Below are 144,179 nucleotides of genomic sequence, written 5' to 3'. Positions count from 1 at the left end.
AGAATTACAATATGCTAAATCTAATTGGTTAATTTTGTTAAAAGAGTTTGGAGGAGGTTGATAATTTCAAAACAAACAGAAAATAAATTCCTTTAAAATCATTGGAAAAATTACACCTCCAAGGTCACTAGGGGATCTAGGTCAAGTCTTGTTTATTCAATACATATTAGTTGAGTGTCTACAATATGACACCCTCCTAGGTACTGGGTAGAAGCAATAAACAAAGTCTATGCTGAAGGATGGGCTATTTTTCTCTCTAGAGATGGTCTTTCCCAATTAAAGAGGCTGACATCCATTTGTTACCTCCTTAAATGGCTGCAGGAGCTGTTGATTGCTGGCTTCTTCGCTCAGGAAACCACCATATTTGCAAACACAAACGCATATTTGCACTCTGATGAATAATGAAGGTTATTTATTGCATGTGCTTGAAATAATGGTTGATTTTGGAGTATCGTTCATAAAACCTGCATCAAAAAGTATGTTATGGCCTAACGTTTTCATTGCAGTTCAAGTAAAATAGTCCTTGGAAATTGTCTTGCTACCAAATTGCAATCATAAAGGCAGGGGTTTAGACTGGGAGAATCACTTTATATTGTGAACTTCTGGATAATATATAACATAAAGAGTTTAATTGAATCATTCAGTTGGGTTTTTGCCCAGAAAAGTGAGAATTTAAATGCTGATACAGCGTCAGCTTCCAATGACACCAGTCAGCACTCCTTAGATTGGATGTAAATAATCCTATTTGTGGATATGCAATAAGAGAGGGCTATGCTTGTCTGTAAACTTGCTAGCAAAGGTAATTAAATAATTCCATCATGTCTTAATATATATGAAAAAAAAAAGCACTGACCTAAAAGTAAAATTTGATATGTGTTTTCCTTCTAGCTACTAGAAAAAACTACTGAATTTTTAGCAACCTTTATCTTACTTTGAAACTGCAGAAATAAGATAGAAAACACACACACACACAAACACACACACACACAAACTAAAAGCTCAGAAGTTACCATAGCAACAATAATTTCTGACCCTCCTTTGGAAAAGTCTGCTGCAAAACAAAACAAAAGTTCAACCCAATTGGGCCATGTGATTCTTCTTTCCTGGGATTAGAGATGGGAATTTGGTTCAAGTTCTCTATTTTAAAGTTCATCTTGATTTAAATCCTGAACTTCTCAAGTCCTGTTTCCTGAGCTCCAGCCTTATCACAGCAGTTTGAAGAAAATAAATGGGGTCACTTAGAACATTGTAATCGAGTCAACACACAACAGGAATGAAATGCATCTCAAAACAAACAGGCTGTTCCAGCAAAGCTGTTTGGGTGGGGGAAGGGGTTGATTTGTTTAGAAAGAACTGTTCTCAGTGACTGTTCTCAATGTATTCAAAACGGGCTCTGCTCACTTGGCTAAACATTAAGTCAACGTATAAACGACAACAACAAATCTTATAGAAAGACAATAAGAAGCTGCAGACTAGAGTATTCCTTTGGAAATCCATCTCCCTGGCATCATACAGGATGGCACACAGTATTAAGCAATGCATCTCAGTATTATCTTAGACCCTTTCTCTGGATTTTCTACCTTTTTAAAAGCATTTATTTTATTTTAGTTTTTGGCTGCACCATGAAGCACATTGGCTTCCTTGGGAGCTCAGACAGTAAAGCGTCTGCCTGCAACGTAGGAGACCCAGGTTCAATCCTTGGGTTGGGAAGATCCCTGGAGAAGGAAACAGCAACCCACTCCAGTACTCTTGCCTGGAAAATCCCATGGACAGAGGAGCTTTGTAGGCTACAGTCCATGGGGTCGCAGAGTCGGACACGACTGAGCGACTTCACTTTCACTATGAGGCACATTGGATCTTAGTTCCCCAGCCAGTGATCAAACCTACAACCCCTATATTGAAAGTGTGGAGTCTTAACCACTGGACCACCAGGGAGGTCCCTCTACCTTTTTAATAACTATTATTTCTCAGTCTCTGTTTTCACTTCCTCATTGAGTCAATGTTGGAACACTGTCATTCCTAGGGGAGCCATCCCTCACCCTTTTCCCTCCTCATGCGTTTCCCTGCTCATGTACATGAATGTTTAGTCATGTCTGACTCTTTGTGATCCCATGAACTGTAGGCCACGAGGCTCCTCTGTCCATGGGATTTCCCAGACAAGAATACTGGAGGGGGTTGCCATTTCCTTCTCCAGGGGGTCTTCCTGACATAGGGATTGAACCACCATCTCCTGTATCTCCTGCTTTTCAGCTGGATTCTTTTACTGCTTGAGCCATCAGGGAAGCCCTTTCACTCCTCACTGGGTATTATTTTTCCAAGTAAGATTCAGTTCAGTTCAGTCACTCAGTTGTGTCCAACTCTTTGCAACCCCATGGACTGCAGCACGCCAGGCTTCACCAACTCCTGGAGTTTACTCAAACTCGTGTCCATTGAGTTGGTGATGCCATCCAAACATCTCATCCTCTGTCATCCCCTTCTCCTCCTGCCTTCAATCTTGCCCAGCATCAGGGTCTTTTCCAATGAGTCAGTTCTTCACATCAGGTGGCCAAAGTATTGGAGTTTCAGCTTCAGCATCAGTCCTTCCAATGAATATTCAGACTGATTTCCTTTAGGATGGACTGTTTGGATCTCCTTGCAGTCCAAAGACTCTCAAGAGTCATCTCCAACACCACAGTTCAAAAGCATCAGTTCTTCAGTGCTCAGCTTTCTTTAGAGTCCAACTTTCACATCCATACATGACTACTGGAAAAACCATAGCTTTGAATAGATGGACCTTTGTTGACAAAGTAATGTCTCTGCTTTTTAATATGCTATCTAGGTTGGTCATAGCTTTTCTTCCAAAGAGCAAGAGTCTTTTAATTGCATGGCTTCAGTCACAATCCGCAGTGATTTTGGAGCCCAGAAAAATAAAGTCTGTCACTATTTCCACTATTTCTCCATCTATTTGCCGTGAAGTGATGGGACTGGATGCCATGATCTTAGCTTTTTGAATGTTAAGTTCTAAGCTAACTTTTTCACTCTCCTCTTTCATTTTCATCAAGAGGCTCTTTAGTTCTTCTTAGCTTTCTGCCATAAGTGTGGTGTCATCTGCATACCTGAGGTTATTGATATTTCTTCTGGCAATCTTGAGTCCAGCTTGTGCTTCATCCAGCCTTGCATTTCTCATGATGTACTCTGCACATAAGTTAATAAGCAGGGTGACAATATACAGCCTTGATGTTCACTGAAATTCCTACAATTCACCATCAAGTGTATATCTTCAGCCAATACTGCTTTCCAAAGTTGCACTCTGATTCTGAGCTGATCATCTTCACCTAACATCTTACCTATACAGAAAACTCACTATTGTCTTCCTCAAATTCTTCTCCATCTCTGTTATTTGCTTCTCATTCAATTTTGTATGTAAACTTGTACATTTAAAATTATATAACACGTTCTCTTAACCCCTGGTTTTCCTTTCAGGTAGTATCAACTTCTGTTGACCTACTTCACTAACATGTCCAGAATTCTTACCTTCTCCATGTGCCCTGGGACGCAGCCTTTAGTCTGTCCTTCATCATCTCTTTCTTTCTGGGGCTATTTCCAAAGACTCTTGAGCTGTATTCCCTGCTCTCTATTCCATACCATTCTTTTTACTGCCCCAACCAAATAATCTTTTGAATAAAAGTGGAACCATGCTTGGGAAATCCCATGGAGAGGTGAGCCTGGAGGGCTATGGTCCATGGGGTCGCAAAGTGTCACACACGACTAAGGGACTAAAGAGCAACAACAGCACTTAGAACCCTTCCAGGACTCTCCCTTTGCAGGTACCAGGAGGGCTGTTGTCTTGACCTGATACCATTTCATCCTTTCACTTAACTTTCTACTCTTGCACATGTGCCCCCTCCTGTCTTTCATTTTCCCCATGTCTGAGGTTAGGAATCTTGACCTAGAATGTCTCAGGTATAAGCTGATAGGGAATCATAGGGATTGTGGTGCTGGAGAAGATTCTTGAGAGTCCCTGGGACTGCAAGGAGATCAAACCGGTCATTCTTAAAGGAAATCAACACTGAATATTCATTGAAAGGACTGATGCTGAAGCTGAAGCTCCAATACTTTGGCCACCTGATGCAAAGAGCCGGCTCATTGGAAAAGACCCTGATGCTGATAAAGATTGAGGATGGGAGGAGAAGGGTATGACAGAGGATGAGATGGTTGGATGGCATCACCGGCCCAAGGGACAGGAGTTTGAGTAAAGTCTGGGAGATAACGAAGAACAGGGAAGACTGGCATGCTGCAATCCATGGGGTCACAAAGAATCTGACAAAACTTAGCAAGTGAACAAGGGGATTGTGATAGACTAGAAAGAGTGTCTGCAATCTTGACGCATTTACACATTTTAAAAAACGATTTGAGAGAATGGCATTGAAACATGTATAATATCATATATGAAACGAGTCGCCAGTCCAGGTTCGATGCACGATACTGGATGCTTGGGGCTGGTGCACTGGGACGACCCAGAGGGATGGTACGGGGAGGGAGGAGGGAGGAGGGTTCAGGATGGAGAACACGTGTATACCTGTGGTGGATTCATGCTGATATATGGCAAAACCAATACAATATTGTAAAGTTAAAAAATAAAATAAATAAATAAATAAAATAAAAATAAAAAATACTGTGCTAGGTAATCAAAACTCCACTGTGGGCTAGATGAGCCCTGTGGAAGGCACTGTAAACTCTGCTTCTCCTCTGGCCACACTCAAAGACACACTCTGAATGAACCCATGTCTCTTAAAACTCTGAACCTTTTCATATTCTGTTTCCTTTAGATTCTTTGCCAGCTATCTATAAAGGTACAACCTTCCTCCAGAAAAGGGCTATTTCTCTCTTCATTTTATCTGGATAATTTCATAGGAAAAGGGGACCACCCAAAATCTTTCCAATCCAAAGCTTCTCATTCAATATGTGTCTCTGCCTCTCTGAGACCTTGACTATACCAGAATAGATTGGACAGGGTGGTTAAGGGGGGTATTATTTCTTTATGAACTTGCAAATGACAACAATAAAGCTTAAGATTTGTGTGGAGCTTGGCAGCTTCTTAAGCACTTTTGTATTTGATAGTCTCGAAAGAAAGAAGACTTTAAGAGGCATAAAGAAATTAGGAAGGGAAGAAACTTATTTGCTGGCAGTGGGTAGACGACTGTGTTGCTGGTTTAGTGATTTAAAAAACAACAAATTAAACCATCAGTCTCTGTTATAGAGGTCTCTAGAATCACTTCCAACTTTCAAACATGTGAATGATCACCTGAACTCCACATTATAGATAGACTACAGGTACAAAGTGCCCTAAATTTTTTTTTTTTTTTTTTAATTGAAGGATAATTGCTTTACAGAATTTTGTTGTTTTCTCTCAAACCTCAACATAAATCAGCCATAGGTATACATATATCCCCTCCCTTTTGAACTCTAAATTTGTTTTTTGAAAGCACATACCAAGGTGTTTTTTTTTTTAATTATAGCCATATCATGCTTCTATGAAGTTTTCATATTTGAATTTATGGAATTGTTATATTGAAATGGAATTGTGTTACACCTTTAAACCTCAAGTGGCTACTAATATTTTATTAAATACAGCTGCCACTAGGCAATAAAAATTTCTAAGGGGCAAAAAAAGAGTGCGGTGTTTTTCATATCTGCTTTCTTCTTGCAGAAGCCATATGCTAGTAATACGTATATGTCGTCTGGTGTTCAATATATACTCCAGCTCTGTGTATAGTTAGCCTACAGCATTACACACCACCTGCATAATTTCAAAACATTGAACACTAGATGTCACAAAACAAAACCCCATGCTCTGCTCTCAAGCACAAAAGCATTTACAGTTGGTTAATGAGATATACAGAAAGCTGTTGCAAAACGAAGAAAGTTAATTTCATTATACAAGTTTAGGAAATGATGGTGGACTTTGCAGGACAGATATTCCACAGCCATAATTAGCTTTAAGATAAATCCATTTGGTATGCATTTGGCTTTTCATTAGGACATACATTTTCACTCCTATGTGCAGAGTCTGAAAGGTTTATATTACGTAAAATTAGGGCTGTATAAACTGTGCTTCATCTCTTTCTCTAATGCAATTGTGCCTCCCCCTCTCAACACAGTCACCTAAATGAGAGCCCCCATTGTATGCAACACACGTCAATAAATAGGGAACATGAATGTGAATTAATATTGTGTTAGTATTGGGATTAAGCAAGCTATTTTCTCCTCCTTCTTTTTTTCCTTCTGGGGAGATGAATATGAGTAAATAAAATGAGTGTTTGTCTGAAAGTGTGTTGGGGGATTAGGTTTTGTGTTTTCCTTTTGAGGACAGCGTGCCAACTGGCAGGACTTGGCTGACTACCTGGGCCAAGCATAGAAAACCCGACGCTCACCCTTGTAGCTGTGAGCCTGCTGCTTTGAAGGACGCGAGGAAGCAGGCCTCCTCTCGCCCAGAAAAACCAGGTGCAGCTCCTACAGCCAGGAAAGGTTATGCTTCATATGACTTCGTTTTCTCTCTGCAAATTAAAGGACAATTTATGAGTGTCTAGACAGGAATTAATCGGAATAATATTGGCTGCTTTTGACCCGAGAGTGCTATTACAATAAAGTATATACAACACAAATATAGGATAAAATCATTTATATAGCCTATTATCATGCCAGCATCCAGAGACACCTTACAAGAATAAAATGATTTACAAAAGAAAACATGAATGAAAACATATCTCTGATGATGGATGGTTTTGAAAAGCCAACTTAATCTGTTCCTGAAGTTATAGTTAGAGAGAGCCTCTGTAAGTGCTAACAAGATAAGGACATTTTAAATGATGGTAAAATAATAAAACAGATTGGTGGGGGTGTGGGGGGCACAGATCCAGGACAGAACTAGTTTCTACAATTTGTAAGAAGTTAGTATGTGAGAATCTTCCAAAATCCCTGTAAGTACTAAAGCAGGAGAATATATACACGTTCAAGTCTAAATATACTTGATACCTATGAAGGAGTAACAAATTTTGTACACACACAGAGAGAAGAAAAAGGCAAGTTTTTTCTATAGAAAAAAAATTATGAAGTTCAGAAACAGATAAAAAGTATTTTCACATGCAAATGAAATATATTATTACTCAAAAAAAAATAAAAAATAATGTTCTTAAATTTGCCAGGTAAAGGTAGAAAATATTTGAAGGGTTAAACAATTCATAAAGAATTTCTATATGTGATGTGTTTGGCTCCCCATACACATATTATATGCATATCCTTCCCCCCAAACAACTATTTAAACAGCCTCTATTATGATGCACTACCTGATTCAGTTGGCTATTATCTAAATTTAGGTAGTTTACTGAGTGAAAATGAACTCCAATTTTCTTTAATCTTTTGATTCAGTACAACTGCTTTTTCTCAATACAAAGAAAATATGATGTTGAACAGTTTATTCCCCTAAAATAACTTTCTTAATTACTTGATTATCTAAGTAGCACAAGCTTATTATATAAAACTTGGAAAATGCAGAAGAATTTCAAGAAGAAAACAAGTTTTCTACATGATCTCCAATACCAGAAATAACCACAGTTAATATCATGGTATATTTTTTTATAAATGGAAAATTCTTCAAGTTAATTCTAAATTAATTCCAGCCTCATTCTAAACCGGAAAAATGAACTGTTTCTATAAAAACTCCTGGTGTGTCAAGAAGAGGTGAGAATTATGGTAACTATTGGGTCAGTTTATTTCCCCTCAATATTTTTTTTAACCTATCCTGATAATTATTATGAAACTCTTTAAATTGAGCTATCATAGTTTCCATTCTGCAATTTAATTTAGGAAAGAGAAATAAAGCTATGTTTTTTGAAACTAAATGTTAACATTTTTATATTTGCATGTTATATTATAAACTTCAAGTTGCAAAACATTTAGCTATTTTCTTTCTTTTCTTGCATGAATAATGTTAATTATAAATGTAATCTCTTATGTACACACACACACACACACACATGTTACAGGTATGTTTACATAATTTGTCTCCTCTCTATTTCCTTAGCTGTGACAATAGTAATGTTTCTACTGTTTTATATCTTCTTGCTTGCTCAAAATAGAAAAAAAAATGAGGGCAGAAGACAGGAGGTTATATTTCTGTTTTTGTTCCTGCAGCCCAGCTCTGAATGGGTTTAATCACTGAGTGCTGGCTCTGGGTGACCAGGGAGTGACATCCCGGGTCTTACTTCAGTGTGGAGTACTTCAAATGGTTTCATTGTAAATCCCTGTTCTAGTGGGAGAAAGATCAAGGCCAAAATCTTGACAAAGAAAATATAATGCAAATGTGAATACTGTCAGACAAAGGCTCTTAATTTGGACTTTTATAAATCATTCGTCACTTAAATTTGTGAATCCACACCTAAAGATGGGAGAACACCTCTGGACACCAACACAATTCATCTTCTTCCTTGTCTCAGTCATTACGTGATTGCCAAGATCCATGCCAGAGACCCTCTAAATTGTTTTTTTAATCCCATAAAGACATAGACCCAGTTTGCAGGGCAATTTTACTTTATTGCAATAATTTGTTTGCATGTTTCTTGACTTATTTTGTTATTCCATTTCTTTTGATGGTGGTGATTACCCACTCTGTCCACTAAATTTTTTTTAGCTTTTTATTGAAATATAGTTGATTTACAATGCTGTGTTAATTTCAAGTATACGGCAAAGTGACTATATATATTTTTTTCAGATTATTTTCCCTTATATGTTGTTACAAAATATCTAGTATAGTTCTTTGTTCTATACGATAAGTCCTTGTTATTTATCTAGTTTATGTATGTATGCTGCTGCTGCTGAGTCGCTTCAGTCGTGTCCAACTCTGTGCAACCCCATAGACGGCAGCCCACCAGGCTCCCCCGTCCCTGGGATTCTCCAGGCAAGAACACTGGAGTGGGTTGCCATTGCCTTCTCCAATGCATGAAAGTGAAAAATGAAAGTGAAGTCGCTCAGTCGTGTCTGACTCCTAGCGACCCCATGGACTGCAGCCCACCAGGCCCCTCCGTCCATGGGATTTTCCAGGCAAGAGTACTGGAGTGGGGTGCCATTGCCTTCTCCGAGTTTATGTACAGTAGGGTGTGTATGTTAATCACACACTCCTGATTTATGCCTCCTTGCCTTTCCCCTGTGGTAACCCTAAGTTCGTTTTCTATATCTGTGGTCTATTTCAGTCCACTACTGCCTCTTAAGAAAATTAAATAGAAAATTTGAATTAGTATTAGAGATCATAGGGATAAACAAATCTGTTAACTCTCACCATCATCTAAACCTTGATCTGGCCTTTTGATAACTTTGGGGCTACAAATACAGACATAACAACCCATCATTGTGGTTTGTTGCTATCGTTGAGTTGTATCAATTGAACTGACTTAAGGCAATGGCACTCCACTCCAGTACTCTTGCCTGGAAAATCCCGTAGAAGGAGGAGCCTGGTAGGCTGCAGTCCATAGGGTCGCTAAGAGTCAGACATGACTAAAGTGACTTAGCAGCAAGCTACCTCCCAGTGAAAGGGAAATTACTTGCCTCTTCTTCCAGCAGTTTAGCTAAGCCATCTTTTTTTAAGTTTCTGAATCACGTTGCATCCTTTGTTACAATAGCTTAATCTTATTCTAATAAACCTAGATCACGCCCCCAAACAGTAATCTGAGGATACAGTTATATTTAGAAACTCTTGAAACTCAACTCAAAGGGGAATCTTCAATATCTCAAAATGAAAAGAATTTGTCATTCTGCTCTCTCAAAATGGTTGGTTATCTATGATGATTTTTTTTTAAATATGAGTAATTATATTTCTCACTGTAATAGCTCTATGTAATAACTAATTTGGAAAAATTCTCTGGTGGCTTGTTTGTTTGTTCTAATTAACTACTACATTATTAGGGTTTCCTTTGTTTCCTCTCATCCAGAGCTTTTGTCCTCTGTACCCAATCCTAACATGAATTCTCATTGTCTGCTACGCATTCTGTCCTGACAAGGGTAAGCGGTCCTGCTCACAGCAGGTGCTGTGCACCTACAGTAAACTCGCCTGGGGTACGCTCTAAAGGAGTTCCTAGGAACACTGATGATCAAAGAGAACATTCCAGAGCTCATAGCAACGACTGGGAACTCTTGGAGGCAGATTTGCAAAGTGGTTAATGGGATGGGCTCTAGAGTCAGATAGCTTCAAGGTAAACCTTCAGCATTCAATGTGCCAGCTAGGTGGGCTTGTGCATGGTGTTTAATCATCTGTGCCTTGGTCTATAAAGGATGATAGATAGTAGCATATATTAGTAAGACATTTATCTGTATTCAAAGAGCTTAGAATGGTGCTTGACCCATAAGTTGGTATTTAAGATATTCTAGCTCATATTCGAAGAAGGCGATGGCAACCTACTCCAGTACTTTTGCCTGGAAAATCCTGTGGACGGAGGAGCCTGGTAGGCTGCAGTCCATGGAGTCGCTAAGGGTCGGACACGACTGAATGACTTCACTTTCACTTTTCACTTTCATGCATTGGAGAAGGAAATGGCAACCCACTCCAGTACTCTTGCCTGGAGAATCCCAGGCACAGGGGAGCCTGGTGGGCTGCCGTCTACAGGGTCGCACAGAGTCAGACACGACTGAAGCAACTTAGCAGCAGCAGCAGCAGCAGCAGCAGCAGCTCATATTAATAGTTTCTGTGCCTCAAGCTCATACAGGTTTAATTCTCTTTGAGCCACATTTACACATTTTTATACAGCCTCTTCCATCTTTAAGATAATAATATCCTGAAATTATTGTTAGACTTACTTGAATTGGGATCTCAGTTCTGCCTCTTACCCAATCAATATGTGACCTTGAACCCACGAATTTAAATTTCTGAGCTGTTAACTTATTTCTGGTGAAGCATAATGCCTCCCTTTCCAGGATACTGTGAGAATTAAATTAGATGATAAGTGAAAAGTTCCTACCACTTCAAAAAATGTTGACTTGAATTACAATCTGCTTCATACTTCTCCACATTCTTCCCCACATGTGTAAAGTTGGAAGCTATCCTAACTATTTGCATATGCACTTTTTTTTTATGGATTGTTCTTCTTGTGTTAGCCTATAAAATCAACCAAGCATTGCCTTCTCAAATCATCTCCAAACCAACAGAGAGATACTGTTAGTTGCATATTCAATAGCCACAATCACTTCCTGTCTGACTCTTTTTTTTTTTTTCCTGATGCAGTAATCTACCCAACTCCAGCCACTAACAACAGCCTAACTATATCACAAAGATGTTGGTGACTTATCCAAGTGTCACTTGCAGCTAGAAGTGGACAGTGACACAAAGGAAAAACTTGTTAGGAGGCTCCAGGGAAAGATTTTGAAATGATGAAATGAAAGACTCCTTTTGTTTTGTGGCTTTCACTTTTGTCTTGAATGTATTTGGAGAAGGTTGAGCTGCCAAGACTGTGGCAGCCATTTTGGAAACAGAGGCAATGCTGAGAAAGCTGGAACAGAGTATTGAAAAGACCTTAATGACATCCTGAAGCTGCTACCCTGACCAGAGAACTGCCTATCTTTGGTCTTTCTGGATGGGGAGACAAATAAATACCTTTATTACACTAGCCATCATTAACATTATTAATTGGATATGCTGTTAGTTACAGCTGATATAACTATCTCTAAAATTTTTATTTGCTCAATCTTGTTCTCTGATTTCTTATTTCTGTTTGCTAAGTCATATGTCATGGATATATATATATATATATATATATATATATATATATATATATATATATATATATATATATATATATATATATATATATGAAAGTGAAGGTGTTAGTCACTCAGTCATGTCTGACTGTGACCCCACGGGGCTACAGCCTGCCAGGCTCCTCTTTCCATGGAATTCTCTAGGCAAGAATACTGGAGTGGGTTGCCATTCCCTTCTCCAGGGGATCTTCCCAACCCAGGGATCAAACCCAGGTCTCCTGCATTGCAGGCACATGCTTTACCATCAGAATCACTACGGAATTTTGGATATATGTATGTATGTATATATATATATATATATATATATGTATAGCATTAAAACATATCAAGATGTTTCCAGTGTCAGATGAGAGATTATATTTGCATAAATATATCTTCCACTTCCTAGGTGAGTAGAATTAATGTTAATGAAATATAACAATTCAATTCAGTTCAGTTCAGTCGCTCAGTCGTGTCCAACTTTTTGCGACCCCATGAATCGCAGCACGGCAGGCCTCCCTGTCCATCACCAACTCCCGGAGTTCACACAGACTCACATCCATCGAGTCAGTGATGCCATCCAGCCATCTCATCCTCTGTCGTCCCCTTCTCCTCCTGCCCCCAATCCCTCCCAGCATCAGAGTCTTTTCCAGTGAGTCAACTCTTCGCATGAGATGGCCAAAGTACTGGAGTTTCAGCTTTAGCATCATTCCTTCCAAAGAAATCCCAGGGCTGATCTCCTTCAGAATGGACTGGTTGGATCTCCTTGCAGTCCAAGGGACTCTCAAGAGTCTTCTCCAACACCACAGTTCAAAAGCATCAATTCTTTGATGCTCAGCTTTCTTCACAGTCCAACTCTCACAACCATACATGACCACAGGAAAAACCATAGCCTTGACTAGACGGGCCTTTGTTGGCAAAGTAATGTCTCTGCTTTTCAATATGCTGTCTAGGTTGGTCATAACTTTCCTTCCAAGGAGTAAGCATCTTTTAATTTCATGGCTGCAAGTCACCACCTGCAGTAATTTTGGAGCCCCCAAAAATAAAGTCTGACACTGTTTCCACTGTTTCCCCATCTATTTCCCATGAAGTGATGGGACCAGATGCCATGATCTTCGTTTTCTGAATGTTGAGCTTTAAGCCAACTTTTTCACTCTCGTCTTTCACTTTCATCAAGAGGCTTTTTAGTTCCTCTTCACTTTCTGCCATAAGGGTGGTGTCATCTGCATATCTGAGGTTATTGATATTTCTCCTGTCAATCTTGATTCCAGCTTGTGCTTCTTCCAGCCCAGTGTTTCTCATGATGTACTCTGCATATAAGTTAAATAAGCAGGGTGACAATATACAGCCTTGACGAACTCCTTTTCCTATTTGGAACCAGTCTGTTGTTCCCTGTCCAGTTCTAACTGTTGCTTCCTGACCTGCATACAAATTTCTCAAGAGGCAGATCAGGTGGTCTGGTATTCCCATCTCTTGAAGTATTTTCCACAGTTTATTGTGATCCACACAGTCAAAGGCTTTGGCATAGTCAATAAAGCAGAAATAGATGTTTTTCTGGAACTCTCTTGCTTTTTCGATGATCCAGCAGATGTTGGCAATTTGATCTCTGGTTCCTTTGTCTTTTCTAAAACCAGCTTGAACATCTGGAAGTTCACGGTTCACATATTGCTAAAGCCTGGCTTGGAGAATTTTGAGCATTACTTTACTAGCGTGTGAGATGAGTGCAATTGTGCAGTAGTTTGAGCATTCTTTGGCATTGCCTTTCTTTGGGATTGGAATGAAAACTGTCCTTTTCCAGTCCTGTGGCCACCGCTGAGTTTTCCACATTTGCTGGCATATTGAGTGCAGCACTTTCATAGCATCATCTTTCAGGATTTGAAATAGCTCAACTGGAATTCCATCACCTCCACTAGCTTTGTTCATAGTGATGCTTTCTAAGGCCCACTTGACTTCACATTCCAGGATATCTGGCTCTAGGTCAGTGATCACACCATCATGATTATCTTGGTCATGAAGATCTTTTTTGTACAGTTCTTTTGTGTATTCTTGCCATCTCTTCTTAATATCTTCTGCTTCTGTTAGGTCCATACCATTTCTGTCCTTTATCGAGCCCATCTTTGCATGAAATGTTCCCTTGGTATCTCTAATTTTCTTAAAGAGATCTCTAGTCTTTCCTGTTCTGTTGTTTTCCTCTATTTCTTTGCATTGATCGCTGAAGAAGGCTTTCTTATCTCTTCTTGCTATTCTTTGGAACTCTGCATTCAGATGCTTATATCTTTCCTTTTCTCCTTTGCTTTTCACTTCTCTTCTTTTCACAGCTATTTGTTAGGCCTCCCCAGACAGCCATTTTGCTTTTTTGCATTTCTTTTCCATGGGGATGGTCTTGATCCCTGTCTCCTGTACAGTGTCACGATCCTCAGTCCATAGTTCATCAGGCACTCTATCTATCAGATCTAGGCCCTTAAATCTATTTCTCACTTCCACTGTATAATCATAAGGGATTTGATTTAGGTCATACCTGAATGGTCTAGTGGTTTTCCCTACTTTCTTCAATTTAAGTCTGAATTTGGCAATAAAGAGTTCATGAGCTGAGCCACAGTCAGCTGAAAGCTACCAATTTTTGCCCTTTATCTCTTTCCAGGCTTGTTATTAAATCTTTATCTGAATTATTTAACTCAAGCCTAACAAGAGTCTTTAGAAGGAGGCATGTTTATCCCCATTTAATAGATGAGAAACCTGAGATTTAAAAAAAAAATCTGTTTCCCAGCTTACCCTCTTGAGTTTGCATATGCTATTTCACCCCTTACCCTTTTTCTTGTTAGCCCCACTAATTCTTACCCATCCTGCAGACTGAACTGAAGCATCACTTCTTTGGAAAGGCCTTTCACGACCCCAGGCTAGATTAGATTACTTGTGACACACACATTATTAGCAGCTGGACATCTTCACAGCCTTTCACACATTTGCAATCATTTAATGGCTTGTAATTATTTTCTTTTCTCCCCCTCTGTGGCTTGGGGGAAGTCGTTTTGTCTATCCTGTTCATTATTGGAGCCATAGGGTTTGGCCCCCTGCCTCACTTTTGACACTAGTCATTGACAATGTTTTTGTGTCCTCAGCACTGTTTGGAATTCTAGAACTTCTCACAACAAATGGAAAGGAAATGAGAAGACTCAGACAACCTTGAGAGAGCCTAAAGACATCTATGAAGCATCTACCATTATCCCTCTGGTTACTTGTTTTTTCCTCCACAACATCTATTTGGCTGATCCAGTAGGTCACTTTGGCTCTGTAAGCAGCTCCTTTGCCTCTCTTCTGTTTGATCATCCCTGTTTTTTTTTTAGACTTTAATCATAAATATGAGGTCATTGCTGCTGCTGCTACTGCTGCTAAGTCGCTTCAGTCGTGTCCGACTCTGAGATGGCAGCCCACCAGGCTCCCCCGTCCCTGGGATTCTCCAGGCAAGAACACTGGAGTGGGTTGCCGTTTCCTTCTCCAAGGCATGAAAGTGAAAAGTGAAAGGGAAGTCGCTCAGTCGTGTCCAACTCTTCGCGACCCCATGGACTGCAGCCTACCAGGCTCCTCCACCCATGGGATTTTCCAGGCAAGAATGTTGGAGTGGGTTGCCATTGCCTTCTCCGATGAGATCATTAGGTTACATTTGATTTTGCTCCTGATTCCTGCTTTACTAAATATATACACATTACCTTCCCTGCTGATTCCTTTATTAGATTAGAAGGAGTAAGATTGAAGAATTAAGTAAAGAATGACTGACCCTCTACCTGTAGTTTCCCCTTAGTAAATTTCCAGGTGGACCACACAGGCAAAAGAACATCCAATTGCAGATGGACCATGTAAGCAAGACAACATTCCAAGGAAGAAGGGGAGAAGTCATCAGATCTGCATGCAGTGGAAAGATGACAAAGAATCTGAAAAGTGAAAGTGAAGTCACTCAGTCAGGTCTGACTTTGGGACCCCATGGACTGTAGCCTACCAGGCTCCTCAGTTGATGGAATTTTCTGAATGCCTGCCTTGATGATTGACTGAGATTGTTTCTCCTTTTCACCTTTAGAAATTGTCAAGACTGAGCAGAATCTCTAGAATTTGTCTCTGTACATAAGTCCACCATCTCCCCAGATTGCCAGGTTTTTCTGAATAAAGTACTTTTCTTCCCCTCTATCTATTGGCTGTTGAGTGGTAAGTGACTAAACTTGTGTTCAGTTACAGCCTGACATATTCAGGGATTCTGCCAACCAAGTTCTAATAGTAGCCTGAGGCATCACCTATAACTCAAGGCAGTTGTGCCCACTGCATCTCACATCACATGAGCTGTTCAGCTTAGTAGTTCACCCAAGAGGCATCTCCATACAGTATTGTGAAGAAGGCTGCTAACTGTTACCCAGTCACTCTTTTGACGTTCTTTCTTCACTGATATGATCCACCCTGCATTGGGTTTTGGGCAGCAAATGACCACCTATGTAAAAGCAACATTTCTCAGACTTACTCGGACCTTGTGTAGACATGTGCATTTCTTGCCAAAGGGATGAAAGCAAACTATCATAAGGAAAATACCTTCTTTCCTTCCCTGGCCTCTACTGCTTCACATTCCTCCTTCCCTCCTTCCTATGGATTGGATTAATAACGAGGTCATGGAACTTGTGAGCCAGGTTTGACCACACAGTTAAGGGCATTGAATTAAGCAACAGCTGAGCAGCTAGATTTATTACCCTGGAGGAAGCTGGAATTCTTCAACCTCATGTAGCAGAATCACCCAGCACACACCCAGACTTCCTGCCTTTCTCTGAAATACTCTGTGAAAGATACTAATTTTTATCTTTGAGTAGTTTTGCTTCTCTTTATCATCAAAGTTTAGCCTTTATACCAACTAATGCAGATAAATATATAGTTATAATAAAGAAAACCTTGACAAATCAATAAAAATTTGATGGAGCCTCTGGAGAGCTTACCTAGCATCAGTGCCATGCATTATGACCCATGGGTCTAGACCCAATACTCTAAATTACTTAAAGTGACCGCATACATTAACATCAGCAGCAGTTCCCTAGAACAATACCTCTCAGGTGACATGCCAGTGACCTCTCCTAAAACTAGACCAGATGGAGAAGCTGCATACTTGAGAAAAGAAAGAGAAGAGACACTCCAGCTGGAATCAGGATGCTCAAATGTAGGTGCGGATGGGTAGATCTGATTGTCAATTCTTCACTGATGCCCATATTTTCTTCTGCCCTGTCTTTCTAACAGATTCTGCCAAGTTCTGGGGGAAAGTGGTAGCGTCAACTGAAAAAATAGTCAAATAAATCTGCTGTAAAGAAACCAAGGCGAGGTTCCTAATGTTTTTGCCTAGCAGTATGGTTGTAATTTTGGTTAGCACTTTTCCTTACCATAACGGTGGTGGCGACGTGGGTGACCAAGGACATGAAAAAAGAAAACAAATCGTGATGAAGAGAATGTTACCATGAAGCTATGACAAACCCTAGATTCAACCATATTCAGGACAAACCAGGAACCAATAGGGCAGAACGTTGGAGAGTGAAAAATGGAGACTCTTGAGGAAAAAGAGGCCACTAGAAATGGCAGAAGAAAGAGTAGAACTAACTTGTAAAATAAAAAAGGACTTAGGTCACAGTGGTTAAGGATGTTGACGTTGGCTAGGCCTCTGCCGGAAGCAGGCAAGTGCTTACATTCGGGATCAGAAACGCAGTCCTGCTGCTTGTGGGAGGCTTTTGTGGTTGTCCTTATTGTTACCCTCACCCATTTGGTTATATCCCCTCCAGGACGGTGTGAGCTGGGAAACCTGGGCTCCATTTATAAAATATAAATATCTACATGTAAAGCAAATCTTCATTATTTATCATAGAGGTCTGCCTGGGAATCATAATAAACAATTAGATAGTGAACAGCGGGGGCAGGCACAGAAGTGGACCAAGCATGTCCTCCTCCAGCAAGGAAGGAAAACATTCAGGGGTCAGGCCAGACCCCTCTGGGGATCTGTCTTCACAGTAACAAACTAGACAGACATACCTTTGTCTCAAAGCGTATTTCAGAATTCCATGATGGTCCAAGTCAATTTTTAGGGATCTTAAGTTGATATAAACATGCTGATATCAACAAGTTGATATAAACACCTAACATATGCAGAGCATCAAGAATTGGACGTTCATCAAATAATTCAGACTTATGGACAAAAATATCAGGAAATCATTTCCAGAATATGTACAGCAATTAACAAAATCTAAATGTGAGGCAAATAAAAATCAATTAGGCTAAGGAACATGGGGAAATAAGAAGAGCCAATTGAAATGTCTATGTAAGAGACAAATTGAATAAAGAATGTACATAAATGATTGATTTGAAAATAATAGAGAAAGCAATGTTGTGTCCATTTATTTTGCATGTTTACTTATGGTTATATGTATATGCTTTCTCTCCATATCTGTCTTATAAACTCTTCAGAGATTTATGCTTTATTTACAGTTCAGGGTTGTCATTTCAGAATGAGGAGTACATGACTTAGAGGATTGTGTGCAGCAGCAAAGGCTTGTCACTTCAGAACTCTAAATATTATGCGCATTCCTTATTTCTTAAATATCCACCATTTGAGGTCTTGGTTGATAATTAGGTGGGTAGATTTTTCATAAAAACATGAAACATATAATTATAAAGATAAGACTAAGTGTATGTATGTGCCATGTGTGCACAGTCACTTAGTTTTGTCTGACTCTTTGGAACTCTGTGGACTTAAGAACCCTGTGGACTTAAGCCCACCAGCCTCCTTTGTCCATGGGATTTCTCAGGCAAGAACACCGGAGTGGGTTGCCATTCCTTTCTCCAGGGCATTTTGCCAGCTCAGAGATTGAACTCATGTCTTCTGTGTCTCTTGCATTGGCTGACAGATTCTTTATCACTGAACCTAAAAAGCCCAAGTGTAGGAATAGTTGTTATATTTTAGGGACTCAGTAAATAGACAAAGGTTGTCTCAAAAAAAGACAACCAATAGTCTTGGAATATATAGGGTCCATCAACTGAAACAGAACACCTTATACATTTTCACAAGTTCTCTTTTACTCCTCACAATTATGTTAGGAGATAAAAGATATATTACCTCCTTATTGTAGGTAAGGAAACTTCCATATAGCACTGTCTCCATGTAAACTTTACCATTTTCCTGAAAGTTTCAGTACAGTTCAGTTGCTCAGTCATGTCCAACTCTTTGCAACCCTATGGACTGCAGCACGCCAGGCCTCTGAGTCCATCACTAACTCCCAGAGCTTGCTCAAACTCATGTCCATCGAGTTGGTGATGCCGTCCAACCATCTCATCCTCCGTCATCCCCTTCTCCTCCTGTCTTCAATCTTTCCCAGCATCAGGGTCTTTTCTAATGAGTCAGTTTTTCGCATCAAGTGGCCAAAGTCTTGGAGTTTCAGCTTCAACATCAGTCCTTCCAATGACTATTCAGGACTGATTTCCTTTAGGATGGACTGGTTGGATCTCCTTGCAGTCCAAGGGACTCTCAAGAGTCTTCTCCAACACCACAGTTCAAAATCATCAATTCTTTGGCACTCAGTTTTCTTTATAGTCCAACTATCACATCCATACATGACCACTGGAAAAGCCATATCTTTGACTAGACGGACCTTTGTTGGCAAACTAATATCTCTGTTTTTTAATACATTATCTAGATTGGTCATAGCTTTCCTTCCAAGGAGCAAGTGTCTTTTAATTTCATGGCTGCAGTCACCATCTGCAGTGATTTTGAACCCCAAGAAAATAAAGTCTGTCACTGTTTTCATTGTTGAAAGTTTAGCAATCTTCAAATATAAATGATGAATTAATAATTTAAATATGTGAAAAGACCCACATTCAAGTAACACAATAACATTACAAATAATGTTGATTTATCTAGAGTTCTTTGTTTTTTCTATTTTCATATCTGAAAACAGAAACTCATGTCATCTTTTTAAACTTACCATGAAATGAAAATACATTTGGATTTCATGTAATAGAAGACATTGAATTTCTTTTTTTGAATTAATTAATTTATTTTAATTGGAAGATAATTACTTTACCATATTGTTATGGTTTTGCCGTACATCAACATAAATTGGCCACAGGTATACATATGCTCTCGCCTACCAATCCTGAAACCTCCTCCCACCTCTCTCATCACCCTATCCCTCTGGGTTGAATTTCTGAAAGAAATCCTGAGGCTTGGGATAACTTCCATGGTTTATAACTGTTCTAGGAAGGCTGAACTGGGCTTTAGACTTCCAGTTGATCTTAACTACTTGAAGGTGTAAAGAAAACACATCATTCAAACTCACAGTGCATGAATTAATGGCTTTCTGTCACCAACCTCCTTTTTCCCCTACTCACTGGGTCAAGGGCCGCATGGCCTCTTCTTTCCTCTCTGGGGAACTTTTTTGAAAACATAACTCCTGAGCTTCTAGTACCTGTATTTTGTCTCAATCAAGATGGCTCTGCTTGTTCAGAAAATATTTCTTTAAGTAGCTGAGAATGATCTGGGTGCTCATCAGTTGAGAATATAAACTGGTTCACCTTAATCTTGGTCATGGAAAAGTAACCCCTTAATTTATTGTCCAAACCTAGATACATTTGAGGTTGAAAGGAGGTGCTAAGAAGAATTAGTCTGGGACAACAAGCATATACTTGTCACAAGCAAAGGGGATTATGAGTCTTGGAAGCTGAGTGAGGGATTATATTCCTTATTCTCAGAGCAATAAGAAGACCCTGGATTTTTCAAATAAAGTAGAATAATCAAATGTATGTTTTGAAAGACTAAATCTCACAGATCAGTACACAGTGGAGAAGCCTAAAGTGACGGTGGGTAAAACAGAGTAGTCCAACAAATATGGTGGTAGTTGAGATTATGGCTTTTCCTGTGGTCGTGTATTGATGTGAGAGTTGGACTGTGAAGAAGGCTGAGCCCTGAAGAATTGATGCTTCTGAACTGTGGTGTTGGAGAAGACTCTTGAGAGTCCCTTGGACTGCAAGGAGATCCAACCAGTCCATTCTGAAGGAGATCAGCCCTGGAATTTCTTTGGAAGGAATGATGCTAAAGCTGAAACTCCAGTACTTTGGCCACCTCATGCAAAGAGTTGACTCATTGGAAAAGACTCTGATGCTGGGAGGGATTGGGGGCAGGAGGAGAAAGGGATGACAGAGGATGAGATGGCTGGATGGCATCACTGACTCGATGGACATGAGTCTGAGTGAACTCTGGGAGCTGGTGATGGACAGGGAGGCCTGGTGTGCTGGCGATTCATGGAGTTGCAAAGAGTCGGACACAGCTGAGCGACTGAACTGAACTAAACTGATCTGAGATTATAGTGAGGCAATGGAAATTTATGTAAGTGTCCATATTTAAGAGATCTATTGAGGTTATCAAACAACTGAATATACAGATGGTTTAGATGGGCTTAGCAGATGAGGGAGAGGGAAAAACCAAGGATAACTCCTTTAAGATTTATGTAACCAGATTGAAGGTGAATCCATTTATTAGTTACTGGCAGAGGGCTGAAATGATGGATGGAGTAGTGAGGAGTGAAGAATATAAGTTTAATATTATACATATACATGTTGCTGCTGCTGCTGCTGCTAAGTCACTTCAGTCGTGTCCAACTCTGTGTGACCCCATAGACGGCAGCCCACCAGGCTTCATGTTAAAGGCTTGCAAATACTCAGGATGAAATTTGTATTAAAGTTCTCCAGAGAAACAGAATATATGCATATATAGGTTATTATAAGGAACTGATCATGCAATTATGAAGCTCAAAGCTCAACACTCAAAGCTCTTCATGGTGAGTGGATAAACTGGGGACCCAGGAGAACCAATAGTATAGTTTTAGACCTAAGGCCAGTAGACTTGAGGACCAGGAAGACCTAATGCTGTAGTTTAAGTCAAAGGAAGGAAAAAACCCTGATATGTCAGTTCAAAGGTAGAAAGACAGGAGGAGTTCCCTCTTGCCCAAGGGAGAGTCAATTGTTTTATTCAGATCTTCAACTGATTAAGTGAGGCCCACTCACACTAAGGAGGGCAATCTGCTTTATTCAGTCTATAAACACAGTTTTAAATGTTTATCTCATCCAAATCACCCTCACAGAAATACTCAGAGTAACGTTTGACCAAATACCTGGGCAACCACTGAAATATGTCAAGTTGATAAAAATTAATCACTGAGACATCTCAATAGAATACACAGATGTGAACCCAGAGAAAAGACAGCCTGTGGATTTAATTGAAAAGTTATTCATGTAAAGATGATATCTAAAGTATTGGATCTTGATAAAATTGCTCAAAGAAGAGAAGAGAGTTTAGTGTTCTAGTCCTGGATCTGCCTCAATTTCCTGACCTCTCCAATCAACATCATCATCTCTTATGAAAATACAAAGCATATTTCTTCCCAAATTATAAATCTTTTCCTAGATTAGTACAAGAGCCTACTCACTACTCTGGCCCATCTTCAGTCTCTTCTCAAGAAAGCAACACAAAGCCCTCTGGAAAAACAAAAATATAACAAAAAACAAACATTGTTAAGCTCTTCTGCTCAGAATACTTCAGAGGCTTCTCATCTCACTCCAGGTGAGACCCAGAGACCTCCCAATGACTCACAAAACGTTAATCCGTCTGCTCTCATCTTTCTTTCCTTTTCTCTTTGCTGATTCATGTTCAGGCACATTGTCCTTCATGGTGTTCCTCCCAGATGTCAGTGATGCTCCTGTTTTTTGTTCCCTCTACATGAAAGGAATCTCCTAGGAATCTGGAGGATTTGTTCCTCATCTTCCCCAAGTCTTTATTCAGTTGGCACCATTTTAGGGCATCTTCCCCTGACACCCTTTGAAACTATTTCTACCTCCCCAGTCTCTCCCATCCCTATTCTCCCACATTCTTTATCCCTGTCTCTGTTTTAGTTTTTTCTTCCAATATTTTTACCATATAGGACATTTTACACACACACATATGCTTTACACACTTACATACCTTGTGTGTGCATACATAGATATCAACTGATTTATTTATCTTGCTTATTCTCCATAATCCCCACTGGAATATCACTTCTACAAGAAAGGGTTTAGTCATTCCACATGTCTGTATCTGGATGCTTAGAAATGTGCCTCTGCATATAGTAGGAGCCTAATAAATATTTATCAGTTTTTTTTTAAAAGTGGAATGAGTCAATAATCAACTAAAATAGCCCTTGTGTTACCATGTAAGATATTCCAGGTATTTGTGTAGCATGCCTTTATGTTAAAAATGAGCCTGTTATTATTTCCAGATTGAGGCTCAGGCAGAGGAAGATGATATAAATCAAACTTTCAGGCCAACTCCACAATGTGGCTAAGAACAGATGTCGAATTTTCTAAAACAGTCCTTTTACTTCCACTGTGGGTTCTCAAATACTTCAGAGAGGTCCTTAGTCACTCGGTTCAAGTAGACCTTACTGCCTACCCTGCCCACGTCTGGACACAGTTGGTTCAAGCTGCTATAACCAAAATGCTACAGTCAGGGTGGCTTATTGTTGTCATTTAGTTGCTAAAGTTGTATCTGACTCTTTGGCGATCCCATAGACTGTATACTGCCAAACTCCTCTGTCCATGGGATTTGCCAGGCAAAAATACTGGAGTGGGTTACCATTTCCTTCTCCAGGAGATCTTCCCAATCCAGGGATAGAACCTGCATCTCCCGAATTGACAGGCAGGTTCTTTACCTCTGAGCCACCAGAGAAGCCCTGGGTTGGCTTAAACAACAAGTATTAATTTCTCACAATTTTGGAGGCTGAGAAATTTGGGATCAAGGGGCCAGCAGATTTGGTATCTGGTAAGGACCTGGCTTCCTGGTTTGGGGATGGTCATATTCTCATTGTATCCTCACATGGCAGAAGGAGCAAGGAAGCTCAATGAGATCTCTTTTATAAAGGCACTAATCTCATTCATGAGGGTTCTACCCTCACCATCTAGATCTAATCACCTCCCAGAGATGCCACATCCAAATGCCATGACAATGGGGATTAACTTTCAACATATGAATTTTGGAGGTGGATAGTCTGTGGCATCTTTTATCCCAATCCTTCTCCTGAGCTCCATCTTTCTACTGAATTTGGACCTGTAACATGCAGTAGATGTCCTTTAAAGATACACTCTAACCCAACAAGGCACTTCCCTGGTGGCTCAGATGGTGAAGAATCCACCTGCAATGCAGGAGACCTGGGTTTGATCCCTGGATTGGGAAAATCCTCAGGACAAGAGAATGCAACCGACTGCAGTATTCCTCTCTGGAGAGTTCCATGGACAGAGGAGCCTGGTGGGCTACAGTCCATGGGGTCACAAAGAGCCAAACACAACTGAGAGATTAATGCTTTCATCCAACAAGAACAGAATTAGAGAATAAAGAGAGAGGACACAAGAGTGTTCAAGACTGAAAGAGAGAAGAAAGAAAATGAAACCCGGAGGGCCAAAAGCAGCCTCTGTCTTTCTCCTGATTTTTCTTCCAGTGTGGTCTCCATGAGTCTCCAGGAGACCCAGTATGGTAATTTCCTCCCACATAATTCTCTCCTGAGGCATTTTCACTTACTCTACTTCTGTGACAGAGTTTTGTTGTTGTTGTTGTTGTTGTAAATTAATTTATTTATTTTAACTGGAAGCTAATTACTTTACAATACTGTAGTGGTTTTTGCCATACATTGACAAGAATCAGCCATAAATGTACACGTGTCCCCCATCCTGAACCCCCTCCCTCCTCCCTCCCCATCCCATCCCTCAGGGTCATCTCAGTGTACTGGCCCTGAGCGCCCTGTGTGACAGAGATACTTAAGGAACTGGAGCAACAGAGTCCAATCTAATCATTCATTCACTTATAAAATAAATAGTCAGTTTAGCTCAGTCATTCAGTCATGTCCGACTCTTTGCAACCCCATAGACTGCAGCACGCCAGGCTTCCCTGTCCATCACCGACTCCCGGAGCCTACTCAAACTCAGTCCATCCCGTCTGTGATGCCATCCAACCATCTCATCCTCTGTCGTCCCCTTCTCCTCCTGCCTTCAATCTTTCCTAGCATCAAGGTCTTTTCCAATGAGTCAGTTCTTCTCATCAGGTGGACAAAGTATTGGAGTTTCAGCTTCAGCATCAGTCCTTCCAATGAATATTTAGGACTGATTTCCTTTAGGATGGACTGGTTGGATCTCCTTGCAGTCCAAGCGACTCTCACGAGTCTTCTCCAACACTGCAGTTCAAAAGCATCAATTCTTTAGTGCTCAGCTTTCTTTATAGTTCAACTCTCACATCCATACATGACTACTGGAAAAACCATAGCTTTGACTAGATGGACCTTTTATTCAAAAATATTTAAGAAGCCTATACTATGTGCTGCTATATGCCAGGAATGGGAAATTCATAAAAAAAAAAAAAAAAAAGAAACAGAAAAGTTGAACATAATGATGCTGCTCCCTTAGAATTAGAATTCATGGAAGCTTACACATGACCACTGAGAAAGATGCTATCCTTTTTTACAAGACCCAAATACACCCAAATACTGTTCCTAAACAGTCCTGTCTCTTCAGTTTAAAGCAAGGAAGAAAGTTTCCCTCAACCCTTATTGCTTTTTCCTGAGTACCGTTTCCTATGTATCTAGACAAAGCATCTGCCCATGAAGAATACCCATCTTCCAAGCCACCCTTCTACCCTCCCCAACTCCATGAATTACTCAAGACAGCAGCCAAGCCAGAATACCATTTTGAACCTACTGTAAAGGGCACAAACCCTTTTAAACTGCTTAGGATATTATCTCTTTCCCTTAAGTGGTAACCAGGTGACCTGAAAAGGAACACTGAGCTTCCAAAAGGTGCTTAACCAAGAATGAAGGGGGTACTTTGGCCCTAAGAAACTCTGGATCATTAAATAATACTTGCCTTAAATGCACTCGTAAAACATTTCGCATTAAAGTTTGGCAAGCAGAGGGCTAAGCCCAAAGATGGCTTCTTCAATTTCTTTTAGGGGAATTGTAATTTTATTTTGCTCCTCTTCCTATCACAGAGGATGATCTCCCTGAAGATTTTATTGGCAGCCTCATCCTGCCAAAAGCATCCACTGTCCACATGGCTCTTGCCTGTCCTCCCAGAGAACCACAGTCCCGTGAGAAAGCACGTTCACAGTGCTGCTCTGTGGGAAACACCAGGAGGAGGACTCTTCCCAAATCTGTGCGAATTGAGTAACTGGAAGCAACACTCACCAGCTTCCTTGTTTATGTTACTCTCTGTAAAAATATTGGAAACCCAAAACAAGCCAGAAGCATGTTGGCACTGAATTATATCAGGACAAACATTCCATTCAAAAGAATTGCTGGATGTATTTTAATAGTTGAGAAACCTGGAGACATGTGCAGTCTATTCTGGCTGTCAATTCACGATCTTTAAAAACATTTTTTACATTGACTGGTCCTTAGATTCATCCCACCTCATCTTGTTTCAGACAAGTTTTACAGATGCCATCTTAAAAATCAATTCAAAGAACAGCCATAAAACTGAAAGCTTCCTCCTTGAAGTGTGGATGGCAGAATGCAATTTTGTTTAATTTTAATTGACAGAGATGTCAGCTGAAGAGAATATTTTAGAATATTAGTAGGAACAGTAAACTTGCGCCTTGACATTTTTATGGTATAATAGTATAATTCCCTGGAAAAAAAAATCTCCACTGTCAGGATTTACACTAAAGCCATACATGTGTTACTTTTTTTCCCACTCTCTAAAGGAGTGACAAATGTATTATTAAGTACACAATTGCTTTATTATGTGGAGCTGTAACTAAAATCTTTTCTGGATTTTCCAGCAAAATTGAGCTTCTTCCGAAACGATTAATTCTAGTGAATGGACTTGAGTAGAAAAAATTGATTCCAGCTGAAAGAAAATTAGCTCCCTGCCCACTTCAATTGGAGAAACTACTAAAGACAAACCCCCAGGACTGGGCTATATTATTGAGTTTTATCAGTGTAGAAGTTTTCCAAGGAGCGATGTGAGAAGCCAAAAACATCATTCTCCTAATTTTATTATAGGTATAAACATAACCAAGAAGTCAAAGGGTGGTAGAAACCAGGATTTTTGTTTTTGTTTGTCGTTTAGTTGCTCAGTCGTATCCAACCCTCTTGCGACTCCATGGACTGTAGCCCACCAGACTTCTCTGTCCATGGGATTTCTGGGGCAAGAATACTGGAGTGGGTTGTCATTTCCTTCTCCAGAGAATCTTCTGGACCCAGGGATTGAACCCATATGTCCTGTATTGGCAGGTGATTCTTTATCACTTGGGAAGCCCAGAAACAGGGATTACTTTGGGTTTTTAAACCTTCATCTTTGGGCAAATGCCTCTTTTTGAACTTAGGTAGCATCTGGTACATACTTCAGCTTTAGAATTTATTCGATTTTGTTCAAATAATGTCTTTATCTATAGGTCTTCACCGTTAGACTCCACTGAGATGTCTCAATTAACTTTGTACCCATGAGGTCTCACATAAGTCTTGATGCATTATAGATGCTCAACACAAGTGAGCTGAAGTAGAGGGGTGATTTTAACTCAGTTCATATAAACCAAGAGATGGCCTCTCTGCAGCCTCGGAATCAAACAGAGAATGACGCTTTTCCAAAAATGGTTCCTGCAATAGGAATAAATCTTTGGTCTGAAGAGGAATATCCTTCATCAATTTCTCCTGGTTTCTCAGGGCTAAAAGAGTGTCTAGAACAACAGTAGCAAAAAACTTCAGTGAGCACAGCAAAGGGTTTATGCAGGATATCTTCAGGACATTGGCCAAGGCAAAAGAAACTTGGAAAGACTGCAGACCATCAACTCAGATATTTAGTCACAAATTTGAAATCAATTTTAGTACAGTCCATCTATTGCAGCAAACTTCATTAAATCCCCTTCTTTATTAAAGAGTGCTTAGAGAGGGGTCGAGGTGGTGTGATGCAGGAGAGACAGATAGGTACTCCCCATTGCATAGATTACATATTAATGAGATCCTCTATAGAAATTTAGCACTGTGATAAGCTTAGAAAAATGCTTGAGGAATGGGAATTAAAATAATACTGAGAGCTAAGCATAAAAAGAGGAAATATATGTCCAATACCAGTAGCAGTACAAACTGCTGAGAACCAGAGAAAAAGATTAGCTATAAGAAGATAAAAGGAATCATCCTAGCATTTTGCATGGTCCTTGGAGGAAGAAGAGGATTTGAAAAAGTGGCCATAAGGGTGAAGGGGGTTTTAGAAGAAACCTCTTAGTAAGTCAAGGCAGGGCAACAGAGAAGCCCATGGTGAAATTTGGAGAATGGAGAATATTTTGACATTATTAAAATTTTGACTGATCTATGTGTAATAGGTGGTTTGGTTGAAATGATATAGTGGTGTTTCATCATGACAGGCTATGAATACTATAATAACTCATAAGAGTTATGCCAAAAAGTTAATGCATACACCATCTTTATTTGCCTCTTAAAACTGCCCATCACTAAGCTGTTATCTATAGACAGCCTTTCCTTACCAAGAAAGACAATGATATAAAATAGTAAATAAGAGATTTTGCCTAAAAAAATTGGTGAAGATGTTTGAATTTCATCTATTTAAAGCAGTGTTTAGGAGTCCCATTCAATCTGTATTTCTATTGAATTCCAAGAGGCTGAATTTATATCTGTGTTTAATAAATGGTGTTCTGAGATGCATGGTTTGGTTAAGGCATTAACTGGTGTTTCCCCACGAAGAGTTAATGGTCATGTACATTATAAAGATGCTGTGAGGGCAATCTTTCTCAAGGAGATTCATAGTGAACATCTGCAGATAAAAAGCTCTGAACATACTGCAATCAAAAAACTATCTTAAGTATATTTCATCTCAAATTCTTCCAAACTGTTTTTCACCATGAAAACTTTGTGTGTGTGTGTGTGTGTGTGTGTGCGTGCATGCGTGCGCACGTGCGCATTAACATGTGTGTCTAGAATAACCATTAACATCTCACTGACTTAGTATTTTAAGGAGCATATTTTGGGAAATTTCCATAGCTATTATTGAGCTGTTGCAGTTGTAACCCTGGATAGAACTAATCGACTTTGAACTCCCTGCAAAACCTTATGGGACAACAGATACTTCTGGGGCTTTGCTGATCATTTTATCCTTGAAGTGTACAGAAACAGATTTCTCTCACTCAAATTATATTTAAAATAATTTTAGAATGTTTGCTACTGAATCCATCTAACTTTATCATTTAAAACATTTTCATGTGTTATATACTTTCACAGCTGAAATATTTTCGCATCCTAAATGGAAGAAAAAAACCTTGCCATGTCCTCTTTTCAGAATTTTGCAGATAAAATGAATAAATCTTCCAGCTTCTTCCTAACATGTTCAGCTCAGGACAGCCTGGCCTGAATACAGTGTGGATAATGTGATGCAAATTAATTTTTACATGGGAGTTTAACTTTTATAGTGGAACTCCTCAAAGGTAAGAGTGATGAAGGTGAAGGAGGCCTTAATCACTTGAAAGAGAAAGTTATACAGAAAGGAAGCAAGGTACAAGCAAAGTTCACTGTCTTGCCTAAGTCCTGTAGCTAACTGTGATAAGGCACTGCAGTGGAGGCCAGATGGCCTGTTTCCTCTCACTGTTCTTTTCCCAAACACACAAGATCTCACAATCCCAGCAAGAGGAAATGACTTAGGGACGAAGGCTTCAGAGGAGGAAAAAAAAATAGAGGCTTCCAATAAAAATCATCTCTAGAAGGAATGAAGCTGTTATTGGCAAGTCAACCAGTGAGAGAGACGACTTTGGAAAGAAAGAAGTTCTATCTTCTGTCCACATGTCTGTTAGAGAATGTTTGCAGGTAAGTTCTTTGGGGAAATAAGCCAAACAGCCAGGTAGAGATGAAATGCACACCCAGGGACCCAAAGTCAAGGTAAACAATCGGATGCGTTTTAAGATTTGTGTCTGACTGCAGAAGACACTGGTGATCTTTGTCTCTGCATTCACTCTCTGGCCTCCTGGTTCACCAGCAGTTCATCTCCATTTTTTTTTTTATTATCCAGCAGGAGAAATACAGTGGTGGGAGGGGGAAGCTGAGGGCCAAGAAGGGGAAACCAAGGGCAGTGCAGCCGATGCTCTGTGATCTGGGAGCGTGTGAATTTTAGGTCAGCTAAATCAGGACACAAAGCTCCAGCTGCTAAAACCACAAAGGCCCACATATAGTTTCCCTGGCTCAATTGATTCCCAGCTTCAAATCTGCGGAAGAAGAGAGCCTTCCATGGGGGGGACCTTCTTCTTCCCCAATTAGTGCCTTTTCACAGCGGCAGGATGGAAAAGGTTTTACTCGGCAACATTACTGAGCATCAGTAATATGCAAAAGATCTGTGAAATCAATTCCCATTATTTCGAAGGACGCTGCCTAGTAAAAATAATGCATAGTAAAAACACTGTAACGAAACTGCTGCTTAATCTGCCGTGATTATCTAAGACGAACCAGAAACTGTTTCATCCTTATTTTGCAGCATCTGCTCAGTGGTACATAAACTGCAAATGCCATAGTCAGGCTTCATGCTTTGGTGGTGGAAACTGAATTTGGGGGTGTCTTTGGGATAGAACTTCTAAGGGATCGAACACTGGGCTGAAGATCATTAAAACATTTCCATTCTTATCTCTCTTATTTGTTAAATGCATTGCTAGTTCTTGAGTTATATTTTTATTAATGTAAAAATTTTAAAAGCTCAAAGAATGAACGGTAGTGGCGTGTTCTTAAAAAAAAATACTAGATTGATCATTATGCAAATGGAACACTGCCCACATTCCTCCTCCCCTGTTTGCCCCTCTGCCCCTTGCTAATAACAGTCAGCCTTGTTTAGCCGCAACTTGGCAAAACTCTCCTACATTTTTGCCGCTCTATATTTCAGCCATGACTTTTGTCATATTATGAAGAGAAACTTGCACCTGGCCAACCAACTCACATGCCAAGCTCCAGCCCATTGAGGTTTAAAATGGATTTGAATCGATTGGCCTATGAAATTCCAAATGGATAAAAAAGGCAGCAATAAAAAGTCACAGTAGAGTCAGCTCGCAGAGGTGAAAATAAAATAAAGATACCCTGAGAGGTAGCAATCACTTCCAGTATCTTTAAAAACACAGAGAGTATTTTTGCCCTCTGCAAAGTTAAAGAAAGAAAAAGCAGCTAATAATAGGTATCATGAGAACAGAAGGCATTATTCTTTGAGCATCTCTGATGCAAAGAAAGAGTTTTTGTTTTTATTATTGTTATTACAACTTACAATTAACCTGATGCACAGGTATTTCCTGGGGGCTTCCCTGGTGGCTCAGATGGTAAAGAGTCTGCCTGCAGTACAGGAGACCAGGGTTCGATCCCTGGATTTGGAAGATCTGATGGAGAAGGGAATGGCTACCAACTCCAGTATTCTTGCCTAGAGAATTCCACAGACAGAGGATCCTGGAGAGCCACAGTACACGGGATTGCAAAGAGCTGGACAAGACTGACTAACACTATTACCCTCCTACAGGTATTTGCTATTGGACGATGTGTTATTAGCTGCTTTTGTGCTTGCTTATTTGATCAGTTATGTTGACTCTTTGTGACCCCATGGACTGTAACCTACAAGGCTCCTCTGTCCATGGGATTTCCCAGACAAGAATACTGAAATGGGCTGCCATTTCCTCCTCCAGGGGATCTTCCCAACCCAGGGATTGAACCCACATCTCCTGCACTGGCAGGAGGATTCTTTACCACTAAGCCAACTGGGAAGCCTGTGTTATTAATTACCTTCAGAGTAAACATGTTATGAGAAATGGAGCCCTTCTCTTCTCTAGGGATTTGTGATTCCCCAAGAACTCTTCTCGGCATATCCTCAACTCTGATGCTTTCTTCTCTACCGGGGAAGACGAGCAGAGAAAGTCCATGCATTTGTCAGTCTTGGCCCCTGGTGATAACTGTGCCATGGAGGCAGCAGGCATTTGGAACTGCCATGTCATCAAGGTGAGGCTGACCCTTGATTCAGCCAAGTGAGGCCCCCAAATGCCAAATAGCATCTACTTCAGTCCAACTAGAATGTGTTTATGAATCACTTCAGATCTTGTTACAAATGCCAGTCTTGAGTGAGGGGTTCTAGATTCTCTATTTCTAACAAGCCTGGGTGCCTGTGGCCAGCCAAGGGACAGATGCTGCTCATCCATAGACAGTACCCTGAGTACCATGGTTTAATACGTTGGGCCCCTTCCTTTCAATCAAATGTCACTCATTTTAAAACAAACTTCTGAATGTCATAGAAATCTAGGCCCAAGCCTAGGAGAATGGAAAATCATGGCTCCAGAACCACAGATACAATCTGATCAAAAGGATATTTTGAGGTCAGATGAAACGTACTGCAAACATGAGTCAGTGAAAGCAAGAAAGAGCTGAGACTCATAAAGAAAACCAACGGCCAGGAGGTGGAGATCCAGTCTCTTCTTAACTGTTCAAAGTCACCAGCTGATAATGACATCAGTTTCAGTATGTTCAATTTTATTTGTTGATGTTTTTGATCTAATTATGTTTAATGCGTACATATCTTTTATTGCAAGCAAGTTCAAATCTGCTTTTTTTACAAAAGAAATCCATAGGTTGAAAAACGAAACCATCACAAAATAAAAATTTATTCTTCTTCCTTGCAAAACAAAAGTGTTGTTAATATTTGTGACATTCCACATACTCACATTGTCACTGGGTGGTTGATCATTGACAAAGTTATTGGAAAATTCACCCTTAGCTCTAAAGACATCTTGGCTCCTTATACGGATGCATTCTGATAAATGGAGCTCATGGCAAGCTGAACTGTGACTTTTTAAAGATTTGTTTGAATTGCAAACCAGTAATGTTAATATTCTAATCGGTATTAATAGAAAATACATTCCAGATGGTACACTTACTTTAGCCTACAAAAGAACAAAAAAGATTATTTTGTATTTAAACAATTGCAGAAGGACTATTCCTGTGGGTTCATCTCTTAGCACCTGTTCCATTCTGCAAGTAAAGTCATGCCTTGGTGTAACCTAATGTGGCAGCCACCCTGCAATAATGGGCTCACTTTATTATCTTGGTTTCTGGGTCAATGTTGCCTAAACCAAAGCATCTCATCAATTACAAGCCTGTTTTTTTTTTTTTTTTTTTCTGGACAAAGGATAAAAAAAAATGAGAAAGAAAAGAAAAAAAAAATGTTTGAGTGTAATATTACTACTGAATATTCCTATTTCCCTTAATTTTGTGATGTTATTTTTATAGAGGGAATCCAATTTTTAAACAAACATTCATATGCATATTTGCAGGAAGGTAGAGATTTTATCTCTGCTACACAGGGGAGGTACCTGTGAGGCAAAAAGCACAGATATAATCTTCAAATGTATAGGCTGTGAGTAATGTCCAGGTCAAGTTATATATATAACCTGTATTTTTATCCCTGCATAGAATTTAGAAACTAGGGTTTACCTGGCAGTCCAGTGTTAAACACTCAGCACTTCCAATGCAGGAAGGTTAGATGTAGGTTAGATCCCTGGTCATGGAACTAAGATCCTACATGCCGCACAGCACCACAAAGAAAAAAAATAAAAGATTAGAATTGAGAAACTAAAATGGATTTTTTTCCCTAGTTTATCCGTGGTTTATCTATTGGGATAATGCTTCTGTACATATGAGTTGGCAGAAGGGATGGCAAGTAGCTTATGGAGATAACTTAAGGAACCTGACCCAAAATATATTTTTTTAAGTACTAGCTTATTCCTTTTATTTAAGAATGTAAATCCAAATTGAATATCATCCACTCAAGTCACAATCTACTTATTTTGTCAAATGAACTATCTCAAAGTACCTTGTTGAAAATCAGGTTTTACCCCTTAAAAGAGATATAAGCAAAAAATACATAAGAGCAGTAGAGAAAATATTCCTTCCTTCCACATTTTAGAGAATTCTTTTCTGGAAAGAGTAAAGTCCTTAGCTGACTTTCAGAGTGATTCACTTTTTATTCCACAGGTAAACTGCTTCCGCTCTCATTTTACCAAGTGTTCCCCTTTCTGTACAATTTCAAATATATCTGCATTTTAGAAGGGATTTTTCAAATGCTGTGTTTTACACACACAGCTGCCAAAGACTCTAAATCTGAAGAATGCTCCTTTTACAGACAGGGATAAACAGCTCGATTTGGAAGTGTCAATAGAAGCCTGCATTGTAGGTTGTGAATCGTTCCAGTGTTATTTTTACAAGTGATATGTTTATTTTTGTGATCAGTGAGAGGTTTGGTCTATGAGTCCCAGCTGAGAATCCCAAGCACTTCCTCAGTTCTCGAGAAATGGAGGACACCTGGGAGGGGACTCAGCGAAAACTACAAACTCTCAGCCCCAACACATGCAGACAAGATGCCCGAGAGCTGCGGCTCGGTTGCCAGTTCAGAAACAAACAAAATTACAAATCAAATCGAGTATTTCTGTCTGATCGTCCTTCACCTCATGTCTTTGATTTAAAACAAGCAGATCAAGAAACAAACATTCCCCCAAAACACTCCCCCCCACCCTCCCCAGGCCATTAGGATCTCCAAAGTAAATAAGAAGTGGTACTGCCGGGCGTGAATTGCTGCCTCAATTCCGGGGAGAATCCTGATTTTAGCACCACTGTACCAAATTTGTCATTTAGGGAAGCTCTTGTTCCCTTTATTGAGTTCCACTGTAGCGAACAATTTCTGCCTGCATCCCTCGTGTGTCCTTTAGGTTTTATTATCTTTCACTGTGAATTGAGCCTCCACCATCAGTTTCACGGGAAGCCTAATTTCGCTCACTGCTTATACATATGAGGAGACACCCCTCCCAGCCTCCCCCCTCCAATGTTCTTATCAAATGAAGAATTGTGGATAAGGGTTAGGTGCAGATAAACATGAGTGTAGCACTTCCAGAAAGGTCGTGACCCCCCCATAAGGTGCTTCTTGTTATGCCTGACCTTCAGATTTTCATCATCAGCCCGCCTGACAACTTAATAATGCAGAGGAGCCGGATTCATTTCGCCCCTCTGAGAAAGCCAGCACGGGACGCCCTTTTCCCTGATTATTTCTCTGCACTCCCGGCTGCCCTTTATAAGCCAACCAGAACTCCATCAATCATGCTCCTCTCTTCCCTCGCCTTCTCAGTTCCCCCCGTTCCAAAGCCTCTAAAACCTGCCCCGTTCCTTTTGTTTGGGGCTGCCGTAGGTACACAGTGATTCCCCAAAATGGGAGTGATGGAGGAAAAAAAAATAAAAAACACCTTGAGCAAATCACCACTCCACTTCCTGTGTTTGTGAATTTCTGTCGGAACCTGTGAATTTCTTTTTTCTTTCTTTCTTTCTTTTTTTTTTAAAGAAATGCTTTCAAAAGTTCTTACCCTCATTGGTGCGTGTGACTGTCATCCCCATCTCTCAATGAGCTCTGATCAGTGCTAGGGTTTAAAACACCCTGAATGTAAGTTAGAGGTTTTTTCTGGCCTGGTTTCTTCATTACTGTGGGTGTTGTTGTGAGAGCTTTTATTGTTCTGATAGTAGTAAAAGGAGATGAGACTTGTTTCGCACCTTCCTTTCCAAGCCTCTCTTCTCCTGGCTGCGGAGAGGAGAGAGAGAAAAACAGAGATGTGGATGAAAACAGAGAGGAGATTGTGGGAAGAGAAAACAGAGTGGGTTTGTGAGAGGACTGGGGCGTTTGTTTCACTTTCGTTGTTGTTTTAGTCACTAAGTCGTGTCTGAGTCTTTTGCGATGCCATGGACAGTAGCCCGCCAGGCTCCTTTGTCCATGGGATTTCCCAGGCAAGCATACTGGCATGGGTTGTCATTTCCTTCTCCAGAGTATCTTCCTGACCATGGGATTGAACTGGCCTCTACTGCATTGGCAGCCCAATTCTTTACCAGGGAGCCACCTGGGAAGCCTCAGTTTCACCTTGATCAGAGTGAAAGTGGATGCAAAAGTTTGCAGGGGAGAGCAGAAGTGCTTTGGGAAGGTGATGATACAGATTGGATTTGGACTCTAAGAGCTGTAATAAACCTATTCTATAAAATATGCATAGAGTTCACCTTTCACCTTGTAAGCATTCTCCAGCTAGAGAAGAAGTAGTTTCGGAGAACAGGATAAAGCAAGTTCTCACCAGGGTACATATTGTATCTGGCTAGCACAAGGACCATGGACTGTGGCAGGCTTACCTTTGCTTTCTTGAAAACGGAGTGCATCTCCCCTCAGCCAGATTCAGCTGCACGAAGGACTGTCAGCTGATCCATCCAGATCACGGACATGCTAGGCTGCCAGGGTGCTGGATGGAAAACCTGTGCCCAGCTGGACTGGGGTGCCAGTGTCAGCCCAGTTCCCATTAGGCTGCTGCACTAAACTAGAATTTTTTTAAGAAAGGGAAAGGTAAAGACTAGACCATGGAAAATACAATACATTCCCATGATGGCCAAATAGCCGTTAAAGAAAAAAGCAAAGAAACAAACAACAACAAAAAAAGAGATCTTAAATCATCTTTGACAATAGCAAAGGCAAGAAGTAAGTGCAGAAAATACATCACATAATGTTTACTCAAAGGCATATATCCATCCCCTACTTCCCAGTAAAAACATGCAAAACCCTATGTTGAAATCGGAGAAGGCAATGGCACCCCACTCCAGTACTCTTGCCTGGAAAATCCCATGGACGGAGGAGCCTGGTAGGCTGCAGTCCATGGGGTCGCTAAGTCGGACAAGACTGAGTGACTTCACTTTCCTTTTCACTTTCATACATTGGAGAAGGAAATGGCAACCCACTCCAGTGTTCTTGCCTGGAGAATCCCAGGGACAGGGGAGTCTGATGGGCTGCCGTCTATGGGGTCGCACAGAGTTGGACATGACTGAAGCGACTTAGCAGCAGCAGCAGCATGTTCAAATAGAAAACAAGTTATCTGTCTTGCTTTCTTTCTTGAGTAGGTCACCAGTAGCCTCACGACAGTGGATCTATCAGGAAACAGAAGAATTAATCTATTAATACAAACACTGATTGTGAGTCTGGTATGCATCTGGTCCTAAGTGAGACGCCATGGTGCTCAGAACCCAATAGTAACTGGAAATGAAGTATAGGTGGGAGGGGATCTAAAACCAAGATTTCCGATGTTAACGTTTTATTTTGAACACCTGTGTCTCCAAATTAATAGAATTAGATTGGAATATATGAATTTGACCTGACCTCAAAGAATTTTGTGTACATGTGTGTGAAGTCATATGAAGTCTCTTCAGTCATGTCTGACTCTTTGCGACGCTATGGACTATAGCCTGCCAGGCTCCTCTCTCTGTGGGATTCTCCAGGCAAGAATACTGGAGTGGGTTGCTGCTCCTTTCTCCAGGGGATCTTCCCGACCCAGGTATCAAACTCACATCTCTTATGTCTCCTGCATTGGCAGGCGGGTTCTTATCCTCTAGTGCCACCTGGGGAGCCTGGCTGTGTATCTGTGTGTAGCTCATGTTGCATATGTTCATGTATATATTTTAGAATAAAGAAGTCATGGTGCTTATGCTCTGGATTATTTCAGAGGTGAAAGCCAAATTATCTTTACTGAAAGAAGTTAATTTGGTACCCTGGGAGATTAGAGACACCAGGAACGATCATCACTGACCTTCTCCATGTTTATCCTGTAGTCCTCAGGCAAGGTAGACTGCTCGGAGGTGGAGATACCCTCGCACAGACAGGTTTAAAGTGAAAGATGATGAATTTATCTTGACATTTCTTGATTTTTGACAAGTGCCAGATGTGTAGGTAGAGTTATCTGTGGATGGACAGTTGTATACATGAACACTGGGGTGAGATCAAGACTAAACAGATTAGTAGAAAACCTGAGAAAAGATAGAAAAGTGTGAAGAATGAGACAAGACATAAAGAGAGAACCCTGGAAAATACTAAGGGTAAATGAGAGGCCTTTGTAAGCAGCACCAGATAGGTTCAGAAATATGAAATGAAATTGCTTGGTTTCTATCTTTACTTACTTTTTTAACATTCCTCTCCACCTTCCCCATCAGGTAAGCTCTGTTAGCGCAAAGGCTTGCTCACAGATAAATCTGGAATATAGTAGAACCCCAAATAAGCATGCACTTACAAACAAAAATGAATAAATGGGTCAAAGGAAGACCTGGAAAGTGTGATGTCACAGAAACATGGAAGTAGAGCTTACATCTTATACCCTTAGAAGGTTTTGAAAAATAGAACACCAAAAGAATGTGCAGTTAAAGAAGTGGGAGAAAAGAGATTTTATTTGCCAATTTTGGTAGTTGGTTGAGGGGTCTTTCCACAGAGCAGTAAGAGCAGAAAGTGGGTTGTTGAGTGTTGAAAGATGAAAAAGACAACAATATGGAGGCTACCGAATATAAAATTTCTTTTCAAGAAAAGTTTGGATAAAAAGTCTTGGCAGCCAGACATGCGGGTAGATTGGCAGCAGATGCTTTTCTCCCTTTTCAAGTATTTATTGGCAGTGGTCAGAGCTGAGCATCTCAAGCAGATTTGTTTTGCTTTGCCCAGGTAAATGTAATAACTTTTTTATACCTATAAACCCATAAGGAGCTAGGTTTTTAATTTTGTTATTGTTATTTAGTGTCTAAGTCCTGTCTGACTCTGTGACCTCATGAACTGCAGCACACCAAGCTTCCCTGTCCTTCACTATCTCCCGGAGCTTGCTCAAACTCGTGTCCATTGAATTGGTGTCCATTGAATTGAATGGCCATCCAACCATCTCATCCTCTGTTGCCCCCTTCTCCTCCTGCCCTCAGTCTTTCCCAGCATCAGGGTCTTTTCCAATGAGTTGGCTCTTCGCATCAAGTGGTCAAAGTATAGAAGTTTCAGCTTCAGCATCAGTCTTTCTAATGAATACTCAGGGTTGATATCTTTTAGGATTGATTGGTTTGATCTTGCAGTCCAGAGGACTTTCAAGAATCTTCTCCAGCACCACAATTGGGAAGTATCAATTCTTCAGCAACTTTCATTATAAAGTGATGTGTATTAATTGTATAAAACACAAAAAAGAATGAAAGTAAACACTTCACCTTTTTATCCATGTTTAGTGTCTTATTATATTTTCTAATATTTTTCTCTACATGTTTTTAAAAAGGAATCATTCTATATTTGTAGTTTTATATCTGTATGCTGACATGTATTTTTTCATGAATCACGCTAGTAAATGTTTTTAAAATGTGACTTTTAGTTGACCCCATATCCTATGGAAACACATCTATATCTTTCTCTTTCTATATATATAACTTATATAATATAGTCTATATATGGTGGTGGTGGTTTAGTTGCTAAGTTGTGTCTGACTCTTGTGACCCCATGGACTGTAGCCTGTCAGGCTCCTCTGTCCATGGGATTCTCCAGGCAAGAATACTGAAATGGATTGCCATTTCCTTCTCCAAGTCTATGTGTAATTTATATAATATAATCTATATATAATTTGTATAAGATAATCTATATATTTAATTATTCTTATCTGTATATAATCTATTTATACATATGTTATATATGTAAATATGTTATACATAATATACTTACATGTAGTTTATGTAACTGTTTTTATATTCAGGGATATTTAGGTTCATGTAGGATGTTTGTTCAGAGAAGGCAAAGGCACCCCACTCCAGTACTCTTGCCTGGAAACTCCCATGGATGGAGGATTCTGGTAGGCTGCAGTCCATGGGGTTGCGAAGAGTCAGACACGACTGAGAGACTTCACTTTCCCTTTTCACTTTCATGCATTGGAGAAGGAAATGGCAACTCACTCCAGTGTTCTTGCCTGGAGAATCCCAGGGACAGGGGAGCCTGGTGGGCTGCCGTCTATGGGGTCGCACAGAGTCAGACACGACTGAAGCGACTTAGCAGCAGCAGCAGCAGGATGTTTGTTATCCTTTGTCTGCCCAGCAGCTTTGGAACATCCTTCTTATATTTGAGGGAATGCTCCTGCACATGTCCTGTCTCTGCATCACATTTTTTCTTACATACAATCTTCTTGTTAGCCACCCCACCTTTCTCTCCTTCACAGCTCTCATTCCACCTGACCAGTGTTTGCCAGAACTCCTGGTACAAATATCTACAAAATCATGTCTGCTGGAGATTTTTTTGATGGAACTTACTCTTATCTTGGAAAAAGATGGAACTTTACTCTCATCACCTTCCTAACCTGGTGGCTGTATTTCAAGGGCAAAGTCATAGATTCAACAAAGCTTAGGAAGTCTTGATACCTACTGTTTCCATGAGAAAACACATTTTCAAGGCAGAATCACTGAGTTAATTCTGAGCTACTGGGTAGCAATAACTTCTTAATCTGGATACCGCCTTCCTGTCTTATATCCATGAAAGAATGTCTCTCAGAGAATCTGATTAATATTATAAAGCACTGAGAGTACATTCTCTTATTTCTTTGTGTGCTGGGTGTGCTTTGCACATCTTTCAGAGACACGTCATTTCAGAGATGAAATGACTAGGCTAGGCCTCAAGTCACATGCAAACTGTACCTTAGCGTTTTGAACAATATTGTGATCATTGCTTCTTTGGAGGAGTTTGCCTTGGTAGACTGGGGTAAGAATAAAAAGAAAAGTCCTTTGTGAGGTTAAAAATCATGATCACAATAATAAAAAGTATTAGTGTAACTTAAAACGACTTCTTCCTATCATCCTCCATGCTTTGACTTTCCCAAAGAGAAACCCAAGTAAGACGGTAGGCACTGAGAGAGGGCATCAGAGGGCAGACGGACTGAAACCACAATCACAGAAAACTAGCCAAACTGATCAGACGGACCACAGCCTTGTCTAACTCGATGAAACTAAGCCATGCCGTGTGGGGCCACCCAATACAGGCGGGTCATGGTGGAGAGGTCTGACAGAATGTGGTCCACTGGGGAAGGGAATGGCAAGCCACTTCAGTATTCTTGCCTTGAGAACCCCATGAACAGTATGAAAAGGCAGAAAGATAGGATACTGAAAGATGAACTCCCCAGGTCGGTAGGTGCCCGATATGCTACTGGAGATCAATGGAGAAATAACTCCAGAAAAAATTAAGAGATGGAGCCAAAGCAAAAACAGCACCCAGTTGTGGATGGGATTGGTGAGAGAGGCAAGATTCGATGCTGTAAAGAGCAATATTGCATAGGAACCTGGAATGTTAGGTCCATGAATCAAGGCAAATTGGAAGTGGTCAAACAGGAGATGGCAAGAGTGAACACTGACATTCTAGGAATCAGCGAACTAAAATGGACTGGAATGGGTGAATTTAACTCAGATTACCATTATATCTACTAATGTGGGCAGGAACCCCTTAGAAGAAATGGAGTAGCCACCATAATCAATGTTGAAGCTGAAACTCCAATACTTTGGCCACCTGATGCGAAGAGCTGACTCATTTGAAAAGACCTGATGCTGGGAAAGATAGAGGGCAGGAGGAGACGGGAACGACAGAGGATGAGATGGTTGGATGGCATTAAACCGACTCAATGGACATGGGTTTGGGTGGACTCTGGGAGTTGGTGATGGGAGGCCTGGCGTGCTGCAGTTCATGGGGTCTCAAAGAGTCGGACACAACTGAGCGAATGAATTGACTGAACTGAATGACTGAAACTGAAAATAATAAGCTTCAAAGAATTTGCTTTGTAAAGTTCTATTCTGTGGAAAAAAAAGGAAAAGTCTGTCATTTTGAAACAGAGGATCACCTAGTGAAAACGTGATGTGCCAAAAGTGAGATGGTGCGGGAAGTATGCTCTCCTTCAATCTGACCTACTGCTGGCTGGAGCGGGATTTACAGAAAAGGAGAGGGTTGATCACTCCCTGCATCCCTGCCGAGTGGGTTCCATGTGCTCTCTTGGGTATGCAACAGAGTCCTGACCTCAATATCTCCCTTCTCTGGCTTGGCAGGGGCTCTTCTTGGCAGAGAATCAATCGGTAAGCCTGACTAGATTAGGATTCCAAATATTTAACTTGAATCTATTACCGAGAAGAGTTCTTTCCTAATCTGAAATATAGGATGAGTCATTGATATTCATTTCTAAATAAATTCCATTCTCATTATTGGGAAGAGCAGGTTATTTGGGTAACTCAAGCGAGATAACCTAATTAAAACTTGATATAAAAATTCAGCATGCCATATAGTACTTCACCTGTCCAAAGTAAACACAGACAAGCACGATTTATTTTACTGGAGCATCCCTCATGCAAAATTACCAGTGAGTATATCACAACCAATTACAGGCCACTGTATATGCAAATTATTACTCTTTCAATTATTTATAGAGAGCTGTGAGTGTACAAAGTTCTTTAGAGAGCATCAAACACAGAAGACAGGGTCTCTGAATGAGGAAATCTGAACAGCAGAGGCACTTCTCATGGAATGATATGGTTGGGTGGCAGAAAAAGAATATGAAATTCACTTGCAGAAAGTTAAAGAAGAAAAAGGGCGGGTATATGGCTTAAGATCTTCAGAAAATCCAGAGAAAACTAGTCACCAGAATAAGGATGGGCTTCTTGCCAAATTAGGACCGTAGCATATGTTTTTGTTTTCTTGGCTTCCATCCCCCACTCCCAACCACTCGCCATTTTACTATGTTAGGTTCTAGACTTCCTTTTTATCTTTATTTTTCACTCAAACTTATGTGCAATAACAGGCATCGTAAGTGAAGTTAAGAACAAGCCACAACTGAAATGTAATATTTCAACTTACCTAACAGTCAAGGATAAATATCTGGAGTATATAAAAACCCAAAGATTAATAAGAAAATTACAAAGTACTCAACCCCAATTCATCAACAAATTATACAAAAAATGCAATTACCATAAAAAGAAACATAAGTAGTCAATTACACATATGAAAAGATGCTCAATATTACCAGTAACTGGGGGAAATGCCAGCTGAACAAAGATAGGCCTTTGGCAAAAATTTTAGAATTTAGTAATATATTGGAAACAGCAAAAGGAAATAAATACTCTCAAACAGCTGGTTAGAGTATAAGACTCATGTGTCTGTTTTGGAGAAAACATGCAGTCTTCATTAAAATTGTTCTTAAAGGGCATATCCAGTGCCCTAGCCATTCCACATCTTGTTGACTACCTACTATAAGAAACATACTTCCACTGCACACAGGAGATACATTTAACAATGCTTTTTCTATATAAAGAAGCAAAACTTATAAAGAATGGCTTTATAAGAATGGCTTATAAAGAAGCCATTTGTAGAGATGTCGATGGGCCTGGAGAGTGTCCTATAGAGTGAAGTGAATCAGAAAGAGAAAAACAAATATTATATATTAATGCATATATGTGGCATATAGAAAAATGATACTGATGAACCTATTTACAGGATAGGAATAGAGACACAGACATAGAGAACAAACATACGGATACCAAGAGGGAAAGGGGGTGAGAGAAATTGGGAGATTGGGACTGATAGATATACACTATTGATACTATATATAAAATGGATTACTAACGAGAACCTACTGTAGCACAGGGAACTCTCCTTAAGGCACTGTGGTGACTTGAATGGGAAGGAAGTTCAAAAAGGGGCAGAAAGCTGATTCATTTTGCTGTACAGTATACACTAATACAACATTGCAAAGCAACTATACTCCAATAAAAATTAATTTAAAAAAAAAGCTACTTGGGGCTGTGAAACTGTTCTGTTTAATAAAATCTTCAGTTCAGTTCAGTCACTTAGTCGTGTCCGACTCTTTGCGACCCCATGAATCGCAGCACACCAGGCCTCCCTGTCCATCACCAACTCCCGGAGGTCACTCAGACTCACGTCCATCGAGTCAGTGATGCCATCCAGCCATCTCATCCTCTGTCGTCCCCCTTCTCCTGCTCCCAATCCCTCCCAGCATCAGAGTCTTTTCCAATAAGTCAACTCTTTGCATGAGGTGGCCAAAGTATTGGAGTTTCAGCTTTAGCATCATTCCTTCCAAAGAACGCCCAGGGCTGATCTCCTTTATGATGGACTGGTTGGATCTCCTTGCAGTCCAAGGGACTCTCAAGAGTCTTCTCCAACACCACAGTTCAAAAGCATCCATTCTTCAGCACTCAGCTTTCTTCACAGTTGAACTCTCACATCCTACATGACCACTGGAAAAACCATAGCCTTGACTAGACGGACCTTTGTTGGCAAAGTAATGTCTCTGCTTTTGAATATGCTATTTAGGTTGGTCATAACTTTTCTTCCAAGGAGTAAGCATCTTTTAATTTCATGGCTGTAGTCACCATCTGCAGTGATTTTGGAGCCCAGAAAAATAAAGTCTGACACTGTTTCCCCTGTTTCCCCATCTATTTCCCATGAAGTGATGGGACCAGATGCCATGATCTTTGCTTTCTGAATGTTGAGTTTTATAAAATCTTAGGCACGTGATATTATTCATTTGTTAAAATCCATAGCATTTACAATACGAAGAGTGAGTCTTAGTGGAAACTGTGGATTTGGTTTAGTAACAATATATCAATATTAGTTTACTGGTTGTAATAAAAGTAACCCACTATTGCAAAACGTTGGTAATAGGGAACATTTGGGGATTGGGACTGCATATATGGGAACTCTCTGTCCCTCTTGCTCTGTTTTTCTGTAAACCTAAAATATTGCTCTTAAAAATTAAGTTTACTAATTAAAAGAAGAAAATGGGAAATGTTGAATATTACTGAAGATATGGGGGTGCAAACAATGACAATGCTGACAATCAGGATGATCTAGAAAGGAGGGGTGTGAATGTGTGTGTGTGTGCACACATGCATGTGTGCATGTGCATGAATGTGTTTAACCTATAAACAATGGTGGTAGTGAATATATCTTGCTTTTATATCTTTCTTATCTTTTATTTTTAAATATAGAAGTGGCTTTTCTCCCGTTAGAGAGTAAGTTTCTTGAGAGATAAAAGGTTTTCTTACATCTTACTACTTTCCAGTCACCCTAAGCAGAGAAATATTGATGTTATTGTCTAAAAGAAGATTATAATTCTGATCAATGCATTTCACTTTTATATAGATCGGATAAACCAAAAGTGGGCTAGAAAATAACATTAGGTAAGAGTAATATTAAGATAGTTTAACCCTAAAGAGTATTAAGTATTAAAAAAACAAAAATGTGTCTTTCTTAATTCATGAATTTTCTATAATGAATTTACATATATTTTTGTTTCTAGAAACATTTGGTTATCATGGTCTCCTCATTTCACTTACCTCCACCCACATCTGTAACAACCTCTACCACATTCATTCCACATTTGGGATTCTTTAACTATGACAAAGAAAGTGCTGGATTATTATTTTGCCCTTTATTTGTTGATTTTCATTCTTGGCACTGTACACCTTGTGTTCCTCTCTTTCCCGCCTTTTTACTTAAAAATCTTAATTGGATGCCGTAGCACTGCCAGCTCGCATCTGCCTCTCATCATCCAAGCCTTTGTGTCTGTCCTTGTGCGGGACTATAAGCCAAAGCTTCCAAACAAACTGGATCACAGATCAGTAAGTTACCAAGTAGTCCGTTCATGGATTCAAAGAACAGTATGTAGAGCGCCAAGAATAAAGTTCAGATGCTGAAAAAGCCTCTTGGATTTTAGGTTAGGTTTCTGAGATATTGACGTTTACATGAACAGGTCACCCTCATAAGATATTTGAGAAGGACTCTGGAGTCAGAGCAAAGGACTGCTGAAAGATTCAATCTATTACAAACTGACTTGGCATGGGAGGATCCTCCTGAAGAGTAAAGAAAACCAGTGCAGTGTCACTTAACAGCAAACCGTGTGCTTGACTCAGCGCCTATTCCATTTGTTACTGTTCAGTTCAGTTCAGTTCAGTCGCTCAGTCGTGTCCCCATGTGACCTCTTTGCGACCCCATGAACTGCAGCACGCCAGGCCTCCCTGTCCATCACCAACTCCCAGAGTCTACCCAAAACCATGTCCATTGAGTCGGTGATGCCATCCAGCCGTCTCATCCTCTGTCATCCCCTTCTCCTCCTGCTCTCAATCTTTCCCAGCATCAGGGTCTTTTCAAATGAGTCAGCTCTCCCCATCAGGTGGCCAAAGTGTTGCAGTTTCAGCTTCAACATCAGTCCCTCCAATGAACATCCAGGACTGATCTCCTTTAGGATGGACTGGTTGGATCTCCTTGCAGTCCAAGGGACTCTCAAGACTCTTCTCCAACACCACAGTTCAAAAGCATCAATTCTTTGGCGCTCAGCTTTCTTTATAGTCCAACTCTCACATCCATACATGACCACTGGAAAAACCATAGGCTTGACTAGACGGACCTTTGTTAGCAAAGTAATCAGATCAGATCAATCAGTCGCTCAGTCGTGTCCGACTCTTTGCGACCCCATGAATCACAGCACACCAGGCCTCCCTGTCCATCACCAACTCCCAGAGTTCACCCAGACTCACGTCCATTGAGTCAGTGATGCCATCCAGCCATCTCATCCTCTGTCGTCCCCTTCTCCTCCTGCCCCCAATCCCTCCCAGCATCAGAGTCTTTTCCAATGAGTCAACTCTTCACATGAGGTGGCCAAAGTACTGGAGTTTCAGCTTTAGCATCATTCCTTCCAAAGAAATCCCAGGGCTGATCTCCTTCAGAATGGACTGGTTGGATCTCCTTGCAGTCCAAGGGACTCTCAAGAGTCTTCTCCAACACCACAGTTCAAAAGCATCAATTCTTCAGTGCTCAGCCTTCTTCACAGTCCAACTCTCACATCCATACATGACCACAGGAAAAACCGTAGCCTTGACTAGACGAACCTTTGTTGGCAAAGTAATGTCTCTGCTTTTGAATATGCTATCTAGGTTGGTCATAACTTTCCTTCCAAGGAGCAAGCGTCTTTTAATTTCATGGCTGCAGTCACCATCTGTAGTGATTTTGGAGCCCCCCAAAATAAAGTCTGACACTGTTTCCACTGTTTCCCCATCTATTTCCCATGAAGTGGTGGGACCAGATGCCATGATCTTCATTTTCTGAATGTTGAGCTTTAAGCCAACTTTTTCACTCTCCTCTTTCACTTTCATCAAGAGGCTTTTGATTTGCTCTTCACTTTCTGCCGTAAGGGTGGTGTCATCTGCATATCTGAGGTTATTGATATTTCTCCCGCCAATCTTGATTCCAGTTTGTGTTTCTTCCAGTCCAGCATTTCTCATGATGTACTCTGCATATAAGTTAAGTAAGCAGGGTGACGATATACAGCCTTGACGAACTCCTTTTCCTATTTGGAACCAGTCTGTTGTTCCATGTCCAGTTCTAACTGTTGCTTCCTGACCTGCATATAGGTTTCTCAAGAGGCAGATCAGGTGGTCTGGTATTCCCATCTCTTGAAGAATTTTCCACAGTTTATTGTGATCCACACAGTCAAAGGCTTTGGCATAGTCAATAAAGCAGAAATAGATGTTTTTCTGGAATCTCTTGCTTTTTCTATGATCCAGCAGATGTTGGCAATTTGATCTCTGGTTCCTCTGCCTTTTCTAAAACCAGCTTGAACATCTGGAAGTTCACGGTTCACATATTGCTGAAGCCTGGCTTGGAGAATTTTGAGCATTACTGCTTTTTAATATGCTATGTAGGTTGGTCATAACTTTCCTTTCAATGAGCAAGGGTGTTTTAATTTCATGGCTGCAATCACCATCTGCAGTGATTTTGGAGACCAGAAAAATAAAGTCAGCCACTTGTTTCCACTGTTTCCCCATCTATTTGCCATACTGGGGAGGTGACAAAGCCGGAGAAGCTTATAGATCTGACAAGGAGAGCAATGCTTTGTCTGTAAGGCCACAACACATTTATGAAGACACATTCTTTGCCATGAAGTCCCACAGAAACCTGGAAATGCATGTCTTTATTATGATGTGTTTGTATTTCAGTTTTGAAATTCAGGGGCAGTTGCTCAAAAAAGAAAAGGAAAGATGTGACCGAAGTGATTGCACATTCAACCTAGACAGGTTTCTTGTCAAGAGCTTAAGTTTATCAAGATAAACTTCTGTCTCTCTTAGAGATGAAAAGTATTTGGGAGAGAAGAGGATGTACAGAGTTCTTGAATAAAGCTTATTGTTTCCAGCTGCTGCTGCTTATATACTTCAGTCACGTCCAACTCTGTGCAACCCTATGGACTCTAGTTCACCAGGTTCCTCTGTCCATGGGATTCTCTAGGCAAGAGTACTGGAGTAGGTAAACATGCCCTCCTCCAGGGGGTCTTCCCTCCCCAGGGATCAAACCCTAGTCTCCCATACTGCAGGCAGATTCTTTACCAATTGTTTCCAGTGACATAGAATTTACAGAAATGTAAAAGAAACTTATTAACTATTGACTGAAATGTTTATGTAAAAGGACATTGTATTTCAAAGAATTTCTAAGATACAAGAAATAAAAAAGATTAATTTGATCACCAAAGCAATAATTTTGGAACAAATTTTAAATAAAGGCATAGTAAAAAAGCAGATATATGATAATTTTTCGTAGACAATACAATTTTTAAGCGAGAGTAGAAATATGATGAGACTAAAATTGCCAGACAAAACTTTTTTCTTCCCTCTTGATAGACCCTGAATCAAAGGGTGAAGGCTGAACTGAAGTACATAGGAATAAAACTAATAATAACTGAGTGTGACTGTGAAATAAAGGGACCCTGAGAAATGAGAAGACACAAACATCCAGAATCATAACTTTGTATTTGAGACTTTTTATTAATAATATTTGTTAAATTATAAAATGATACCTTCTCATTGAGGTAAAAGTGGTATGCTGCTGCTGCTGCTAAGTCGCTTCAGTCGTGTCTGACTCTGTGTGACCCCATAGATGGCAGCCCACCAGGCTCCCCCTTCCCCGGGATTCTCCAGGCAAGAATACTGGAGTGGGTTGCCATTTCCTTCTCCAATGCATGAAAGTGAAAAGTGAAAGGGAAGTCGCTCAGTCGTGTCCGACTCAGCAACCCCATGGACTGCAGCACACCAGGCTCCTCCGTCCAGGGGATTTTCCAGGCAAGAATACTGGAGTGGGGTGCCATTGCCTTCTCCTAAAAGTGGTATAGGGATGAAAAATAATGATATTCCTTTCCCCACCTCTAACCCTATCCTTTGGAATCAGTGCAGCCCTGTGTATCATATTCTTCCACATATTATCATGATAAAGACTAAAAGTATTTTAAATATTCTTAGATCAAACTTGGAATTCCTTGCTAATATAGATCATGTATTATTCAACCATATATCCCCAGTAAATAAATAATGATTGAATAAATAGAGAAATGAATGAATGTTTATCACTGTTTAATGGTAAAATCTCTTGAGGCAAGGTATCATATCTTATTAATCTTTGCATTCTAATTAACTAGAACCTTGGCATGTTATAGTTATAGGTAATTAATTTTTTTGACTTGTTGACTAAATGAAGGAAAGATGGATGAATTTCAACCTTAAGTTGAAATTGAAAGGGGCAAGTGAAGGAGAAAAATATACAATAAAATAAAGAAATGTAAGGAAAAGAGATGAAGAAAGTGTGAAAGAATTAGAAAAAGAGGAAGTTGGAGGAATAGAGAGAGAGGAACAGATGAGGACAGATAGAGAGACCTGAAGATAAATCCCCATATTTAGACAATACACGTTGTAGCTGGAAAGTTAAAAGAGAACCCCTAGCAGAGAGAATTTTCTAAGTCTCAATGATCTACTTGTCAAGAACCATATTTAACTCCTCTTTTCTTTTCCTCCACATCTTTCAGGCTATGCGTGTGTGCTCAGTCACTTCTAGGGACTGTAGCCCGTCAGGCTCCTCTGTTCATGGGATTCTCTAGGCAAGAATACTGGAGTGGGTTAACATGGGATCACGTCCAGGGGATCTTCCCAACCCAGGGATGGAACTGCATTTCCTGCAGCTCCTGCATTGCAGACAGATTCTTTACCACTGAGCCACCAGGGAAGCTCTCTCTGATGTTTTGCCAATTCTTTATTTTCTTACAAGCCCTTCATCCCATTTTCCTGCCTAGTCATAATTTATTATGTTAATGGCTATGATATTAATTCTCCCTGCAATATTACTTAAGTCATAACAGTGCCTAATAAAACAAATTTGACTACTCTATCATGCTTGCGTGCATTCCTGCTAAGAAACTTCAGTCATGTCTCTTTGCAAACCTGTGGACTGCAGCCCTCCAGGCTCCTCTGTCCATGGGATTCTCTAGGCAAGAATACCATAGTGGGTTGCCCTGCCCTCCTCCAGGGGATCTTCCCAACCCAGGAATTGAAACTGCATCCTTTACATCTCTTGCATTGGCAGGTGGGTTTTTTACCACTAGAACCATCAGGGAAGCCTTCTATTATGCTTAATAAGCCCATAACTTATAGTCCAAAATTCAAGGGCTACATTCCATAGGGTTGCAAAGAATCAGACACGACTGAAGAGATTTAGGAGGCACACACGCATAAGCTTTTATTATATATTTTGAATCTTTTTGAACTTGTTCATTCAAGATAGATAATTTATCATTTGTCTAACGTAGTGTACCTTTTCCCATTTTCACTAAACCCTGAATGTTTTTGCTTCAATATACAATGTTTTTGCTTCAATATATAGAGTATATTGTACATTATTCAACTATAAGTGTGTAATATATGTAGCTATATGTGAGTGCTTCCTTTGAATGCCAAGAATATTAATAATATAACTTTAGAATATAATATCAATATGGATTAATTCTCTTGAAGCTTCATGATAAAATTGAATGTATGATTGATTCATTTATTCCTTCATAAATAAAGTCAAGTATCTATATTGTGCCTAGAAATTATGATAAGCAAGAAAATAAACATATTAATAGCTCCTACCTTGATGGAACTTAAAGAGTCTGGTAAAAAGACAAATAGTTTCAGTCATATAGTATTACTATTACAATAGGTGAAAAATAGATGCCTCAAAATAACATCAACACGTGTCAAAATGTGAATAACTAAAAACTAAAACAAATAAGCAAAAACTTGTTACAATATCTTGGAAAGAACTTCTACTGGTTATAAACTCAATTAGATTGAACTGGGAAAAATAACAATTGTCTGTTTCATGCTTTGTCTCATGATCATGAAAGTGAACAAGTGAAAGTGTTAGTTGCTCAGGCGTGTCCAACTCTTTGTGATCCCATGGTCTGTGGCCCGCCAGGCTCCTCTGTCCATGGAATTCTCCAGGCAAGAATACTGGAGTGGGTTGCCATTGCATTCTCCAGAGGATCTTCCGGACCCAGGGATCGAACCCGGGTTTCCCTCACTGCAGGCAGATTCTTTACAGTCTGAACCACCAGTGGTCCTAAAATAAATCAAAGCCTCTTTTTACAGATGCCATACCATCTATTTCCCATCTCAGAACTCCAGTTTTTGTTCCATGAAGAATGCGGAATAACTATACCTGTTCTGTACAAATGATACCTTTTGAGGCCCAAAGTTTCCTCTTCTGTCTTTCTGCATTTCATTCAGAGTTCCAAAAAAACAGCAGGAAAGGAAACAGGATTGCTGATGAAGTACAAGATCATCACAATTAAAGTTCTCAAGGAATTAAATCTCTCACTCCTGGCAAAACACCATGCCATGTATTTAACTCAGCATCCTGTGCCAAGGAGGTGAAAAAAGCCAGAAAATATCCTGTCCACAGGTATGTTCCATTCAATAATTATAACATCCATAATTCCTTTTACAAACACTATGGTTATTGTAAAATTGTCAATCTTGCTAGCCTTTGTGGTAAATGTGAACTATTCATTTCACTGTCATTTTAATTGACATTTCAGATTACTAACACATGAAGAAATGTTTATATGATTATTAAGTATTTCAGTAGTTTCTTCTTTGACGTACCTGTTTGAGTTCTTTGTCCATAGTTGATATTATTTTGTTTTTTAGATTGATGTTTAGTAGTTCTTAATACATTTCAAATAAGATTATTTGTTAGTTATGTTTATTCTAAACAGCTTCTTCCTTTCTGTACCTCCCTTTTTCACTCTTGATGGTTTCTTTTAAAGAATATAAACACAATTCAGCTAATGTAATAACTTTTCTTTATCAATTTTTAATTTGGGGTTAAAGTTTTTGGCTTTTGTTTAAGAATCCTTTTCTATTACTTCTATATTGCTACATTATAATTTTAGTTTTATTGTTTAATCTTTCACATTAAGGTCTATAGTTCAAAAGAAGGGTGGAAGCCAAAGTGTCAAGTACGACAGAAAGACAGGAAAAGCACAAAAAATGAATCCCCCAAAAGTAGGCAATAATAAATATAAGAGCATAAATTAATAATATAGAAAGTTGACATACAATAGAGGAGATAAGCAAAGTCAAAAAATAATTTTTAGAAAAGTCAATAAAGATAGAGAAGACAAAAATTGCAAATATTAAGAATAAAAAAAGCACATCACTATAGATCCTGAGACTTTAAAATGATCAGGCAGTGATATTACAAATATGTTGTTGTTAATAAATTTGAACTGACACAAGCTGAAATAGACAATGAGCATAGTCCTTTAACTACTAGGAAACTTGAAAACATAGTTGAAAACCCCACCTTATTGAAATACCCCCAGCACATAACGTAGACCTCTAATTTTTCTAAATTCCTAATGAATGCTTTATAAATAGCTAACATTTTAGGACAATCAGAGATGGTTATTGGGAATGTAAATAACATTTCTGAATGAAAATATGACAATATTTTTTTAATTGAAAAAAAAATTGTACTTGAAAAGATAATTCCTTTTAAAGGTGTTTACTCAAAGAGGTAGCCAGAGATGTACAAAATATTTATCTTTTTCAAAAATAATATTATAAATTAAACAAACTCAATGTATAACAGAGAATGGATTAAATCATTAATATGTATATTAATATGGGAAAGATGCACTGATTATTCTGTGGGAAAAATATTCATCATATAGAATGTACAGACAATAAAAAACATGAAATACTGTTGAATGAACAAAAATTTACAAAAGATCAAGTATATTATGCTCTCAACCTTTCACTTTTACTTAGAATTACAAGGCCTATATTTATAGGGAGAATATACAGCAGTGCATGCTGTTTGCTGTTATCACAAAATGTCTCTCCTTTTAGCCCGCCCAAAGATTTTACTATTCAGTCAAATATATGTTTTTCAGAACACGCTAGCTCTGAATCATTTTCTTCCCCCATTTTTTACAGAAATCAGAGATCTTGAAATGAGTTTGGTGCATTTTTCAGGGTTAGGAAATGAGGCGGCCAAATGCTTGCCTAATTTCCATCCATTTGAACTTGATCTGCCCACATTCTGGATTTGTACAAGGACAAAACACAGACTGAGTAATGAGAAGCTACATAGCAAAAGTAGGGAGAAGGAGGCTGTCCCCTAATCTGAGCCAGGCACATCCAGGGGGAGACACTGAGGATGTGACTGAATCAGAACAATCTTGCTTATAATAGTCTTAAATCAGAGCCAGTTACTGTACTCCACCTATGTACCTCTCCTTCACAGGTAATTTGTGCTTTAAATGTATCAATTAATCCAGACCCTGGAAGGGACATACAGCGTTTGTTTAGGTCTGCTCACATGCCTCATTACAGCTATTATCACTACATCAAAGAAGTAGGTACTGTACATGAGGGATAATTAAAGGTTTTAAACTCAGTGATGTTCAGCAAGAATGAGATATTGTTGTTGTGAAAAAGATGGTAGGCAAAAAAAAGTTGAACTATAAAAACTTGAAAAAAAAAAAAAAAGAAAATCTAACTAGGAATACAGATTGTATTGATACCAGGGGCCCTAAATGCTGAGAGACACAAAAGATTAAAGGGTTACAAAACACTTCTATCATGATGCTTCAATTTTAGTCTAACTGCCTTTTTACTTATCTGTTCTTTCTAATGGTCTATGATCTCTTGAGTGCATGATCTACGTCACTGTCATCTGTGTAGCTCCTCACTGAGAAAAATGTCTGGCACAGAGAAAAACTGTAATAAACATTAAGCTGAGAACACACATGTATGGATAAGAACTAACGAAAGACAAAGCAATTAAAAACATCATTCAGAAGAAGTAAAAACAATTGAGCTCTCTTTTATGCACATACTAGAGACTTTCAGGGTTTAAGAGTCCAAGCCCATGGGTAATCATGATGTTCTTACTTCTGGGGAAAAATGAATTTAACAGCATTGCCCACTCATGTTTTAATCAGGTGTCACTGAGATCTATAAAAAGAGGGAATTTTTCATTACTGAAAATGAGTAAGAATTCTTATTTCCATCACAAGAGCAACTAGATTAATTTTGTGTTTTTTTTAATTTTTTGGCCACACCATGTTGCTTGCAGAATATTACTTCCCTGACCAAAATCAAACCTGGGCCTCCAGCAGTGAGTATGAAAAGTCCTAACCACTGGACAACCAGGGAGTTCCCTAGATTAATTTTATCTCAAAAAAAAAAAAAGATGAATCAACTATTGGGTTAACAGTCAATACTGTCCAGATTTTAAGATCACCAAAGTAAATTCAAAATTTCTTTTGCATGCTCTGAAGTCCTTTGTGAATATAGAATTAAATATATGAGATAGGCTATTAAATTCACTCCCATTTTAAACTCTAATAGTCCATCAATTATAGCATAAATTCCTCATTAAAAAAATAGCTGTATAATAGATTATGCATAATAGAAAACAATTACAGAAAGATATTGTCCAGAACTTCCAGGTTAAAGTTGAATATTTATTTGGAGCCATTTTTGCTTACCTAAATACATATGTAAAGACCTGATAGTTCTATTTTGGGTATTACAAACAAAGAGTATATTGGTGGAGAATATATTCCCCCCAAATTAATTACGTGCACCCATGAGTTCATTAATATTTCTTATAAATCTATTATTTAGGAATAAAATTAACTGAACTTTTTGAATATCTTTTTAAATCTCAACATATATTTTATATTAGTAATTAAGTAACTGTTACATTCTTTTTAATTTCTTCATTTTACATATTGTTGGTCCTTCTCTGCTACAAATTTTGCCCTACCAGTTTTTAGGAATTCAAAATTTCCAGACAATATCACATCTTGTATAAGTAATGACATTTTCTCATTCTAAGTACGATTGGGAGAATATTACACACTGTCAGCATTATTCTTATCCCAGGACTTCAGGGAAATGTTGCCGTTTGGTGAGAAGCCGCGTGTACATTGCATTCAATTTGTCACTCCTGATGTACAACATCGAAGAACTCACAATCTCGTCAGAGACAGTTCGTAGTCCATAGATGTTCATGTATATTATGACAGAATTTTGATAAGTAAAGCGTCTGTTATATTAGTTCAATGGAGGGAGAGATCACTGCAGGTGGGAACAGGAATAGGTGAATTCTAGAAACTGCTAGTGGGTCTTGAAATATGGCTTCGTATTTAAAGGGGGAGAATGTTCTAAAAGTACAAAAATGTAAGTAAATGATGAATGTGCTCTGTATCCATCACAATGCATAGTAATATTTTTTTTAAGGTGTGGTAACATAGTTTCTTAAATCCCAATGAAAACACCCAATTCTAGCTTATTTTACTGTGTGTTAAATCCACCTTCCCCCACCCATGCTTTCAGTGAGTTTTAAACTTAGGACATGTTTTCCTTCAACTTGTGCCTTGCCATCTAGAATTTAAATTTTCCAGTCTATCACCTCTTGGTGATAGACTTGAGGATTTTACTTGTCATTCTCTGTACAAGTCACAAGCACAGGGACACTTTCTAGAAAAGAGTAAAGGACTGTTATGGGGACAATAGTTTCTCGTGTACAGACTTGCATGAGTGTATGAAGAAATGCAAACACTCAGTCTCTCAGGAAATCATTTTGGAGAGGTTGTATTTTGACTTTGCCTTTCACTCATCATCCATCATGAATCTCTTCTTTTATTCAACAAAAAATTTATTAGGGTCCAACCACCCACAAGATTTTGCCCCAAGCATTGAAGTTAAAAGATTAATAAGAAATGACCCTTGCCTTCAAAGACCAAATGTCCAATGAAGAAAACAGATACATAGAAAGATAATTTTTTTTAAATGTAAAGTTCAATGATAGATATATTCACAGAATGTTTTGATGGCTGTATAAGAAATGATCTATAACCCATCTTGATGAATGGCTAGACCAAGGAAGACTTGAGTGAAGTGATGTTAGCAAGGCGAACAGAGGGCCTTCTGATTTATCCTCCTAACAAAGATGGGAATATATCACTTATTTCACTGGACATTATATCATTTGCTATCATTGTGATTCTGACTACAGCACACACTGACTAAGCTTAGATTTCTAACAAACAACATACTTGTATTTCAACACCGCCATATACCAAGTTTATAGTTTTGTGTTTTTGGTTCAGTGTGGAGAGAAGTACAATGATCTAGGCTATGATGGTTCAGCTGATACCAGTGGAACTACTTTCCAGCAGTGAGAAAATAGAGTGATTCACCCTAGATTAGAGTTTCTCCAAGTGTTGTCCCTGCATTTGCCACATTGTCAATACCTAAGGACTTGTGAGAAATGCAAGTTTTTAAGCCCCACCTCAGACCTACTGACTCAGAAATTCTGGAAGTGGGACCAGAAATCTGTGCTTCATCAAGTACCCTGAGTATGCCTGGTACACTTGAAGTTTGAGAACAATTCCCCTATACAGGAATCAGATCACACCATATCAAAGAGCTTGGTTTCCCAAAAGTGATCTGGAGTGGTCTTACCAGAAAGGGAGAGGAATAGGTAACATCCAGTCAACAAGATATGTCCAAAAAAATCTAGGATTACCAACAGTACGGTGTAATACCTAGACTGGTATTCTTTTGTGTCCGAGTTCAGCAGCCAGCTGTTTAATTTTATTCATGAATACAATATTTGCAAAAACATAAGAAGATGGTATATAGAAACTCTATTCCTTAATCACTTTAATTAGTGAAATAGTTAAGGAAATTTAAAGTAGATCTTTTAAAAATCATATAGCCTTTCTTTTAAATTAAAGACTTAAATTTAGATCTTTCTACAAGATGCCACTTGTACTTCACATTAGAATTTCTCTATGCCAAAGAAATATGAAAATCTATATTTTCCATTGTATCATTTTAATATTCATTTTAATGACATAATATAAAAATTCCACTTTACTAAGAACATCCATAGCATAAATACCCTATAATAAGACACTTTAATTTCAGTAGCAAAAAAAAATGTGCTCTTGTATCACTCTCACATGATGGATAAGAGCATCCAAATTAGGTTTTTAGCACAACCTTTGGACTACATTAGCAAAAATAAATATTAACATAAGAAATATATGATGGAAAATCTTTAGCACTATATGAAACATTAATTCAAAATGGTATATTGATCTTTAAGCCACCTAAAATAAAACGTATTAAGAAATTCTAAATATTTCTTAAAAATACAGAAAAATGTCCTATTTCATATATATTTTAGACAGCCTAAGTAGGAAGAACTTACTAAACATTGAGGCAAATCCTGATAGCATAGGTAGGAAATTTCTGGATATGCCTAGACAGAATTCTATAATTAGGGAATACATTTCTATAAGTAGCTTAAGATAGATAAATAAAATGCCTCTTACATTTTGATTTCCTGATGAAAAGAGAGTAAATATTGATATAAATTATTCTGATCACTTCATGCTCATTTGGATGAAATAGCTGATTGATGTGACACATAAAACCTTGCAGAAAAAACTTATCAATCTGTATAGAGGAAACAGGAAAAGAGACTCATGTTATTTGAAGAACATGGGGGAGATACTCATTACTTTTTTAAATTGGTGTTTCTCCCCATGAGTATCAGTGCAGGGGCTAAAATTCTGAGAGGAAAACACTGATTTCCTAGCCAGAAGGCTGAAAAGCGGGGAATACTGGGAAAATACTGAGAATGAGAGAGAAAATACCCTAATTATGTGTATCAGCTGGCAGGAGGCCCCCTTTTCTCTCCAAGCTGTATATTCTCAGAACACACCCAAGAAGCACAGCAAACATGTTTAGAGCTGAACTATGATGCAAAGTACTGCCCAAGTCCTACCTGAGTCTTTGGTGGTACATCCACGGGATAGCTGCAAACAGCACGGTAAATCCTTTCAGACTAAACAGATACTTTAACAACTGCCCACAGAAGATGAAACAGAACTTATGATATGGAGCTGACTGGGTTGACTGGCTCCTAAAGACAAATTCAAAATTCTCCAGAGGATTTCAGTGTGTCCAAAACCCTCACAACATATTATTCAGATTTCCTAGGAGGCATACAAAGCTCTTCAGCATACAAAGAACCAGAAAAATTTGAACAATCCTCAACAATGATAATCAACAGATGCCAATCACCAAATGACACAGATTTTGGAATCAACAAGCAGCAATGTGACCATTCTCCATAAAATAAGGGTAAGCATTTAAAGAATTGAAAACAAAGTATAAATTCTCAGCATAGAAGAAAGAACTATTAAAAATAATCAAATGGTAACAGGGCTATAAAACAAAATATCTGAAAATTTTAAAATGTTGTATAGGCTTATAGCAGAACGGAGATGACAGAGGAATGACTCAGTGAACTTAAAGATGGATCAACAGAGATGATCCAACCCAAAGACCTGAGAACAGTGACAAAGAAGTATTTAAATCAAACCTCAGGGTCCTATGGGATAATACCCAAAGGCCTAACATTCGTAATATTAGAACCCCAGAAGGAAAGAAGGGAGGGATTGGTAAAGATAAAATACATAACAAAATAACAGCAGAAAGTCTTGCCAAATTTGGCAAAGGTTATATGTTAGACCCTCAAGAAGATTAGAGAAATCTGAACAACAACAAAAGTCAAAGATGTTCATACCCACAAATACAGTAATATAGCTTCTGAAAACCAAAGATATGGGAGAAAATCAGAAAAACGGACAAAAAAAGACACGTTATATGTTGGGGAGCAATGGCAGAGGACTTCTCACCAGAAATCATGAACACCAGGAGAGAGTGGAGTTCCTTTAATGTGCCCTCCCATCCCCCCACATACAAAAAGGCGACTTCTAAAACAGATTCTGATATCCACTGGACATATCCTTCGGGAACAACAGCAAAAAGAAATTCTCATATGAAGAAAACTAAAAGAATTAATTAACAGCAGATCTGCCCTGAAATAGTGTTAAAAGGAAATCCTTCAGACTGAGAATACCAGAGGAAACTTATAACTTCAAGAATGAGGGTGGAGCGCCAGAAAAGGTCAATATAATGTACTTTTCTCTTAAGCTCTAAAATATACGTGACCTTAGCTGTCTAAGATTTTTCACTTTAGTTTTGGTTTTCAGCAACTGGATTAGAAATTTTTTTTTCTTCTGATACATTCTGTATTTATATCAGTTGGGTTCTCTCGGATTCTTTCAATCCATGATTAGTATCCCTTCTTTAATTTTGGAGTATTCTCAGCTATTATCTTTTCTACTATATTCTTAGCTCAAAATCTCTCCCATTTCCTTCAGGAAGATTTTTGTTAGACTGTTTGTTATTTTCTCATGGCTTTTACATATTTTTCTTGTTTATTTTTCCCTCTATTTTCTATTTGTGATCCTATTGGATAATTTCTGTTAATCTATTATTAACTTGGAGAAGACAATGGCACCCCACTCCAGTACTCTTGCCTGGAAAATCCCATGGACGGAGGAGCCTGGTAGGCTGCAGTCCATGGGGTCACGAAGAGTCGGACACGACTGAGCAACTTCTCTTTCACTTTTCACTTTCAGGCATTGGAGAAGGAAATGGCAACCCACTCCAGTGTTCTTGCCTGGAGAATCCCAGGGACAGGGGAGCCTGGTGGGCTGCTGACTATGGGGTTGCACAGAGTCAGACACGACTGAAGCAACTTAGCAGCAGCAGCAGCAGCATTATTAACTTAACTCATCCAGTCCTCATTTTTGTCCAATTAGCTGAAATGTCTGTTAAACTAATGCTTCATTTCTGATTTTTTTAACTTCTAGCATTTCCATTTGCCTTTAAATAGCTTTCATATCTCTACTAAAATACCTCATTTATTCATTCATATTGTCAACTTTTACACCAGATCTTTTAACATATTATTCATAGTTATTTTAAAGTTGTTGTTTTCTCTTGGTCTATTTCTAACTTCTTTTTCTTTTGAAAATGAATGATTATGTTTCCCTTGCTTTATTTAGTTGTCTCATAGTTTTTATGAGATTGGAGACATTATAAATAAAAATGTAGAGACTAAAGTAAATAATACTTAGAACCATAATCAGGCACATTTTTTTTTCTGGCTCTTAGTGTGAAATATTATCGTGAAATATAGTAAGACAAGAAGCTGAAACTGGGGCTTTACTCCTCAAGTTATCTTTAAGGGACCACAGATTTCAAAGTCCTGCAGTGGTGGAATGTTAGCACCTTGTGCTTAATGAAGGGTTAGGGGTGACATGGGGTTTTTTCCTAAATGTCCCAGCTCCACTCTAACATTTTAGTAGTTCCTGCACATAATTAATTTCCACAGAGGGGTCTTTCCAAGTTCTTGCCTACTATTAGTAGACTGCTGTTGCTTGTTACTCAATACTGGGCTCACTATGGGGAAAAAAAGTCGTTCTTGATTGTCCTGGTTGAGCGTCACCCTTATGCAGAACATGTTTACCTTGAGAGTGACTCTTTCTCAGTATTCCTGCCTTTCTTCCCATGGCAACCACATTCTGTCTTGTATCTGGAGAGGGTCTTAAGCAGGAGAGTGTTCTATCCATATCCTGGAATTATCCAGTCTCTGATTGTTATTTGTATAGGATCCTGAGCTCAAGGTAGGTCCATATCCTTCCCTCAAGTGAATATGCATTAACTTTTACTGTTTCTGCAGAATCAAATTTTTACCTGGGTATGGAGAGTAGAAAAGTTTTCTATTCTTCACTCTAACCCTAACCTTAACTTCCTAAAGGACATTATAAGTACTATTATAGTATTGTTATTACTACTACTTTTCTTAGTTACAGCAACACTGTTGTACTTATTTGAAGGAAAATTTACTTATCTGGTGGAGATTCATTCTGAAATATTTAGGAATGAATGTGTTATGATACCTGCAATTTATTATCAAATACTTCAGCCTGACCCAATTGTGTGTAGAAAAAACAAATGTGAAAAATTAGAACAGCTGGTGAATCTATATAAAGGGTATTGAGATATTTATTATACAAATCTGTATAATTTATGTATGTTTAAACCTGTTTAAAAAAACTTGGTGAAAAATTTTTCTAATGTTTTCTTTGCAGACCCATTGCTAGAATCTGTTATAATTAATATGAATAATTTCTAAAGAATACAATAAAGTCATTTATTCTGCTTTTTTAAACTTAGTAAAGTTTAATTTAGACATAGCAGAAAGTTTTGTGATTTTGTCCAAAGGCAATAACCTGTAAAAGTGTAACTTAGAAAGAAAACATTTAAAGAGATTATGAATAAAAGTACAGGGTTTAGTACAGGATTTTAGTAATTTCTAAATGAATTAACACTTTGATCTTTTTTAAAAATATAGGTTGCAAGTTTTTTTTTTTTTTAAATTAAGATTCAAAACAACTGAGGTAAAACCTAGACATTTGTATACGGCATAGTTGTAGTTACATCAGGCTTCCTGGTAGCGCAGATGGTATAGAATCTTCCTTCAGTGCAGGAGATCCAGGTTTGATCTTTGGGTCAGGAAGATCCCCTGGAGAAGGGAATGGCTACCCACTCCAGTGTTCTTGCTGGAGAATTCCATGGCCAGGAGGAGGCTGGCAGACTACAATCCATGAGGTTGTAAAGAATCAGACATGACTGTGTGATTAACACTTTAACTTTCTTTTCTGCATATAAATGTACATGTATATGTGCAGAGTCTAATAAGCACTAAACTCTGAAAAGGCTACGGTAGAAACTTACATTTTGTAGAAGAAGTCTGTTCTGCACAACACTGAAGAGAAGATAAAGAACTCACAGTAAAATATTTTTTTTTCACATCATTACCCTACTTAAAATCATAAATGACTTCCTATTGCCAGGATAAAACACAGAAACTTGCAACTGCCTGACGCTATTTGTAGCCTGTTCCCTTTCTACCTTTGGCCTTCTTTTCCACTGATTGTCTCATCAGTAACAAATGACTTGCACGGCCTCTAACCAACCAGACTTTCACAGACTTCTAGAATACTGCATGGATTTCCTTTTCAATGTCATTGACAGCCCTGTCTAGATGGTCAAGTCCTTCGTAGCCCTCTAAGCCTTGCTCAGCCTCTTTCACTAAGCTTTCCATGATTCTCTTCTAACTAGAGGATAACTAACGGATCACTTCTCCCTCTGAGTATCCTACATATTTAATTATTTCAAAAACGACTTTGAAATGATTTGGCTACATCATCCGGCCCCAAAGTCAGGGATAAGCTGTATTTGTTTTTGCAATATAGTGAGGTATTAACTCTGAAATTAACACTTGCTTACTTACTAAAGCATCTTGTGTCCTCCACATGTAACAGAGGATGATGACTTAGGAGTGAAAGCAAAGTGAAGAGACAGATCCAAAAATGATTTTGCCGAAATGGAAAAGATTGTCCCTCTACTGATAAACACAGAATTTAACTTTTGGGAATCCAAATCTGATTCACTACAAAGGGGGTTGATCTAAATCATTGCAAAGGGGAAAAAATCCCCTAAGTGACCAAAACAAAGCGATTTATTTTTTTTATTATCTACAGTATCAAAAGCTACCAAAATATAAATGAGGAAGTCATAGTGAATTTTATAATGTATCCAAAGAGCAAAAAGTGCTATTTAATATAAAATAATAGTTTATAACAATATGTACGTTACTAAGCTCCTCTTAAATGTGTAATCTTCTAAAACCCTGGAGAGAGTAGCATGGAAATATACACTACCATATGTAAAATAGATAGCCAGTAGGAATTAACTGTATGATTCAGGGAGCTCAGACTGGTGCTCTGGGACAACCTAGAGGGGTGGGAGGTGGGAGGAAGGGTCAAGAGGAAGAAGACATGAGTATACCTGTGGCTGATTCACACGTTGATGTATAGCAGAAACCAATACAATATTGTAAAGCAATTATCTTTCAATTAAAAATAAATTTAAAAGAATAAATTAAAAACTTACATCTTTAAGTGCGGTCCTAAGAAGGGCAGGATTACCATTACTTAGGAGCTTGCTGGAAATGCAAATTCTTAGACTCTACCTAGAATCTACTGATTCAGAACATGCGTTTAACAAGATTGCCAAGTGATCATATAAACATTCAAATTTGAAAAAAAAAGCTGAAAATGATATCCAGAATATCAAGAAGAAAACCAGAGTTTGACTGAAAAATATCTGAAGAAAGGAAAATTTTGCATTTACCCTATGATGCCAACTCAGCCTTATGGATTCACGTTCCTAAAGCACAAGAGATTGCTGATAACATTTGTATCCATCTTGCATCCTTGTTATCAGGTACCCATACTTGTCTGCATCTGCTGTTCACAGATAAAGTTAGCGTTTTGAAATGAGTAGCTGTATCAATATATTTGTGCTGAAACAATCACCTAGTATTTATTTTCTTTCTGTGGAAGAATGTGCATGAGTCCATACACTCCAACTTGACTACATAATTTATTCATTCTTTTTCTAAATTCAAAGGAGAACAGAAATGTACATTTTGGGGGCTACATTGAGTTTAAGGGATTACAAATTAATAGTACCTATGGCTGATTCATGTTGAGGTTTAACAGAAAACAACAAAATTCTATAAAGCAATTATCCTTCAATAAAAAAATAAATTTAAAAAAAATGGTTCAGGTAAAACTGATTTCCTTGTTGATTCCCTTTCCTTGATGTGCTTTATAAAACCAACTTCAGTTTCTTCAACTGTAATTTGAAATGCAAATAATAAAGTCATTTAAATTCTGCTGATTATGCTGAGATTTTTTTTTTTTAAAGAAATGCTTGAAGTATAATGACCTATTTAGAAGGGAAAAAAGTATATTGAATAGAGTTATAAAAACAGTACTTCTTTTTTGCATTTCAAAAATCTATTATTTGACAGTTTTTGTTCATCTTTCAAAATAAAGAACACGTTGACCAAGAAAGATTTTGGTAGTTTAATTACAAATAAATTCTCCATGAGGTTAACAGACAAAACCTGTAGCAGAAGTACATCAATAGAGTTTTTTATTCTCCATCTTTGCTTTCTCAAAGTCTTTACAAGCTCACCTAACATGTACCCTATGTGTCTTTTGCAGGGAGACCCAGACCTCTACAAACTGTGGGAGGAAGTTTTCAAGGATTATACTACTATTAACTAGCATTTTCTAGAAAAGCCATAACAAACAGCAACATGCAATAATTTTACCTGCCATTTAGATGCAAAAAGAGGTCATTACTCATATTAATTAAAAAGATAAAATTTAGTATGGATATAAATTATATTTTTAGATATTTTATTTGTTATCATTACAGCAAACATGTCTCAGACAGCATACCTTTATAAATACATTCTTAAAACCTTTAATGAGCAGAATATAATAGACTAGTTTTCAGTTTTCTGTTGACCTAATTCTCAATCTTAGAAAACATTACTCCTAAATGCTTACAAATAAATGTAAAATATCTACTCACTTCAACCAGTTCTGTTTGCTGTTTAGTCACTAAGTCATGTCTGACTCTTTTGCAACCTCATGGACTATAGCCCACCAGGCTGCTCTATCCATGGGATTTCCCAGGCAAGAATACTGGAGTGGGTGGCTATTTCCTTCTCCATCAATCAGTCAAATTCAATCTACATGTTACAATTGATTTGTGGGCAGAGTTTAGGAGATTACCATTTATATTTTTGTTTTCTAACATCATAGTTTACTCTATTTAAAATAGGAGTAGGTAAGTCCAAAAGATGGAAATGAGGGTTTATTTATTAGATTTGTTTAATCCACTCTAAAAATTAAATGTTTTTAGACTGTTCACATTGAGAGCAAGTACCCATGGATATGCTTGGAATAATATCTATCATCTTTCCACTTTTTTCTTGTTGAATTCATTTATTGGCCCCGGGTCCTTCTGCCTTCTCTGGTCTTAAATGAGCATTTTATATGATTTCATTTTATCTTCTCTTTTATCACATCATTTATGCTTTTCTTTTAAAATTAGTGATTTACCCTAGGTTTTACAATACAAATTTTGGAATAATCTATGTCCACATTCAAGTACAGGCTGTGTACGTCACATGTTTCATAGATACCTTATAATACAGTATTCCCAATTCTTATCCCTTGGACTACTGATGTAACTGTGTGTGTGTGTGTGTGTGTATGCATATATACTAAAATTACTCAATTAAGTGTTAGTCATTATTTTAGCATTAATTTAGTATTTAACTGGTCATTTTGATCAATTAAATAGTAATAATAAATTTTCTTTCTATCCTCTTCCTTTCTTTATATTGATCCCAATTTCTGACCTATGTATTGAATAGTTTTTTTCCTCTGCTTAAAAATTTCTTTTAACATTTCTTATGGAGAAGGTATGCTCACAATGAACTCTTTCAGCTTTTCTTTATTAAGCAAGTCATTATTTCTCCTTCCTTTTTGAAGGATAATATGGCTTGATGTGTAATTCCAGGTTGATAGTGTTTTCTTTCAACACTTTAAATATATCACATTTTCTTTCAACACTTTAAATATATCACAAATATATCACACTCTTCTTGACTGCAAGTTTCCTAAAAAGAAGTCTGATGTAATTTTTATCTTTATTCCTATACGTTAAGATGCTTTTTCCTCCTCCAGCTTCCTTCAGTTTTGTGTATCTAATTATCTAAAATTTGAATGTAATGTGTGTGTGTGAGTGTGTGTCTATGTGTGTGTGTTTGGTATTTATGCTGTTTGATGTTCACTGAGCATCTGGATCTGTGGTTTGGTGTCCGTCAATTTTAGAATTTCTCAGCCACTATTTCTTCAAATACCGCTGTTTCATTCTCTCTTTTCATTTTTTGTAGTACTCCACTTATGTACATTTTCGTATTGTCATTACATTCAGTTTTTAAATGTTTTCTTTATTATTTTTGGTTTTTTACTTTTCTGTTTGGGAAGTCTTTATTGCTACACCTTCAAGTCTTTTAATTCTCTCTTTGGTTATGTCAAGTCTACTAATGAGCCTGTTGAAGGCATTCTTCATTTTTAACACAAAGTTTTTGATTTCTAGCAGTTCTTTTTTATTCTTTTTTTCAGTGTCTGTCTATTTTTGTTTTATTTGGTTTCCTTTTTAATTTTCTCTTTGTATATTGCCTACTTTTTTTCATTAGCAACCTTAATGTATGAAACTGTAATTTTAAATTCCCTGTCTGAAAATTTCAGCACCTGTATCATATATGAGTCTGTGTTCTGATGGCTTATTTTTTTTTCACCCTCTTTTTCCTTGCCTCTTGTATGATTTGACTTCCCTGGTGGCTCAGATGGTAAAGCGTCTGTCTACAATGCGGGAGACCCGGGTTCGAGCCCTGGGTTGGGAAGATCCCCTGGAGAAGGGAATGGCAATGGCAATCCACTCCAGTACTATTGCCTGGAAAATCCCATGGACAGAGGAGCCTGGTAGGCTACAGTCTATGGGGTCGCAAAGAGTCGGACACGACTGAGCGGCTTCACTCACTTTCACTGTATGATTTATTATTTTTGCTTTATTTATTTATAAGGTTTTTTATTTATAAATTTATAAATATAAATATTTATTTATGTATAAGTTTGCAGATGTAGTATCAGGGAATAGGAACTGAGGTAAACAGATTTTTAGTGTGAGGATTTACATTAATCTGCCTAACAGTTGGGCTGTGTTTCACGTTTTCTGTACTTCTAGGCTTCAGAGTTTTCATATTCCTCTAGTCCTTAACTTTGTCCTTTACCTTGACTTTGGGACTTTCCTATGTACTACTTCTCAGAGAGAATCTGTGTGTCACAGCCCCTTCAGCTGTAATCTACTGTGAGTATCCTGAATCCTTACTGGTGTGGTGATAGGGTACAGAGGGTAGAAATGCTGTATAACTTTCTGATTCAGTCCCCAGTTGCCTGTAATCCACCCCTTCCCACTTTAGGTCCAACGGGAAGGCTGTATGGAGCTGGAATACAGAGGAATTCCCTTATTCTAGCAGAATTGTTTTTTAGAACTGTGCTCTGGCAAAGTCCTTTCCATGAAGAGCAGAATTCTGTTATGGAAAAGACTCTGGATATGTATCATAAAGTTCTCTGTTCCCTTTTCCCTCTGCCAGAACCTCTGAGGGGAGTGCCTTTCTTGGATCTTCATAGCATTCCTGGACTGAAAGCCCAGTACAAGTGTCAGTACCTTCTAAGACTGTAACCTCTAAGTATTTTCCCTCCTACTAATCCACATTCTCACTCCAGTAATTTGTCACATTACCATTTTTGTGTTCCTCTTAGCTTATGGACCCAGAGATTTCTGCTCCTGGTAAACATATCTGCGTTAATGTCTCTCAAGATGTCTCATTGTCTTCAAATTTCAGGATGGGAATTTCCCTTGTCATGTCAGTTCTCTGATGGGTCTAAGAAAAGTTGTTGCTTTTCATCTTGTCCAGCTTTTGCTTGTTAGAAATCTGGGAGTGACTATTTCCATGTTCTTTTTATGTCAAAGCTAAAAGCAGAATTCCCTAGAAAATAAGTTCGGAGCCAAATTGTGGAAAGGTTTATTCTGGAAGTTTGGGTTTGAGAACAACTGAAGGTTTTAAAAAAAGAGTTTGTAATATCCCAAGTATACAAAAGAGATATTAATTTGTAGTTATACTAAAGTGGGCTAAGATCAAAGGAGATGGTAGAAGGAAAAGATCAACTGGAAAGTTATTGAAGTCTGTACAGGAAATGTTCAGAACTTGAGCATACGTAATAGTAGTGGAAATAGAAAGAAAAGGTGGGCATGGGAAGAACTGTAAAGACAGACCAAATAAACTTAGTTTGCCTCTCATGGCATGTAGAGAGAAGAAAAGAGAAAGTAACCAATGAGGATTTAACAATTGAAGGCGGGGGTATTGACTTTCACATGTGCAAGGCACACAAGAGAAGGCAGAACCTCGAAAGAGACATGCTGATATCGCCAGCCTGGAGAAACATCCATACAGAAAGTTCATCATGCAGTTGAATTCAAACAGTTCATTAAAAATATGGCAGCTGGAGATTTATATTTGGGAATTAGCTACATAAAGACTCTAGTTGAAGTTATGTGGCTTAATGCCTTAGTGGAGAATGACACAAAAATATTTCATTGAATAATATTTACTAATCATCTACTGAAAATTAAAGTGCGTGCAAGTATTGTTTGCTCTCTTTCTTGCTCAATCATAAGCAAAAGCTATTTAAACCAAGATACAATTAACTGCTATTGAATAAAATATTATCTAATGGATGTTTTCTAATGTGGGCCATGTTTTTAATGAACCTCCAATGGTGTCACATTTATCAGGATCAAATCTATAGCCAGAGGTATAAGAAAGTGTAAATTTATAGACCCAATTCTTTGGATGTGAAGTTGACCATAACACACGGCTATTTTCATCCTGATACAACTAACAGTTGAACTGAAATGCACTTGGATCTTACTAGAAATATCAAAGAAATTCCCATATGATTGATATTCATAAATACTTTATCCATGAAAGGGGATTTCTTTTGAATTAGTATATTTTGGTACTTTCAAATTCTATGTGTTTATAAATATAAACAAACTGCAAATGAGTGATTAGGAAATAAGAGTAATTACACAGAGGAATCATTTCTAATGTTGTATGTTCAGGGAACTTAAACATTAGTTCTAAATACAAAACTAAAATATTGAACATATTGATGCTATTGTGTTCAAACCCACTAATTAATTTGAAAATTCAAAGCAAAATTTTGGTAGACCAATGATTATTAACCAGCTGTTTTTCAAATCCATAGACTTTTGAATTTGTAGAATATTAGTTAATAATATACTCATGTATTTGGGTAGGTCCAAATATTCAGTGTTTTAGTCCAATGTCAATTTATAAATAGACATATCAACAAAGACATATCACCCAGCGTGGCTCTGTTCTATTTCTGTAAATTCCTGCTTGTCAGGTTTATAATTAGGCCCTGAACTCTTTCTAAAGCCATTCTGACTTTGCATGTCTAGAGTCCTCTCAGGTTTTGGAGATGTGCAAGTGTTGTCATGTAGAAGATGAACTACTTCCCTTGCAGTGGTACAATGCATTTCTGTATGAATTGATGCAGCCATAAGTCACAGACACTAATCTGGGTGCTCATGAAGAAAAGCTAAAAGTTAAAATCATTCGAGGTGGGATGCAGAGGCATACACACACACGTTCTCATGGGAGGTTATGACTTCTGTGCAATGGCAGCCCATATATAAATATTATAGATTTATATCTTCAAAGCTGATGGCCTTACTATAAAATTGCATTTACAGTTATAGTTTATTTTTAAATAGTTCTTGAGTTAGTGAAATACCCTGTGCACTCAAGGATTTCAATGAAGCTCCTGACCAATCAGAACTCATTCACTGTTACACTGGAAAATGAAAGAAAGAAATCTTATGCCCATCTTGAAAATGATAGAAAGTACTAGGACTGAGACAAAGGAACTTTCCATTAAAGATCAGCTAGTTCTCTAGTTCTACACGACACAAAGCTGAAGAGTAAACATTTTCTATCTTAGCACATGTAGCTAAATGAGATTACACAAGTTTATAGGTGCCTGGAATTTCAGTTTTGTTCCCTATAATGATCAAATAAAATAAAAACACTTGTTTTATACTTCATTTGTAGAGAGGTACAAACATATTTTTTTAAAAATCAACTGAAAACAGGAGTTAGGAAGGGGAGGCAGGGCTCATATACTTCATAATACCAACACAAACCCTCCAAAAAGTGTGAACAGATTGCATGCTGTTAGGTCTATAATATTTTAAGTTATATATATTAATAACACCTTGTACTCTACTTACAGGTGGTATTCCCAGGTGGCCCAGTTGGTAAAGAACCTGCCTGCCAATACAGGAGATGCAGGAGGCATGGGTTCAATCCCTGGATCAGGAAGATCCCCTAGAGTAGGAAATGGTAACCCACTCCAGTATTCTTGCCGGGGAAATCCCATGGACAGAGGAACCTGATGAGCTACAACCCATGGGATCTCAAAGAATCAGACACAACTGAGCATGCATCACATACATGGATACACACACTGTACTTACAGATGAAAAGTGAGTGTGTTAGCGGCTCAACCAGGCTGCTCTGTCCATGGGATTCTCCAGGCAAGAATATTGGAGTGCGTTGCCTGTCCTTTCTCCAGGGGATCTTCCTGATTTAGGGATAGAGCCCAGGTCTCTTGCATTGCAGGCAGATTCTTTACCATCTGAGCCACCTATAAATTTCATTTGAAAAAAAAATTGAACCCATTTCTGTATATTCAATTAACTCTACTGAAGACCTGGTAAGATCTCAAAATAAATTGTCTTTTGATCTACTTGACTATGAAAAACATGGTATATTTTCCTAAATATTGTGTGCATGAGGAGAACTTTTTCAAATATAGCATTTCTTTGTTTCAAAGATGTTAAAAAGAACATTTAAGAATGTTAAGTAGAATACTAGATTAGAAATTAATGCAACATTATAAATCAACTGTACTTCAATAAAATATGTTTGAAATAAATATATATATATATAAATAATTGGGGGCCATATGGATCATACAAACAATAGGTTTTAATAAATAAAGTATGTTTAAGAAGCACTTACACATTTCTTGGTTATAAAAATACATACTAAGTTTTGAATATTTGGAAAATCTGGAAAAGAGCTAGAAAGCAAAATATAAAAATCACTTAAAATCTTCCAGCTGAATTACTTTTTATCATCTTGGTTCATATTCTTTGAATCATTTTTCAAGCTCTTTACACAGAGCAACAGTGACCATTAAGTGTTTCACTTTTCTCTAAAATATTAATTTTTGTTTAGATAATTATATTTTATATTAGTAGCATAGCAATAAATTCTAGCTAAACACAAAAAGTGAGTTAGAAAATTTGACCAAAATTTCACTTTTGGGCTTCAGTTTTCAGATCATGTCAGAGTTGCTGTGATCTTGCTGATCTAAAATAATGAAATCACTATCTTCACGGTCAACTTCACCTTGTATATTTGAAATGTTATCTTGAACATTATCTTAAATGATCCCACTTTACTACCACCCATAGGTAATTGAGAGAGGACACATACTATTTGAGTAAAGGATAAATACTCAATGATTGGTGCTGACAAAAAGATAGATGTTCCTTTTGTACAGTGTCTAATAGAGAATCCTGCATCTTTACCTTCCTGAGAATACAGAGGCAATTAGAATGGTTTCTGTTTTAATACATATTTAGAGCCATTGTTTAAATAAGTTTTCATTTTTCTTTCCTTCTCCTCAAAATGTGTGTCAACTAGTATAAATATCCATATGGGTTAACCTACCCACTTTTTTTTTTTTATCACAACCTCACTATTTGCTTTTTTATCACCCACCCCTCCACCCCAGACTGCTGCAAAATGTCTGCATCCCATTTATTTTACACCTCTTCTTGCTAAATTATCACTAGGTGTGAGCTTTAAAAATACATTCACAGACCACTCAAGTTGGGACATAAACATGTTTAATTCATTTGTCATTAGGCCCTGTGACACCTTGTCCCTTTCACTTCGCAGCCCTGGCAGCAGGCTAGCAAAAGTCCCTCTTTTCTGCGTGGGTTAGTTAAGATGTATCTGGCTGTTTTGCACTATCTTTAGTATGCAGGGAGCACAGAGATGGAGATAAAAGGCGAAATGTCTATCTTTGAGTCCTCTGCAATACCGAATAAGTTATCAACCCACTAACATGCATGTCTGAATAGACTCCTTTGGCAACAGTGAGATGTTATCTCCCATGACATGCGGATTCCTCCCTCATGTCAATCCGTGGAAGTACTAAAGGATAAACGCGCTAGTAAAATGGATGTGGCAACACCGCTGGGACTGTGAGAGCATCATATTTTCCCCCAGCTCCTTTTAAAAAAAATTCTCTGGCTGAGTCCTCAATATACATATAAATTAGTCAGTCTGAAGAACTGCTCGAGAATCCGTCTCTTTAATCTCTTGGAGTAGGCGTGGGGAATAGACTCTGTTTAATGCTCAGGGGCCTTGTTTTTTTTTCCTCTTCAGTTTCTCCATCCTCCTTCACACTCAGCCCACACAGATGGAACTAAGAAACATGGCGCTGGAAGCTGGGAGCCTGTGCTGCCTAATAAGCATGCGCTTGACTGTGGCTTCACCCAAGTGGAACTGACCCACAGCAAAAGCACGGGGACTATCCACCTGATGAATTCATGGTCAGAATCATGAAAATTATAGCTAGCATGGATGGAATAAAAGCCATATTCTGCCAGAGACTGTATAAGCACATTACTTCCATATACCATTGGATCCTCCAAATAACCCCATGAACCTGCATTTTATTTCCATTTTATAGATAAGGTAATTGAAACAGAGAGTCAAGTGGTGGTGGGTTGATTTTCAAACCGAATACTGTGGTTGCAGAACCAGTATTTCTAATCTTCTCTTCTATTGTTTATCTTCCTCCTTTTCAAAGCATATAGTACATTCTTTCTTCATTATTATCCAAGTTTTGCTATCCTTATACTTAAGGGCCCAAAACTGTGTAGCGGGACTCAAAGAATAGACCTGGAGTGAATTAGCAAACTCCCTCGTCTACTTAGTGAAGTAGAGATCAAGTCACTCACTCATCTATACAATAATAATGCATTTTAAGAATTATAAGAATACAACTGAAATAATACTATTTTATTTCTTGAACCTGGATTGAGGTCTTATTGGACAAATACCCAGAAGCACATGATACAGCTAGGTTTCTAGGACTGGAATTAGAAAAGACAAAGGTGTGAAACTTGAAGTTCTGCTAGTGAAATTCTGCTAGTTAATTTCCATTAGAAATGTGTTACCTTGAATCTATATGTAGGGACCCATTCTAGGACCAAGAAATGCCACAATTAAAAATGAACTTTTGTTTTCAGGGGCATTGCCATGATATAATTAAAAATACAGATAGATGAATACCAATATTTGTATGCAAATCAATAAATCAATTTTTCTACCTATTTAGGGAAGGGAGATAGAAAAAGCAGAATGCATGCAAAAATAATAGTAATAGCTAATGGGAATCTGTAGTAGCATTCAATTAATTGCAATTATATTCAAGAATCAGTTATTAAAATTTTTATCCTATATAAGGAACTCTGCTGGGCCATATAATGAATACAATATGTTTTAAAAATGTAATGCTAGCTCCTGACGAGTTTGCATTCTCAATAGAAAAGAAAGAAAAGCTTTAAGAAATGGCAAGGGAAAAGAAGTATGAAAAACATAAACGCATCCATTCTGCAGAAAAGTTGAGGAACACAAAATAAAGTAACAATTCAAAGAAGCTAAATTTCATTCAGAAAGATTCTTGTATGGAGAAAGATGAACTGAATTTTGAAAAAATAATCATGGGCATAAGCTGGAGGATAATGCCAATGCTCTAAAAAGGTCATGTAGAAAGGGGGAGAAATTTCAAGAGATGTCAAAGGGCTGGCAATAAGGTTGGGATGGATAATTCATAAAATGACAGTGTCTGTGAATACCACAAAACTAGGATAATCAATGCTAGATGATGGGGGGGAGGGTATAAATGCCAGAAGAGGAAGTTTATTGAGATCTAACAAGTGATAGGAAGAAAATATAGTTTTTGGAGCAGTCTATATGACTAATTTGGAGAAGGCAATGGCACCCCACTCCAGTACTCTTGCCTGGAAAATCCCATGGATGGAGGAGCCTGGTGGGCTGCAGTCCATGGGGTCACTAAGAGTCGGACACAACTGAGCTATTTCACTTTCACTTTTCACTTTCATGCATTGGAGAAGGAAATGGCAACCCACTCCAGTGTTCTTGCCTGGAGAATCCCAGGGATGGGGGAGCCGGGTGGGCTGCCGTCTATGGGGTCGCACAGAGTCGGACATGACTGAAGTGATTTAGCATAGCATAGCATAGCAAATGACTCATTGCAATGGGTTGATGGAAACATGGTGGAAGCTTTGTAGAGAAACTTTGTTTCCTGGCAGGAAAGAAACTGCTATTAAAATCCATATGGCCGTGACTCCAGACCTCAGGTGGAGTTTCAAGGATCTGTCAGACTCACCTTAGCCTGTAACATGACTGAGCAAAGTTTGCAAGCCTTTCTTCATCTGTTACGGGATGCCCAATACACGTGGACCTGCCCCAGCACCTACAGAAGATAGAAGTGTTGTGTCGTTTAGCTGCCAGTGATCACGGTTTGAAAAACTACATTATGATGTTGCATATATAGAAATAAGGCTCTGAAAAATTAACTGAAGTGAGTCAGATTCTCAAGCCAGGAAAACAGTGCAAACTGGACTAGAATGCAGGCATGTCTGTAATGCACACCAAACCCTCAACATGGTTACTTTCCATATAAGATTAGATTCCTAATCCTATCTCTCTCTTTTCCTTCCCCATATATTAATAAATATTTGCTTAATGCTTTTCCATTTAAAAACTATGTGCCAACACTCATAAACTGGTAGATTAAAAGTGAATTCCCATTCTCCTCATTTCCCTGTGCCCTCTTTCCCTTCTCTATTTGCACTGGCATGAAAACTTATATTTCCACTAAATGAGTCATTTGGGACAAGAAAATTAATTTATTTGAGCAGATGTATATAAACGTTGCTCAGAATAGAATCACAAAACTGCCCAGTATTTACATAAGGTCCTCATAATTGATGACCTTTTTATAGTTTTGTGTGAAGAATTCAAGGAGCTGACTAAGAAGCTACATGGGAAATATCAACATGATTAGAAATACAGGCTCACCTCTTGAATTCCAATTCTGTAGTGACACATGGTGAACCTATAGGAGAAAAATGGCCATGGAGTTCCTCCACCCAACAATGCAGTCTTCACCCTGATTGCATTGAACGTCAGCTGTCTCCATAGTTTGAAAGTATTAAAATGATGGTAGTCAGTATTGTTAATTACAAATGTTTGATTATTTTTTTTTTTTTTTGCCCACACTGGGAAATAGCTAACTTGTAAAAAAAAAAACCAAGACATTTGTCCTGAGTTTGCTTTCAGTGGTACATTCTATTTACATTATAACTAATCATCTCCACTGTGTGACATTTTCAGGCTAACTGTAGATCTTTTGTACAGAATGAAAAACACTACTTCTACAAGCTCATGGCTAAGCAAAGCTCTTATTTTATGGATCAGAGAATTCCCCTCAAGATTAAGACCTTTCATTTTGCAATATTGCAGATTCTGTACTTCTTTAACAAAGTTGAGGGGAAAATCATGATTTGGACTTCAAATTCTTGACAGCAGTGGGTGAAGTTTTCTAGGGGAAAAAGAAGCTCACCAAATAAAAGTACCACAGATTTATCCAAACTTAGATGAATACCCTGATAGAATAGCAAGATACTTGAAAAAATTAATAAATAACTTGGGGAATAAAAGCTATTTTGGACAGGAATTAACTATGTGAAACTTACATCATTATAAATGACACTTTATTTTGGAGAATTAAAAAGGCAAAAAAAATACAGTATTATTCCTTAGAGAATTTAAAAGCTTTTCAAAAAAGAAAGACATACTTTAAAAAATTAAGGACAAGGAAAGAAAGGTTAAAGGAGGAGCGAAAAAGCACAGGCAATTTTCAATGAAAGTAGATGAGAGTCTGGTAAGTTTTTCTTCATCCATTCTTGACAAGAAGCTCAGGAAAAGTCAGAAAAATAAATTTGTTTACTGCCAAAAGTGATAATAGAGAAAGCTCAAAGACTAAGGAATGTGTGCCTGCCTGGTGGTGGTGCTGGTTTGGTTGCAACCCCACGGACTGTAGCTCACCAGGCTTCTCTGTCCATGGGGTTTCTCAGGCAAGAATACTGGAATGCGTTGCCATTTCCTCCCCCAGTGTGACTGCCTACAGGTGGACAAATCAGTGCCCTAAATCTATAGTGATAAAGCTTGTCTAAGGAGATATCGAAGCAGATTTTTATTCATATACTTGTTAAGTCTTCAGTAGGACATCGAATGCCTCTTTTGGTAAGGACCTGCCCTCTGGAGGAATAAACATGTGTAAACTGCCTGACAAAGACAGGGTCTGGCCCTCAAGAAGCTCCCAGTTGAATGAGTAAGGTCAAAAAGTCACTCCCAAATTAATGCAACTTGTTAGTGTTATTCAAGTGCACAAGGCATTGTGGAAATAGAGAAGAGGAGCCCCCATCTACTCTAAAGAGCTTCCCTCAGGTTCAGAGGCTGATTCACCTTTGCTCTTGCAGAAGCATGAACATTATTAACTATTTCCAGGAGGGGAATGAAAGGAGGATGTTGACAGACTTTCCACACTGTGAGAAAATCCATAGAATGAAATGAAGCTGATATATGATTCTAGGGACCAACTGAATAGCCCTACTGTTTTCAATATTCATAACATTTATTTATTAATAAAAGTTATTCATATCCATTATTAATTATTGGGAAAGTTATTAAAGATAAAGAGAAAAATGACTTCTACTTCAGCCACACCATTCACTGCTGTTATTAGTCTCTGCTCAATTTTTCTGAACCATACCTAATATTGACCCCGAAACCTATACTGCTAATAATTGTTAGGAAGCTTTTTATATTTCCTAAGCAGTCCCCAAAATATTTGTCTACATTTACACTGAGAAGAACCATGTTTTTTTTTTCCTCAAGTCTGTGTGAGGTGCTGATGTTTCCAGAATGAAAGATGTGCTGAGTAATCCTGGAGACAGTCTCACTGTTTATCAGAATACATTTGTTTTTACTATCCTGCTATGCACTATCTTATCAACATATGCTTTATCTCTCCAAATAGTCTAGTAGTGTTTGTGGGGGCTGGGATTGTCTCTTAAAGTATTTGCATTTTCTATGATATCAGTATAGTGCTGGGCATATAGTCATTGTCAAAAGTCATTGAAAGATTGATCTGTCAGATTTCAGACTTGGGTAAGAATTTAATGGCATACCCTTGGCCTCACATGCTCAGGGCTTGGCACTCAGCTTAACTGACTGTCGATGAACAGGGATTAGAAACACAGCCACCTGGACCTTCACCCATGAAATCCTGGGACTTGCATGTTATAAACCTTTTAGACTCTTTCAAAGTTAGCACCATAAATTACCTAATTCTTAACACCAATTACCATTATTAGATCCCTGAAACCCTTGCATTAGTTGACCCCAGACTTCAGTGAGCTCATATCTGAACCTGAGTTATTATCCTTCTTTTTTATTTTTCCAGTGTTCCAAAGGGAAAGTACCCTGAGGGTGGCCTTCCCCCCGAAGTGACAGTATGATGTAATGGCACTCAGGTCACAATGTCATGGACCATTGTCCAGAAAGTGATAACCCCCTTGTCCACCAATCCATCCTTTAATGCTGAGGTTGGATTCAATCTGGCCAAATGGTAAGTGGCCCGCCAGGCTGAGATATTTACCCCAAACTGTCCACACAAAGCTATTTTAAGAACCCTGGGCAGCATGAAAAATCACAAAGCAGTGGCAAAACTCAACGTGATGCTCTTCTGCAGAATTACTGTGACAGAATTTGTTTGCTGCTTAAAAAATAAAATAAGCTTTTTTTCTCTCTCTTCCCCTCCTCCCCACCCTTAGGGCATCAGCTTGTGTCTGTGTGTAAGTCCTGGGGTCTTGGGTGTCAAATGTCAGGCCTTGTACTGAGCTGTCAAAGAGAAGAATGGGCTGAGATGATTGATGACTGGGAGGCCTGAAACCCAAACCTCCACTGCAAATGCTTCTTTTACAAAAAAGCTGGGGCTACCCACAGTGCCTGTATTCAAGGTCACTTCGCATGCCATTACACCCACCGCGTTCGACTCCCAACAAGCCACGCCATTCACACGGGGGCCGATTTCTCCTCTGAGCCCTCTCCCTCTCTCCCTTCCTGCCTCCTCTGTTCCTCTCACAAGCCCTTGCCCAAATGTTGGAATACTTAATCCAAATAAAATTTAAAAAAAAAGATAAACAAAAAGATAGGGTCTTTTTGTTTTGTTTTGTCTTGTTTTTCTTCAGGCTACATTTGCTCTGAGAAGCCCAGGGCTGGAGCTTTCTGGAGCACAAGTCAGATGACAAGATTATTAATGGGAGCAGGGCAATGTCATATCTGATTTCATGCATATTCATGAAGGGAGCCACACAGCTGGGACCATGCTCTGTGGAGAGGGGAAATAAAGAGCCCTCTACCCCCCACCCCAGGCATGAAGAATGTCATTGTGGAGATGAGGAGCCTGGCTGGAAAAGTTTAAGTGACTGTATCCTTTATTTTGAAAAGAGGGGATAGAATTTGTAGAAACAACAACAGCAACATAACAAGTTTTGGCTACTTCAGTCAAACTCAGGGACTAAATTCTGCTGTAGTACCTCCTGCCTAAAATCACCTATGTGGAATCTCTCCCAGTGGAAGTAACAGAGGAACAACCTTTGCAAATGGAATCAACAAAGGAAGTAAATGTGATGAGAACAAAAAAAAGAAGAAGAAGAAGAGAAGGAGAGAGTGAGAAGAAAAAAATAAATCAATGACCACAAAGAAGTTCATCATGGCCATTAAAACATGGAATAGTTTCATAACAGAAGAATAATTATGATTAGTTATGAATTAAACAATGTAAATTTTGAAGAGGGGTAGATTCTAATTGGTTACTAGAACCGAGATCAAACCTCCTTTCAGAGCCAATAACATGATTGCTGGTAAAGCATCTACCATCCTTTTGTAGCACAGACATACATGGAGAAGCTGTGCCACAGTACCACATGGAAAGCTCCACCTGGTATCTCAGAGTCTGCTGATCACAGCTGAGAGAATAACGAGTGGAGAATGTGAACCACAAAGTCTGATAGATATCTAACTGGAAAAAAAGTCCTCAAGAGGCCATAGCAACACCTGTAAAAGAACACCTGTTGCAAAGCTCTTCCTTTGGTTACCCAACCTAGCCCAACAGCCACGGGGCACAGTGACCAGTTGGAAAAGGTCAAAGAGCAGATGTCCCCAAACAAGAAAGACAGTTGTATCACATATTTCACCTTCCCAATTTATGAATCGCCTTAATAGTTCACACTGTGTACTCTCTATATATGGGACTTCCCAGGGGGGTCAGTTGGAAAGAATCCACTTGCCAGTGCAGGAGATGCAAGAAACATGGGTTTGATCTCTGGGTCAAGAAGATCCCCTGGAGAAGGAAATGGCAACCCACTCCAGTGTTCTTGCCTGGAGAATCCCGGGGACAGAGGAGCCTGGTGGGCTGCCGTCTATGGGGTCGCACAGAATCGGACACAACTGAAGTGACTTAGCAGCAGCAGCAGCAGCATCCCCTTAGGAAGCTTAGAGAACTGGATGTATTTGATAGGCTTATCAATTAGACTAAGAAGTTTAACGATATTTGACCTGTGTAAAATCTATACAAAAGAATAAATTCAAAATATTTATTTTGAAATAACACAGAGTCATTCACTGCAATGTTATTGATATCAGCATAGAAAAGAAAAATAGAATGAAAAAAATTAGTTCAATGTTAAATCATAGACAAATGATTAAGTACAAGACGATGCATCAACTGGAAGCAATCAATTGATATTTTCATATTCTGATCAATTTTTGATAGGAAACAGGGCAGGCTACTATATTTAGATGATTTATCTTGAAATTATGTAAATGAAATGTTATCTCAGAAATTTTGAGTAAATGTCAGTCATTGCATAATAAGACTCATTCGTGACATTGCAAATTGAGATAAAATAATAAATAGGCATCTATCTATTTACTATTTCCCATAAGATGATAAAACAGGTGACAGTAATCTGAGTCAATGAGTCACTCCCTCCCATGCCTCGTTTCTTACTCCCAGTTAACTCCATTTGGGAAATACTGAATGAGTCGAAGGGGAAGACAACAAGTAGTCATTATTAATTTGTAACTTTATATAAATAAATGACAATTAATTCCAGCTTTTCTTCTCAAGTAACTTTGAGTAGGATGAATACTTTGGCAGAAGATATAAAATTTCCCATTGTTATAGGTGTGAAAAGTGACTGCTTTCCCCCTTCTTTCTCTTATTTATAACAGGTATCAAATAAATATTTCTTTCAAACAATGTTATGAGTTACAGACCCAAATTTCAATCAATACAAGATCAAAGCTTGGAGTTTTGTGTAGCTAATAGTTTTTCCTTTAAATTTCCTCAAAAAATATAGGCACTGCAGTTAAATTATATTAAATGGTTTACATTATACCTTTAGTAATAAATATTAAATGTTTAAATACAAAGCTAAAAATACACTAGGCTTAATAGAATATGAAAAATGTACTAGACAACATAAAATGTATCAACTTTAATTATTTGTGTTTAATAATAATGGGGAACTCACTGGGGAAATATGTCCTGGAATTTTGCTCCCCTTCACACCTCCTTCCTCCAACCTCTCCACCCCCTACCCCCTCCCACACCCCTTACACCCTCCCACACCCTCCACTCCCCCACCCCCACAACCACACTCCCTCCCGTTCTCTCTCAGGGCAAAGGAACATCAGAGAATATTAAACAGAATCAGTATGCATTCCGCAGTGGCTCAGCAGGTAAAGAAATTGCCTGCAATTCAGGAGATGCAGGTTTGATCCCTGGCTCAGGAAAATCCCCTGGAGGAGGAAATGGCAACCCACTCCAGTATTTTTGCTGGGAAAATCTGTTCTGAGGGCGTCCCTGGCTAGGAGGAGCCTCAGGGAAGCATCCCTAAAGAAGCAAAGTCTTGGAGGCTGTGCTAAGCTTTGGACAGTGGTTGTCAGGAGCAGACTCAGGACCCAGGCAGCAAGAGGCCGAGGCAAAGCCTGGGTCTGACTCACACACACCTGCGAGGTGGAGCAGGCATTTAGCCGGAAGCTGGAAAAGCACCAGTGAATGAGGACAACACAAATACCAGAAAGTGCAGAACTAGGCAGGAGTTCTGAACGGAGAATCGGGCAGAGCAGGCCAGACAGCAACAGGAAAGATCAAGTCTGAAATCCACGGGAAAGGTGAGGCAGCCCGCAGTCCCAGCCAGGGAGCCCCTGAGCTGTGGTTCTTAACCTAAGCTGCACCTTAAAAACACCTGGGATGCTCTTCAGTTCGGTTCAGTTCAGTCACTCAGTCGTGTCCGACTCTTTGCGACCCCATGAATCACAGCACACCAGGCCTCCCTGTCCATACCAACTCCTGGAGTTCACCCAAACTCATGTCCATTGAGTTGGTGATGCCATCCAGCCATCTCATCCTCTGTCATCCCCTTCTCCTCCTGCCCCCAATCCCTCCCAGGATCAGAGTCTTTTCCAATGAGTCAACCCTTGCATGAGGTGGCCAAAGTACTGGAGTTTCAGCTTTAGCATCAGTCCTTTCAAAGAACACTCAGGACTGATCTCCTTTATGATGGACTGGTTGGATCTCCTTGCAGTCCAAGGGACTCTCAAGAGTCTTCTCCAACACCACAGTTCAAAAGCATCAATTCTTTGGTGCTCAGCTTTCTTCACAGTCCAAATCTCACATCCATACATGACCACTGGAAAAACCATAGCCTTGACTAGACAGACCTTTGTTGGCAAAGTAATGTCTCTGCTTTTGAATATGCTATCTAGGTTGGTCATAACTTTCCTTCCAAGGAGTAAGCGTCTTTTAATTTCATGGCTGCAATCACCATCTGCAGTGATTTTGGAGCCCCAAAAAATAAAGTCTGACACTGTTTCCACTGTTTCCCCATCTATTTCCCATGAAGTGGTGGAACCAGATGCCATGATCTTCATTTTCTGAATGTTGAGCTTTAAGCCAACTTTTTCACTCTCCACTTTCACTTTCATCAAGTGGGTTTTTAGTTCCTCTTCACTGTCTGCCATAAGGGTGGTGTCATCTGCATATCTGAGGTTATTGATATGTCTCCTGGCAATCTTGATTCCAGCTTGTGCTTCTTCCAGCCTAGCATTTCTCATGATGTACTCAGCATATAAGTTAAATAAGTAGGGTGACAATATACTCTTAAAACCTACCAATCGAAGCTCCATCCCAGTCCAGTTAAGTCAGAACCTCTGGAGGTCCAAGGCTTGGTGCTAAGCTTCAGTCGTGTCTGACTGTGTATGACTTCATGGACTATAGCCTGCCGGGCTCTTCTGTCTATGGAATTTTCCAGGCAAGAATACTCGAGTGGGTGGCCATTTCCTCCTTCAGGGGATCTTCCCGACCCAGGGATCGAACCTACATCTCCTACATCTCCTGCGTTGGCAGGCGGGTTCTTTACCCCTAGCACTACCTGGGAAGCCTATGAGGTCGGGAGCTGATACTTTTTCAAATTTCCCAATGTAAATTTGGAGCTTGCCAGTTGCTGGCTGAGGGTGAGCAGGTGGTTGGGATGACTGCAGACAAGGGTCATATATCTCCAAGGGAGCTTGTGGTCAGGCTGGAGGTGGTGGGCAGTTTGCCCCAGATTTTGCTTTGTTCTTGGTCTGTAATCTGCATCCACCAGTTGGGGGGCGAGAGAAAGGTATGACTACACCACTCATTCAGATGGACAGGGAGACCTGGTGTGCTGCGATTCATGGGGTCGCAAAGAGTCGGACACGACTGAGCAACTGATCTAATCTGATCTTGATCTTTATTTAGTATCTTTACTCCTCAAGATTACGCACGAGACAGATAGTTCCTGTAGGTTCTATAGTTAACTAAACCTGCGAGTGGACAAGAAGGGTCTAGAATTTGAAGGCAAATGTGTTTCAATGCTGTGCCCATGTTGAAGCCACTAAGACAGCCAGCACCTGTGTATCGCAAAGGTAGGGGTGGACCATCCTGATTATAATTTCTTAAAATTAACCAACCCAGTATTTCTTATATTCCTTATACTCCCCCAATGGCAATAAGCTTCAGCAATAAACATCTGCTTGTTATTATGAGGCAGGTACCTGTTCTATGTTTTGGCTTTCTCATCTGTCAAACAAGGATTACCAAACTAAGCTGTCTTAAAATAAAATACAGTGATAGTTGCAAATTGTTTTCAAAACACAAGCTGGTAATAATCTTATTTAAATATGTAATAGCAATGCCTTTCTTAGCAACAAATGTTCAGTTCAGTTCAGTCGCTCAGTCGTGTCTGACTCATTGCGACCCCATGAATAGCAGCACGCCAGGCCTCTCTGTCCATCACCAACTCCCGTAGTTCACCCAAACTCATCTGCACTGAGTCGGTGATGCCATCCAGCCATCTCATCCTCTGTTGTCCCCTTCTCCTCCTGTCCCTAATCCCTCCTAGCATCAGGTTCTTTTCCAATGAGTCAGTTCTTCTCATGAGGTGGCCAAAGTATTGGAGTTTCAGAATGGCTAAAAATTAAGACCCCGGCCTCAGCATTTTTCTGGAGATTTGTTGGCATGTAGGTTTCAGGAATGGCATTGTGATGAGTGGCTCAGTTTGTATGTAAGTGAGATATTATCAGTTACTTAGAGTGATATACACCAATGTGAATTTTAAAAATGTCTATGGCACACCTAAGATCCTCAGACCCTCAAATTCTTCTGTGCTCTGCCTATGAAGATTTAATAAAATGTAGATGCTGGATAGCTCAGTTGGTAAAGAATCCGCCTGCAATGCAGGAAACCCCAGTTTGATTCCTGGGTCGGGAAGATCTGCTGGAGAAGGGACAGGCTACCCACTCCAGTATTCTTGGGCTTCCCTTTTGGCTCAGTTGATAAATAATCCGCCTGCAATGCAGGAGACCTGGGTTCGATCCCTGGTTTAGGAAGATCCCCTGGAGAAGGCAAAGGCTACCCACTCCAGTATTCTGGCCTGGAGAAGTCCATGGACTGTATAGTCCATGGGGTCTCAAAGAGTCAGACACAACTGAGCAGCTTTCACTTTCACTTTCAGACACTAGAAATCATCCTAACTTGTAATATCATAACTACAGTGTTGAAAAGATAAGCAGTACTCTCCCTGTCCTCGTACATAGATGTGAATATATTAAATAAACTATATCTGCCCACTGTACAGATTAGTAAACTAGGCTTCCCTGGTGGCTCAGATGGTAAAGAATCTGTCTGCAGTGCAGGAGACCTAGGTTTTATCCCTGGGTTGGGAAGACTCCCCTGGAGAAGGGAATGGCTACCCTGTCTAGTATTCTTGCCTACAGAATCCCATGGACAGAGGAGCCTGGCAGGCTACAGTCCATGGAGTTGCAAAGAGTCAGACATGACTGAGCGACTAATATTTTCACTTTCAATTCTCAAACTAGGATTCAAAGGACATTTATTAACTTTCTCATAAACAATAAGTGAAAACCAGAATTCTCATCCAGGCTCATCTGAATCCAACACACAAGCTTGTCTGACGTCATCTCTATGTCATTAAGGAAATCATATTTCTTTACATAAACAAATATCCTTTAAGCATGTTTCTTACAATATTTAAAAATGATACAAAATAAAAGCTTGTGATTTCTATCTAAAAATATATTTTCCTTTTTGCTTCCTTCATATAATTATGGATTCTATACATATTATATTTAGAAAAATTCAGAAGAGAATTTTTACCTAATACTTTCTTCTTTGTAGTAGAACCCTGACAATTATCTGGATACCTAGTCATCATGAATGAAAACTATATTGCTCAATTTCCCTTGTATCTAAGTGTGGCCATGTGATTAATTTCAAGACAGACAAATATAAATTAAAGTGTGCATAACTTTCTAGGAGTATTCCAAGAGAAAGGCATGCTTTTTTTTTTGTTTCTTTTCTTCTCCCATTTGCTGAAATACAGATGTGGTTGATGCTAGAGTGGCTGTCTTGCGCCATGACATAGACACCACACGTTAAGGATAGTAAACCAGGAAGAAAATGGAGTCATCATCATATTCTTGGATTACCTATGTTTACAAAAGCTATTTTTCAAACTGGAGATAGGCAAACTACAGCCCACCCTTCCAAATTCAGTTCACCATCTGTTTTTGTAATTAAAGTTTCACTGGATCACACTAATGCCGTTCCTTTAGATAGCATCTATAACTGATGGACGGAAAAGGCAATGGCACCCCACTCCAGTACTCTTGCCTGGAAAATCCCATGGACAGAGGAGCCTGGTAGGCTGCAGTCCATCGCTAGGACTCGGACACAACTGAGTGGCTTCACTTTCACTTTTCACTTTCATGCATTGGAGAGGGAAACGGCAACCCACTCCAGTGTTCTTGCCTGGAGAACCCAGGGACGGGGGAGCCTGGTGGGCTGCCATCTATGGGGTTGCACAGAGTCGGACACGACTGAAGTGACTTAGCAGCTTAGCATAACTGATTTGATGTCACAAAGGCAAAGTTGAGTAGTTACCATCATGTGGCCGGCAAAGCCTAAACTGTTCACTGTCTGGCCCTTTACAAAAAATGCTTGCTGACCCTGAGATTAGACCACCATCCATTTAGATGTTCTGCCACTCAAAGCTAGGACTAATTCAAGCTAATATGGAGGCCTTTGACACATGCCATGCTAAAAAATTAAAAAATTTTCCAGGTGACAGTAGAGTTCCATAAAAGTTTTACTTATCTATTTTTAGTATGTTGTATTAAGGTATAGTTACACATATTTAAGGAGTAAAATTGGATCCATTTTGATAAAAGTGCACTCCTGTAGAAGCCATCACCACAGATAATGAACATATCCATCACCACCAAACATTTTCTCAGCACCTGTAGTAATCTGTCATTTCTGTCACCCCCATCCCAGACATTCATAAAATGTCTTCCTGTTTGTATGTTCTAGCTTTTTTAAAAAAATAAATCATACAGAGTATGCATTTATAGAGTCATACAATATGTTCCCTTTTTGGCCTGGTTTGGTTCACACAGCTGAATAATTAAGACTTATCCTTAGTCTCCTATTCTTGTGTGTTTCATAGTTTATTTCTTTTTTTCGTTTAATTTTGCTTAATATTTTATTTTATTGTATGGTTAGAACATAATGTGTTTATTCATTCACATGTTGATGTTATTTGAGGGTTTTCTTTCCTCTGATATTTAAGACTGAAATGGCTAGGTTGTATGGTAGGTTGTTGGTTAATTTTTAAGAATATGTTAAACTGTTTTCCAAAGTAGTTGTACCACATTACATTTCCAACAAAGCTACATATGGAAATATCAACTCTGCATATCCTTACCAATGCTTGATACAATCAATCTTTTGGGTTACAGTAAAGTAAATAGGTTTGTAATTGTATTTCATTGTAGTATGAATTTGTATTTCCCCGATGACTAAACTTTCCATATGCTTACATACAGTACTACTCCTCTCTTATTTGGCAAAGTAGATTCAAGTATTTCGCTCATTTTTGATGGGGCTGTTTGACTTATTATTGAATTAAATATGTGTGTGTTCTTAGTTGCTCAGTCATATCTGATCTTTGCAATCCCATGGACTATAGACTGCCAGGCTCCTCTGTCCATGGGATTTTCCAGGCAAGAATATTGGAGTGGATTACCATTTCCTCATCTAAGGGATCTTCCTGTCCAGGGATCAAACCTGTGTGTCCTTCATCTTCTGCATTGCAGATGTATTCTTTGACCACTGAGCCATTGGGGTGTGTGTGTGAAAGCTGTTCAGTTGTGTCCAACTCTTTGCAACCCCATGGGCTACACAGTCTGTGTAATTCTCCAGCCCAGAATAGTGGAGTGAGTAATCTTTCCCTTCTCCTGGGGATCTTTCCAACCCAGGGATTGAACCCAGGTCTCCCACATTGCAGGCAGACTCTTCACCAACTGAGCTACAAGATGGCTAAGTTGTATGGTAGGTGTTGCACATTGAGTTTTACATATACATATATATATAAAGCTGTTTTAAATATATGAATATCTCTCTAAGCATTGCTTTAGATTCATTTCATAAATTTTGACATTTTCTTTTTCATTCATCTAAAATATTCATCTAATTATCCCTGTGGTTTCTTTTTTTTTTTTTCAAAAATAGTTCTGATTCCAGGTAACATCCTGTGCCCATGTAGAGCACTTCTTATGCAGTCAGGTTTCTTAAATGTACCAGGCATCCAGCAGTGGTGTTATGTCCCGTGAGTCTCCAACCGGGCAGCCCGCAAGGCCCAGCCTCGATGCATGGGCGACCTATCATCCACCGAGAAAGATGAGAAGTGGGTAGCAGGCTGGGGTGCCTGTGTTTTGCACGGTATCCAGAAACAGAGAAGCTGGAAGCGGATTCCCACCGCGCATCCTCTTTCTCCTACCCCGGCTCCGCGTCCTCTTTCCCGGAGGAGCTGACCCCACTCGCTGCAGCCCGGCCCTGGTTAAGTGGCCTGTGGTTTCTTTTTTAACCCCTGAAATACCAAGTAGAATATTTAATCTCTAGATATTTGAGGATTTCCCAAATATCTTTGTTATTAATTTCTAATTTAATTTCTTTGTGATCGAAGAGCACACTTTGTGTTATTTCAGTGCTTTCACTTTACTGAGACTTTTATGGTCTAACATATGGTCCATCCTAAAGAATATTTTATGCCACCTTGAAAAGAGTATATTGTGGTGTCATCAGATAAAGGATAACATAACTGTCACTGAGGTCAAAATGGTTGATAGTAATTCAGGTCTTTTATATCACTGGAGATTTCTCTCTCTTTTTTTGAGATTAGAGTATTAAAATATCATCATTGATTATGTTCTTTTCACTTCTATCAGATTTTTGTTCACGTGCTCTGGAGTCATGGCTTAATAGATACATATACGTTATATTTATTATATCTTCCAGAAATACCGAGTTCTTGCAGGATTTCTTTTTATAAAGTCCAAAATATTGTCTAATATTTATATATAGCTACTTCATTTCTCTCATGGTTTATTATTTCCATGGTATGTCTTTTGCTATTCTTTTATTTCTACTTGTTTGTGTCATTAAATATAAAATGTGTTTCTTATAGACAACATGTGGTTGAACATTGCCTTTTTAATCAATCTGACAGTTGCTGATTATTTGTATTGGAGGAAACCTATGTGCAGGTCCGGAAGCAACAGTTAGAACTGGACATGGAACAACAGACTGGTTCCAAATAGGAAAAGGCGTACATCAAGGTTGTATATTGTCACCCTGCTTATTTAACTTGTATGCAGAGTACATCATGAGAAATGCTGGGCTGGAAGAAGCACAAGCTGGAATCAAGATTGCCAGGAGAAATATCAATAACCTCAGATACGCAGATGACATCACCCTTATGGCAGAAAGTGAAGAGGAACTAAACAGCCTCTTGATGAAAGTGAAAATGGAGAGTGAAAAAGTTGGCTTAAAGCTCAACATTCAGAAAACTAAGATCATGGCATCTGGTCCCATCACTTCATGGGAAATAGATGGGGAAACAGTGGAAACAGTGTCAGACTTTATTTTGGGGGTTCCAAAATCACTGCAGATGGTGACTGCAGCCATGAAATTAAAAGATGCTTACTCCTTGGAAGAAAAGTTGTGACCAACCTAGATAGCATATTGAAAAGCAAAGACATTACTTTGCCAACAAACGTCCGTCTAGTCAAGGCTATGGTTTTTCCAGTGGTCATGTATGGATGTGACAGTTGGACTGTGAAGAAAGCTGAGCGCCGAAGAATTGATGCTTTTGAGCTGTGGTGTTGGAGAAGACTCTTGAGAGTCCTTGGACTGCAAGGAGATCCAACCAGTCCATTCTAAAGGAGACCAGCCCTGGGTGTTCTTTGGAAGGAATGATGCTAAAGCTGAAACTCCAGTACTTTAGCCACCTCATGTGAAGAGTTGACTCACTGGAAAAGACTCTGATGCTGAGAGGGATTGGGGGCAGGAGGAAAAGAGGATGACAGAGGATGAGACGCCTGGATGGCATCACCGACTCGATGGACGTGAGTTTGAGTGAACTCCGGGAGTTGGTAATGGACAGGGAGGCCTGGCAAGCTGCGATTCATGGGGTCGCAAAGAGTCGGACAGGACTGAGCGACTGAACTGAACTGAACTGAACTGAATCCACTTATATGTAATATAATTATTGATGTGACTGAATTTATATCTGTCTTGTTACTATTTGGTTTAATATCTCCCATGTCTCTCTTTGTTACTCAGATTCTCCTTTTCTCCTTTGTTATTATTATATATTATATACATATAATTTTATACATATTTAATATAAATTATATAAATCTTGTTATAATAATATATGATGTTCTATATATATTTTGTATTATATATGTATATTTGGTATTATACATAGTTTATATATATTTGGTATATATGTATGTGTGTATTTATGTATATTTACAAAAGCTAAGATCATTACAAAGGAGAAACAGATAAAGAAACAAAAATTATAAATAACAGTATATCAAATAGCAATATGGCACTTATGTACCTATATCACCATTTTCATTTTCACTGGTGATTACATACATATGGTTAATTATTTTCTATGGATTACATAATATTATCACAAATTAGATGAATTCTTATAAGATATAGATACTTTGTTACAGTATAGCTTTATTTCCTTCATCTTTATTTTTACTGTTAATGTCACATGTATTATTATTGCTATGTCTTGTAAATTCAATTATACTGGGTTATAATGATTGCTTTATGTAATTGTGTGCCTTTGAAAGAAGGAAGTGAAAACAGAAGAAAATTATGTAATCTTGTATATTTATCCACATATTTATCATTTCAAATTCTCTTAAATTCTTTCTGTGGATTTTAATTAATATCTGATGTCATTACTTTTAGACTGAAGAAATTCCTTTTGCATTTCTTGTAAAATAAGTGTTTACCTGGCTTATTTTAGCTTATGAAGGTGAATCTTTTTTTTGCTAAAATAATTAAAAATAACAAATATATTTTAATTATACCACACATAGTTTGATATCATATATTTTTACTAAAAATAGTTTCTAACATTCCTCATGATTTTCTCCTTGACCTATGAACTATTTAGAAATGTGCTGTCTAATTTTCAGATAGGTGGGTTTTCCTAAATTTTTTTTATTGGTTTCAAATTTAATCCTTTTGTAATAATACTCCATATGATTTTGATCCTTTTATACTTAATGTGAATTGTCTTATACCCTAATATATGATCTGTTATAGTGACTGTACCATGTGTAAGGTGCACTTATTGGATACAATGATTGAAAATATTGATTAGAACAAGGTACTTGAAAGAGGTTTTAGGTCTTCTATTTTCTTACTGATTTCATCTAATTTTATTAATTCATGAGAAATAATGAGAAATAACAGTTATTAAAGTATGCTACAATAGTTTTGAATTTATCTGTATCCTTCTGTCATTTTTCATTTATTGTCATGTGAAGCTGTTTCCAAAGACGGAGAAGCTCTATACAGTCAGCAAAAACAAGACTGGGAGCTGACTGTGGCTCAGATCATGAACTCCTTATTGCCAAATTCAGACTTAAATTGAAGGAAGTAGGGAAAACCACCAGACCATTCAGCTATGACCTAAATCAAATCCCTTATGAGTATACAGTGGAAGTGAGATATATATATTTAAGGGACTAGATCTGATACACAGAGTGCCTGATGAACTATGGACGGAGGTTCGTGACATTGTATAGGACACAGGAATCAAAACCATCCCCAAGAAAAAGAAATGCAAAAAAGCAAAATGGCTGTCTGAGGACTTACAAGTAACTGTGAAAAGAAGGGAAGTGAAAAGCAAAGGAGAAAAGGAAAGATATACTCATTTGAATAAAGAGTTCCAAAGAATAACAAGGAGAGATAAGAAAGCCTTCCTCGGCTATCAGTGCAAAGAAATAGAGGAAAACAATAGAATGGGAAAGACTAGAGATCTTTTCAATAAAATTAGAAATACCCAGGGAACATTTCATGCAAAGATGGGCTCGAGAAAGGACAGAAATGGTATGGACTTAACAGAAGCAGAAGATATTAAGAAGAGGTGGCAAGAATACACAGAAGAACTGTACAAAAAAGATCTTCATAACCAAGATAATCATGATGATATGATCCCTAACCTAGAGCCAGACATCCTGGAATGTGAAGTCAAGTGGGCCTTAGAAAGCATCACTACCAACAAAGCTAGTGGAAGTGATAGAATTCCAGTTGAGCTATTTTAAATCCTGGAAAATGATGCTGTGAAATGCTGCACTCAATATGCCAGCAAATTTGGAAAACTCACCAGTGGCCACAGGACTGGAAAAGGTCAGTTTTCATTCCAATCCCAAAGAAAGGCAATGCCAGAGAATGCTCAAACTACCACACAACTACACTCATCTCACACGCTAGTAAAATGATGTTTTAAATTCTCCAAGCCAGGCTTCAGCAATACGTGAACCATGAACTTCCAGATGTTCAAGCTAGTTTTAGAAAAGGCAGAGGAACCAGAGATCAAATTGCCAACATTTGCTGGATCATTGAAAAAGCAAGAGAGTTCCAGAAAAACATCTATTTCTGCTTTATTGACTATGCCAAAGCCTCTGACTGTGTGGATCACAATAAACAGGGGACAATTCTGAAAGAGATAGAAATACCAGACCACCTGACCTGCCTCTTGGGAAATTTGTATGCAGGTCAGGAAGCAACAGTTAGAACTGGACATAGAACAACAGACTGGTTCCAAATAGGAAAAGGAGTGCGTCAAGGCTGTATATTGTCACCCTGCTTATTTAACTTCTATGCAGAGTACATGATGAGAAATGCTGGGCTGGAAGAAGCACAAGCTGGAATCAAGATTGCCAGGAGGAATATCAATAACCTCAGATATGCAGAGGACACCACCCTTATGGCAGAAAGTGAAGAGGAACTAAAGAGCCTCTTGATGAAAGTGAAGGAGGAGAGTGAAAATGTTGGCTTAAAGCTCAATGTTCAGAAAACGAAGGTCATGGCATCTGGTCCCATCACTTCATGGGAAATAGATGGGGAAACAGTGGAAACAGTGTCAGACTTTATTTTGGGGGGCTCCAAAATCACTGCAGATGGCGATTGCAGCCATGAAATTAAAAGACACTTACTCCTTGGAAGGAAAGTTATGACCAACCTAGACAGTATATTGAAAAGCAGAGACATTACTTTGCCAACAAAGGTCCATCTAGTCAAGGCTATGGTTTTTTCAGTGGTCATGTATGGATTTGAGAGTTGGACTATAAAGAAAGCTGAGCACCGAAGAATTGATGCTTTTGAACTGTGGTGTTGGAGAAGACTCTTGAGAGTGCCTTGGACTGCAAGGAGATCCAACCAGTCCATCCTAAAGGAGATCAGTCCTGGATGTTCATTGGAAAGACTGATATTGAAGCTGAAACTCCAATACTTTGGCCACCTGGTGTGAAGAGCTGACTCATTTGAAAAGACCCTGATGCTGGGAAAGATTGAGGGCAGGAGGAGAAGGGGACGACAGAGGATAATATGGTTGGATGGCATCACCGACTCAGTGAACATGGGTTTGGGTGGACTCCAGGAGTTGGTGATGGACAGGGAGGCCTGGCGTGCTGTGGTTCATGGGGTCGCAAAGAGTCGTACACAACTGAGTGACTGAACTGAACTGAACTGAAGCTGTATCACTGAACACATGTATATTAATAATTTTTATGTCTTTCTTCTGAATTATCCCATTTGTCATATTGAATTTTTTTACTGAAATATTTCTTTTTATATCTGGTAGTACTCTTTAATTTTATTTTATAAATAGTAAGGCTTACTGTTTTCTCGGCAATTTTTTGCACTTATTTACTTTCAATATGTTATTTTTATGTTTAAAATATGTTTCTTCAAAAGACCTATATGTAGAAAACTATAAAACACTGATGAAAGAAATCAAATAATACAAATAAATGGGGAAATATATAATGTTCATGGGTTGGAAGAATCAATATAGTGAAAATGAGTATACTACCCAAAGCATCTATAGATTCAGTGCAATCTCTAACAAGCTACCAATGGCATTTGTCACAGAACTAGAATAAATATTTTCACAATTTGTATGGAAACACAAAAAACCTCAAATAGCCAATGCAATCTTGAGAAAGAAGAATGGAACTGGAGGAATTCAACCTGCCTGTGTTTAGACTATACTACAAAGCTACAGTCATCAAGACAGTATGATACTAGCACAAAGACAAAAATATGGATCAGTGGATCAAAATAGAAAGCCCAAAGATAAAACCATGCACCTATGGACACCTTTGCTTTGATAAAGAAGGCAAAAATACATGGAGAAAAGACAATCTTTCAACAAGTGATGCTGGAAAACTGGTCAACCACCTGTAAAAGAATAAAACTAGAACACTTTATAACACCATACACAAAAACAAAATGGATTTAAAAGACCTAAATAAATGACCAGAAACTATAAAACTCCCAGAGGAAAACATAGGCAGAACATTCTCTGACATAAATCACAGTAGGATCTTCTATTGGAGAAGGCAATGGCACCCCCACTCCAGTACTCTCTTCTGGAAAATCCCATGGACGGAGGAGCCTGGTAGGCTCCAGCCCATGGGGTTGCTAAGAGTCGGGAATGACTAAATGACTTCACTTTGACTTTTCACTTTCATGCATTGGAGAAGGAAATGGCAACCGGCTCCAGTGTTCTTGCCTGGAGAATCCCAGGGACGGGGGAGCCTGATGGGCTGCCGTCTATGGGGTTGCACAGAGCTGGACACGACTGAAGTGACTTAGTAGCAGCAGCAGCAGCAGGATCTTCTATGACCCACCTTCCAGAGCAATGGAAATAAGAGTGAAAATAGACAAATGGGACCTAATTATACTTAAAAGCTTTTGCACAATGAAGGAAACTATAAGCAAGGTGAAAAGACAGCCTTCAGAATGGGAGAAAACCCTCAGCGACCCCATGGATTGCAGCCTACCAGGCTCCTCCATCCATGGGATTTTCCAGGCAAGAGTACTGGAGTGGGGTGCCATTGCCTTCTCTGAATAGTAAACAAAGCAACTGACAAAGAATTAATCTCAAAAATATACAAGCAGTGCATGTAGCTCAATACCAGAAAAATAAATGACCCAATCAAAAAATAGGCCAAAGAACTAAACAGACATTTCTCCAAATAAGACATAGAGAGGGCTAACAAACACGAAAAGATGCTCAACACCACTCATTATCAGAGAAATGCACATCAAAACCACAGTGAGGTACCATCTCATGCTGGTCAGAATTGCTCTCAAAAAGTCTACAAACAATAAATGCAAGAGAGGGTGTGGAGAAAAGGGAACCCTCTTACACTGTTGGTGGGAATGCAAACTAGTACAGCCACTATGGAGAACAGTGTGGAGATATCTTAAAAAACTGGAAATAGAACTTCCATACGACCCAGCAATCTCACTGCTGGGCATACACACTGATCAAACCAGAATTGAAAGAGACAAGTGTACCCCAGTCGTAGCACTGTTCACAATAGCTAGGACATGGAAGTAACCTAGATGTCCATCAGAAGACAAATGGATAAGAAAGCTGTGGTACATGTACACAATGGAATATTACTCAGTTATTAAAAAGAACACATTTGAATCAGTTCTAATGAGGTGGGCAAAACTGGAGCCTATTATACAGAGTGAAGTAAGCCAGGAAGAAAAACATCAGTACAGTATGCTGCTACTGCTAAGTCGCTTCAGTCGTGTCTGACTCTGTGCGACCCCATAGATAGCCTCCCACCAGACTCCTCCATCCCTGGGATTCTCCAGGCAAGAACACTGGAGTGGGTTGCCATTTCCTTCTCCAATGCATGAAAGTGAAAATTGAAAGTGAAGTCGCTCAGTGTGTTCACTCTTTGCAACCCCATGGACTGCAGCCTACCAGGCTCCTCCATCCATGGAATTTTCCAGGCAAGAGTACTGGAGTGGGGTGCCATCGCCTTCTCCGTCAAAACAGTATATTAATGCATATATGTATGGAATTTAGAAAGATGGTAACAATGACCCTATATGTGAGACAGCAAAAGAAACACAGATATAAAGAACAGACCTTTGGACTCTGTGGGAGAAGGTGAGGGTGGGATGATTTGAGAGAATAGCATTGAAACGTGTATATTACCATATGTGAAATAGATCGCCAGTCCAAGTTTGATGCATGAAACAGGGTACTCAAAGCCAGTGCAGTGGGACAACCCAGAGGGATGGGGTGGTGAGGGAGGTGGGAGGGGGTTCAGGATAGGGGACACATATGCACCCGTGTCTGATTCATGTCAATGTATGTCAAAAACCACCACAATATTGTAAAGTAATTAGCCTCCAATTATAATAAATAAATTAATTTAAAAATAAAAATAAAATAAAATATATTTCTTGTGGGCAGCACATAGAGGATTCTTGCTTTTTAAGCTACTCTGGCAATTTTTTATGCTTTTTTTTTTAATTGAGGTATTTAAACTATTAACACTTAATATAATCATTGATTGCATTGGATTTATATCCATAATTTTACTACTTTCTTTCTATTTCACCTGTTTATTTTATTTATTGAATGTTTGTCAATATCTGTTTGCATTATTTTAGTGATTTCTCTAGAGATTTCAGTATACATACTTAATCTTTTACCTTTAATATTGTATCACTTTATATAAAATGAAAATCTTTGCAACTGTATTAGGTCTTTTCTCCACCACAATCATCTTCATCTCTTAATTGTCTCAATTGTCATACTCTTTACTTCTATATACCTCAATAATTTCAAAAATGTTTTAATTTTTGCTTTAATTTAATTTTTGTTTTAGTCAGTAAAGGTAATCTTTACATTTATCCTGCTATTTGATATTTCTCTTGCTTTTCCTTAATTCCTAAAAATTCTAATCTCTGTATCATTTTCTTTTCACCTTGAAGAAATTCCTCTAGAATTTCATAAATTTTCTTTTAGTTTATTATTTTGTTTATTTTTAAATTTATTTATTTAACTTTTATTTCTGCAGAATATTTTTATTGGAGATAGAATTCTGAGTTTCTATTTCTTTCTTTCAGTGCTTTAAGGATATTAAAGAGAAATTTATTCAAATTTTTCTTCCACTATATGTCATGCCATTTTCTAAACATTTTTCTTTATCTTTAGTTGTGAACTGTTTATAATATATCTACACATGATCTTCTTTGGTTTTATCTAGGTTGAAATTTGCCAATCTTCAACCTATAAATATATTTTTCAAGAATTTAAGTTTCCTACTGTTATTGCTTTAAATACTATTTCAACCCAATTTCCTTGCCCCCTTCTTTTGAACTTCAATTACACATTCAAAGAAACCAAAACTCTGTTCTTCTTTTTTAATCTTTTCTCTCTCTAGCCTTAGGATAATTTATATTGATATACCCTCAGGTTTGTTTACTCTTTCTTCTTTTGTCATTATTTTATTATTGGATCCAATTAGCATTTTTAAAAATTTTCTTATATTCTGTTTTCCACCTCTAAAATTCACATTTAGTTCTTTGTATAATTCTTATTTCTGTTGACAATTTCTCATTTTTATTACTCATTTCAAAATATTTTTCTTTACATAAATATTAATAAAATTTAAAGTATGTTTTGAAGCATGTGTCTGATTTTTCCAGCATTTGGACTAACCTCAAGCTTGGCATATGTTTATTTTTACCTTTACAATTTTGTGACATTTTATTATCTGTCACATTTTATTATTTGTTACTGTTGAAATTTGTTTAGTTTTTGAATCAATTAATTTTGGATTACACCCTGAATGTTGTGGATGTTAAGTTGTTGGGCACTGTTCTTTTTAAAGTGCTCTGAAAAATATTATTATTTTCCTTTCAGCAAGCAATCAGTCTAATTAGGTTGTGTCTTCTCTTCTGTGGGAAGAGGCTCAATTATTAGGTTAAATTCTCAAAGTGTTTGCTATGAGGGTTTGAATCTGCCTTATGCTGAACAGCTCAGAATTTAGACAGATACTTGTGCAGAGTTCAGTTGAGTTCTGCAAGCATTCACCATCTTTGGTTTGTATTTATTCCATATGCATGCTCTTCAGAGACTGCACTAAAAGATTTGTGTGTGTCATTTTATTCTCTCATTCATCTAAGCCTTAGTTAAGCTATGTTGGTCTCTCCCACAAAGACGTAGCTCAAGGTATGGACTAACACTTGCATGTTCCTATACAGAGAATTAGAAGCGCCTCTTCTCTTCCTTTGAGCATCCATCTCTCGATAACATCTCACCATAAGAGTCCTGTTTGTCCTTTGTTCCTTTAGCCAGAAACACAGAATTTTACTCAAAATTTTAGCTGAAGACTGCACTACTCCTGCCATACTGAGAGAAAATGTATGATAGGATGTCAGGAAGCATTTAACAGGAGGCTTCCTACGTGCTGTTTTGGATCTGTCAGGAATTCTCTGTTCCTTATTAATTCCTGAATTTTCAGGAATTAAGAGGAGAGGCAAGCCTCTCTGGGGGATGAGGAATCCAGGCATTTCCTTCATTAGTTTTTCTATACGGTGATAAGTACCCTCTTCCTTTTTATGAACCATATGGTAAAAGTGATTATTTACAACTCTCTCTCTCTTTAATATGGATCACCCATGTTTTGTAAGTCTGAAATTTTAATCTTTATCTTTGCTGAGAATAACTACCGTATATATACCCACACCATGTTGATTAAAACACCTTTGCTGCATCAGAGCTTTGGTCCCCGTGTCTTGCTTTCTCTCTCTCTCTCTCTCTCTCTCTCTCTCTCTCTCTCAGGCTTTCTTTGGAGCGCAGAGGTCCTCAGTGTTCACTTTCCTGCCTGGGCTTCTAAGACCCTCTCCAGAAGGCGCTCTGTGCTTTCACCCCATCAAGAGGGCACTTGAGGGCTTCATGAACAGGGCAAGCCCTGTGCAGGGGCTTTATTGGCTTTCTGCATAAACCAAGGAATATCAGCCTCTTTCTCTCTCCTTTACTTTCTTATCAGTCGACTCTGGACCACCAGGTTCCAGTCCATTAATGGACCCCAACAAGTGGTACCCAGAACAGGAGCTTGGTATACGTAGGCAAATTCTGATAGAGTGCCCTCAGGGCCTATTGAGGCCGGTAAGTACTAAGACATGGATAAAATGGCTGGAAAGCCCCATCACTTTGCTACTTTACTTCATCACTTATTTAAAGTTCTGGGATCTAATGAAATGTATGCTGATTTTTTAGCTAGATTAGAAACTGCTATTTCCCATACTGTAATTGGAGAAGAAGCCAAAAGGCAACTAGAGAAATTACTTGCTTATGAAAATGCAAATCAGGAATGTCAAAAAGCTATAGCTCCAATTCATGAGACAGGGACTATTACTGATTATTTGAAGGCTTGTCACAATCTAGGATCAGAAACTCAGAAGATACAAATGCTAGCTAAAACAATGGTTGCTGCCTTTAGAAAGGGAAATGAAGGATGCTTTACATGTGGAAATAAACTCAACATTCAGAAAACGAAGATCATGGCATCTGGTCCCATTACTTCATGGGAAATAGATGGGGAAACAGTGGAAACAGTGTCAGACTTTATCTATTTGGGCTCCAAAATCACTGCAGATGGTGACTGCAGCCATGAAATTAAAAGACGCTTACTCCTTGGAAGAAAAGTTATGATCAACCTAGATAGCGTATTGAAAAGCAGAGACATCACTTTGCCAACAAAGATCCGTTTAGTCAAGGCTATGGTTTTTCCTGTGGTCATGTATGGATGTGAGAGTTGGACTGTGAAGAAAGCTGAGCGCGGAAGAATTGATGCTTTTGAACTGTGGTGTTGGAGAAGACTCTTGAGAGTCCCTTGGACTGCAAGGAGATCCAACCAGTCCACTCTAAAGGAGACCAGCCCTGGGTGTTCTTTGGAAGGAATGATGCTAAAACTGAAACTGCAGTACTTTGGCCACCTCATGTGAAGAGTTGACTCATTGGAAAAGACTCTGATGCTGGGAGGGATTGGGGGCAGGAGGGAAAGGGGATGACAGAGGATGAGATGGCTGGATGGCATCACCGACTTGATGGACATGAGTTTGAGTGAACTCCAGGAGTTGGTGATGGACAGGGAGGCCTGGCATGCTGTGATTCAAGGGGTCGCAAAGAGTCGGACACGACTGAGTGACTGAACTGAACTGAACATCTTTGACCCACCGCACAAGGTAACTCATCGCCCTGAACTTCCTCTATTTTCCTTCCTACACATCTGTATAGACACAAATTCCTCTTTTATCTGGGCCGCACCTCTTCATGGCAAGGCTACACAACATGTTATACCCTGTCTATATTTCTAGACACTTTAAACAATTTTTACAATTTTTTTCTATTAAATATATTACAGGTATTCTTTATAATCCACAGACACAAGACTTACACAAATGAACACATCAGACACTAAAGTTGCAAATAAATAAATTTTTAAAAGGGAGTATACACAGGTACACTACTGTCTTCCTTATCTAAAGCAGACTTCACTAGATTCCAACATAAGATACTTTCTAAACCTATATCTATTGTTAATACAGTTTTATTTGTTTTATTTTTTTTAACCTCTTTGGAAGATTAAACCCAAGGGGGCCCCCAGCATTCAAAATGGAGATGAAACAAGAACCCCAGGAAGAAGAAATCCCAATATGGGCTATGTCCACTCTAAAGATCTCCAGAAAGCACCGCCCTCAGAGGCATCACCCCTATGATCTCCCCTGGGGACAAATAAAAACCCTTACTAATCGAGCTGAAAATTTGGTCTCTCAACAGGGATTGCCTCGGAGTCCTGAATACATTCTCCTGGCAATGCTCAGTCTTTTGGCCTGTACCTCCCCCTCCCACCCCCCAGCTCTCCCCACACCCCCCCCGACCACTCCCAGCTCAAGCTTGACTAATACCCAACCCCACTCTATTACAGGTGGTCAAATGGACAGAGAGAGGACCAATCCTTTCAACTAATGACTCTATCGTATGCCCCCTCCCTAGAATGTGAAGGAGCCATCACAACCTGGGGAGGAAGGAACACTGATTAACATTTCTTTAGGATATGAAGTCCTTCCCTGTGCATGGGCCCAGCAGTACTGAACATAAACGTCAGCCGACAAACTTGAGTTTTCGTCCTGCCTCCAAACGAAGACCTTCGGAAGTTGCTTGGGTTATTTACTGTGAACCATGTTTACACCACTGAAACTTTAGGGAAAGAGTTAGGGAAAGAACAAAAAACATTATGTAAAAGGTTACTAATGAAATATTACCACGACAAAGGACTTCTTGGCTGGCTTGACTATGGAATGGCACCCCCTCCTCCTCTTCTAATCGTCCTCAATAAACAAATAAACATCAAAAGAACCTGGATGCCTCCCGGTTTGTAATCACACCAATTCTTCCCAGGTTAGCACCTCCAGTCACCATGCACAGGTTACCAGTGTCAAATTTGATGAAATCAGTAATCTTGCCAGTCTCCAAGTCAATCTGAATGGTATCATTCACCTTGATGAGGGGATCAGGGTAACGGATGGTACGAGCATCATGGGTTACCAGATGAGGGATTCCTTTTGTTCCCACAAATATCTTTCTTACTTTGCACAATTTATACTTGGCCTCCTCAGGTGTAATACAATGAACAGCAAAGCGACCCTTGGTGTCATAGATCAAACGAAAGTTCTCTCCAGTCTTATCAATGCTGATGACATCCATAAAACCAGCAGGGTAGGTTATATCTGTGCGGACTTTGCCATCGATCTTAATGAAACGCTGCATGCAAATCTTCTTTACTTCATCTCCAGTTAGGGCATACTTAAGTCTATTCCTTAGGAAAATGATTAGGGGGAGACACTCCCTTAGCTTGTGGGGGCCGGTAGATGGACGAGGGGCAAACACACCGGTCAGTTTATCCAGCATCCAATGTTTTGGAGCTGCTGCGCGTTTCAGGTGCTTCGTGGGACCCCGAGCCATGGCTGCGCTAGGCACGAAAAGGCTGCGCTAGGCCTGAACAATGGGACATTTGGAAAACTTGCTGCAAACAGAAAAAAATTTGGAACTTGGACCGGACATTTCACAGAGACCTATCGTGGTCATAGTAACTATTTCTTTTGCTATAATCAGTCATATTTTATACAGGACTGTGTTCCACTCCCTTTTGTTATAGCCATAGGAAATTTACAATTTAATAAGACTTTATGTTCTGTAATTTGTATTAATTGCAAACTATATACTTGTCTTAACTCCTCTATCTCTTTAAGCTACTCAATTTTGTGTTACTCTTGTTCAATTCAATCATAGTGCCTACAACTGGGAACAAATCAAATTTCATTTACAGAATATATATGATAAACTGAATGTACATTTACTGCAAAAGGAAATGTTTAAAACTTTTTCTAAAAATCTGCCCTCTTCCCCTAATTTGGAAACTTCAGCTGAACAAATTATCCGGGCTAGACCCACCAGGATGGTTTCAAAGTATTACCCACAGTATCGGGTCTGGAACTGTAACTTTGGTGATTGTCTTGATAATTATATTTGTTGTTTACCGTTGCCTTTCTATAAGGTTGGTTAATACTAACCAAACTCATTTGGTCAGGACCTTTTTTTTTACAAATATAATAAAATAGGGGGAATCGTCAGGAAGCATTTAACAGGAGGCTTCCTACGTGCTGTTTTGGATCTGTCAGGAATTCTCTGTTCCTTATTAATTCCTGAATATTCAGGAATTAAGAGGAGAGGCAAGCCTCTCCCGAGGGCTGAGGAATCCAGGCATTTCCTTCATTAGTTTTTCTATACGGTGATAAGTACCCTCTTCCTTTTTATGAACCATATGGTAAAAGTGATTATTTACAACTCTCTCTCTCTTTAATATGGATCGCCTATATTTTCTAAGTCTGGAATTTTAATCTTTATCTTTGCTGAGAATAACTACAGTATATATGTCCACACCATATTGATTAAAACACCTTTGCTCCATCAGAGCTTTGGTCCCTGTCTCTTGCTTTCTTTCTCTCTCTCTCAGGCTATTTCTTTGGAGCGCAGAAGTCCTCTGTGTTCATTTTCCTGCCTGGGCTTCTAAGACCCTCTCGAGAAGGTGCTCTGCACCTTCACCCCATTGAGAGGGCGCCTGAGGCCTTCGTGAACAGAGCAAGCCCCATGCAGGGGCTTTATTGGCTTTCTTTGTAAACCAAGGAATATCAGTCTCTTTCTCTCTCCTTTACTTTCTTATCGGTCAACTCTGGACCACCAGAGTGGTCCATTAAAGGACCTATAGTTGGGGTCCATTAAAGGTCCATTAAAGGAACCCAACAATAGGATAGGGGAAAAAATCTCAGGATACAGCTCTGTAGAGTTACTTCAAGATTTGGCTCTACTCCACCTGCTTTGTTTAGAACTCTCAAACAATCAGTTTTGTATTTTGTCCAAAGATTTCAATTGTAATTAGTTGAAGAAATAGGCTAGAGTGGATCTTCACCATCATGCGATACCTTCCTATCTCCTATTGTGTGGAATGTTTTTATATAAGAAAAGGTAGTTGGTTACTATGTGAAACATGCATGTGACAACAGAGCTGTTGTTGAATGTTTTAATCTGGATGAAAGCTGAAGGTGGTGATGGGATAAAAAACCAAAGTGGATTAAGACTAAGCATTGACAGGACAATAGGAATGATTGGTTATGAAGGATAGGAGAGGGAAGAGACCCCAGATGAAGCCCTAGTTCTGATTTAGTTTGATAGACATTGGCAGTTCCCTTCATTAAAACGGAGAGAAGAGAAAGAATGTAGGGAATGGGTACAACATGGGAATTTCATCATGGACATGTTAAGTTTGGGGTGTCCATGGGCTATTATGAGGTTTAGTAAGAAGTTAATAGAATTACTAGCATAAAACAGGTATTTGTTGCTGCTCAGTTGTGTCTGACTCTTTGCACCCCCATGGACTGAAGCACACCAGGTTTCCCTGTCCTTCACCATCTCCCAGAGTTTGCTCAAACTCATGTCCATTGAGTCAGTGATGCCATCCAACCATCTAGTCCTCAGTTATCCCTTTCTCCTTCTACCTTCAATCTTTCTCAGCATCAGGGTCTTCTCCAATGAGTCAGCTCTTCATGTTAGGTGGCCAAAGTATTGGAGTTTCAGTTTCAACATCAGTCCTTCCAATGACTATTCAGGACTGATTTCCTGAATTTCCTGATTTCCTGATCAAACCAGGATGGACTGGTTGGATCTCCTTGCAGTCCAAGGGACTCTCAAGAGTCTTCTCCAACACCATATTTCAAAAGCATCAACTCTTCAGTGTTCTGCCTTCTTTATAGTCCAACTCTCACATCCATACATGACTACTGGAAAAACCATGGCTTTGACTACATGGGCCTCTGTCAGCAAAGTAATGTCTCTGTTTTTTAATGCACTGTCCAGGTTTGTCATAGCCTTTCTTCCAAGGAACAAGTATCTTTTAATTTCATGGCTCTACAGTCACCATTGGCAGTGATTCTGGAGCACCCCCAAAAAAGTCTATCACTGTTTCAAACCAGTTTCTCCATCTATTTGCCATGAAGTCATGGGACCAGGTGCCATGATCTTCATTTTTTAAATGTTGAATTTTAAGCCAGTTTTTTCACTCTCTTCTTCACTTTCATCAAGAGACTCTTCAGTTCCTCTTCACTTTCTACCATAAGGGTGATATCATCTGCATATCTGAGGTTATTGATATTTCTCCCAGCAATCTTGATTCCAGCTTGTGCTTCATTCAGTCTGGTATCTTGCATCTGTATTCTGCATAAAATTTAATTAAGCAAGGTGACAATATACAACCTTGACATACTCCTATCCCAGTTTTGAACCAGTCTGATGTTCCATGCCTGATTCTAACTGTTGCTTCTTGACCTGCATACAGATTTCTCAGGAGACAGGTAAGGTGGTCTGATAATCCCATCTCTTGAAGAATTTCCCACAGTTTGTTGTGATCCACACAAAGGTTTTAGTGTAATCAATGAAGCAGAAGTTCTTCTGAAATTCTTTTGCTTTTTCTATGATCCAACAGATGTTGACAATTTAATCCCTGGTTCCTCTGCCTTTTCTAAATCCAGCTTGTACATCTGGAAGTCTATATATGATGAACAAATTAAGTTAAAATTTAACTTTAGCAGAAAGGTCCTATGGGATTATCTTGTATTCTAAAGAATAGGCCATTATTGTTATGTTTCCTTTTTCTTCTACTTCACCTAGCAATGAAATACTTGATTAACTACTGGAGGTATTGACATTTCACTTCCCACCAGCACTAAAAAAATATCATTGTTTAGTATTTAAACATTACAAATGCAATCTACAGACAACTGAAAGCAGAAGTATCTTTGTTCCACTCTGGTAGCTTCTTGTTTTCAACATTGAGACTTTAGAGATTTCATGGATGATATGGTATAGTAGTAATATGTATATACAGTTGTATACTCAATACTAAGATGATGCCTTTTGATTGACTCAATTGTTACATTTACAATGGCCTGATAAAAGGATCTAGCAATTACAGCTGCATCTGCACACCATAGAAAGTAAGGTAGCATCTAATAATTGTCAATAGTATAAAGAGACAAAAACCAAATGGTAAGTGGAGGGGAAGAAAGAAAGGAAAAATATTTATTGAGTATTCTGAAGTGGCAACCCATTCACATCTGTTGTTTTATTCAAGTTTCATGTAATCCCTTGAAATGGATATTATTAGATCTTATTTGAAAGTCAAGCAATTGAGCCTAAGAAAGTGGAACAACTTGCCCAAGATCACGTAGTTGTGTAGCTTATGCTACAGGACCTTCAAAGGAGACATTTAAAAATATTTGAAGATATTTTTGTCCTGTCTGTTAGCCTGAAAATATGAACATCTGTATAAATGATTTGGAAATTTTCATCTAGCATTTCATCTGTGCTTTTATAAAAACCTAAGGACAAGTTAGGACCTGAAGATTACAAAGTACTGAAGCAATGCCTCTGACCACTGTTTATGATTAGTCATCCTCCTTCCTCTTTTGGCTAGAGCAAAAGTTTTCTCACATTCAGTTTTAGCCAAACATATCAAGGACTATTTTTTTTTTTTTTGTTTTAGATTTTGCTCCTACTAGAACCATCAAGCCAGACAACAGCATTTAAAGCCTAAAATCAAGGCTCAATATTCTCTGCTGCCTTGATACCTAGGGAAACTGAAAAGTGAAGTTGCTCAGTTGTGTCCGACTCTTTGCGACCTCATGGACTGAAGGCCACCAGGTTCCTCCATCCATAGGATTTTCCAGCCAAGAGTCCTGGAGTGGGTAGCCTTTCCCTTCTCCAGGGGATCTTCCCAACTCAGGGATGGAACCTGGGTCTCCTGCATTGCAGGCAGATGCTTTACCATCTGAGCCACTAGGGAAGCACCAGGGACCTAACTGCAGGTTTTCCTCCCCACAGTGCTCTCATGGATGAATCCCCTTAGCCAAACAACCCTCTAAGAGGACCAGACACAGTTCCTGCCCATCTCTGACTAGCAGATTTTACTTTCCTGCCCATTTGTGGCATTATTCAAACAAGCCAACCACATCCTTCCATGGACACCATGGGTCACCCCATCCTCTTGATGCTACAAAGACTGACTCCCACAGACTTACTTTTTCACTCTGTCCCTGAATGCAGCTTCCATGTGGCCCTGTGGGACAGGCACCATCTTTCTCCCCCAATCTGAGAGTGCATGTGATTTATAAATTGCTGTCTATCTCCTCTGTCCAGTGTCAGGTAAATTTTGTTGGCCATTCTAAAAAGCCTAGAGTAGAAATCCCTCCCTCATGAAATGAGATGACTAGGAGATAATCTGAAACAACAATGGCATTCAATAAAGTAATGAGTTTTACTTGTTATTCCATTGACTCAGATCCAGAGTTTCAAAGAAGTCCTGACTGTGCTGACACCAAAAGTGGTCTCATTTCATTGATATCCTGAATAAGAAATCAGAGGAAGAGGAATATAAAACTTCAAGAAATCTTACCTTGTTTTATTGTATCTGCATTATGACTGGAAAAGGTGAAATATAAGCCTGGAATTTGGAGTGTTACTTTGTGGCATAATATAACACAGCGGCTAATTGTGCAGACTCAGTAACCAGATTCATTGGGTTCAAGTCCTGGCTCCCATATATACAGTCTCTGTGACACTGGCCAGTTAATTAACCTTTAGAGACTTATTTTCTTCATCTGTATAGTAAGAAAATAATTACACCTATTGGTACTTTACCAATTGGGCTTTACCTATATTGGGCTTCCTTGGTAGCTCAGCTGATAAAGAATCTACCTGCAATGCAGGAGACCTGGTTTCTTTTCCTGAGTTGGGAAGATCCCCTGGAGAAGGGAAAGGTTACCACGCCAGTATTCTGGCCTGGAGAATTCCATGGACTGTATAGTCCATGGGGTTGCAAAGAGTCAGAGACGACAGAGTGACTTTCACTTTCAATTTCTTTCATTGGTATTTTACAACTGTCAATGTTATGAAAGATCACATGTTTTTAGTAAATTAAGGACTTATTCCAGTTCCTGTTTTGTAGTAGGTGTTCTTTCTTTAGTAATGTTCATGTCATATTTGTAATAATATTAGAATTAAAATCATTGAATGCTCATGTTGAATCATATGAAATGAACACTTTTTAGGTGAAAATCAGGTAAAATACAAGTAATTCCTTCAAGCTAATTTCATTTTCTTATTTTTATTGAAGTATAGTTGATTTACAGTGTTGTATTAATTTCTGCTATGCAGCAAAGTGATTCAGTTATACATTTGTATACACTTTTAATAGTTTTTCATTATTGTTTATAACAAGATATTGAATCTAGTTCCCTGTGCTGTACAGTAGAACCTTGCTGTTTATCCGTTCTGCATATAACAGCTTCCATCTGCTAACCCCAGCCTCCCACCCCATCCTTCTCCCAGTTCTTCCCCATTCATTCATTTACATGCTCTTATGCTCACAACTGAGAAAAGAAATCCTAAAACCCCAGGGTATTACTAGTTTTTGACTCTAGAGAAATATAGTATAAATATAAAATGTTGCCTCCTATTCACTGATATTCCACCCTATGTGATTGCATCAATATTTAGCCATGCCCATTGGCAGAGAGACAAAAATTACATATTACTTAGAAAGGTAGATCATTAATGAATAAGGGAATCCTTTCTGTTTTCATAAGAATGAAGTTTCATGGCTACCTTAGTTGTATTGTTGTAGTCTTTGTTCATCACATACCTCTTTGGTACTTTTAAAAACTGAATGGAAACCTGTATTCTTAGTTTTATCATCACTTATATAACATTGAAATTATTTACCTAGTACTTTTGCATTTTTATTAATCCAGTATATCTGTATCCAATGGGCATTTTCTGAGCTATTGGCCATAGCAGATTCTTCACTTAAAGACACTGATGTAAGAAAATCTTCCTGACTTATACTTCCCTTGTGGCTCAGCTGGTAAAAAATCCACCTGCAATGTGGGAGACCTGAGTTTGATTCTTAGGTTGGGAAGATCCCCTGGAGAAGGGAAAGGCTACCCACTCCAGTATTCTGGCCTGGAGAATTCCATGGACTACAGTCCATGGAGTCGCAAAGAGTCAGACACAACTGAATGACCTTCACTGTCACTTTATGTCTCCAGTTAAACAGAAAAAAATGCAATTATATGCATCAATCCTAGATTATTCTGACTCAAACTAGGTGTGGAGAATGTGGACTGGAGGAATTAAGTAGTAGTAGATTCAACTCAAATACAATTCATCCAAATAATTTGTTAAAATAGGCTGAATGTTTTTAAAGTGGCAAAACAATTCAAACAATCTCAGGAAGGGACAGAATTTCATTGGTTCACTAAAAGATGTCCAGGAGAACAGTCAGCTAAATGTTCAATCAGACCCATGGGCCCCAGGAATACTGTCAGTGATCTTTCTTTGCATCTCCTTCTAAACTCTCATTTCATTGAAATGAAGGTTTCTTTCACTGTATGAGTAAGTTAACCACTGGCCATCTCTGGCTTAGCTCTTTTTAGCTGTAAAATGTAGAGATAAAGAGATATTGCCTCTTCCAATAAGCATGAGGCAATCTCGGGGAAGATTCTACTTGTACTCTCTTTAAGGAGATGGGAGTTTAATTATTGGCTCAGTCTGTGTCACAAACCAACCCTGTGTCAGGAAAAGTGGCCAGAGTTTGTGGGACATGGTGAGTGAGGGCCAACCAAGAGCAGAGAAGTGATACCTAAAGATGGGGATATTGACAAAATAGAAATAATGTGTCCACCAATTGTCTTCTGGAAAAAAAAAATCCATTATGGAGAGATAATAGTGCTCTTCCAGAAGGCATTTGTCAAACTGACTTGACAATACTACATATAGCACATCTGGGGTTGATTCCTTTAAAATCGTTGGGTAGAAGCTGTGCCTCATTCTCTGAAACTGAATCTGTTGTTCACAAATCTGTTTATAGGGTTGTACAATCAAAGCTATAAACATACTTCACTAGAGCTTCTGAGTTTTTAAATAGAAATCCCATACTTATCTCCACACAAAAAAACATTAGCTCTCTGGTTTCTCTGCCTTTCCTAAATCATAGATCAAAGTTTTCCAGTAGTCATATATGGTTGTAAGAGTTGGACCATAAAGAAAGCAGAGCAGTGAAGAATTGATGTTTTCAAACTGTGGTACTGGAGAAGACTCTTGAGAGACACTTAGACTGCAAGAGGACCAAACCAGTAAATTCTAGAGAAAATCAACCTTGAATAGTCATTGGAAGGACTGATGCTGAAGCTGAAACTCCAATACTTTGGCTACCTGATGTGAACATCTGACTCATTGGAAAAGACCCTGATGCTGGAAAGATGGAAGGCAAAAGGAGAAGAAGGTGACAGAGGATGAGATGGTTGGATGGCATCACCAGTGCAATGGACATGAACTTGGGCAAATTCCAGGAGATAGTGAGGGACAGGGAGGCCTGGCATGCTGCAGCCCATGGGATTGAGAAGAGTCAAACATGACTTGGTGACTGAACAACAACAGCAAAAATTTATTTCTTGTTACAGAACCATTTCAAGGAAAGAATCTTACTCTTTAGGGCAGCTCAGAGCAGAGGTCTCCAACTCCTGGGCCACAGATCAGTCCTGCTCCCTGACCATTTAGGAAGTGGGCTGCACAACAGGAGGTGAGCAGTAGGTGAGCAAGTGAAGATTCATCTCTATTTATAGCTGTTCACCACCCCTAACCCCCATCCCCAGCTCCTCTTCCATGAAACCAGTCCCTGTTCCCCAAAAGGTTGGGAACTGCTAGTGGAGAGCATTTCCAACCCTTTTCTAAATTCTGCTGCCATAATCCAGAATCAATTATAGGGTGTGCAATGCGATTCATTTTGACATGTATAGACATTTATTTTTGATAAAATAAAGAGGAAAGAAATTTTTATTCACCTTCTTATCTTTGTGTCTCACAGTCCTGAGCTAGTTATCCAACCACAAGGATGTTCTGAAGCCTATGGCTAACAAAACCTCCCTAATAAAACCTGAGCAGCTGAGGTGAGTTGGGTTGCCATCTCAAGTCTGGCTTTGACCTTCTACACTCATACTTATCAGAAAATTCATAAACCAGCAAGAGAGTACTCTAGACATTACTCTATTGATTCTCACACCATTGTCATCATTTTTCTATCAAAGTCAAAGCTCTGAATCTGGTTGATCTGAGCCCCTGTTGTGATAACTGAAGAGGATAAACTTATGATAATAAAAGTTATACCTGCATGCTATCACCATATTAATTAATTCATTCTAGAGATGGTCCTTTCCCAGCAAAATACTTCAATGAAAAATTATTAGAAAAGCTGTACTTCTGGTGTCACTTCACTTAGCTATGTGAAGGAAGAGGAAACAGAAAATAATATAGTAAAAGACCCCTAAAGAGATACAATTAGGAGAAAACAAATAACTTGGGATGTGAGAAGGATAGACTGTGAGAAGCAAGTGATATAGGACATGATCCTATAGGCATTAACCAACCTTAGACTTACAGACTCATTTTACAGTAGCGTAATCTCCCAAACTCTTAGGGAAATTTTTTCAATCTTTTTGTCAATTTCCATGGCATATTATAACATTTCCAAGTAAAATAAATACTTCACTTTGGATAAGAATATTTGAAACAATCTCTAATGACATTCATAAGTCCAGTAACTACAGAATATGTTCGTTTCTTAGACCAAGTCCTTTGAAAGAAACACAGAGATTTTATGCAGGAAGTTTATTGAGAAGTGCCTTGCAAGATCAACTCCTGTGGAGGAGGCAGGGAAGGACTGCGGCAGAGGAAGTAATGCAATTTAGAGGGTATCCACCCAACCCCAGAATGCCCTGGAGAGTGCTGGAGATGGATCACCATTTCAGAAGTGCCTGCCTTGAAGCAAGAAGCCTGCACCTTTGGCCTCTATATTACCAGCCACTGGGTCTGTGCCAGCACTCCAGGGAAATGTACAGATTTGAGCTCAGTAGTTCTCCTCAGCTGAGGGCAATTCCTGAAGATGGAGTCAAAAGAGTAATATTTCCAGCAACTGTGTATGAGTGCCTCAGTTCTGAAGGATGAATGCAAGCATGGCTTCTTTTATTACCTTTCGCTTTACTGTACTTTGAAAATAATTGCACTTTTTTTTTTTTTTTAAACAAATTGAAGGTTTGTGGCAACCTGCATGGAGCAAGGCTATGGGTGCCATTTTTCCAACAGCATTTACTGATTTTGTGTCTCTGAGTCACAGGTTGATAAATTTCACAGAATTTCAAACGTTTTCATCATTATTATCTTCAATATGATGATGCTGGGAAAGATTGAGGGCAGGAGATGAAGGGAACGAACAGAGGATGAGATGGTTGGATGGCATCACTGACTCAATGGACATGAGTTTGAACAAGCTGCAGGAGATAGTGAAGGACAGGGAAGCCTGATGTGCTTAAGTCCATGGGGTTGCAAAGAGTCAGACATGACTTACTGACTGAACAATGAACAACAATGATGGTCAGTGATTTTTGATGTTATGACTGCAGTTGTTTTGTGGTGCCGTGAACTACACCCATATAAGACAGTGAATGTAATACATAAATTATGTGTGAGTTCCAACTACTCTACTAACTACCTGTTCCCCAGTCTCTTTCCCCCTCCTCAGGCCTCCATACACCCTGAGACACAATAATATTGAAATTAGGCCAATTAATAATCCTGCAATGGCCTCTAAGTTTTCAAGTGAAAGGAGGAGTCACACCTCTCTCACCTTAAATAAAAGCTGGAAATAATTAAGCCTAGTGAAGAAGGCATGTTGAACCAAAATAGTATGAAAGTTAAAGAGTTAGTCCAGTTGTGAAGACAAAAGAAAAGTTCACGAAGGAAAAGTTTCTTGAAACTGCTCCCATGATCACACAAATGGTAAAAAAAAAAAAAAAAAAAATCACTTTATTACTGATTGGGGAAAAGTTTGAGTGTTCTGGGTAGAAGATCACAACAGTCCATTAAGTTAAAGCCTAATCAAGAGCAAGGCCCTAACTCTCTTCAATTCTAGGAAGGCTGAGGCAGGTGAGGAAACTACAGAAGAAAAGTGTGAAGCTCACAGAGATTGGTTCATAAGGTGTCAGGAAAGACACTGTCCTTATAACATGAAAGAGCAAGATGAAACAGTGACTGTTGGCAGCAAGTTATCTAGAGGCTGAACTAAAACCATTAGCCATGAAGATGGCATCTCTAAACTATAAATTTTCAGTGTAGAAGAAGCATCCTTACACTGGAAGAAGATGCCATTTAAGTCTTTCATAGCTAAAGAGGAGAAGTCAACGCCTGGCTTCAAAGTTTCAAATGACAGGCCGACTCTCTTGTTCAGGGCTACTGCAGCTGGTGACTTTCAAGTAAAAGCCATTTCTCATTTACTCTTATGAAAATCCTAGGACTTTTAAAAGCTGTGGACTCTAAATCTACTCCACCTGTGCTCAATAAATGGAACAACAAAGCCTGTATGACAGCTCATCTGTTTACAATATGCTTTACTAAATATTTTAATCCCATTGTTGAGACCTACAGCTCAGAAAAGAAAAAGATATAGATTCATCTTGAAACATTACTGCTTATTGACAGTACACATGACTACTCAAGAGCTCTAATGAAAGTCAACAATGAGATTAATATTGTTTTTTATGCCTGCTAACACAGCGTCCATTCTGCAGCCCATGGATCAAAGAGTAATTTCAAATTCCAAGTTGTATTATATAAAGTCTACAGGTGCCACAAATAGTTATTCCACTGATGGATCTGGGCAAAGTAAATTGAAAACGTTATGGAAGGGATTCACCATTTTACATACCTTTGAGAATGTTTGTGATTCATGGGAAGAGGTCAAAATATTGACATTAGCAGGAGTTAGGCAGAAGATGATTCCAGCCTTCAAGGATGAGACTGAATTGCTGCAACCTCACAGTAAAACTTGAATGGATGAGGACTTGCTTCTTATGGATGAGTAGAGAAAGTGGTTTCTTGAGATGGAATTTATTCCCGGCAAAAATGCTATGAAGATTGCTGAAAGGGCAACAAAGGACTTAGAATATTACATCAATTTATTTCATAAAGCAGGGGAAGGATTTGAAAGAATTGACTCCAATATTGAACAAACTTCAAATGTGGGCAAAGTGCTATTAAACAGTATTGCATACTACAGAAAAATAGTTCAGAAAAGGAAATATCAACTGCTGTGTCAAACTTCAGGTTGTCTTTTAAGAAATTGCTACAGCCATCCCAGCCATAAGATTAAAACATGCTTATCCCTTGGAAGAAAAGCTATGACCAACATAGACAGCACATTAAAAAACAGAGGCATTGCTTTGCCAACAAAGGTCCATGTAGCCAAAGCTTTGGTTTTTCCAGTGGTCATGTATAGATGTGAGAGTTGGACTATAAAGAGAGTTGAGTGCCAAAGAATTGATGCTTTTGAACTGTTGTGTTGGAGAAGACTCTTGAGAGTCCCTTGGACTGCAAGGAGATTGAACCAATCAATTGCAAAGGAAATCAGTCCTGAATGTTCACTGAAAGGACTGATGCTGAAGCTGAAACTCCAATAATTTAGCCACCTGATACGAAGAACTGACCCATTGGAGAAGACCCTGATGTTGGGAAAGATTGAAGGTGGGAAGAGAAGGGGATGACAGAGGATGAGATGGTTGGATGGCATCACTGACTCAATGGACATGGGTTTGAGCAAACTCCAGGAGTTGGTGATGGACAGGGAAGCCTGGCGTGCTACAGTCCATGGGGTCGCAAAGAGTCAGGCACGACTGAGCAATGGAACTGACCAGCCTTAAGCAAAGACTATGCTGATCAGTCAGCAGCCATCATCATTGAGCAAAAAGATTATGATTCACTGAAGACTCAGATGACAGCATTTTTATCAACAAATTATATTTTAAATAAGGGGGTCGCTAAGAGTCGGACATGACTGAGCGACTTCACTTTCACTTTTCACTCTCATGCATTGGAGAAGGAAATGGCAACCTGCTCCAGTGTTCTTGCCTGGAAAATCCCAGGTACGATGGACCCTGATGGGCTGCCGTCATGGGGTCGCACAGAGTTGGACATGACTGAAGCGACTTAGCAGCAGCATCAGCATGCAAAATTTAAAGGCATAAAGCTATTGTATATTTAGTAAGAACTAGGATAGGAACAGGGCTTCCCTGATAACTTAGTTGGTAAAGAATCCATCTGCAGTGCAGGACACCCTGGTTTGTTCCTAGGTTGGGAAGATCCTCTGGAGAAGGGATAGCGAACCCACTCCAGTATTCTTGGGCTTCCCTTGTGGCTCAGCTGGTAAAGAATTCACCTGCAATGCTGGAGACCTGGGTTTGATCCCCAGGTTGGGAAGATCCTCCAGAGAAGGGAAAGACTACCTACTCCAGTTTTCTGACCTGGAGAATTCCATGGACTGTACAGTCCATGGGGCTGCAAAGAGTTAGACACGACTGAGTGACTTTCACTTTCAGGATAGGAACATCTGAAGTTTTGCATCAAAAACCTTGAATCTCCAAATCCATCTAGGCTAGCGGAAATTACCTATTTCTCTCTGTTTAAACCTATAGCTCACGTTTTTGTGTGTGTGTGTGTGAAGACTATGCAGAGTTTTCTGTCTTGTAAAACAAAGTGTGTACCTTTCAGGATCTGCCCCTTATTCTTTCCTGACCACTTTAACTAGGGATGAGTCACAATGATACCTAGCTGGGAATCACTGAGCCTACCAAGGGAGGAAAGGAATTTGCTAAGAGACAGTCAACATGTACCATCAGAAACAAGGTAATTATATAAAGAATGGATTCAGAGGGTACTGAAAATAAGTGGACAGAATATAATTTTGTACAGATAGAGTTTACCAAAATGGGATTAATACTCGAAATATTGGATACAACAATCTGGCAAAGACCTCAGATGGTGATTTTAACACATTGTTAGGATGTCTCTTAGAAGCTTGGGGAAATCAATTACCCTCAGAAGGCTAAGCAGAACTGACAGAACTGCCATTGCAGATTATACAATAGGGGATCAAAAGGCTCAGAGAATGGACATGCTAAAGTTGGTGCTGTGTATAAGACTGGGAAACCCATCATTTGACTGTGTTCAGCAGAAAGGATCAGAGGTCACCTTGCTAATCAAACTGGCAAGCAAACTGATGAGAGGAATGGAGAAGTTCAGTGGTGACTGAGTGATGTGAACCAGCATTGACAATAGCAGATACTATTATAGAAATGGGCTCAATGATAGAGTGGCATCTTGGAATTCAGAAATATTAGAGGGTAGGTAATGACACTTTACCACCGGAGCAAGTTCCACACAAAGATTATAATAAGTTAGAAATTTAAAAAAACAACTGGAATTAATGGACCTACAGATAATTGTGAGAATAGATAATAGATCCCACCTTCCTGGGAGAAAGATTGATGAGCAATTAACAAGAGTGCCATCTATATGATCAAAAGAAATACAAACTGTATATGATTCAAGGCAACCACCCCAATCAAAAATCCACTTCCTTCTTCAGATACTGAGCCTGACCCAGTTTATAGTTCAGAACCCACTGACTGAAGAAAGAATCAGATTTCCAGGGGGAAAAACTATAGCAACACCACAGAAAGTGTATGTATGAATGGTTTTCTTAGTCTCTTTTAAAAACCGAGCCACTTGCTTGGGTTAAAAAAAGAAACTGTTTCAACATTATAAGAGTTTTTGTAGACAGTATTTGAGCTGACATTGATATTTAGAATTCTAAAACATTGTCATGGGCCCAACTATTAGTGTGGTTGTGTATGGGAAACAGATAATGAAGTCCCAAATCACCTAAAAGGTTGTCAGTTTTGTGAAGAGTTGGGGGAAGGAAAGAGCTTTGCAGCAGACTCAGGGTATGGTGCAAATAGCCCTGACATTGAGCCATGAGACCTGGCTGATAATATGGTACCAGGCATTGGAAAGTATGCCACCCTGGCTGGTGTAACTGACATACATTTACAGAATGGAGGCAGAGAAGAATAAGTTTAGTCACTATGTGGGGATGCCTTACTATTCTTGTGCCTAATTTTAATAGCAAACGGGCTAAAGCAGCAGCCTAGCCTGAGAAGAGCATGGTGACAGACACTCACACTTTTCATAAATAAAAACATTTTACCCTGCTGCCCAGGTAAGCTACCTAGACCAAGAAATGGATCCTTCTAAAATGAAGGAAAACTAGAATGGATAGTTCAAAAATGAAATAATGAATATTGGTTACATGACCTATGAACGGTGTCAGTGTGGGGTCTGTATTTCTTCCTATCAGGTTCTCCAGGAAAGGAGCCCACCATAATTGTGAAAAAGGTGATCCCTAAATTTATATGAAGCAAGTAGATCTTAGTAGTACAAGACATAGATAGTTACAAATGTTATGAGGTGCCAAACACACTCTTCAGGATTGAATGACATATTTTCCCAGTCGTTGGCAGTTCCGATGACTCATTTGCTGCTGAAACACTACCTCCATCTTGACATGGTGAGTTTCTTAGAACAAAGAATATTGCTTCATTCAAGCTCATATGCCCTTCCTTGGAGTAAACCACGTGCAATGCTTGGTCTATGTAAGAAGCTCAGTTCCTTGTTTTAATTTTAGAAAACTCTGAAGGAGGATCCCAGCCCAACTAAGACTTATTCTACATATGCATCACAATCTAACTTCTCCTTCAGTTAAATCCAGATTCCTTTATTTCCCCACAAGTATAGATCCTCAGAGAATGTCCCAGAGAATGTCCCAAACTTTCCAGTCCACGGATATCTGGTTCATTGCTTTCTGGGGAACCTGACTTGTGATTTCAAACTTGAAAAAACACAGAACTCTTAGTAGTTATCATTACACAATTGATCAAACTGGACTTGATTAGGACCAAGCAGAAATAATTTCATTCTCTCACTACTTGTTCTGAAGGTTATGACTCCCCACTCCTAGATGACATTATCATACAGGTCTTTAAGATTTCTAGTCCTCTTTAGACATAAGAACAATCATTTCAGAAAGTAAAATGGCCATCCTCCTCTGGGTCTCTTCACCTGTCCAGGTGGCCTTCCCAAGTGGTGTTTCTTTCTTTCTTCCTGTTTTCTTTTGCCTACACTGCATGGCTTGTGGGATCTTATTTCTCTACCTGGGGATCAAATCCATGCACCCTGTAGTAGAAGGATGAAACTCTAACCACTGGACCACCACGGACATTCCCTGCCCCTCTGCCCCCTCCCCCCATTTTTTCCAAGTGTTCTTTTGGAAAGTTCTAGCAAGCTCCTTCTCAAAGGTCCATTTTTGGTAATTGGGAGATACCTACCATCATAGTCATCTGCAGAAGTTTCAGAATGCCCCTGAATTTGCCTTTAGTAGTCTCTAGGTGATGATAACACACTGACGAATTCTAAGAAGCAGGCCACTTGAAGGTTTTGTACTCATGCAGTGATAAGGAAGGCACCTCTCTGCACTGTGGAAGATGTGCTCCTTTTTTGTCTCACCCACCTACTCTTATGGCTTGGGAATGGATTGTCAATAACTCTGGCAGAGCAAGTTTTATCTCAGCCTGCCATGATAGACCAGCTCTTCTCTTTGTACCGGGACATTTCTTGGAACAGTATATTTTTTTCAACCACTGGGTGGTGGTGGTTTAGCCACTAAGTTGTGTCTGAGTCTCACAACCTCATGGACTGTAGCTCACCAGGCTTCTCTGTCCATGGGATTCTCCAGGTAAGAATATTGGAGTGGGTTGCCATTCCCTTCTCCATTAACCACTGGGGCTTTGGCCAAAAAGGAGATGGGAAATAATCTCTCTTCAACATCCTGCTAAAATTATTATTAATAGTAATTATATGTAAAGACTAATTTTACTATTTCCCAGAAAAAATGCCACTCTTGCTATTTACTAGAAAACTAATTAAGTGAAAAATTATGAACAAATAATTTTCAAGATGTGTACACCACATAATTTTTTGTAGTGAATGTAAAATACAATGTAGATTAAAAATGAAATATTTCTTACAACATAAGGAGTGGATAAAACTGCTTTCTTGGACTAATTGACACTTAGGGGTTTTGAAATCTCTGTCTCTCCGTCCCTCTTATATACCCCCTCACACACTCATACACACACACTCAAACATACAACTGGTTAATTTGCTTTATTAATATTATAGTTTGCTTCTAAACTATGAACTTCAGGATGCTACTGGTAGGTGCTATTCTATCATGGGTACAGATAGACTGTCTTATTCTCAACACACTGCTGCTGCTAAGTCGCTTCAGTCGTGTCTGACTCTGTGCGACCCCATAGTCGGCAGCCCACTAGGCTCCGCTGTCCCTGGAATTCTCCAGGCAAGAACACTGGAGTGGGTTGCCATTTCCTTCTCCAATGCATGAAAGTGAAAAGTGAAAGTGAAGTCCCTCAGTAGCGCCCGACTCTTAGCAACCCCATGGACTGCAGCCTACCAGGCTCCTCCGTCCATGGGATTTTCCAAGAGTACTGGAGTGGGGTGCCATTGCCTTCTCCACTCAATACACTAAAAGACAAAATTTTAAAAAGATATATGGAAAAACGTTATTGTATTTTTCCTAATTTTTCTAACATTTGATTTCAATAACTAGATTACTGGAGACATCAAGATTACTGAAGACATCTTTTGACTATTGTACATATCTTGCTGTCGTTTATACATATCGTGATTAAATGAATTGAGCATTATGGGTCCATTGACACTCATTGCTCAGTTTTAATACTGCTTATTTGACTCATTGGAAAAGACTCTGATGCTGGGAGGGATTCAGGGCAGGAGGAAAAGGGGACGGCAGAGGATGAGATGGCTGGATGACATCACCGACTCGATGGACGTGAGTTTGAGTGAACTCCGGGAGTTGGTGATGGACAGGGAGGCCTGGTGTGCTGCGATTCATGGGGTCACAAAGAGTCGGACACGACTGAGCGACTGAACTGAACTGAACTGATTAACTCATATTCTAACATTGTATTTCTAGGTTTCCTAGAAACAAACCTTTAATTAAAGGTTTGCTGCTAAGTCGCTTCAGTCGTTTCCGACTCTATTGGACCCCATAGACGGCAGCCCACCAGGTTCCCCGTCCCTGGGATTCTCCAGGCAAGAACACTGGAGTGGGTTGCCATTTCCTTCTCCAATGCATGAAAGTGAAAAGTGAAAGTGAAGTCGCTCAGTCATGCCCAACTCTTAGCGACCCCATGGACTGCAGCCCACCAGGCTCCTCCATCCATGAGATTTTCCAGGCAAGAGTACTGGAGTGGGGTGCCATTGCCTTCTCCAAATTAAAGGTTTAAACCATGTTATTTATGAAGATAAATAAGTTTAAGAATAAAAAACAATTCGCCTGCCCGCTATGACAACCAAAGCACTCCAGGGTGTTCCCCATCTATGTGATGGAGGTGTGAGTGACAGCATGAGCGCACCAGCTGGAAATCCACCAGCACCAGTCATATTTGACTTTAAGGTCATCATTGGAGCCTCTCAGTATATTTCAGCTTTGAGGAAGGAATATTTTGCTAGTTTCTTTAATATCAATAGCAATATTAATTATAACACACCCCATTACAGCCTTTAAAGGCAAGACATATCCATGCCCCTGCTCCTGGGGATAAGCTGCTGATGATGGTGAGGAACCATGGAAGGGATTTGATAAGATCATGCATTATCTTAGGAGGACTTCCCAGGTGGCTCAGATGGTAAAGCGTCTGCATACAATGCTGGACACCTGTGTTCAATCCCTCAGTCAGGAAGATCCTCTGGAGAAGGAAATAGCAACCCACTCCAGTACTCTTGCCTGGAAAATACCATGGACGGAGGTGCCTGGTAGGCTACAGTCCATGGGGTCACAAACAGTCAGACATGACTGAGCGACTTCACTTTAAGGCGTGATCAGATTTGCTGCAATATGGAGAATGATTGACAGGTTGGGGGTTGAGGATGCGAGCAGTTTAGAAGATGGAAGAAGAATTCAGAGACTATTGTAGCAAACTGAGGATGAGATGACATTCACCTGAAGGAGAATAGATACAGGATTTGGAGAACTAGATAGATTCTAAACACTGTCAGAAACACCTGTGTCCTTGGTAACTGCTTGCTTATTGAGGCTTTGGGCAAAGAAGAGGAAGGACAGAGAGGATGTGAAAGTCTGGTTTGGGGGTACAGGTTAGGGAGTAATATCACTCACTGAAATAGGACAGAGAGAGGAAAAAGCTTTTCCAGAAAAAGACAATTTCAGCTCAAGATATTTTGAAATTAGAGTATCTGTGGACAATTTAAGGAACTATGCCAAATAGAAGCATCTCATCCAAAACTCTGCAGAGAAGACTGAGGGTAATTGGAGTAGGAAATCTTACTCCAATTGAGTAAGAACCCTGTGAAAGGTTCTCATAGGAGAGACTCTCTCATTAATGATGAGTCACTGCTCTAACATAATACACTTTTTTTTTAATATCAATTTAGAAGTTGTAACTCAAAAGTTAAATTCTATTAACAAATGGTATGTGTTTATTGTCTATCCCAAACAATATATAAAAACAACTGAGATTAAAACAAGCTTTAAAATTTTCATGCCTTGTGCCTTAACTGCATCTCATAAAATAAGATCCATGTCACTGAACTGTCTTAGAATAAAATCCCAAAAGGAAATTCTGACTCATTATTCTAAACTGATTCAGTTAATGAAAATTAGCACAAATGAGAGTTTGGACAAAACTTTGTGGAAGGACCACACAGTTGTGCTCAGTGGCAGCTCCCATTCTTGCAGCATACTCAAATATAGGCTGATGATATGGCTAAATATAAAATTTTATATTAATTTTCTGTGTTTAGGCTACTGCCTCATTTCTGCAATCAGTGGAGTAGTGGATAACTTAAAGTACTTTTATGCCATTTATCCTCATACCGATAATGCAAAGAAAAATCCACTGATAGAGATGATAGCAGTGTAAAGAACATGACAGGGAGATCAGAAGAGAGGAAATAGCATGTTAATGACATTCAATATTCTCCCTGTGTCAAGTCATCAGCATTTTTATTGCCACTATTTCTCAGCATACACTATTAGAATTTATTGAGTCAATCTGTCTCCATCACCTGTGATATAATATATTTTATTCAATAAGATATGGAATAATATTTATCTTTCAACTCCAATGACTGGCTTTCAGGACAATAACTGCTTATCAACCAAGCATTACAAGAGGAGAAGAGGTTGTACATTTTAATATCTGACCTCAGGGTTGCCATTTTAGCATCTCTACACTTGGTACTAAGAAGTGTGCAGACTTCAATCCAAGAAATCACTCAGATTCAGTAGTTATGACAAATGATAGTATCAAATCACGTTATAAAGTTCTAGTGAAGCATATTGCAAGAAGTTGAGAGAAAAAAAAATAGACTACACTCTAAAGTTTACCCTATGAGACATTTGCACTCGGTTCTTGACACCAGAATGAGAATCAAGTGCACACCTAGGAACATTCATTTCATAAGAAATATGGGAATGGAAAATGAATGCTTTTTACGTGCCTCAAATACCTCTCATTGAAAAATCAAGGTAGAAGTGAATCTCTAAGTTATGTTCTCAAGTTGTCATTCTGAATCTAGGTGCATTCAGGGGTGGACATTGGGTCCTGATTTTCCATGTCATGAAGGCAATTGATATTCCACAGTGGCGGTTTAGAAGGAGAACTGTGCTGTTGATGGCTGCTTAGTTTTGGGAGTCGTATGGGTTTGAGAAATCCTGCAACAGAGTTAATGAAATTCTCAGCTTTCTGCAGTTTAGGTTCCAGTTGTTCATGTCAGGTACTTTCGAAAAAGAATTAACTGTTGTATTCTCCTGTTGCTTTAATAAACACTTTGCATATCAGCTTCTTTCTAGCTTTCTCCCCAGAAATCCTATGGTGCTGTGTAGACAAAGGACTGTCATAATACTGACATGATTGAGTTGATATTTGGTGGTTTCACCTTAGAAATGAAGGGGTCTGGAACTCCTGCTGATAAAAAGCACTAATTCATCTGCTGTTAGCTTTGCTCACCAGGAAGTCCTGTCTCCTGGCCAGAGAGCTCAGAACTGCACACAAGCCACTTCCTGTCAGGCACTTTATTGCTTGATTGTGTCAACTCTTGCCGACCTGCATGAGTGGGTCAGGAAGCAGGTATAACACAAAGATATCCACCTTCCAACAAGCACATCTCAACATGTGTCATGTTAATACCATGTGAGCTCAGCGCAGCCATCTTTATTAGTCCCTGACTTAAAAAAAAATCAGTCTGAGCTCTTGTTATAACAATAATCAACTGCAGTCACCTTTCTCTGCCCAGCCCCCACACATATATCATATTCATTCAGTACTGCATATGGAAGAAAGTGAAAAAAATGGGGGTATTGGAATCATCTGATTTGAATCCAAATCCCAGTTGAGCTACTTACTAGCTGTTTGACATTAAATAAACTCACCTCTCTGAGCTGCAGTTCATTTGTCATTAATGCTTGCTTTTAAGAAACTATGATAAAGATAAATGAAATAATACATAGAAAGAAACTGCCCTCAGGTCTGAGTCACAGTAAGTGCACTTTCTTCCCTTGAAAGAAAGCAGAAAGAAACAACTAAACTTTTGCAATATATTATGCTTTTGAAAGAAGACAGCAGAGTGTAGCTTGTTGGTTCATTTATTTACTTATTACTGCACAGGAAGGGGGTGATGGGAAGGAGGAAGTGTGGTTAGGCGAGATCACGCTTTAACCCTCCTGGGAATTGCTCTGAGTGTGTGTTTTGTGTATCCTACTTATATCTTCTTAGAGTCCCCATTTTAAAGGCATGTCCTTTCTTTACTTTGGCACCACATGAGATGGTAACAATAGGATTAAAAGGAGTGTATCTGGTTTAAGATTTGTCTTGAAGCTTTATGGAAGCCAAAAGGAGGTGTTATATTCTTGGCTTAGTGGGGCAACTCTTGGCACAGGAAAGCTCAGCCTCAAATCCTTGGCTGTCCTCCACAGACTTGAGGTTGCTTTGTTGTGTGTGTGCCTTTATGTGTGGGTGCTGGGGGCGGGGAAAGTCTCAGAAGAGGGAGTGACTTGGGGGAAAGTGAACGGAGTTGCCACATCTGATAAAGAGGTGTGTGGGTCTGGATCAGATCCTGACTTCTGTGCCTCAGCTGACAATCTTGTACAAAATGTCCCATCTGCCAATCTCAGCAGGTCTGTCTTTGGGCAAGTTTTGTAGCCTGGAGGCTCTTGATTTATTTGTAGAGGGGAAAGCGAACATGTATCTCAGGGAAGACAAATGAAGAAATATGTACAGGATACATGGATAAATCGTTATTCATTATTCAACCCATATTAGTTTCCTTTTATTGTGTGGCTTCTTGCCTACTTATATGCTGAGAGACTGTACCTGGGGACTCACAATGTGATATCTGTTCCACGTGCAAGAGTTGAGCAATGCAAGAACCAACTTAGACCTTAGGCTTTCCACAGAGAATCCGTTTCAAACAGTCTCTCCCATTAAATGAAATTACACTGTCTTGGATCATATGTCCTGACTGGATGTTCAACTATGTAGTGGGCCAGTGAATGCCCCCTGACACCCTTCCTTGAGTATACAACAAGAACAACACAACTCAGCATCAAGACCTAAGTTAGCCATCAATCAACCACATGGCTCTAACAGAAGGTCAGTTTATTGAATACCCACTTAATGATATGTTGAGAACCTACTAAGTTCTAGATGCTGAGTACTGTGGGAAATAAGATATATAGGGTCCTTAAACTTCAGAGCTCATAAGTCAGTGATGGAAAGAAAAGTATCAAACACACACATGAAGCGGTATCTGATAGTGATAAAAGTCTCAGAAGCAAATCAAGGCAAGGTAATGGGATAGAGACTAAAAGATGGAAAGGACTATTACAGACAGTAAATGTCGAGCAAATCCTTTCTGAGCAGAGATCTTAATTAAGTGAAGGAGAAGTCCAGGCAATGATTTGGAGAAACAAAGAAGCCAACTGATGTGTTAGGAGAATAATGCATAGGCCACTGTGGCTGAGGCTGGAGACAGCCTGTGTCAGGCAAGGGGAGCCCAGATAGGTGGGATGTGGGTCAGAGAGGTAGTCAGAAGCCAGGGAACCTCGGTCTTACAGACTGGAGTAAGGAGTTTGGATTTTTTTTTTTTTTTTAGTATGATATAAACCCATTGATGGGCTTTGAACCTGAGGATAGCGGTACCTACTTTATATTTGCCAAAATTATTCTGGCTGCTCCTGTCCACTTGACAGTAATGAGTAATTACGGGCAAATTACTATGCTAAACATTGTTTATTCAAGGCACTGTGATTCTGTGGTGAACATGATAGTAACACAAAGTGGATTGGGCAGACAAGATTGGGCAGCCCAACTCTAGGCAAGTTACCAAATTTTTTGTTTTAATTAGTTTTTATTGGAGTATAGTTGATTTCTCATGTTGTGTTTGTTTCTGCTGCACGGCAAAATGAATCAGCTATACATATACATATATCCACTCTTTTAGATTCTTTTTCCATAAAAGTAATTATGGACCATTTAGTAGAGTTCCCTGTGCTATACAGTAGGTCCTTATTAGTCATCTATTTTATATATAATAGTGTATATTTGTCACTTCCAATCTCCCAGTTTGTCTCTTCCCCCGTTTCCCCCTTGGGAAGCACAAGTTTGTCTTCTATATCTGTGACTCTATTTTTGTTTTGGAGATAAGTTCATTAGTATAATTCTTTTTAGATTGTACATATGAGTGCTATCATATGATATTTGTCTTTATCTTATTTCATTCAGTATGACAGTCTCTAAGTCTATCCAAATTGTTGCAAAATGTATTAATTCATTCTTTTTTATTGCTGAGTAATAGTCCACTGTATAAATGTACTACATCTTCTTTATCCATTCATCGCTCAGTGAACATTTAGGTTGCTTCTGTATCCTGACTATTGAAAATAGTGTTGCAGTGAACACTGGGGTGCATGTATCTTTTCAAATTATAAGCTACCAAATTTTGAGCCTCAATGCTCTCATCCGTAAATTGGGAAGAAGACCACTCACACCTGGAGCTGTTCTGAGGATGTAGTAAAGAGCATATGTGAACTGTTTAATGATGTTGCTGAAAAATAATAAGTGCTCAAAAATGTTAATCCCCCTTGAGCCTCATGTCACTTTATTCAGTATGTTAAGCCTAGCGGGCCTTTAATGCAGGCCAGGTGCTAGAGTCATCAGAGCACAGGGACTCTCACACCCCCCTGGGAAGCGGCATAAGTAACATGGAAAAGGAGCAGGACAGAACCACAGTAATCGCTAACTGCTCAGTGACGCCTGCAGTGAACTCTGGGGAAACTCGGTGGAAAGAGAGAGACCATGCTGGAGTCGTTAAGGCTGACTTCAGAAACTTAGCAAACGTCAGAGCAGTTGACGAAGGAAGGGCAGCTCGCCGTGACCTTCTGTCCACATGTGGAGAAATCTGTATTTTGTCCAGCTGAGAAAATGTAACCGTTGCCCTCAAGTGCCACAACATGAGGCAAATCTGTCAATTAGTTTAGTGACGTCTTTATTTGAAGAAACATGTCTGTGATTCTGATGTCTTTTTGTTACACATGGAGGAGTCACAGATGGAGAGTCATGTGGCTAGGGGAGGCTAGGGAGAGAAGGGAGAGGGCAGAAGAGCGTATAAAGGAAAGGGGAGAAGCACTGTCCATTTAATGTACCACAACGGGGAAAGCACAATGAGGAGGGCACCATGGGAGATTTCAAAACAGTTGCCATTTATGAGATGCCCATGGCAAGGAGAACAACCAAAGATCCCAGGTTTAATTTCTCAGCTGCACATTACCTATCACTCAGCCAAAAATATCATCACTGTTTCTCCTAACACAAACTTCAGAGGCTGTGTGCTCTGGACTGACATCCACCTCCTAATAGGTGTCTGGAAAATCCATTTTCTACTATATTTGTTAATAAATCTTAGTAAAGCATGAATTATAAAGAAATGCAATGTCTTTGCTTGAAGAAATCAATAAGGCTTTTAAACACAAACTCATTAGTATAAAAGATTATTCCCATTTTTCATTATATTGAGAAAGAAGGAAAATGGTAATCATATCAATGTGTGTCATCCATTGAACTAACATGATGTCAAATGCATCGTCTAAATAATTGAAATGTTCCACACAGATCAGATGTTATTTATTTATTTACTATCCTTCTTCCCAGCAATCTTTTCACATCCCCACACAGAATTCCTTTCGAAGAATAGTTGAGACAGCTTACCAAAAATGCGTACAATTCACTAAGACAAAAATAGAAATCAGAGAGCCATATATTACTATTAAAAATAGAATGTCATATAAATGAGAAAAGGAACAATGAATGCATCATATTTTACTAGTGATTGCCTTTCATTCTATAATCTAGTTGGACTCTCTAGATATCAACCTATGAATAGTCCTGTAATATTTGCCCAGGTAATTCCTTTTAGGAAAGATTAATATTCAATAAGATATCAAGTAATTGGAGATTACTGCAAAAACAATAAATCCTCTGGATTAACTGTTTTCCATCTTTTAGGCTATTTTCACAAGTTCCTGGAAGAATTATAATAAGAATTTTTTAACAAGAAAACCTCACTGGAATATTGTCTGTGCATGTCTACCCAGTTCTATTCACACATCTTCACATTTATTCACACACATACATATGCTTCTGTTTCAGTGCCTATAGATATATGTATGCTTGCTTTGTAGAGAGAGAAAGATATTCCCAGAAGGCACTGCAGAAGGAGGCTATCACATTTCTGAGTTCTTGTGGTGTGCAAGCCAGTACTGCCCCAAGACAGTGGCCCTTTGCCAAGATGAATGGCCCTTTGCCAAGCAGGATTTGATCACTGAGAGGGAGATACATGTCCTCACCTGTGACCACACCTCCACAGTAATTGTAACAAGCACTGGGATTCCTTATATGTAAAGGTGTAGAGGTGAGGTTATCCATGTCAGCCGAGAAGAGGAGCCAGGAGCCCCGGGAAACATGTCAATCCTTTTATAAGCAATGTAAATCCAAAAATCAGTCCAGTGTCAGCCAGACAGTTCACTCCTTGTATTGTTATTGTTCAATTACCAAGTCATGTCCAGCCCTTTGCAACCCCATGGACTGCAGTACACCAGGTTTCCCTGTCCTTCACTATCTCCCGGAGCCTGGTTAAATTCACGTCCATTAAGTCCGTGATGCTGTCTAACCATCTCATCTTCTGTCGCCCCTTCACCTTTTGCCTTGTATAAAAGAATATAATCAGCAGAGGTCTCCCAAAACGCACAACATAAATCACTCGAAAATTTTAGTGGTAGATTTTGCATTCTACATAAATATCTCACTCAAATATTTATCATACAGTATTGCCATCTTTCCTTTTCCTGGTTGTTCTCTAAGTGAGAAAATTTCATTAACAAACCATGGATATAAAATATGAAATCAAGATCCTTTACAGCCTAGGAGAAGCCAAACATCACTAAAAAGAATTAGTTTCTTTCACTGTCTAGAAATTTTTCATGAAAGACCTTGGCTGGCCTTTTGATATTAAAACTTCCTAACAAGTATTACACAGGAGTTTTAAATTAGAACTTGCTGTCACCGAGACAGTTATAAACTGTTAAATATGTCCTTTCTATGCTAAGCTCCTGTAAAGTATGCACATGGCCATGGCCGGGACACTCTTCCTGACAAGTAGCAGAGTGAGATCACAGAGATGTTTGCAAGCTGCCTGCAAGGCTGTGCAGGTGGCCCTACTAGGAGTGTGTGTGTGTGTGTGTGTGCGTGCATGCATGCATGTGCGTGTGTGTGTGTGTTCAAAATAAGCAATACTTCTCAAATCATATACTTCCCTCCAATGAAAATTTCTCATAGAAATTGTTGTATTTTTCAATAATATCTGCAGGTCAAAGAGTGATTTTCAAGCTAACTTTTCATGCATTGGACTAATTTAACATCAAGTTTTCTCAAATGGTAAGAACTGAGAAAAGTCATTCTGTTTTACATTTATCCATAAAATAGATCATGATCCAGATACTCTCATAATTTTACTGACTCTGAAAAAATAAGTCATCATTTGAAAATATTTTGCTGGTATCATTATTTTTCACAAAACAGAAAAGTACTACATGAGGTCAATGACCATATCCTAGAAATTGGGGGGAGTGGGAGGAGTAGAGAAAAAAGGAAACAAACTTCTTCTTTTTCTCATTCTTATGTTTTATTTTGTTATTTTATAATATTTTCCAGAAACATATATCTCATTCCAATTTTTATTCTGGTGATTGTATAATGAACTCTGCTTTCTCCTATCTGACCAGCAGAGCCCATAATTAGTGCTTAATTATAGTTTATGTGGCCACTTTGGCCAAAAAAGCAAAGAGTAGCTTTGTTACAGTCAATGAAGTATTTAAGGCTATGCCCAGGACAGAGCTGGGTTTATTAAACACTTGGGTAAGCAATAATAAGCTTACATTGATCGGTCAACTCGATAGATCTCTTTTATGTGCTGCATACAACAACAAAATCAGGTAGAATTAAAAATAAATGGGGGCCCTGTATGCTACAGTGCCCACTTCCCTACAAGGCCAACAGAATGGAAGAAACATAATCCCTTCCTCTGAGAAAAATTAACTCCCAAAATAAGAAATTCCTGCTTCATGCAGACTTTGACAAAAGAGGAGGATACCTCTTATAAGCTATAATACTAGTTATATGCCTTAAAGTCAGGGACAAGCTTAGCACTTCCCTTGCATGTGTGCTGAGTTGCTCAGTCATGTTAGACTCTTTGTGATGCCATGGACTGTAGCCTGTCAGACTCCTCTGTCCATGGAATTCTCCAGTGGGTTGCTATTTCCTTCTACAGGGGATCTTCCCAACCCAGGAATCGAACCCATGTCTCCTGCATTGCACGGGGATTCTTTACCACTGAGCCATCAGGGAAGCCTCTCATCCCTTGCATATAAAGGTTTAATAAGTTGTCTAAGGTTTCAGAGCAAGAATTCAAATCAAGGGAGTTTTTTCAAAACATGAGCACTTAAATCCCCAATTTGTATCTTCTTCAGCTTAAGCAAAGAAGGATGCTGCTTGTGTGGATATTTGCCTTTTATGATTTTTAAATGAAAAAAATTATTCTTGATTCACCTTCCTTCCAAAATTAAACCTGCTGGGAGAGAGAATCCCCCACTTATTGTAGAGGCTAAAGAGACTGGCTGCTCATTGTCCCGGCCTCTGCAGCAAGCACACAACCACATGTCCCAGGGCAGCTGGTAGCATCTGGAGACTTGAATTGGGAGCCAGTGTTGCTCAGAAGGTTCAGAAGGTGAGGGATGGGGAGCAGTTCTTAGGTGACACAGTGTTAAAGAGTCTGCCTGCCAATGCAGGTGATGCAAGGGACGTGGGTTCAATCCCTGGGTCAGGAAGATCCCCTGAAGGATGAAATGGCAATCCATTCCAGTATTCTTGCCTGGGAAATCCCATGGATAGAGGAACCTAGTGGGTTAGAGTCCATGGGGTTACAAGGAGTTGGACATAGCTTAGTGACTGAGCATGCACGCAGGAAGGATGCTCAGAAGGTAAGTGGGGTGGGGGTCCATTCATTTTGGCTGCAGTAGGTATAACATCTAATTTCCCTGAGTGGAGGGAATCGTACCAGCCGTGGTGTCCGGGGACAGGAGATGGAGCCACGTAGGGCCTGGCCATGTGTGCTCTTGGATCCACCCTCATTAGGACAAGAGCTGTGCAGTGACTGCCCAGGTCCTGGCTGCTTCCTGGCTTCTTTCAGTTTCTTTATTCTGAGCCTGCTTCTGCATTCTTCCTATTTCCCTGGTGGCTTCAAAATAATGTTTCCTCTTTAAACTTGTCAAAGTTGGTTGCAGCTTGCAACTGAGATCTCTGCTAAACACTTGATTATAAATTGGTGTTTTCATTTACTCAAGCATTCAGAAAAATAATTGAGCTTGTTATATTTTGCAGCACTAGGTGAATTTCACATTATTTCTTTGGAGAGTGACATTTAAAGTTTTATCGTTTCCCGGACTTTTCCTTGCTACTGTCCATCCAGCTCACCATATGCGTGGATAAAGGTTAGTATGCAAGCCCACTATGTCGGAGCCCACACACCTTCCGTCAGGAGGGAGCAAGAGAGACATGCATTGTCATCCCTGTTAGTTTTCTTCAGGGATCATTGCTCAAGGCAGGTAAAAACAAAAATGAAAACGGATTACTCAAAAAATTATTGGAGCTTCAGCTTCAGCATCAGTCCTTCCAATGAATATTCAGGACTGATTTCATTTAGGATGGACTGGTTGGGTCTCCTTGCTGTCCAAGGGACTCTCAAGAGTCTTCTCCAACACCACAGTTCAAAAACATCAATCTTCAACACTCAGCTTTCTTTCTTCTTTTTTTTTAGTAACACATTCAACAAAGATTTTTTTAAATTTTATTTTATTTAACTTTACAATATTGTATTGGTTTTGCCATATATCAAAATGAATCTGCCACAGGTATACATATGTTCCCCATCCTGAACCCTCTTCCCTCCTCCCTCCCCATACCATCCCTCTGGGTCATCCCAGTGCACCAGCCCCAAGCATCCAGTATCGTGCATCAAACCTGGACTGGCGACTCGTTTCATATATGATATTATACATATTTCAATGCCATTCTCCCAAATCATCCCACCTCTCCCTCTCCCACAGAGTCCAAAAGACTGTTCTATACATCAGTGTCTCTTTTGCTGTCTCATATACAGGGTTATTGTTACCATCTTTCTAAATTCCATATATATGCGTTAGTATACTGTATTGGTGTTTTTCTTTCCGGCTTCAAAAATTAATTTATTTATTTTAATTGGAGGCTAATTACTTTACAATATTGTGGTGGTTTTTGCCATACAATGACATGAATCAGCCACAGTGCACATGTGTCCCCCATCCTGAACCCCCTCCCACCTCCCTCCCCACCCATCCCTCTGGGTTGTCCCAGAGCACCAGCTTGAGTGCCTTGTTTCAAGCATCAGACTTGCACTGGTCATCTGTTTTACATATGGTAATAAACATGTCTCAACGCTACTCTCTCATATGATCCCACCCTCGCTTTCTACATAATACAAAAATCTGTTCTTTACATCTCTCTTTCGCTTCCTTGCATACAGGATCATTGTTACCATCTTTCTAAATCCATATGTATGGGTTAATATACTGTGTGGGTGTTTCTCTTTCTGACTTACTTCACTTTGTATAATAGGCTCCAGTTTCATCCACCTCATTAGAACTGACTCAAATGCATTCTTTTTTATAGTTGGCACTCAGCTGTCTTTATGGTCCAACTCCCACAGCCATACACGACTACTGGAAAAACCATAGCTTTGACTATATGGACCTTTGTTGGTAAAGTAATGTCTCTGCTTTTTAATATGCTGTCTAGGTTTGTCATAGCTTTTCTTCCAAGGAGCAAGTGTCTTTTAATTTAATTAATCAGCAGTGTTAAGTCTTTTAATATTTTTAATATAAAAATAATTAGCACCGCTGCCTCTACAATAATTACTCGTGCGTGCATTCATTAACTCATTCATTGCCTTGGATGAACCATGACGTCACCCCAGGGCAGTTACACAGTCAAGGTGGGACCAGATAGTCATCAAGTGACCACAGAAATTCATAATTTGTAAAGGTGACAGTTGCTCTGAAGGAAGGGTTCTGCCTGGGTAGTTTGAAAATATAAAATGGGAGACAGGATCTGCCCTGATAAGAAATGGCACAAGAGGATTTCCTGAAGAAATGACATAAGAACATAGGGATTGGTTAGGGAAGGAGGTGGGACGGGGGGAGGGATGTGCTAGCTGCTGTTGAATAAATTACTACAAAGTTTGTGACTTAACACACAGTTCTTACATTCTGGAGGTCAGAAGTCTGAAATTAATTTCACTGAGCTAAAACTGAAGAAATTGGCAGAGCTGGTATCTTCTAGAGACTTGTGGAGGTCATCTGTTTCCTTGCCTTTTCCACCTTCTTTTAGAGGTCACTCAAACTCCTCGGTGCATGGCTCCAGCCAGCAGTAGAACATCATGTCTCTGACTTCTGTATCCATTCCTACTTTTGCCTTTCACTCTGATCCTCCTGCTTCCCTCCCATAAGGACTCTTAACATTACATTGGGTCCACTTGGACAATCCAGGATGATCTCCTTCAGTTCAGTTCAATTCAGTTCAGTCGCTCAGTCGTGTCCGACTCTTTGTGACCCCATGAATCGCAGCACACCAGGCCTCCCTGTCCATCACCAACTCCCAGAGTTCACCCAAAATCGTGTGCATCGAGTCGGTGATGTCATCCAGCCATCTCATCCTCTGTCATCCCCTTCTCCTCCTGCCCCCAATCCCTCCCAGCATCAGAGTCTTTTCCAATGAGTCAACTCTTCACATGAGGTGGCCAAAGTATTGGAGTTTCAGCCTCAGCATCAGTCCTTCCAATGAATACCCAGGACTGGTCTCTTTTAGGATGGACTAGTTGGATCTCCTTGCAGTCCAAGGGACTCTCAGGAGTCTTCTCCAACACCACAGTTCAAAAGCATCAATTCTTTGGCACTCAGCTTTCTTCACAGTCCAACTCTCACATCCATACATGACCACTGGAAAAACCATAGCCTTGACTAGACAGACCTTTGTTGGCAAAGTAATATCTCTGCTTTTGAATATGCTATCTAGGTTGGTCATAACTTTCTTTTCAAGGAGTAAGCATCTTTTAATTTCATGGCTGCAATCACCCTATGCAGTGATTTTGGAGCCCAAAACAATAAAGTCTGACACTGTTTCCACTGTTTCCCCATCTATTTCCCATGAAGTGATGGGACCAGATGCCATGATCTTCGTTTTCTGAATGTTGAGCTTTAAGCCAACTTTTTCACTCTCCTCTTTCACATGATCTCCTTACTTATCTCAAAACTCTTAATCACATCAGCAAAGTGCCTTTTACTTTGTGACATATTCACAAGTTCCAAAGATCAGGGTGTGGATTGGGGCACTCTGGGTAGAGGGAATAGCCTGTGCAAAGGCACTGAGGCAGTCTGGAGCATGGTACATCTGGGGAATTGAGGGACATCAAATGGGAAAAATTGGGAAGAGAGTGGCACGGAAGAGGCTAAAGAGAAACAAAGAGCATCAGTTGCACAGGCAAAGACTGGAAGGTCATGTCAAGGACTTTGCTAGGATCCTAAGCACAGTGAGGAGTCAAAGTTCACTTTGCAACTTATTGTGTCCTTTTTTTTTTTTTTTTTAACATAGTTCAGTTGAAGCATAGACCACTATAATATTTCTGGTTACTTGACTTGCATTTTTAAAGATGATTGTGACTCCTGAGTGAAGAATTGATGGCCATGTAGCATGAGAAGAAGAAAGAAGGGAAAGTATGCACTGTATATACCAAGAGGAATACAGGGCATAAGATCCCAGGATACATTTTAAAAATCAAAATGGGAGATGGAGTCTGATTGCTCAAAGAGAAGTGTCCCCTTCACACTCCATCCTGCCTCAAGCCTGTTAGACCACAAGCCACTCCAACTAGGGTGAAGAGTCTCTGAACAGAAATAAGTTTTTAAAAATCATGGTTAGCAAGGCAGGGACATATATAACCTAGGGGATTGAAATAAAGCATTAAAATAGCATTAACAAAATGTTTTAAAGCAAAGTCAGTTCTTGAAGAAATACTAAAATAAGAATCAGCAGTGTTAAGTCTAAAAAGAAAAAACAACACAATTCTTGTCCTGGTAGGTTATCCTTCATCTCAGTCACTCTGTCACTGATTCTCCCAAGAGTTTTAATTATGCAGACTCATCTCTTAAAGTAGCTAAGCTCCCTTTTACTGACATGAAAGTTAAAGTCTTTTATGGTTGCCTCCTGTCTTATTTTATTTATATATGTCTCTGAAGAAAGAAAGAAAAAAAAAAGACTTATTTTTCTATCCCAAATGTTAAGTTACCCTTGTTCTCAAAATATAGATAAAATTACTAAAAAACTCATTACACTTTCTTTGGAAAGCCTGCCATCTTCTACAAGACTGTTACACATTCTGGAGAGATGACAATTTCCTGGTGACCTTTGGCAACTTCCTTTCTTAGAGGCATGTCTAATTTAGAGGTTATGTCAGTTTTCTGTGTATACTCCAAAAACCCCTTGGTGCTTATGTGTGTAAGCTAAAGTCTCCAATTGATGGTTAATTTGTTAATTTTAGTAAGAGAAGAGATGATCAGAATATATAATATGTTTAGATAACAGAAACTAATACTGATGCAATATTTAAATTGTTGCAACTCTTGAGTCTCTTCCCATAGACCCAGGGAAATCAATTCTTCTCCAGATGTTCTTAAAGACTCACTCTAGGAGTATTTACTCAGTCTAAATAGGAAGGCATTGGAGACCTCCACAAAGAATCTGCTCTCTTCTTGTTCTCTACTGTAATTTAACTCATGGTGTTGCCACCATGGATTTTCCAAGTGGATTTTTTCCATTTGAGACCATTTTTACCATTTCCTTACAGTAGTTTCTGAAGGCAATGAGCCTGGAAAGACTTACTGTAATAATTGTGATGAGTGTCTTCTTGAACACCTTCAAGCCACATCAGATCACTTCTTTCTCCTTCTAGCTCTCTCTTCCATTCGTTTTCAAGAAGTAATGTTCTTGCTTGTGTCTCTTCTCCAACCCAGCCATTATGTACTGGGAGTCCTGAAGACTTAGTCCCAAGACTCTTCTCCCTATATATATATATTTTTGTACATACTCTGATCTGTTATGAATTACTCAAATTATACTTCAACTTACTATTCAAACTATACTTCAGCTTAAACCTCCCTCTGAGATTTAGACTCCAATCTTAACTGAGGCTGATATGTCTTTGAATGAACTTAGGCTGTTTATGATCCTTGTGTCCAAACTTGATTCTCTTCATGTACCTACTTCAGCAACTTTTCATCTAGCTGGGCAAATCAAGAACCTTCTCTGCTTTGCTTAGATCCTTAGTCATGTCTGACTCTTTGTGACCCTATGAACTGTAGCCCACCAGGCTCCTCTGTCCATGGAATTCTCCTGGAAAGAATACTGAAATGGAGTGCTATTTCCTCCTCCAGGGGATCTTCCCAACCCAAGGGTTGAACCTGTATCTCTTTATATCTCTTGCATTGGCAGGCAGATTCTTTACCACTATCGCCACCTGGGAAGCCCAGAAGAAAGGCTTCCCTGACCAGGAATAGAACCTGGGCCGTAGTGGTGAGAGCACCTAACCACTAGACCAGCAGGGAGCATCGTCCTTAATTCCCCTCTCTCACTTACTCCTGTCTCTTATCTATTACCAAGTCCTCGTGATTTTACCTCCTACATCTCTCCTGAAATCATTCATTTTCATCTTCATTGTTAACTCAAATGTCCATGTACTCTCTCATTAAGATGACTCTTTGATTTCTTTATATGTGACATGGTTCCTTCTTCCCCAGGACCTTGACACATGATACTCTCATTACTTGATTAATTCCTAATCCAAACCTCAGCTCTAGAATCATATCTTTATGAAAGACATTGTTGTCTTAATTAGTTCCCTTCATTATATGTATTCCTTGCTTCACATAAGTTACTGTGAAATGTTTCACTCATTTAAGAGATCATGTATTTAATATGTCTTCTCCAGCTGGCTGTAATTTACATGAGGGTAGAATCTTATTTTGCTCATTCATACACCCAGCATCTTGTATTGAATTGGACACATAATGATAAATATGTGACACATAATGATAAATATGCTCAGTTGTGTTCAACTCTGTGACCCCATGGACTGTAGCCCTCCATGGAATTCTCCAGGCAAGAATACTGGAATGGGTAGCTGTTCCCTTCTCCATTGGATCTTCCCAACCCGGGGATCAAACCCAGGTCTCCCACATTGCAGGCAGATTCTTTATTGTCTGAGCTACCAGGGAAGCCCATGATAAATATAAACACATTTATTGAATGAATGAATAAATTAGTACCCCAGAAAATCATAATAACCTGTAAATTTGGTCAAGAGTCAACAAACTTTTTCTATAAAGGGCAGATAATAAGTACTTTAGGCTTTGGAATCCTGCAGTCTCTGTGGCAACAATGTATTCTACCATCCTAGTATGACAGCATCCATGGGCATGGCTGTGTCTCAATAAAATTTTATCAACAAAAACAGTTTCAGGCTGATTTGGCCCAGTGGTGTACTTTACTGACCCCTGATAGGGATGCCAAGATTTAAAGGGCCATATATCTTTCTTTTTGACCACTTTCATCCTTTGACAAAGGTCAATGGTTTCTCCAATTCACATTACTAAATAGTACATTTAACATGCCCATCTTTGTAACATGCCCATCTTTGTAACAATTGTACACCAGATTCAGAGAATCTCACAATTTGCTCCTAGAACAAAGACTACACATTTGCCTTTACTCACCTCACTAAATGGCCATATGTGGTTTCCTAAAACAAAGGGAGTCAACATTGATGGTACAGCAGATGTTACTTTGAGGAACCTAAACTAACAGCTACCCCTGATTGACAGCTTCTCAATTATACTGAACTGATTGAAAATACTTTTTCAGTAATAAAATTGTTCATGAATGCCTGCTTCCTCTCACTTCAGTGATTGAGAATTACATTCCTTGACTCCATGGCCAAATGACTTGCTTTGGCCAGTGAAATGGGTTTTTTGAAGTGCTGGGTGTCAATTCCAAGCAGAAATTTAAAGAGTCAGACTATGTTTCTTTTCTCAGACTCAATGGTCCCTAATGTTCTAGAAAGAAACTGGTCTATGAGCCTGAGCTCGAAGAGAAGACTGCCCATAGCACAGCTGCAGCCTCAAAGAGCATATAACGGAAGTACATATTTTGTTATTTTAAGCTGTTAAAATCATGAGGTCAATTGTTAGTGCATCATGTCCTAGGTTATCATGACAAATAAACTGGAAACCTCTCCCCCAAACATAGAACATCATTGTTGGAATGTGTGTGTGCTCAGTCACGTCTGACTCTGTGAGATCCTATGAATGGCAGCCCACCAGGTTCTTCAGTTCATGGGATTTTCCAGGTAAGAATACTATAATGGGAATCCAGTTCTTCCTGCAGGGTACATTCCTGATCCAGAGATCAAACTTGCACCTGCCTCTCCTGCATTCCATGTGGATTTTTTTCTTTTACCTCTGAGTTATCAGGGAGGCCCTCATTGTTGGAAAAGCCATTGTTAATAAGGAATACTCAGCAATAGCTCAATGAAGTTAAACTGAACTGACAGACAAGCTACAAAATAAAGAGCAAAAACATTCTATGAAAATGCATTTAAAAAATTCAATCAACATAGTTATTTTACAATTCCTCATAAGATATTTTTATGCTGGCTTTCTAAAATCTCAGAAGATCTGAGTTGATTTGGACATAGCTGCGATGAACTGGAGCCGACTTTGGACTGCCCTCTCTAAACATGGTGCCCTCTCTCCATTTTGCTACAAATTTTTCATCTCATGTAGCAAGCACAAATGCCGTGCACTAACTTCCCTGTCCCTGACTTTTGTATCCACCATTTCAGGCTTTGTACCTGCCTGACACCCTGTCTATACCCTTAGTCAATGAGATTCTTGAGACCAATGATTGTGCTTCGCTCATCTTTGCATCCGTCATTCTGAGCACAGTGCTTGGGAATAGAGAATGTACTCCGTATATGTGGTTGGAGAAGGAAATGGCAACCCACTCCAATATTCTTGCCTGGAGAATCCCATGGACAGAGGAGCCTGGCAGGCTAAAGTTCATGGGGTTGCAAAGAGTTGGACACAACTGAGTGACTCAGCACACACAGTACATGTTGGCTGAACACACAGCTGCAGCTTATTTTCTGTACTAGAAGCTTCTGCAGAGTTAAAAACTTAACAATCAGCTAGGCTTCAGATTTGCTTTAAAGCTATGAGCATATCAATCCATCTCAATATTTATTAAATTCAAGCAAGTATTAAGGAAAGTCTGCATGCAAGGTAGGAGAAAGCGTACAGAGGCTGGAGAGGTCAAAGGAGTACATGACATTGGTAGGTTCTGAAGCCTACAGGATGTAGTCCAAAATTCAGTTGAACTCCTAATGCTTTCTAAAAAGCAGAAAATATAACAACATGTTTGGCCCTGGTATTTAGTATCACTTAATATGAGACTCTTTCTCCAAGCCAGGTTTGGTCAAGTCCATCCATACCTCGAGGAGAGAGTAAAATTTGATGTCTGTGAGCCCAGAACTTTAATGTTAATCACAAAGGCTATATCCTTTTCCCAAACCTGCTGTATTTCACTTCTCTGTCCTTCCCTCTTCCCGCCCTCTTCCTTGCTCCATTACACTTTATTCTCTTCTTGGGGAGCGGGTGGCAGGGAGAGAGGTGATTCATGCCGCATCTTCAGACTCTGTGCAGAATGTCGTCTCCCTTCAAGGTGAACGACAGTAAGTCAAGCTTTTCATTTAAAAGGTGAGCATGGGATCCACAGTCAGCAAAAGAATTATACACACAGATCAGCACAGTCTCAGGCCATCCAGATAAAATACGAAGAATCACTTGGCTATAGTATTTAGTTACTTAAGAGCTGACTTCTGGATGTGTACAAGATTCTGGATTTGAAGGCTCTGGTAATGTGTTTTTCATTCACAATTTTAAGTCCTCACAATGGTAAAGAAGTGATGAAGTTGCACTGATTTAGTTCAATGAGAAAAAAATACATATAAAAGCTGTCATTTTAATTATATTTTACTTTCATGACATACTTGATTTAATTAATTTAGCACTATTAACACAGCATCTTCCCTGGTGGCTCTGCTGGTAAAGAGACTGCCTGCAATACAGGAGATATGGGTTCAATTCCTGAATCAGAAAGATCCGCTAGAGAAGGAAATGGCAACCCAGTCCAGTATTTTTGCCTGGGAAAATCCATAGACAGAGGAGCCTGTCAGGCTACAGTCCATGGGGTTGCTTATGGGACAGAATTTTTATAGAGAATTGCTCTAAGCAGAACTCTGCATTCAACTTTACTCTCTCTAGTGGCCTTATCATTTATCTGCATTATGCACAGTTTTGCAGCAGGAGAATCACAATATCTTGCAAAAAAAATAAACTCAGTGAAAGGAACTTGCTCAGAGTGCCTGTACTTTATTCATATGTGAATTTCTATTGTCCATTATCATTTATATCTAATATGAACCATTCTGCACTGCTTGCCTCTAATCCCCATGCTTGTTAAGAAGCTTAAGAGGAGAATCACTTGATTTCAGGGCCTTTTGGAGTTCAAGGGCAAAGTGATTATTTCCTTAAAGAAAAAAAAAAGATCACGGACTCATCACAATTTCCAAAGTTCAACTCTTTTTTGCTTCACTAATTAGAAGCCAGACCACACGCATATCTGGAGACTTTTATACAGGCGATCAGCCCTTTGCCCTGGGACCAATTACAGAAAAGTGTCTTTTACACATTACTGTCCGTGAATATCTAGTGTTCACATAAGCTGTCATGTTTCACCATGAGTCATGCTAAGGCCATATAATCACCTAGTTGGAGAGCTAATGATATGTTTGCTCTTCTCAGTTTAACTTACAAATATAACTGCACTTAAATGCCTACAGCTTATCTGCAACTTAAACATAAATGCATAAATATACATGTATATATACACGTCAAAAACAGAGAACACCATTTAATCAGTAAAGAAGATCATGCTTTTTTGTCTGAAAGCAATGTTTCTATGTCTAATTCCATCCATAACAGTATTTTGTCCTTGCAAAATGACAGCAATAGTTGAGTGTGTTTATTGAGAGCTTGATTTGGATACCAACCTGAAATAGGTAGTTTTTTTTTATGTGTTTCAGAGAACCCCGTTGACGCAATGGGGTTATGTGTAGATCTATTATTGTTCAAAATGGTTTCACTCTTTCAACTTCATTCATCTGGTAGAGAGAGAGAAAGAGAGAAAGGAAGAGACTGGTCCTTCCTGCATGGTTGAGGAATTGGCTTGTGAAATTATGAAGGCTAACAATTCCAAGATTTACAATTGGCAAGTTGGAGACCCAGGAGAAACAATGGTATAGGTCCAGTCCAAAGGTCAGCAGGCTAACAACCCAGGAAAAGTCAATGTTTCAGTTCAAGTCAGAAGGTAGGGAGGAAAAGATGAAAGCAAAGCAATGTCCAGCTTGAAGACCATCAGGCAGGGAGAGTTCTTTCTTACCCGTAGGAGAGTCTGATTTTTATTTCATTCACGCTTTCAACTGATTGTACGAGGCCCACCCACGTTAGAGAGCACAGTCTACTTTACTCAACTGCTGATTTAAATGTTAACCTCAACCAAAACCATCCTCACAAAGACACCTAGAATAATGTTTGACCCAAAGTCTCATCATCCCATGGCCCAGGCAGGTTAACACATACAACTATTCATCACACTAACCAACATTACTGGGCTTCCCTGATAGTTCAGACAGTAAAGAATCTATCTGAAATGCAAGAGACCAGGCTTCGATCCCTGGGTCAGAAAAATCCCGTGGAGAAGGAAATGGCAACCCACTGCAATGTTCTTGCCTGGGAAGTTCCATGAACACAGAAGCCTGGCGGGCTGCAGTCCATGGGGTCACAAACAGTCAGACATGACTCAGCACGTAAGTACAGCAGTCTAAAAGGGCTGAGTTCTCATCAGAGCTTTGAAAATTTTAAATGATAAAGCAAGAAAGACTCACCCCTAAGAGCTAGGCAGCGGTATCATCTCCTCATTGTGTAAAGTCTATGGGACGAACAGAAGAGGTCTTTTAGAGAGATAACACTTAGAAACCTCTGAAGGATTTATATTCAATACCATGTGTGTTTATAAACAACTCCACTTTCTAGAAAGGGCCACCTAATTGTGACATTACAAATGACTGATGTCATGGAGTGTTATTAATAGTTGAATGGTGAGAAACAGCACTCACAACACAGCTTTCTGTGTCTCCCACTGGAAAGACTACTTGATTATTGTTGATAGAGTGGTTGTTGATAGAAGCAATGTTTCCATTGCTTCTTTACTAAATGCCAAGGCTGAAAAGCTAAGTTAACCTTTATTTTGTTGAATATTGTACTTAAATCCAAAAAGAACTTACAAGGTATGCTGATTTCCTCTTTTATTTTTTTTTTTTAGACAATGAGAGAAAGAGACAAACACAGGATTTGAGGAATGAGGTAAGGGTCATCTTGTCAGTAATTATATAACAATGCTGGGATGGTTAGTGGGGGCTTAAATAGGATGAAAGTGAAAGTATTAGTCGCACTGCTGCTAAGTCACTTCAGTCGTGTCCAACTCTGTGCGACCCCATAGGCGGCAGCCCACCAGGTTCCCCCTCCCTGGGATTCTCCAGGCAAGAACACTGGAGTGGGTTGCCATTTCCTTCTCCAACGCATGAAAGAAAAAAGTGAAAGTGAAGTCCCTCAGTTGTGTACGACATTTAGCATGGACTGCAGCCTACCAAGCTCCTCCGTCCATGGGATTTTCCAGGCAAGAGTACTGGAGTGGGGTGCCATTGACTTCTCCAATTAGTTGCACAGTTACTTCAAACTCTTTGTGACCCCATGGACTGTAGCCTGCCAGGCTCTTCTGCCCATGAAATTCTCCAGGCAAGAATACTGGAGTGGGTAGCCATTCCCTTCTCCAGGGGATCTTCCCAACTCAGGAATTGAACCCTAGTCTCCTGCAATGCAGGTGGATTCTTTACTGTCTGAGACACAAGGGAAGCCCTTAAAATAGGATATCTATTCTGAAAACAAGTACTTGAAAATATTTATAAATGGCTTGTGTGCATACATGCTTAGTCACTTCAGTCATGTCCAACTCTTTGCCACCCTATGGGCTGTATCCTTCCAGGCTCCTCTGTCCATGGGATTTCCCAGGCAAGAATCCTGGAGTGGGTGACCATACCCTCCTCCAGGGAATCTTTCCGACCCAGGGATTGAACCTGAATCCCCTGTGTCTCTGCATTGGCAGACGAGTTCTATACCACTAGCACCACTTGGGAAACCCATAAATGGCTTAATTCTTTGTAAATATTATATATGTGAAGGCCTCCTAAGCTCAGGGTTAGACTGACTCCCAAGGTGGATGGTGGATTTTTTTTAGCTGATAAATAAGATACCTTCTCTTATTCACATCCCACCCTATATCTTGTATTGAATTTTCTTCGCAATGGGAGGAAAAAAATAATTCTTTAGTCAGTGGCACACAAGAAAATTCATTCATTCCTAGAAATGCCAAAAAAGAACTCCAAGTTTATTTACTGGATACTAGTATCCTATATATCTATCACATAAGTTTTAAGGCATCCACCCTAGAAGAGGCTGGCCAGTGTTGCTAAAATTTTCTTATGACTGTACTATTATGTCCACTTTTGTAAAATTAAGTATTCTGGCTTTCTTTTTAGATTGTTGTTTCCTAATCATTAAGTCATGTCTGCTCTTTGTGACCCCATGGGCAGTCTTCCCTGTCCTCTACTATCTCCTGGAGTTTGCTCAAATTAATGTCCACTGAGTTGGTGATCCTATCTAACCATCTCATTCTATGGGTCCCTCCTCTCTTTTTTCCTTCAATCTTTCCCAGCACCAGGGTCTTTTCCAATGAGTTGGCTCTTCTGATTTTAGATCGACAGATGCAAATTTGGATTCTGCTATAATTTCAAATAATGCACTTTCTAATTTAGTAGGTCATAGTTTACAGTACTAAGTGCCAGGAAATGAACTTAGATGAAAGACAGTTCCTTTACCCCTTCAAAGCCTACACTCAAGGCTTTACAGAGGACTCACATGCACTAAAAAACAAAAGATATCCTGTTTCATTGAGTATTAAGACATTCAACTGAGTCAGAAGCTTCCCAAATCTGTTTTCAAGTACTGAACTTAGAATAAAATGATTTGAAGTCTAGAGAAGTGTCTAGTATAAGAAGACAGAACTTGATAAGCTGGTGCAGTCAGTTCAGGAATTACAAAGTTGCCCAACATGGAAAAAATGTTTTTCACTCCAGGACTTCCTTCAAATAACCCAGTTTCCTTCAAATAAACTCAGCTTTCAAAGAATATATAAAATTGAACATAGAATCTGGTAAGGAACATCAAAGCTGCAAGTTTTTTTCTGTCATTGAAATTATGACAGTCTCTGGGTTACAGGTGTGGAAAGAAGAAATAGATTTGGGAATCAATTAACAAGGATGTTAATAAATGTTTGGATGGTGTTCAGTCAAGGACAGAAAAATATAAGCAAACAACAAACATTGTATAAAATCTTGATGTGTTAAGAATGAGAAATAAAAGGAATCCAAATTGGAAAAGAAGAAGTAAAATTCTCACTATTTGCAGATGACATGATCCTCTACATAGAAAACCCTAAAGACTCCACCAGAAAATTACTAGAACTAATCAATGATTATAGTAAAGTTGCAGGATATAAAATCAGCACACAGAAATCCCTTGCATTCCTATACACTAATAATGAGAAAACAGAAAGAGAAATTAAGGAAACAATTTCATTCACCATTGCAATGGAAAGAATAAAATACTTAGGAATATATCTACCTAAAGAAACTAAAGACCTATATATAGAAAACTATAAAACACTGGTGAAAGAAATCAAAGAGGGCACTAATAGATGGAGAAATATACCATATTCATGGATTGGAAGAATCAATATAGTGAAAATGAGTATACTACCCAAAGCAATTTATAGATTCAATGCAATCCCCATCAAGCTACCAATGGTATTCTTCACAGAGCTAGAACAAATAATTTCACAATTTGTATGGAAATACAAAAAACCTCGAATAGCCAAAGCTATCTTGAGACAGAAGAATGGAACTGGAGGAATCAACCTACCTGACTTCAGGCTCTACTACAAAGCCACAGTTATCAAGACAGTATGGTACTGGCACAAAGAGAAATATAGATCAATGGAACAAAATAGAAAGCCCAGAGATAAATCCACACACCTATGGACACCTTATCTTTGACAAAAGAGGCAAGAATATACAATGGATTAAAGACAATCTATTTAACAAGTGGTGCTGGGAAAACTGGTCAACCACTTGTAAAAGAATGAAACTAGAACACTTTCTAACACCATACACAAAAATATACTCAAAATGGATTAAAGATCTAAATGTAAGACCAGAAACTATAAAACTCCTAGAGGAGAACATAGGCAAAACACTCTCCGACATACATCACAGCAGGATCCTCTATGACCCACCTCCCAGAATATTGGAAATAAAAGCAAAAATAAACAAATGGGATCTAATTAAACTTAAAAGCTTCTGCACAAGAAAGGAAACTATTAGCAAGGTGAAAAGGCAGCCTTCAGAATGGGAGAAAATAATAGCAAATGAAGCAACTGACAAACAACTAATCTGAAAAATATACAAGCAACTCCTACAGCTCAACTCCAGAAAAATAAATGACCCAATCAAAAAATGGGCCAAAGAACTAAATAGACATTTATCCAAAGAAGACATACAGATGGCTAACAAACACATGAAAAGATGCTCAACATCACTCATTATCAGAGAAATGCAAATCAAAACCACTATGAAGTACCATTTCACACCAGTCAGAATGGCTGCGATCCAAAAGTCTATAAGCAATAAATGCTGGAGAGGGTATGGAGAAAAGGGAACCCTCTTACA

General features: G+C 39.0%; 1 protein-coding gene and 1 long non-coding RNA gene across 2 annotated transcripts; one reads left to right on the top strand and one right to left on the bottom strand.

Annotated features, from left to right (window-relative positions):
* Positions 1–29,481: 29,481 nt before the first annotated feature.
* On the top strand, positions 29,482–77,911 carry LOC138984360 (uncharacterized). Its single transcript, XR_011461623.1, has 4 exons — positions 29,482–29,651; positions 31,102–31,329; positions 51,267–51,441; positions 77,586–77,911. It is a non-coding gene; the product is annotated as an uncharacterized lncRNA (long non-coding RNA).
* Positions 77,912–100,199: 22,288 nt separating this feature from the next.
* LOC102273302 (small ribosomal subunit protein eS4, X isoform-like) lies at positions 100,200–100,829 on the bottom strand. Its single transcript, XM_070358734.1, has one exon. The coding sequence runs from the start codon at positions 100,812–100,814 to the stop codon at positions 100,200–100,202; it is 615 nt and encodes a 204-aa protein (XP_070214835.1). The 5' UTR covers positions 100,815–100,829.
* Positions 100,830–144,179: the final 43,350 nt, after the last annotated feature.

The sequence above is a fragment of the Bos mutus genome, chromosome 21, assembly GCF_027580195.1.
Source record: "Bos mutus isolate GX-2022 chromosome 21, NWIPB_WYAK_1.1, whole genome shotgun sequence".
Taxonomy (NCBI): domain Eukaryota; kingdom Metazoa; phylum Chordata; class Mammalia; order Artiodactyla; family Bovidae; genus Bos; species Bos mutus.
The sequence above is the reverse complement of the archived record's forward strand: the minus strand, read 5'-3'. Positions and strand labels throughout refer to the sequence as shown.

Bases quoted from the DNA above. Each gene is read 5' to 3' on its own strand.
- LOC102273302 (XM_070358734.1), bottom strand. From the start codon at position 100,814: ATGGCTCGGGGTCCCACGAAGCACCTGAAACGCGCAGCAGCTCCAAAA.